General features: G+C 37.0%; 3 protein-coding genes across 3 annotated transcripts; all 3 read right to left on the reverse strand.

The window, feature by feature from the left end:
* Positions 1-43,130: 43,130 nt before the first annotated feature.
* On the reverse strand, positions 43,131-53,897 carry LOC128862173 (transmembrane protein 209). The gene is made up of 9 exons (XM_054100643.1): positions 53,770-53,897; positions 53,417-53,715; positions 53,243-53,356; positions 52,940-53,183; positions 44,804-44,952; positions 44,615-44,742; positions 44,223-44,454; positions 44,061-44,158; positions 43,131-43,994 (listed from the first exon to the last, which is right to left on the reverse strand). The coding sequence occupies exons 1-9, from the start codon at positions 53,790-53,792 to the stop codon at positions 43,635-43,637; spliced, it is 1,647 nt and encodes a 548-aa protein (XP_053956618.1). The 5' UTR covers positions 53,793-53,897; the 3' UTR covers positions 43,131-43,634.
* A 4,529-nt stretch (positions 53,898-58,426) lies between these two features.
* Positions 58,427-59,680, reverse strand: LOC128861817 (uncharacterized). Its single transcript, XM_054100191.1, has one exon. The coding sequence runs from the start codon at positions 59,678-59,680 to the stop codon at positions 58,427-58,429; it is 1,254 nt and encodes a 417-aa protein (XP_053956166.1).
* A 3,587-nt stretch (positions 59,681-63,267) lies between these two features.
* Positions 63,268-110,510, reverse strand: LOC128862174 (allatostatins MIP). The gene is made up of 3 exons (XM_054100644.1): positions 110,116-110,510; positions 64,250-64,840; positions 63,268-64,173 (listed from the first exon to the last, which is right to left on the reverse strand). The coding sequence occupies exons 2-3, from the start codon at positions 64,830-64,832 to the stop codon at positions 64,058-64,060; spliced, it is 699 nt and encodes a 232-aa protein (XP_053956619.1). The 5' UTR covers positions 64,833-64,840; positions 110,116-110,510; the 3' UTR covers positions 63,268-64,057.
* Positions 110,511-140,073: the final 29,563 nt, after the last annotated feature.

Here is a 140,073-nt window from a genome sequence, read left to right on the forward strand (position 1 = left end):
ATGGAGGTAATCTAAGATGAATGGCAGCGCTAACACCCAACTGACAAATGCTTGAAGGTTCGACTTGTCTTCTACTACGTAGTAGTGATTTTATTATACGTGTAAAAGTACTTTGTTGAATAGAGCAGCTGTCATCTTGCTAGTGAACCTATCAACGCACTGATATGGTAAAGCTCCGTGCAGGGGAAGGAATCACAGCAAATGTAATGTAATCCTTTCTATACTGTCACATTGTAGTAATTTCATTGTGAAGTGTGCTACGAACTTTCTTCTTTACAAGAGTGAAAAAAACCTACACATGTGGCTTAGAAAAAATATGTATGTATGTATGCAAGCAGATTTGTTTTCTGTTATTTTCTTCAATTTTGTGTGACATGTCATTGACTTGAAAAATTGCCGCAATCACCAACAAGCAACCGTACCATGGAGAATGAATTCATCTTGTCTACCATATCCTCCCTCCCTGCCCCACCTTATAATTCTTTCCTTGGCAGAAGGTGGTGCCAGCGTTGTTGGTTGAGATATGTAGATATAAGCATACGTATACATGTAAGAGCTGAATGTCATTAGATGTTAACCTCTGCTATTTTCGCTTGCGTTTCCCGAATTGATCCAACGAAACAGTTTAATGACAAAACATGTGTCTGTTTCTGTTTCTGTCTTCACAAGTTCGAATAGGTAAAAAATAAATTAATGCTATTTATCATTTCGTTTTTGATTTATGTAATCTTATGCTTGTTTATGTGCACATATATGTAGCTACATACATAAGTATGTAGGTGTATTGGAGTAGTATCTTGGGCGCCAAATACTTCACTCACATCTCTTCACAATAGAAACGCCCGAGACATAGCATATGAAACCAAGGACTGATAAATTCATTAGCGTACGGTTGCAAGCAAAAGTTGGAGAAAGTTTTCTCAATCAAAAACTATGGGCTCCGGATTATTGTACGCCTCTGCCTGAAACAGCGCATGGTGATATTTTTTTATATCGTGCACAAATTTTCGAGTGGCGCAAACAATTTCAATCGAATAGGGAAAATCTTAGGGACGTTAGAGATCAGGTCACGGTTTCACATTAGAGTGGATTAAATATCCCCCGAAAACATACGCGATTTCATTAAAAAGTAATAAAAACTCGTTGGAAAATTATTAAAATGGAATTGTATATTTTGTGTATTGCACTTTGACTGAGTCTTCATGCCTTGTCTTTGTGAATACAATTCAAGAATTCATCGGTTCAGGTTTATATTAGGTGTTTGCCTGAGCTACTGCTCCTATTTGTGGTGTGCGTCTTCATGTATATTCCACAAATGAAGGGACCTATTTGCAGATAATTCAAAATGTGTGGTATCCGAACTTGGCGCAACTGGAGAATTGATAATACAAAACAGAAATATTGTCGGAATTTTTTTATTATATTGTATTTTGGTAGATAATTTCACGACATTTATTTTTTGAATATGACATCCAGCATATGTCCGCTTCGTTTCCAACCGGTCAATCCCATTTTTGACTTGAAGTTTAGCTGATTAACTTTTGCAAATAAAAATCCAGACAGCATGACTCGATAGCGCTCGCCATTCATCGCAAGGGCAGCACCTTCTTCGTTTCGAATGAAATAAGGGCCGATGATGCCGCCGTTGCTCTATGGACTTCACGAACAGATTTATTTTTTTTTTCAAAGTATATTTCCACAATTCGGAAGTATTGATCTGGCGTTAAACTATTTATGATGACTTGCCAAAACTTACTGAACAGAAATGTTTGTCATTCTCAGCTATCAAACCATAGTTATAAATACCGATAGTTCTCATGCAGCTAAAAAAATACAAGGTATTTCCTTCTAATTTTTTATTACTTCGAAAGATACCTTTCTTGGAAATATACTAGATATATTATATTTTTTGTTAAACTTCATCACATCCATTTTAATCTGGAAAGGTGGAATGTGGTTTGGCCTAGCCCAACTCTTTCAAAAACAGATTAAAGGTGCTTTGCATAAATATTGGCACGTACATCCTCTGTTGGGTGTTTGGTCGAGCTCCTCCTTCAATTTAGTGTGATATTGTTCCACGAAGGGAGAGGCCTAAAGTTTAAAACACCTTCGAATGGCGAATGTTTTTTGTGAAGAAATTTTTCGTGGCACAAATACTCTCGAAGTTTTGCCCATGACTACCGAGGGGCGAACGCTATTGGAACAAATTATAATTATTTATATCAATTGATGTTTCGTTTCGAGGTTTCGAATACTTTCGAATGTTAGCCACGCACAAACCCATTCGGCCAGAGAAGCTGCCATAAAATTATTAATCTTTAAGTCAATAGAAATGAACCTAAATATTTTATACGCTGCAGAGTTTCTTATAAACTATTGTCCCTTCATAGAAATAAAGTGAGCAATCGGCATGTAAATAGTCCAAATCGCCGAACAAGTGATCTCCTAGAAATTTACAGTTGCGAATGCTCACTTGTATGTGTTGATTCGCGTCACTAGTTTCTCACCGGAGGGTTATAAATCAGTGCAGACTCGGGTGTCCAGAGAGGTTTCATATATTCTAGAAAAGAGAAGAACATTGCATAAACCCGTTGAGAAGAGCTAACATAAGTGCCAGACAAATAATAAGCGCAAAACAAAGTTTCTATTAAAAATTGCCTACCTATAGGCGAAGAAGATAATAAATGAAACTATATAATAACTATATTCTAAACAATATTAACTCTAGTCGTATCAAAAATAGTAGGTCCAACTCTTGTGTCCCATCGGCTGCTTTTCTGAATGATAAATTAGTTACCACCGCTTCTAAAGAGGTAAACCTGTTTGTTGGTTTTTTAAACCAAACTTTGTCAATGATGTACCTGGTTCAAACAGAGTCGATCCTATAGATCTTACCTCGATCTTAAATTTGGTTATTTGAGTTTGTCATTGGAGGATGTTGAGGCAGGTATTTTAAACCCAAAATCTTCGACCAAAGCGGATGCTGATGGTCTTTCAGTTGTTTCTCCCAAACTCTGCTCTTCTCTTGATTTGCCCCTCAAATTAATTTACAATAATTCATTAGCCTCTGCTATCTTTATCGATGAATAGAAAATGACTGCTGGTAGAAAAAAGAGACGTCCGCAATTCACATCAATCTCAAAGATCTCTTCAGTATCTAAATTATATAAAATTTTTCCGAAGACTTGTATTTAAACAAAAAACAATCTTATATGTATTTATATCAATAAGTTAATGAATTATATATTCCTCGTTGTTGTTTGCAAGCTCTTCTCACCTCTCGACTAGTTTGTTAATGCCGTTCCACAAAAAATCGCTTGGTCTGGTGTCGAAGAAATTGTTGAGCCAGTTTTTAAGGACCTGTTTGTTATTAATGGTAACGCCCTTCATATGGTTTGACAGGGAGCGGAAAATACAGTAATCGGTTGGGGCAAGATGCGGAGAGTAAGGCGGATGCTGAAAGACCCCCATTCGAGATCTTGGAGTGTGGCTTTGACGACTTGTGCAACATGTGGTCTGGCGTTGTCGTGAAGGAGAATGGTTTGCCCATGTCGACCCGGTCTTTTCAGTCGAATAGCTTCATTCACGCAGTGTAGCTAAGTAATGTAGAACTCCTTGTTGATCGTGGCATTCTTTTCGAGCATTTTCCAGTTCACTGTACCCTCCCAGTTCCACCAAACACATGCCATGATCTTCTTTGGATGAAGGTCCGGCTTTTCTCCCGGCATTGGCGTATCCCCTGGAGCCACCCACTACTTTCTTTGCTTAGTACGCACCATTTCTCATCTTCCGTGACGATTCGGTGCAACAAGCGGTGTTTATGACCGCGTGTTGCTCGATGGCCGACGAGATGCTGAGAAGCAATTTGAAAGCGTTTTTCTTTTTGTTTTTGCGTTGAGCTCTTGAGGCACCCAGGCTCCCAAATATTCGGGAAATCCCACTGAATAAAGGAAATTGAGAATCGTTTTATTACCGCAGTTTATTTTTTCCGCCAATTCACGACAGCTTTGACGACCGTTCTCCTTCAAAAGTGATTTGGGACATTCTTCAAAGTCGACATTTTTGAGCTTTTCAAACTACTTCTGTGCTCGCCTACGAAACCTTCTCCATGAACGTCGCCAATGTCCCAGGCTGCTTCGGCAGCTTCTTGACCTCGATGAGAAGAAAAGAAGAGCAGGTGTCGAAAATGTTCATTTTTGTCTCCTGGGTCTCCATTTCTATGCATCAAAACTAATAAGAAATTAAATAACGCAAAAATACAATTAACATAGTTTCGTAGAGCAGAAAGAGTTGTATCGAATGAATACTTACTTACCCTTTGCCTGGCAGCAAACAAATCGCTGTACAACAAAATATAATTTGATTAGATAAATTTTCAGTCAGCTTTTTTAGTTTGGATATCATTTTACTTATGTAATAGGCATTGTATAATTTTCATTGATGATGCTTCGCTTGCACCTTTCTCTGCGTCCTCTAGTGTAATTCAAGAAAGTATTTTGGGTTCTTTGCTTTTTGTTTTATTTATTAATGATATAAGTATATTACTTTTTTTGTTCTTCCGTATACGGATGATTTAAAAATATATTTTATTTCTTAAACTCAGTAGATGTACATAATCTGCAATTTGGTGGCTACCGTTTAGTAAATTTGTGTAGTGTCTCCCGATTATCGATTCTCTCGCTTCCAAAAAAACCAACATCATTTCTACTTGTTATAAGATCGGTGATGATATAATTCAATCTGTTGAAGAAATCTTATATCTAGGACTAGTTTTTGATGCACGTTTTAAATTTCCTAATTATATAGATTGTATTCTATCTAAATCGAACTTGGTTTTATAAGAAGGAATGCTCGAACTTTGCAGACCCTTATACTCTTAAATTCCTATTTATAGCATTTGTTCCTTCTGCATTAGAGTATGCCGTTTTCATTTGGTTACCAAAATAGAACGAGTTCAAAAAGTTTCTCTTAATTATGACCTATCTGCCCCGAATTTCTCTGATTCTGTTCATTATATAAATCCCTTCTAATTAATATCAAACAGCTAGAGAGTAGAATATCGATTTTTTCACTGTAATTTTTGTTTAATACCATCAGGGATGATATTGACTATTCCTCTCTTCCAGAAATTCTTAACTTTTCAGTCTTTACAGGCCTTTACGTATGGAATATCCGTTCCATTTGAATAGGCGCAGAACAAATTATGCCCGCAATGCTCCTATTGCTCGCTCTATTCATGAACTCAAAGAGATCTGGAGTACTATTGAATTTGATTTTACTTTATCTAAGCTATGTTTTTCTGCACAATTAAACTGTTTATTGTAATTTAACTTTTTGATAACGATATTTTAGTAATATGTAGAGAGTAAGAATGATTCTAATTTAACTTAATTTATTTTTGATTTGTTAAAATACTTTTGTAATAAGTAGTCAGTAGAAACAATTATTTAGTGATTTCGGAATAAATATGGTAAATATTTAAATGAATGAAAATGATTTTTTAAAAGGGATCAGTCGTTACATTTTTAAACCAGATAACTGAGCCAGTTTACTAGTGAAAGAATTTCAAAGTTTTCATAAATTATTTTACACTGACAAATATTTGTTCTTGCACTTTGTTGTATAAGAAATCGATCAGCGAATTTAAAGCACTGTTAACGCAGTACTCTTAACGTACCGGTGCCCTAATTGCAGTACATTAGGTATTTTTGGATTAAGTGGAGATCCCCAAGCGCTTTCTAAACATTCGAACTGCATTTGGGCCGCCACTCAACCCAATCTGAAATGCCCTATTATAAAGTAGATGGTATCACCACAAAGTGTGATAAAGACATCGGCAATAACTCAGTAAATTACATTGTTCTTGCTAGCAAATGGCTTACCACTACCACAATCCGTTCCCCCATTGTGCCGTCATCTATTATTTAATGTTCATATTTTCTGTTCACAAAAAAGATACTTACATGGTCGTAATGAATACCAGCAAGAACAGAAGGTAGAAGACACAATAAGTATGTATTATGTGGCATGCAGCTTGTGGCACGTGCATATTTGTTCTATATGTACGTTTGTGAGCATTTGAATGAGTTAGTTTGCACTCGCGCCACCGTACTGGACTTTCACATCACTTTTCCACTTCGCATTCGTTATGTGCACGCGGACGATCCATAAGCAAACCAATGTACCATAGTATGGCACTCATTCATTCATTCATTTGCAAATCCCACACAACCTCTGTACGTCACAAATTTGGTATCACTTATTATGTAAACTCAAGACAGTCCAAATCCGATTAAATTCAATCCGGCAAAGCTGTAACAAGCTTGCTAACCAGACTGCACACACATCCACACACCCTATGATCAAAAAGTACCGGGAATGTTTAATTTAAATGAAGCACCAAGTAAATACCATCGTGTAAGCACCGTATTTACCTGATATGACCCCGTTCGACTTTTTTTTGTTTCCCAAGTTGAAGTTACCACTTCGAGGTAGGAGATTTCAGTCGATAGAGGAGATCAGAGAGAATGCGACGAAGGAGCTGAAGGCCATCCCTTCGTCGGCCTGCCAGGGGTGCATGGAGGACTGGGTTAAACGTTGGCACATTTGTGTTACTTCAGACGGGTTATATTTTGTAGGAGATAAAATAAAATGTGCCTGAAATTTAACTCTGTTTTGTTTAAATTAAACATTTCCGGTACTTTCTGATCATAGGGTAAAAGGAGGCAAAAAGAGAAATGGTAATAACAGAAACAGTAGCAGCAACTACAGAACCAATTTTTTTGAATACAATAAACAATGTAGCAGTCGCAGTAATCCTCATCATATCCAGCAGCCTAGTCATTGTGCACGTCCATCAACGCGTTGCTATAGTAGCACCCATGGCACCCGACAGCACCAAAGACAAACAATAGCCGATAGGTTATTGTTGTTGTTGGCTTGCCAACAAGTGTCCACTCATGCTAACACGCATACATACATATACCACTCCAGAGTGACCTCGGTTGCGCCAGTCTGGCTGACTGATGCACAAGTTGCACTGCTAATTAATATTTCAATGCCAAAGTTGCAGTGTAGTGACCAAAAACACTTTGCCTCCAGCTTTGGTTCGCACAGGAATGCATTTACGCAACAGCAATTTCTGCACACACACACTGACAAACGAGAACACATGTATATACCCTGCAGGGAAAATGCTAGGTGTGGACTAGAATACTACCAGCTCATGTTTTATTATTTTTTCCAAGTTAGCAAGTGGTATTTTTGACACGGCGCTGTCCTACGAAATCTTTAATGTGCGGCCATGCATCAGCAAAATGCCGATAAAATTATCAGTTTATGTTAGCCACAAAAAATTCTATTTTACTAAAATATATAATTTTAGACCATTTAAAATGTGGAAAAAGAAAATTTCCATTCCTTCCAACGTTTTCTTTTTCGTCTTGATTGGCGCGAGACGCGATAACCGCTTACGACATTTTGGCCGAGTTTAGCAAAGCGCGCTAGTCGTTTCTTTCTCGCCCTAACCGGCGCCAGTTGGGTACACCAAGTGAAGCCAAGTCCTTCTTCACCTGATCTTTCCAACACACGGGAGGGCTACCACTTCCTCTGCTACCACCAGTTGGTACCGCATCGAACACTTTCAAATCCGTTTGGATCCATTCGAACGACATTCCCAGCCAAAGAAGCTGCTGGATCTATATTCGCTGCGCTATGTATACGACGTCGTAGCCGAATGGGTTGCTGCATGACTACCCTTCGGAATTTGGAAAGAACGTAGATTTAAATTTCGGGGAAAGACCAAAACGAAGAAAAAGTTTTTTCTAATAGCTGTCGCCTCTCAGCAGGCAATGGCAAACCTCCGAGCGTATTTTTGCCATGAAAAAGCTCCTCATAAAAAACAAATATCTGTCGTTCGGAGTCGGCTTGAAACTGTAGGTCCCTCTATTTGTGGAACAACATGAAGACACACCCCAAAAATAGGAGGAAGAGTTCGGTCAAACACCCAAAAAGGGTGTACGCGCCAATTACTATATATGTACATATCGTCGTCGTACAGCTCATACAGCTCATTGTTCCATCGCAACGTGCACAGGTTCAAAAATCTTCTGCAGAATATTTCTCTCAAACACTCCAAAGGACGCCTCAACAGATATTTTCGTCGTTCAAGCTTCTGCGCCATACGTTAGGGGGCATGATGAGAGCCTTGTAGAATGTTAGTTTTGTTCATCGAGAGAGGACTTTACTACTCAATTGCCTACTTAGTCCAAAGTAGCACTTTTTAGCAAGAGATATTTTCCGTTGGATTTCAAGTCTGGAATTGTTATCGGAGTTGATGCTGGTTCCTAGATAAGTATCTTAGAACCTCGGACGGAATTATGATGTGTGTCGATTCTCCTTTCATGGGTCCTTTCCAAGGCTTAGCGTATTGTAAATATCTGGTCGATAGTAATATTTTGGCCAGATGAAATATGCACCCTCATTTCTTTTCAGCTTATTAAAGAATTCTGTTACCTACCGTTCAGTTTATTTTTATTTTTTCAAGAAGCACTTAAATGGTATTCAGGAGTGAAAACTGCATTAATGATTCCTGTGACTTTTATTCCACTGAACGGTTACTGCAAAACCTGGACTGATAATTGCCTCTGATTCCGTTGTGTAGGCTGCATATCCAAAATTCGCCAGTTCACTATCCGTTCATTACCTTAAACACGACCATTTCCTCGTTCAAGCTGTTCGTCTTCGTAAAAGAATTTATTCTCAACTAATTTTTCAGAAGGTACAAACATTTGCCTGTCTTTTGGGTGTTGGGTAATTTCCACATATTAGACATATTACACTATGCGTTATCGCACGATATGCAGTGAAGAAGTACTCGAGGTAGAGCATCAAAGATTTAGTGAGCTACTCATACTACACACATCCCCATTTGTATAGGGGATATCAGCATACAAAATCAACTAATACTGCCTCTTACTTCATACTCTCAAAACCTTTCAATAGTGCATGCGTACATAGTTACATTACGGCTCGTGGTGTCTCATCACTGCAACCAAAATCAACTATCTTCTGCACTGCCATTCATGGGGAGCATACACCTTAGCATCTCAGCGAATTTCACGCAGGTGCATGGTGGTCACATCGGTATCGGTTTACTAGTGTTATGGGTATTATCACAATGATAGGTGTTACCAGTTCCGCCTAGACAACACTTAAATCAAACTGCCACAACTGGCTAGTAAATAAGCTCGAATTGAGTGACAGATGTTGGCCGTAGATTTATCTGGCTCTCTGGATGCACCTTATTCCTGGTGGATGTGTAAGTACGTGCACAAACAAATACAATTTCTGTATGTACAAATGTGCGTTAATAAATACAGTTGTGATTTCCTGATTGGTTTAGGAAGACCGTAGCATATGTACGAGTATATTTACTTCGAAATTATTGAACATTGAACAATTATTGAATTTTAATTTCTTGGGATGAATAAAAGATAATGTATGGGATTACCATGACTCCGATGTTCATTAAAATGGATATTTTTTGCATACTACATACATTCGAGGAAGTATACATTTTTTAGTAATTTTTTTTTTTTTTATAGCAGATAAGGCAAATAAAGGTTCACGAGGCATAAGCACAACCCTTCACTGGCACAAATTCATAATTATTTTATTGTGTTCATCATGTACACAAAATGCGAATAATTTTACAAATTTAATTACAACAGAGATATTAGGTTTTCTTCTATTTCGAAAATTACCGTTATATTCTAAGTTTCGACTGGTTTCGCTCATTTTCAATAACGAGCTATCTTCGACAAAGTGTACCAAGTTTCATTAAAATATAATAATGTTTGCTCGAATTGTCGTGCACATAGCAGACAGACAAACGGACAGACCTTCTGAGCATTTTAATATAATATAAATATATTTATATCGATTCCTTCATGCTGTTACATACATCTCACTCATAGCTGAGCTGGTTAGGAGGAGAGATGATCTTATATCAATAATTTCTGCCCATTATATTAGCATTCTTTAGCGCTCAGGTAAGCTCAAGATCCGGCCGTTCAACATCGCCCAAGCCAATAGTAGATGGACCACAGAGTCCATTAGTTATGTAATTAGACACTTCTGGCGTAGATGGTGTGATTAGTCACGCATCAAACCATTCAACTACAGTGGCCGCATGTAAATTCGGGCAAAAATTAATATAGTATTTCAATGAAACTTATTCAGTTGGGCTTTCAGCCGCTTCGTTTTTAAAAACCTCTTCCGTCCTATACAGCAGGTCAGAAGAGATGAGTATATCGACTCCATGAAAATACTTTTTTTTTGTCAAAAGTACTTTCGTTTCACTCTGTTATCGTTTTTTGAAAATGAATCAGTCTTCCTTCAAATATGCCTTTTCTCCCACTTGCACAAAAGTGCGGTTATTTCGAAATGTGATAATATCATACGAGATGTGTTCAAAAAGTATCGGGAATTTTGAATTTTCGCAGTTTACGTATATTCGAATTTCGATTTTTTTGTGGCGATATGTTGGTACTCATGTCTCTCACTCATGCCGACGAGTTCGGCCATTTTGAATGTTCAGTTAATAGTTGACAGCTGCTTTGCTTGCACGTGTATGGGCTCGTCTTCGATTTTTACCTATTCACAGATATGGATCAAAGAATCTGTATCCACTTTTGAGTGAAAAACGAAATTAAGTGTGCGGATGCATTACGAATGTTGACTGTGTCATACGAAGAAGCTACTTTGGACCAAAGCAACGTTTAACGGTGGTACAAAATGTTCTCAGAAGGCCGAGAAAATGTGAACGAGAAAATGTGAAAAGACGAAAAAATTGATAAAGTGAAGAAAATGGTATTGGCCAATCGTCGAATTACCGTTAGAGAAGTTTCTGAGAATCTAGACATATCGATTGGCTCGTGCCATTCGATATTTTTGAATGATTTGGGCATGAGACGGGTTGCCGCAAATTGTACCAAAACTGCTCAATTCCGACCAAAATCAGCATCGCATGGACATTGCTGATGAGATGTTGGACTCTGTCCGCGACGACCCAAATTTGCTCCAGAGGGTCATAACTGGTGACGAATCGTGGGTTTATGGTTATGACGTGGAAACCAAAGTTCAATCATCTCAATGGAAGCTGCCGCAGATAAAATTAGATAAAATGTATGCATAATTGTTTATATGCATATATAGGGTTTTCCAATAACCGGTGTTATTGGTGAATGGATTGCGCTATCGAGAGATGATTAACGAATTTGATGGCCGGAATTGGATGGTATTGATCTGGACAACGTTTATTTTCAACAAGACGGCGCTACGTGCCACACAAGCAACGAAACCATTGATCTTTTACGGAAAAGTTTCCGGACCGTGTTACCTCTCGAAGAGGTGATCACAATTGGCCACCGAGATCTTATGATTTAACACCTTGTGACTTGAAAGAGAAGATCTACGCCCACAGCCCAGGATCGATTCAAAACCTCAAAGATGGGATTCGTGAGGCTATCGAGGGCATAGGGCAGCCACTTTGCAATTCGGTTATGGAAAATTTCATGAACAGAATATTGTCCTGTAAGAGTGGTCATTTGCCTGATGTTATTTTCCACTATTAACGGCATACTTTCCTCTTTATATTTCATTTATTTACAAAAATAGGATTTTTCTTTGAATGTCAAAATAACCCCTCTTATTGAAAAACTCTTTATATACAACATGAAGTCCAAAATAAACAAGATTGGCGTCATAAAAATATTTTTGCTAGCGCTATCTTTTTATTGAGTTAGTGCGTTGGAAGTTACATCCCTTATTGAGTCTAAAATGTCACTAGAGTTCTTGCCCATTCGTCCCCTGACCTGAAACACTCTTTCGCACAAAACAGTGGATCGAGGCCAGAGGGGATTATTTTGAACAAATATACTCGAAGTTTCCCCACAAAAAATAGTCCAACCGGCTTAAATCACAGCTCCGAGGCGGCCAATGATATTGGAATTTTGGCTGATTATTCGGTTTTCAAAAGTTCGAGTGTAAGCCAAAAGTTCGAGTGTAACTTTGGCAGTGTGACAAGTTGCACCGTCCTGTTGAAACCAAATGTCATCCATTTCATCCTCTTCAATTTGTGGAAACAAAAACTCGTTGAGCATGTTACGGTAACGCTCGTCATTTACTGTAACCGCGGAAGAAGAAGAATACTCACCACTTTGGAAATAGGTTTTCAATATTTCCCAATTTTGTTCAAGCATATAGCGTCCCATTTCGTAAATGTCAAACCTTTAAGTAAATTATGAACACATTTGACATGTCATTTGTGTTACCATTCTCAAGAAAATAGGTGGTTCAAAAAGCAAACGCTATATGGTCCACCCTGCATACACAATTCTTAAGCCGAATAGCTGTACTGACAAGACAAATTTCGTGCAGACAATTTTTTCCATACAAATACCACTCCAACAACCAGACATTGATACCATATTAAAAACCATTTTCATCGAAAAATTACTCATAAACGCACAAAATTTAAGAAAAAAATTATAATTTTGTATAATAAAATAATAATTTAACAAAAAACTATTTCCGATTTTGACCCAAAGATGACATGAAAATGATAATAGATATATAGAAATTTGAAGATTCTAATGAAGAAATAAATGACCATCTAACATCGTACAACATAAATAAAAAATATCGAGAGTAATTTTGAAAATTAACTTAAAAAGCTACGACAATCAATGTTTAAGCAATCCACTATTTAACACAAATATTTCAATCAAAATACAATACAATGTACGAGTACTTTATCTAAATATCGCTTCTTCTTCTTCTTAATTGGCGCGATAACCGCTTACGCGATTTTGGCCGAGATTAACAAAGCGCGCCAGTCGTTTCTTTCTCGTGCTAACCGGCGCCAATTGGACACACCAAGGGAAGCCAAGTCCTTCTCCACCTGATCTTTCCAACGCAGAGGAATCCTTCCTCTTCCTCTGCTACCACCAGCTGGTACCGCATCGAATACTTTCAAAGCCGGAGCGTTTGTATCCATTCGGACGACATGACCCAGCCAACGAAGCCGCTGGATCTTTATTCGCTGCGCTATGTCTATGTCGTCGTAAAGCTCATACAGCTCATCGTTCCATCGTCTACGATATTCGCCGTTGCCAACGTGCAAAGGTCCAAAAATCTTACGCAGAATCTTTCTCTCGAACACTCCAAGCGTCGCTTCATCGGATGTTGTCATCGTCCAAGCTTCTGCGCCATACGTCAGGACGGGCATGATGAGAGTCTTGTAGAGTGTTAGTTTTGTTCGCCGAGAGAGGACTTTACTGCTCAGTTGCCTACTTAGTCCAAAGTAGCACTTGTTGGCAAGAGAGATTCTACGTTGGATTTCAAGGCTGACATTGTTATCGGAGTTAATGCTGGTTCCTAAATAAACGAAGTCTTTTACAACCTCGAAATTATAACTGTCTACAGTGACGTGGGTGCCGATACGCGAGTGCGCCGACTGTTTGTTTGAAGACAGGAGGTACTTCGTTTTGTCCTTGTTCACCACCAAACCCATTCGCTTTGCCTCTTTATCCAGTTTGGAGAAGGCAGAACTAACAGCGCGGTTGTTAAGGCCGATGATGTCAATATCATCGGCATACGCCAGCAATTGTACGCTCTTATAAAAAATAAAAAAAAAAATAAAAAAAAAAAATAAAAAAAAAATAAATATCGCTAGGTTAGAATAAAAAGAAACTATGTCCCGTTTTTTATATTTTAAAGGAAAGAGTAAAACCCTCCAAAGTCATTTTATGCAAGGAATTATTTTGTAAAAATGCAAAATTCGTTCGAACGAATCGATGCCCACATCCTTGATGAAATATTTTTATATTCTTCGGCACTTATCAGATTTACGGTGAGTTTTTTTTTTTGGACTCAGCAAAGATGCTTAGCACCTATTTTAGTTATTTCTAAAATAATTGGGCCTAGCAACGAATATGTGATATTAATGTGTATTTTTGCATTTGTAATATTCATTACTAAATATCCATAAATAATAAAATAAAATAAATTCTGATCACCATAAGCCGTCATCTCCCTTAACCGAATAAAAACACTGCGAAGCATTCATTCCATACTTATTTGTATTTGCTCCTCTTATTCCCACATGTTTGGACTCGGACAACTTTGGAGCAATCATTTACTTGTATTACTGAAGTCTCACACAAACTAACACAAGGCATCTTAAGTAAAAATGTGTTTTGGCTTAAGCATCTGACCATGGGAATGGAGTACGGTCTGAAGTTTGAAGAAAACATCACCGGTATAGACTGGCAAGATCGCTGTGTGCAACTTCTTACTAAAATGAAAACAAAAGACCTCAACATGGCAAGGCAAAAAGCACAGTCAAGTGCGACGCGAATTTATAAACATTTAGGCTACTCAAAAGAGAAATCATATATTAAAGAAGATATGTGATTAGCTGATATTACGACAATTTTCAAACCAAGATGTGGTTTACTGAAGCTAAATGCAACTACGTATGGAAATGCTCAGAAAATATGCACCCTCTGCAATTTAAACGAGAAAGAAGATCTGCAGCACTTCTTAGGAAGATGTCCGGTACTGAAGAAGATCAGAGCAAGATACCTAAATGCAGCGAAGCTAAATGGAGCAGAAGTTATAGATATACTTAAGGGTCACAATTGGAAAAGACTAACTTGCTTTATATGCTCAGCCTTACGCTACAGAGATGTTCCTATTGCAGAGTTTAATATTTGACTAATTTTTGTGCTGTGACAGACAACATTGTTATTGACACAAATTTATTATTTCTTTCTTTATGTATTTATATATTTAAATGAATTATTGTATAAATTATTCAAATGTAAGATGCAATATTTATAAATAAATAAAGAATTACTACTACTACTAGTACTACTACTGAAGTGCTCAGTAAAAACGTCGACTGACTGCATTTAGTATGTACTTGGGTGCAATGAAATGAAATGAAATTTCAAAAGTGATTATTTTTTGATATTCGGTTTTTATTTTGCCCATCATTGTGTGATATTTGGACATTTTCTTTTATTATTATTTCAACATTTTATTACAATCTACGAACATTCAAACCAGCTAACAGAAATTGAGTAAGCAAGCAGTTAAATAAAATTGGTGCATTTTTCTAAAGTTAATTTATATTAAATTTAATGTGTTTTTTAATATAGGATGGAGGAACAAGGACTTACTGATGAAGACGCCACTATTTTGATCTTCTTCTTCTGTATTGCTTACACGTTTACGAATGCATAGCGTTTATACAATATTTTATATCTCTTTATTTCTTAACTAACTTAACTCAAAATATATTAATTTATATTATTTACAATTTCTTTACAAATATCTATATTTTTAGCAGCATCCCATAATTCTATAACATTGCATATGTCCGTCCAACGCCTTATATTTCGTACCCATAATAACTGCTTTCGACCAACGCATCGTTTCTCTACAATTTTTCCTTCCAGTGTTAATTGTAGCATAAGGTGTTTGGTGTCATGATATGTCCAAGATAAGCCGTCTTGTGACATTTTATTGTTTGTAGAAGTTCACGTTCTCGATTAACTCGTCGTAGAACCTCCAAGTTGGAAACCAGATCGGTTAACGCAATTTTCGAAATTCGCTTAAAAATCCACATTTCGAAGGCCTCGAGTCTGAGACTTTGAGAAACCAACATTTCTTGACCACGCATAACACTTCAAAAAAACGAATTTTAAAATTCATATCGAAGTCATGGCACCTTCTAAATTTGTAAAACGTAGATCTAGCCATTTCTATTCTGGTTTTTATTTCGGCCGATGTGTCCAAACGTTCATTCATGGCACCCAAAGTAATTGAAATTCGAGACTTTTTCTATTTTTACATTATGAACCAACAGTGTTTGATTAGCGCCTGCTCCTCGTGGCTCCTGCTGGCATGCATGAATTTTGTTTTATTAATGTTAATTTTAAGAACGTAATCTTCGCAGTGATAAATAACTTTATTTAATACTGTTTGCAAATCGTTCAAGTTATCTGCTAAAAGTGTGGTGTCGTCAGCATATCTAATATTGTTTATAAGCACACCATTAACTATTATGCCTGCATGTGAATCGAAAAGAGCTTCTTGGAAGATTTTCTCAGCATAGATGTTGAGAAGGAGAGGTGATAATATACATCCTTGAATAACGCTTTTGAGAACGAGGATTTTCTGTGATTTTTCATTGTCAACATTAATTACGGCAATCTGGTTCCAATAAAGGTTTCTTTAGCATCGTAACTCTTTTGTGCCAATATCGAGTAATGTTAGGATGTCAAACAGCTTGTCATGTTACACTGTGTCGAATACTTTTTCATAGTCTAGGAAACACATAGGTAAATACATCCTTTTGCACATCTTTGCAATTTTGCATAAGAACATGCACAAAAACACCCCTTCACGAGATTTCATGCCATTTCTAAAACCAAATTGCGTAGGGCCCATGGCATCTTCGCATTTTTTATAAATTCTATTGTGTATAATTAACAAAAAAAAAAAGACTTATGAGCCTATCTTCCTCGCACTTCTTTGCACAAAATTTTTTTGGTAATGTAATGAAAACAGATATTTGCCAATCCTGTGGAAACTGACAAATATCGTAGATGTGGTTAAAAATGCGAAGAACCTTCTTCGCCAATCAATTTAAAAACTTCTGCAGGAATTTCGTCAGGACCTGCTGCCTTGTTATCCTTTAAGAAACGTACAGCTTTTTCTATTTCGTCTAATATTATGCTGTAACCGGCGACATTCTATGGTCAGTTAAAAGGCGGTCGATTGTCACTAAATAGATCGCGGGCATATCGTTCCCAAAAAACTTGCTTTTCATTTGTGTGTGTTATGACCACATTCTTTTCATCAAGTAGCAGAGGTGTCTTCCTTTTAGGGTGAACTCCGCAAGTTCTTTTGAGCATTTTGTGAAGATTGAAATCATCATGTGCAGCTTGCAACCTCTCTATTACAGCGCATTGATTTTTTAGCCACTCAGTTTTCGGAAGCCGCCCTCGACGAATTTCCTGATTTCTTTGCTTATGGATTTCGAAGTCTCTATTTTTGTGAGTTCTCCTTTCATTTATTAGTTTTACTATTTTGTGTTTGTGATTTATTTATTCAAGCGGCCATATCTTGTTAACAACTCGCCGAATGTTGGTTTTCAAGTAATTAAGTGCAGCAATCATAGCTGGTTTATCAGCATACATATATGAGTAATTCGATCGCAAAAAGCTCATCTCCATTAAATGAGAATTTCACGTTCTATATGCCATATTGCAGCATCAGCCAAAATAATTTTGCTCTTAAATGTTTGGTATTTATGTGTAAAACTAAAAAGCCGCGAATCATTTGCTTATACCGCCCATCATTGACGCTAACGTAGTCACTTCTGAAAGAGTAAATGTCGATTAGGTCTCGGTGCATGCAAACCACACTGAAAAGTAGCTTTGGGCATGTGATAGGGATGGAGATGAACGATAATAAGCTGCAGTATCTCCTGATAGGGCGGCCGCCTTAGCCGAATGGGTTGGTGCGTGACCACCGTGGTTCGAATCTCGGCGAAACACCAAAATTAAGAAAAACATCTTTTTCTAATAGCGGTCGCCCCTCGGCAGGCAATGGCAAACCTCCGAGAGTATTTCTGCCATGAAAAAGCTCCTCATAAAAATATCTGCCGTTCGGAGTCGACTTAAAACTGTAGTTCCTCCATTTGTGGAACAACATCTATTCGCACTCCACAAATTGGACTCTGACTCAGAAAAGCCGTAAGCTAGTTTTTGAGAGTCTCAGAGTTAACAGAGATAAAAGATGTTAAAAGGAAGATAAGCTATCTATCAATCTATCAAAAAGGAAGAAAATATTGTAAAAAGTTTGATCGCTGAAACATTTCAATGTTTTATTCACATTATATTAAATTCTTCTGTTTATAATTTCATTAAATATCTTAAAATGCTTTCAAGTGAACGAGAGAAGTGTGTAAAATACATGTACATTTTTCCACATGAACAAATAGGACACAGGAAATACACCAAAAAAGATTGTCAAAAAATCGATGAATGAAAGCATTTCACTGCTTTTAGAAGCGTTGAGTAGGAAAAATAGACCAGAAAGATGAAATGCAAAGGAAAAAGAAATGAAGAAATCAACGGGCTAATGCTTAAGCACACACATGCACGCATGCAAAAAGGCATACATGTGAGTGTTTCCTTAGAGTATATATGATAGTGTAGAATATCGCTGTTGCGTGGAAACAGTTGCTCTATTTCTCAGCACGCAGCAACAAGGCCATTTGCGTTCGGAAGCAAGTTGCATTACTACTCTACTGTAGATGTATGAAGATATATACAGATGGATACCGTCTCTGGCAAAAGCTTGAGGCCACTATAGGTTTTTGAATCCTTCTTCAAATTAAAAGTAAAAGAAATATACTTTATGAAAGCACAGATTGTATGTAGGATTGCAAGAGTTTAATTGTTTTATTCAAAGTTATTTGAATTCATAAATTTAACTATTTTAAGTCATATGCAAATTTTTAATATCACAGTTTTATTAAATGAAGAAATTTAATTTGATTCTTTGAAATACGAGCAGGTTTCAATAAGTACCCATGCTAGAAATGAAAAAACCTTTTTTCAATTTTTTTGTTTCAACATAGTCTTCTTTTAAAAAGATGCACTTCTCCTAACGCTCCGGCCATTTTTCGACCCCTGCAAAAAATAGGATTTGTCGAACTCTCCAAAATATGCCTCTGTCTCGGCGATGACTTCCCCATTTGAACTCAATAACTCACTGTAGTATTGTCCAGTGATCGTTCTTCCTTTTTTCAAATCCATGAGAATACATGGAGCAGATTCGCCGGGAGAAATCCATTGTTTTGATTTTGCTTAGTTTCTTGTATGTAATGATGAATCCAGGTTTCATCAACGGTGACAAATCGATGCAAAAACTCCTTCAATTCTTGCTTAAATTGCTCCAATGCTGCTGCGAAGTTAACAGCCGCAACCGCTTGTTGTTGCTTGTGAGCAATCGTGGCACCCATCGAGCCGACAATTTTTTCATCGCCAACTTATAATGTAAAATATTAATTTGCGTTCTTGTCGACACACTTACTTCGCGCATTTTCGTTCGTTGATCATCGATAATCAAACCGTGGACTTTTTGAATGATTTGCTCGGTAACCACGTCTGCGAGGCGTCCTGGTCGCTCCTCATCAAAAACGGATGTTCGCCCACGTTTAAATTCGTTGAGCCAATATCTAACATTGATTTGACATGGCGAAGCGTTCCCATAACACAGTATCTAACTTTGCTTTTATCTCCTCGTATTTTTCTCATCACAAAATAAAAAGCGAATTACCGAACGATACTGCTCTTTTTTCATTTTAGCGAAAAACACGAAACACGTCTTACTCGAATAGCGCCTAGTCTAAACCGACCTATCAATCAGTCTGAAAATTGTTTTGAAGTCCTTTGGTAGATGGCATCACGCGATGATAACACCAGCGTGTCATCAAACAGTGGTTTGCGCATATCATGGAAAAGCGTACAATTAATGGCGTATAACGATGATGTCAATATCCTTCATAACCGCGTTGTTACTTTCCAGCTAGTTGCTTTTCCCACACTGGATAAAGAAGAAAATCGAATGGAGCTGCTGGTAAATGGAGACAAAATGAAGTACCTCCTATCATCAAACAAACAGTCAGTTCAATCGCGTATCGGCTCCCACGTCACTGTTGACAGTTATGATTAGTAAGAGACCTCGTTTATCTAGGAACCAGCACTAGCACCAATAACAATGTCAACCTTGAAATCCTACGGACAATCTCTCTTGCCAACAAGCACTACTTTGGGCTAGGGAAACAATTGAGTAGTAAAGTTCTCTCTCAACGAACAAAACAAAACCTTTATAACACTATCATCATGACCTAACTTAGGGCGCAGAAGCTTGGACGATGTCAATAAACAATTAGGTGAGGGAGAAAAATTATGGGCAAGATTTTTGGACCTTAGCACGTTAGCAACGACGAGTATCGTATATGAGATGGAACAATGAGCTGTATGAGCTTTACGACGGCATAGCATAGTGCTGCGAATACAAACGCCCGGATCTGAAAGTATTCGATGTGGTGCCAGATGCTGGTAGCAGAGGAAGTCCTCCTCTGTGTTGGATGGATGAGGTGGAAAAGGACTTGACTTCACTTAGTGTGTCCAATTGGCACCGGTTAGCACGAGAAATAAACGACTGGAGCGACTCGGCCAAAGTCGCGTAAGCAGTTATCGCGGCAATCAAGAAGAAATAGAAGAAGATATTACGGGTATTATTATTTTATGTGTCATTGAGTTTCTTTTAAATGTTCAACCAAATGAAAGACTATGTTATTTTCTGGGCTTCATTTTTTAATTCACTCTTTTTATCTGTTTTTTTCCGCTTTAGATTTTTAGGTGAAAGAGTCACTCCGCCCACCACCACATTTCCCCTGTTTTTGTTATTAGTATTTCTTGTTCAATCTTGTTTAACCTAATCTAACACAAATCATCATTTTGCTTACAAAAGTTGTCTGCTTTAACTCTCTCTTATTGGTTCTCTCAGATACTTCATCTACAACCTATCTTTTTCGCCCATTCCAGAATTTTCAGTGGACATTATGAATGAGGGTTTCTACTCAATTATTCCGCTACGTCGTGTTTGTGTTCTCAAATCTTATTTCAAGATTTTCCTCGATTTTGCTTTAAGAAATATGGTTTTTTGGAGGTTAGGGAGATGGTGGTGTGTATGATGTTTATGTAGTCACAATCTGGTATTACAGATCGGCCAATTATCATTTTAACAGTAACAAACTTACTCAAAAGTCCCTACATGCCAAAGAGTACTCATTTTCGACCCATATTTCCAAGTGTTTTGTTGAAAATCTCTTCTGATTCACATAAACCACTTAAACCTCTAGAAATACTTGCTATGAAGCATTGGCCGAAATTTTACATAAAATTCAAAAGTATCTACTAAATCTTTTTCTAAGAATGCGGGGTGGTCATCAACAGGGCCACCGAAGTGTTAAATTATGCCAGTGCCAAGTAAGTGATATGGCTTCTTAGTATTCTTCTAGTATTTTAGTCTTCAAAATTATTTAGAAAAAACTGCATTAAACTGGTCTTAAATTTTCGCGCAAGTCTGTATATGTATTTGTATATGTGATATGTAGTATTAAGTGTATGTGGAAACTCAGTGCATTCTCATACTACAGCTTTTTATGAGCACGCATCCAAAAGTGTCCACCGTACGAGTATAAGCGAAGTATAAGCGAAACATCGTTCGACTAGTTGATTTGGCTCAACATAAGCACTCAGTAGCAGAAAATATTAAGCGACATTTTAGTTTCGAACTTTATTGCGGTACTTAAGTCCTTAGATTATGCTGTCAGTGTGCGTGGGTATGTACGTATATATATATATATAAATTCATACAAATTAATAGTATAATAACAACCATTTCCGGAAGAAAAAGCGAAGGAATATTAAGTTTTAAATTTTGGGTGAACTTCAAACGAAATTTGTTCATACTTTTTGTACAATTCATGTAGCTGGTATATTTGTATGCAATATACTTACCATACTATATGTATGTTATATATTTTTATACGAGACATTTTTATAGTTACTTTCGTGGACGAAGTCATGCTGCCAACAAAGGCAGCAAGCACTATCGTCGTCACAGATAGCAATGCTCTCAATATTATTGTCAATGCAAACGCAACAAATGAAAGTAGAAAGAAAAAATATAGAACTCTTTTGGGGTGAATTTTTATGGTCCTCTTGGTTCAATCAACAATGACCGTTTGCTGTCCTTTACTAGAACATGAGTGTGTCTGCTTTCCACTACATAAATATATTAAAATGGGTTCTACTTAAACTTTTCTGGTGCATCGATATTGTTGCCTGTGAGCTAAAACAACTCAGGCACTCGAGCTTGAAGTAATATGATATGATATGAGTGGAGAGACCACAACTTGAGGCTCCAGTATATATGTAGATATACTTATAAGTATATAGATATGGTAGCATGTATGAGTAACTAGACAATATACGGTGGAAGATATACTTATATATTTAGAACTGAGTATAGTTTAAATTCGGAAATATGTAACTTAAGAAAAGCATCGAAAAGAGTTCATAAAGTTACAATTTTCTTCAGCATTGTTTCTTAGAACGTGGGGTACCTATGAAGCGGGTACCAGAAATATTAATATGTGAATTTCTTGATATAGAGCTTTTCATAATATTACATCACAAAAAGTAGATGTAAATTCGCGTCACAGCCCAACTTTTACAAAGCAGTCCGCTAGAGATATGCGAACAACATTGGTATTGGTCAGTGCAGCCTTGGTGGAGATTCAATGAGCGATTTCTGCTTGTGCTCTTTAATAGACAATCAAAGGTAATTTAGAAACGAAATTCGAATTCCATATGGCGATTGATGCAGACATAATAAAATAATTTTCTTCAATGAAATCAAATGCTATTAGTATTGACAGGATGGTTGTTAGATTTATAAAGCTAATTTTTCTTCAGTTACACAAATTATATATCATTCAGTAACATCCTCGATTTTTCCCAATATTTGGAAAGCTGCCAATGTCATACCAATACCCAAAATAAGTAACCCTACTAAGCTTGGCGGTCTACGTAGCCGAACGGGTTGATGCGGATTCAAAACTCCGAGCATGAGATACCAAATTATAGAATAAGTATTTTCTCATAAAGGTGCATTTCTGCCATGAAGAAACCCCTCATAAAAACCCATCCGCTATTCGGAAGCAGCATGGAACTATGGGTCCCTTCATTTGTGGAATAAAATCAAGACCCACATCACAAATAGGAAAGGCAGCTCGACCAAACGCACAACAAAGGGTGTAAGTGTAAAAGCAGAATATAAGCTTGTGCAATACTCCGTACAAGCCAACCAAAATATGATGGTAACCTCCACGCGCAACCAAAAAGGCATTGAGGAAGTACTAGAGCAGCGATTGGCGCCCATGGAAAACGCATATTCAACAATGTAGCAGTCGCGTTGCAAGCACACGGGCTTAGCTTTTTGCCTTAGTATTAGAATTAAACTAATTTGTAAGATCATTTGATATTTTACATCAAGCAACCAAATAGGACCGGTCTCGTCCCAAACCATTTTTTTTAATTTTGTTAACCACCCTAGCCGGGTAGTTTAACTTAACTATATAAACTTATGCAATGACCAGTTCTGCTTTGAACTTACATTTATTGCAATTGAAATAAATGAGCGAGCCATGGTGGCTCGAATAGCGTTCTCTTCTTCTTAATTGTCTCGATAACCTTACGCGATTTTGATCGAGTTTAACAAAGCGCCCCAGTCGTTTCTTTCTCGTGCTAATTGGCGCCAGTTGGACACACCGAGTGAAGCCAAGTCCTTCTCCACCTGATCTTTCCAACGCAGAGAAGGCCTTCCTTTTCCTCTACTACCACCAGCTGATAACGCATCGAATACTTTTAGAGCCGTAGCGTTTGTATCCATTCGGATGACATAACCCAGCCCACGTAGCCACTAGATCTTTATTCGCATACAGCTTATCGTTCCATCGCCTGCGATATTTGCGGCCGCCAACGTGCAAATGTCCAAAAATCTTCTGCAGAAACTTTCTCTCAAACAGGAGGATGGTTCCATATGTAGAAGTCCACGCAAGTGGAAAAGTTACTGATCACCATTCACTTGGAAGTGGCGAGGACGATTCTTCTTCATACTTCTGGGTAGCTTCCGAACACTCGTTCGAGAGCGAGCCAACGTGGAAATTCGAAGCATCCCAGGATAGCTGGTTGGGACCCGCCACGTAAAAATCCCTCCCAAAGCCTCGAATAGTGTTCGTGGAAGTGAAAAAACTTATCATCTGAGTAAATACCTAAACCTTCGATTCGTTTGTAATTTGTTTCATTTTAGGCATTCTCTCGGCACTTTGAGTCCAATTTTGCAAACTTAATAATGCAAAAATTATAAATCTTGCGATAGGGTGACTTATTTTTCGTCTCCTTGCCATGTGAAGTTTCTACAAATTAATAGCAATATGTATGAGCTTACGTCTGCTATTTCAAATATGAACTGAAATTGATATAATTTAAATTACATACTTCAGTGGTTCACAAGGTGTTGCTTCGTCGTAAAGTTTTTAATATAACATCACTTACGACACTCTTGTGATTACCCCAAACGTAATAATAAAAAGGCTAACGATTCCAAAAATCGTTTTTTTAAGCCTTTCAAAATGTTCGGATCGGTTCGGTTTCGGTCTCGAACCATTTCGTAATTAATTGGCTGTAAGGAGGCACACACGCGTATTATCTGTTTGTAATTGAAAAGAAAAATATTTTGGATATAAATGTGTGTTTAAGTTTGTACTGAGATATACATCCCAAACATACACACATATTTAAATTATGTTGACGCATGGCAGCAAATATCCAAGAACCGAAGTCAACAAATGGTAGGAAAATCAACAACTCGAAAATGAGTGTGCCAAAACAAGCAAAAATTGGAGAGTGGTTGCAATATCTTGTGTCAATCGAGGAAAAGTTTGTATCAATGGAAGGAGAAACTTCAAGTTAACATCATCGTTAAGGTAAACTCGCACAAGAAGAATTTCGACAGTGACTACAATATTCTCAGTTGCTTCCCTTGAGAACTCCACCCATACACATTTCTGCACATTGCTTTTTCTAGTTAACTTCTTTACATACACACATACACACATACGTACATAGTTGTTGACTCGCTGGTCGCAGTAGCAGCAGCATCACCTTTTTGACAAATTATTTTTAAGCTAATTTACAAGTTGCGCGAGAAGTTCATCATTAGGGGCGATTGTGCTGTGGCAAGAAGTCGACGATCTGTATAAGAAGTTAAAAAAGAGGAAGTCAAGAAATGTGTTATGCACTTACATACACACGCACACGTCCAACCAAGCAAATCACAGCGTTAACTGCAGTGTGGACCAAGTTGTGTGGCAGTTGGTCATAGTTAAACGCTTAAAGAGTAATGTTGACATCAGTGACAGGTGTGCAAAGATCTCTCACATACTACATGTGCACATACATATATAGGAATGTATGTACATATGCGACTGTACGAAGTCTATTCACGCCAATGTCATCCAATGTGACTATGTGCCCTTTAGTATGCAAGGACTGGAGCTACATAAAAAAAAAAAAACAAATGACGACAGCTGCTGAACTACTCCTAAAAGATCTTCACTTTCTCGCTGAAGCATATTGACTATCTTCCCTTCAAAAGTAGCCATTAATTTTGTCTCTCTTGAAAGTGCTTTGACAGCGTTAAAGCGATTAGGAATGAGTGATGGTCGAGTGGGTGGGTGGTTGGAAAACAAAAGCGACTCTCGTCTGGGTAATTTAATAAAGGAACGATGAAGGAGCATCAAAAGTAAACATTATGTGGAATGTGTGTGTGTGCATTGTCTGCGAATTAGTGTAAATTCTTGACATGCATACATATTTCAATTCGACAGGTGCTATTAATCGTAGATTATGACGTGTCATAACAGATATCGATAATCCATAGAAAAATTTACGCGCATACGAAATGCAAAACTGTATTCTAAACTGGGAAAAAGTTTCTCCATTAATATGAAATGTGCATAAAATCCGATTACGAAATTATAAATTTTAGATTATTAAGCCATATTTTTGTATATACCCAAATAGAAGCTTTGTGCATATGCTTCAGGTTTATTTGTTGTTACAGCAGCCTTACTAGAGGGTGATTTTTTAAGAGCTATAGGAAAGTTTTTCAAAAAAACACGCATAAAATTCAGAAAAATTCATGAAATATTTATTTAAATCGATAGTACAGTCCATATAATTTAATGTTTGAAGATTATTTCATGCAAATGTTGACCGCGACTGCGCTTCAAATAGTCCATCCGCTTAGTCCAATTTTGGCATACTCTTTCCAATGTTTCGGCCGGTATCTCACATATAAATGCTTTAATGTTGTCTTCTAATGGATCTTCGGCCACCTTTCCAAGAGCCCATTCACCAAAAATTCTGCGTTGCGGTAGGTCGTTCGGTTTCAATTCTTGCACCAGCTGTATTTTGAAAGGCTTCACACCTAAATTCTTTCGCAAAATATTCCACGTTGTTGAGTAACAGAGGCCCAATTGCTGCAAACGGCGACGAATCGATAATTGATGATCATCATTAACACTCCCGATACAGCTGCGATATTTTCTTCAGTTCGCACTCTACGTAAGCGTGTTGGTGGTTTGATGTCCAATAATTTGGTTCTACATTTAGTCACAATAGCTCGAAGTGGGTCGATTAAACTGGCCATAAAATGGAAGAATCGCGCGATAAACTTTCTTAACAGAACACGCATTTTTATAATAAAATTCAATGATTTGCAAGCGTTGTTCGTTTGTAAGACGATTTATGGTTAAATTATAGACCAAACTGAAGATGTTTGACAGTGAAACAAAATACGAAACGTGCGTCAGCTGTTTAAACCAACTGTTTAAAAAGATAATTGCTAAAAAATCGCCCGTTATATACAGAGTCCCACACTCGAAGTGTAACCAGTTTAAAAGGCTATAAATTTAGTTTGGAAAATTACTTTTATTCAATTCAAAGTAAAAAAGGTGTGAAAATATTAGGCGCGCAACTAAGTTCTCACTGTTTTTTTGATGAAACGCGACTACATTTTCTCATCTTTCTGGTAGATATCGTATACCGTCGCGGTAAAACTGTTCATCTCTTGAGGTTATCCACGGATCAAACCATTTTTTGATGTCTTCATATGAATGGAACTGCTGGTCAGCTAGACGATGTGCCATCGATCAGAACAGGTGATAATCGGACGGCGCAATATCTGCAGAATATGGCGGGTGGGGATAGGATTTCCCATTTCAGTGTTTCCAGGTAAGTTTTAACGGGTTTGACAGCGTGAGGCCGAGCGTTGTCTTGCTGTAGAATCACTTTTTCATGCCTCTCCGCGTATTCCGGCCGCTTCTCGCGCAGTGCTCGGCTCAATCGCATCAATTGAAGTCGATACCGATCCCCAGTGATGGTTTCGCTTGGTTATAACAGTTCATAGTAAATAACACCAACTTGGTCCCACCAAATACATAGCATAACCTTCGCAGCGTGAATATTCGGCCGAGGCGACGACGTAAAAGCATGACTGGGCAGTTCCCATGACTTTCTTTTCTTTGGATACCCGTAATGAATCCATTTTTCATCACGCGTCACGATGCCGCTGGAGCAGATGTTCACAGGCGAAAAAACGACGTCCCTTGGTTTCAACTCATAAGGAACCCAAGTCCCCTGTTTCTGAATCATTCCCAAAGCATGCAATCGCTTTGTGAATTTGGGAGCCATTGTGTGGACATTATGAAGTTCGGAACGTTGTTTTTTAGCCATTCTTGGTTCACTCGAGCTTTTTGAGACGGTGCCGAGTCCTGTTGAACCGCCCTTGATCTGCCACCGAAATGTTTGTCTGCCAACGGCTTCAAAGCAGCCTCCAGAATGTTTTCCCGATAATATCATATTTCGCATTTACCTTGACGCCAGGCTCGATGAAAACGATTGGAGAGCGCCCATCTGCGGTTACAGCGGCCCTCCTGGTGACCATTCTATGACTCAAATTCTCGTATGAACGGTCGGTCAAGTAAATCTTATCGTTTTGGGAGTTAACGAATTACTAAATTTGAAAAAATGTTCCGTCAGAAAACACAATGTTCGGAAATTGACCGCTTTCGGCTAAGCAAAGTAACTCCTTCACTCACTCAAGTCTGACTTGTAGCTGCTTTGGTGCGAGATCATGCGGCATTTGGATCTTGTAAGGCTTGACTTTGAAATCGTTTTTCAGTATACGGCGGATGCTATGGTCAGATATTTTCATTTCTTTCGCCATTTGATTGGCACTTCGTCGGGGATTTCGCTCAAGTCCATTCTTCACTTTTTAAACCATTTCAGGGTCTGGCCAAATACTTATTTTTTATAGATACTTTTTAGGAATTTTTGTGTTTTAAGAAAATAAAATGCGATCGTTTTAATTTTATAGTATGTTATTATTGACATCAAGTAGTACACAAAAACATTTTTTTTTTACATATTTTTTTGTAGTAGTGTGGCACCAAAGTAAGCGTCACTAAAAAAGATGGGTGGCTTGTCAAAAGGATTTTGGTTCTTCAGGACATCTGAAACGAAAAAGTTAAACTGATTGTTATTCTATAGGCTTGTCATTCTGCCAGGTTCTACAATTTTTTTGACAAATAACAAAATGGTGGACTTTTGAAAAAATTGTATGTTTTTCAGGTGGAAATCAGATTATGGTATGGAAAGTTAGGCCTGCAAATAAACGAAAGTAGCATAAAATGTAAACCAGGCCAGGTGAAATTGTGACTGGTGTTTATGGAGCCGATGCTGCAGTAGCTAATTACGTGCAATTTTGTTTCGCCGATTCCGTTCAGGCATTTTTGATGTTAAAGATGCACCTCGCACAGGCAGGCCCGTCGTTGAAAATGTCGATAAAATCACAGAAATAATCTATTGTAGGTTGGCCGGCATGTTAGTACTCGTAGCAAGCTATATGCAAATGGTAGCCCGATGTTTGGGTGCCACACAAATTACCACCAAAAACACATGATGGATCAAATTTCCAGCTGCAAAGCCTTGGCCAAATGTAATGAAATCGACTCATTTCTTAAACATATGATGGGTGGGGAATGAGAAATTGGTCACATACGACAATATTGTGCGACAGCGATCGTAGTCAAAGCGTAATGAATCAACTCAAACGGTGGCCAAACCAGGAAAGTTCAACTGTGCATTTGATGGGAATAATTAGATTTAAGAAGTTGAGTAGAATTAAGAGTTGCTTCTGTATGGCCGAAAACTAAATTCAGATTTCTACTGTCAACAACTGGACCGTTTAAAGCTAGCGATTGACCACAAACAGCAAGAATTCGCCAACAGAAGAAGTGTTGTGTTCCATCAGGACGACTCAAAGACAACGCATCTGTAGTGTCTCGCCAAAAACTCCGGGAGCTGTGTTGGCAAGTTTTAATGCCCGTCCCATTACCACCTTTTGCTCTCATTGCAAAACTTCCTGAGTGATAAGCAATTGGTATCAAGAGAAGATTGGGAAAATCGATTTCTAGCGTTTTTCGCCAATAAGAACCAAAACTTCTATGAGAGAGGCATTATGAAGCTACCTTCAAAATAGCAACAAATTATATAACAAAACGGTGCATATTTTAGACAAATTGGACAATCGGAAACTTCGTAAATAAAGAATTGATTTTTTTTTTCCTCCAACCTGATATATATGAATATCTATTTCGATTCCTTTATACTGTTATGTGTTCCATACAAACGTTATGGGTATAAAATTGTAAACACTTTTGCAAAAGAGCGCGGGCATAAAAAAGTATAACTCCAAACCTATAAACCTACAACTTACAACACCAAATACAGTTTCATTGAATATCAATTACAATACTGTCAGAGCGAAGGCTTCTCTTGATAGCTGGATTGATTTAAGTGCAGTAATCACTCGCTTCCTAATTTCCAACAATTTAATTAAGTTCAGCAAAACTTTCGAATTAGAGCTACGCACAACAAACTTACCGCGTATTTACTACTAATTTACTGATAAAGTCCATTAAAGCCAGCCAAACCGATCGAATGCACATGCAAACAGTGCAAAGACATCGGTGCCAACAAACATGACCTCATTAACGTTACAATTAAATTACCGGTACAGATGGTGCAACAAAAGTGAGAGCATGTATGTGTATATTTGCGGATGTGTATGTGCGCTTACCACAAAAGGTACAACAGAATAGCCAGTGAACCAGACACCAGCAAGCCATTTAATTGTTCTCTGCCAAATGGAGCATGCAACAATCACTAGAGTAATATGGAGCAAAAAAAAAAAACAAAAATGGTGTAAAACGAAGCGAAAAAGCAGTAGTTTGTATATAGTAGTGTAGTGTAGTAGTAGGAGTATATGAAATAGTGCAACAAGGCAGCTACGCATAGCCAAGCCAATGGTACGCAAAACACTTTCGGAATGGATATACTCATACGTACATAAACACATGGCGCATCTGCAAACCACAAAAGTGTGAAATGAGGAAAGGAATCGTTCCCACAACGATCCACGACTTACTCGCTGGCATTCTTACATACCTACTTATCGAACCCTAACCGAGAAATTAGCATAAGCGCCAAAGAACAAATTTTGCAAGACTGACTTTTTTTGTTTTTTTCCTCATCCGTTTAGAAAATATTTGGGTAATTTTATATATAGTCTTTTTCTTCTCATTCTTGATTGGGGCGATAACCGATTAAGTGGTTTTGGCCTAGTTTAACAAAGCGCACCAGTCGTTTCTTTCTCGTGCTAACCGGTGCCAGTTGGAAACACCAAGCAAGGCCAAGTTCTTCTCCACCTGATTTTTCCAATGCAGAGGAGGCCCTCCTCTTCCTCAGCTGCCACCAGCTAGTAACGCGCCGAATACTTTCAGAGCCGGAGCGTTTGTTGCCATTCGGACGACATAACCCAGCCAATGTAGCCGCTGGATCTTTATTCGCTACGTTATACCAATGTAGTCGTTAAGCTCATACAGCTCATTGTTCCATTGCCAATGATACTCGCCGTCACCAACGTGCAAATGTCCAAAAATCTTCTGCAGAATCTTTCTCTCAAACGTTCTAAGGGACACCTAATCGGTCATCGAGAGAGGACTTTACTACTCAATTGCCCACTTAGTCGAAAGAAGCACTTATTGGCAAGAGAGAGAGAAGGTGTTAATACTCATTCCTAAATGTAGTCTTAGCTCGGTTAAATACAAATTATGCGCTCATATTTAACTTCATTAAACTTAACATTAATTGAATTTCACCAAAAATCAGTGCGTTTTGGTTTGCAAAAACTCATTTTATTTTCTTTATTTCTTTCATTAATCTATTAAAACATAAACAAGTAAATAAAAGTCAAAAAGCCTACGTATACATAAAACATAAAAAAATGTAAATTTTTGTTTGTTTTAAATTCAGTTGTACTCGTAGTAGTAGTAGTATTCATTTGTTCATAAAGAAGATAAAAAAAAGAACATTTCAAAAAAATTAAAAAAAAAACATAAAGATATGATGTACTCATTAACACCGTTCAAAACATTAATCAATTCTGATTCCTCGAATTTGGATTTTCCAAAAAAAATTTATTCTATACTCCCTTACTACTGGGCAGCGTGCCAAAAAGTGTGCTGTATTTTCAAGCTCTCCCATTTCGCTTTTATTTGAGATAAGTATATCACTCCTAGCTCTTATTATCAATATGCTTAAATCCATAGCATATTTTTTTTTTTAAATGAATTAGTCCTTCCGACCAATCAAACTCCTTATGCATGTATTTTGATGGTACTAGCAGCTTTTCTGGCTTGATGAAGATTTTTTACAAGCATTTGTATGTCATCTATTCACATTTCGGGCTGCATACTATTCATTCGCCTGTTCATATTAGCATTATTAAATAATTTTCTTAGTCCTTCAGCCCAAAATACGCCTTTTCTTAATACCATTTATGCCAAATAATTAGGAGGACGGTTTCCTGAAAAAACAAATAATGTTCTATACATACACCAGAGATGCAGTTCTATGTACAAATGGCTATCTTGCATTCCAATCTCAAGATAGAGTATATAGGTATATTATACGAGTACATATGTAGGCATATGGGCAGGCAGCTTTAATATGCATTTTACAAAATAATTTTACAGAATATCGTTTTCGTCGAAAAACCCATAGCCCTAAACTTGTGCCGCATACGATTGTATTCAGTTGTAGGTACAAGTATATACATGTTAAGTACATAAATATAAACACCTTACTCGTCTATCTCGTTTAATACAACTGGAAGGGCTTGCAAGATATTAATTTTGAAAACTTGAAGGAATACAATTTTTAGCACAAAGAGCGTTCAGATCATTTTATATATTTAAAGGAATGTTTAACTCTTTGCTGTATGGAAGAGAAGGATCCTGAGCAATAGAAAGATTGAAATGAATGCTGCTGCATGCCTTTGTTTCGCTATTTCCGAATTGTCTGTATTGAACTGAAAACGAATTTTTCGCGATTTCGAACGCAGTTTGCTTAGTTGCAAATTTACCTTTTTTGGTAGAAGACGATCAGAAAAATATTTCCAATTTAAAAAATCTGAGTAGTTTAGCGCTACGCAATCATAATGAAAGGAGTTTATTTCTGGTTCTACGAATAATTGTGGACCATTCACTAGGAGCCCATATGGTGCAGTTTGAATGGCACTGCCACGGAGAGAACAGGAGGCATTTTGCTCAACTGAAACTAATACCAGTCTGCTTGATTTTACTTTATCTAGATCTAATTTTGTAAAAAATTTAAATTTAGTTACTTATATTGTATTTATATTGATTGCTAATTTTTATTTTAGTTGCCAAGTTCGGCTTGCTTTTCTTTACATTTGTGTCTAGTCTGTAAGGTAATTTGTGCTATAGATTACTAAAATAAATAAATAAATAATCTTATCAATATGGCGACCAATTAACTCAAAACTCTGAACGTAACACATTTTACGATTTTACTCCGCAAACAGACTCTTGTAAAAATCTTGAATAAAATCTGTAAAAAAAGATATGTTTTGAAGCACGGCCTCTAATATTATTTTCAGGGTTTGAAATAATAATGAATTACCAAAAAGAAATGAGTTATATAAAGATGTGTTCAAGTTCACTTCACATGACACGCATTTCAACTGCAGATCTAAAGCACAGGAAGAAAACTACGCTCTCGCATATTTTCCAGTTAATGATGTACTCTAGCTACTCTCTCGCTCATCGCTAGTTTTTTAGCTGTTCTAATTTACACTTATACGACGTTCTCTGTTCTGTGTGTTGTTATTAGTAACTTCGATGGCGCTTACGTCATTTGTGCAGTAACTCAAAGCAGCCGATGTCGCTTACGATAAAATTTACATTCGTATATCTCTGTAACTATAACGATTGGCGAAATAATATTTTACCTGTTGATGTGTTATGGGTTTTAGAACAATTCTACTTCAAAAAATTAATTCCGAAAAAGTTGTCGCTTACGTTAATTTCGCGGTTAGGGTTCGATATGTACAACTATGTGCGAATAGAAGTGTAGTACCAATGGCAATGACTGCAATGATACCACAAAGTCGCTCAAGGGGAAAGAAGTACGCGTATGGTCGAAAATGCTCTGCAAGCAAAACCAAAATCGCTCATGGCCGAGCCGGCCTTACCGGCATTTGCCAAAGAAAAACAAGTAGGAAAGTGCTACATTTGGTACGGACCGAACTTTATATACCCGTGAACAATTCAGAAAAATTTTATGTGGGATTTTTGAAATCCAACAAACTTATAGACAACTAGCAAACCCGGCCCCCTTCACTGGGCACACTAAAATAGAATAGATATGGTTTAGAACAGCAAATATATGGTTTTCATATTATTTATTTCTTTATTCTTTATTCAAGCGCTTTGGCATAAACAATATTTTTTGTTTTTCTTTTTGTTTTTGAGTAAATATTGTAATATATAAAATATAAATTGAAAATCAGGAAAAAAGAAGATTGTTTTTAAATTTCAAATCAACGCATATGAATAACTAAGAAACACTCGTCTTTTTTTCATGGATGATAATTTTTCGTTTCAATTTATATGTTTTATTAAGCATTGGAGCTTTTTTAACCATTATCCATTTATATTTTTCAAAAAAAAAACGAAAAAAATTTTTTTTTTCCACGAACACATAATTTCATTCGGATTTCACATTAAATTCTCAAATTTCGTAAGAAGTTATTCACTGTTCCAAAATCCACTCCAAAAAAATTCAGAAACAATTCTTACATATTGCACTTACGTTTTTTCCTATGGCATCCAAATCAGAAAGAAATATTGACACATTGTAACTCACACTGTCAATTTGACAGTTCAGTTCCGCCCCAAGCGTTAAAAAAGTAAGCGACAATATGGCTGGTTCAAAAGAACGCTGTACCCGTTGCCAGTGCTCCGAATTACAACCAAACTTTACGAAATGCATTTTCAATACTTACTTAACAATGTGCGTAAGTTTGGTTTAATTCGGTGCAAAGACACGGCGGGTCCACGTTTTGGCATATATTTCGAGACCCTAGTCATCAATAGGTATGAAAATTACCCCGTATTAAAGCACTTACCAACAGCTTTAATTTGATATCCATATTGTACAAACACATTCTATGGCCCACGTTTTGGTCTCTATCTCGAGACCCTAGTCACGGAGCGGCATGAAAAATACTCTGGACTAAAGCATTCACCAACAGCTTCCATTTGATACCCATATTGTACATACACATCCGAAGGTTACCCGGGACCCCATTTTGACCTATATCTCGAGCCCTATTTCCAAAATAAAATATAAGCCATGTTACTCGTGGATAATGTAGCTTTCGAATGGTGAAAGAATTTTTAAAGTCGGTCCAGTAGTTTTTGAGCCTATTCATTACAAACAAACAAACAAACAAACAAACAAAGTTTTCCTCTTTATAATATTGGTATAGATGAGAGTTATAGCTTGTAACATCAGCGGGCGGACGAAAATTAAGTTTTAACCTATAAACAGCTTGAACCAAGCTTGGATGGGTTTTGATAAGTTATATATCTACCGGTATGTCTATATCTATCTTGATTCCTATACGAATTTATATACAAGAGTTATGTGAACACCTATCTACACTTGTGTACCATACACTAGCATGCGCGGGTATAACAAACAGCAAGCAAAATAATTAGCTTATGGGTATATGGTGATAAAGGCAGAGCCAAAAATAGCATACATTGAATGCGTGGTCCAGCCAGTCGCAGGCTTTAAGTAACCGACCGCACAATGGAATTTCACACCAGATCTTCTTATCTGCCTCACTCCCACCTACCGCACGTCCAACTCCAAGTTAACGGCATTACGGCTGCAATTTAATTGCACTCAATTTACGCAATAATAGAAGAAACAAGAGCAACAAGACCATTAGTTTATGAGCTGCCAACATTGGCGACAATAGTCACAACTACAACTACCGTTACAACTACAGCTATAGCAATTGCAGGCGATGTAGTAACTTCGACAAGCTGCAAACAAAGTTACTCTTTCAACTTCCTGCGGTACGGGACACCGGGAATTGTTTAGCAGATTTTCACTTCCGTCAGCAGCTGCGATTGCTCGCATTTTTTCAATTGGATGCACCCAGTATATGTATGTATGTATGTACATGCATATGTATAAGTATATGCTTGTGTGTAGATATGTATGTGGCAGATGCGTGACTACTTCAAAGAATTATTTTCGTAGGCGTGTCAACTATACTGCGAGTTTTTAGTAGCATCCAGCTAGTGGGAAGGGACATTGTCAAGTGGTTTACTGACTTCCGGAGTTTGTGAAAATGCAAACATAGGAGTACAGTGGCATATTTTATGTACTCGTAAGTTAGAAAGTAAAAAAGTGCGTGTTCGCTGTTCAATAATTACAGCAAAATTACGACTGTGTTACTTTTTTGATGACCTGTTGCTGTTACTCAGCTGATTGGCTGCCGCAATATGGCGGAAGTTATTCCGCGCCGAAAATGTTGTTTGAAAATATGGAAATATGGATCAATAACTTTGTTTCATTTGAGCTTAATTTTTCACTAAAAACAATAAATAAGCAATATTACAGGGTCCGGCACTCGAAATGTAACCAACCTCAGACACAGGCCTGTTAGTTGGCTAAATGACAGTACAGAGTATTGTTTACAAGCACACGGAAGCATTTTGTATTTCAAACGTAATAGTGTAATTGCATAATATTTGGCTGAAAAATCACAACCAGCGATTGATCGTGAGCTCAAGCTCCTTAAAGTAAATAAAGTTTTTGTTTATCCCACCATTACTCGTTACAATGCTACTAGTGACATCGCGAAACGTCATGGAGATGGCCATGAAAAGATTGCAATGTTACGTGAAATGGTTCAAAGAGTGAAGCAGTGAAGTGGCAATCATATGGAGAAAGAAATGAAAATATCTGACCGCCGCATACTGAAAAATGATCTCAAAGCCAAGCCTTATAAGATCCAAAAGGCGTATGGTCTCGCACCAAAGCAGCAACAAGTCAGACTTGAGAGAGCGAAGGAGTTGCTTCGCTTGGCCGAATGCTGTAAATTTCCGAACATTGCGTTTTCTGACGAGAAAATTTTCCAAATTTAGCAATTCGTAAACTCCCAAAGCGATATTTGACCAACCGTTCATACGAGAATTGGAGCCATCGATTGGCCCCCAAGAGGCAGCACCCGCCGCAGATAATGGTTTGGGCCACTGCTACCGCACTCCAATCGTTTTCATCGAGCCTGGCGTCAAGGTAAATGCAAAATATAATTGGGAAAGTATTCTGGAGGTTGCTTTGAAGTCATGGACAGACAAAAATTTCGGTGACAGACCATGGAATTTTCAACAGGACTCGGCACGAATGACTAAAAACAACGTTCCGAACATCATAACGTCCGCACAATGGCTCTCAAATTCACCAGGCGCGAATCCGATGAACTATTCTCTTTGGGTCATTTTGGGGAGCAGATTCATCAGTCTCGATACCTGTAGGTCATATTCGGGCAGCTTATGATTCGTTTATGGACCGTATCAAGGCCATAGTCAAGGCAAAAGGTGATCATATCGAGCAAAAGGAAATTGATTCTTAATTTTGTATTATTTTCACACATTTTTTACTTTGAACTGAATACTCGTAGAAGTAATTTTTCAAACTAAATTTATGCCTTTTTAATTGGCTACACTTCGAGTGCCGGACCCTGTAAACTTCAAAGTAGTATTTATTAAATAAAGAATTTACTTTTCCTCTCCCATTTCTACTCCGCAGTGAAAAATATTGTACTGCACTGGATTAGCTTGTGATGACCATCAAATTGCGAGAGTGGGATGTCTCTTGATAACGATGAAATCTTCAAGTCATTCCTGGCAGTAGAATTCTCAAGAATGTTCGAAGTAAGATTTCAGAAACACGATTTAGAAACATGAAACTGATTCAGTGAGAATTATTGGTAAAGAGGATATTCACGAAAATAGATAGTGGGCAAACAACTTGAATTATATCAATATTAATTTTGTATTGTATTGTAATTTTTGGGACTGATTTTTTACATGAGTTCGCAATAATGCTGATTTTAAATACTTTATAAATATATTTAATATATCTATCGAGTGTTTTCTTAAGAGCTTAAGAACTTACAGTGATAATACAAAACAGAAATATTGTGGGAATGAAATTTTTTTTATTACAATCTGGTAGAATTTCATGACATTTATTTTTTGGATATGATATCCGGCAAATACCCGCTGCGGCTACAAGTTACATGGTTCATGCCATCAGTGCAATTTTAGAGTATTATACTTTTTCAAATAAATATTACCGTTTGGCGCCAGTGGAGGCTTGAATATTGCAATAAATCGATTGTTAAGCACTCTGTATGGCAAGTTGCGCCGTCTTGTTGGGACCAAATGTCGTCGAAGTATGCTGATTAATTTTTGGAAATAAAAAAACTAGGGTCTGTCAGACTCACGCACGGTAGAAGTGAAACTTCTAAGTTGGTTGTTCCATGCATGGGAGCCCCGGTTTAGATCTCTCCCCCCTCTCTCGTGTTAAATTCAGGTTTTCATTTTTTTTTTTCTATATCACTCCACATAAATTTGTACTATTTATTTTTGTCCTTATTAGCTTCAAATTTGACGCTTGGGTACAGTGTTGCACTTGACGCTGACATTTCTTTGCACTTCCAATGGTATTTTTTGCCTACTTTTGGCGCGTTAATCAATTTGCTTTGATCACCGAAACAGTTGAAATGTCATTTTACAACCATCTACTTCAACTATCGTCACTCGTTTGGCAAATGCACTCAATGTATCGCTTCGTCTCCTCCATACCTACCATCTATTTACTTCACAGCAGTTTCTTATTGCTTTCCCGCTTACACACATTCAATCGGCGCTTTATCTGATACTCACACACAGAACTCATTTGCACGGGCTATGGCTATCTATAATACCCGTTGTCGGTTGTCGATTGTCGGTTGCCTGCATGTCGCCAGTCTACTTCAATGCTTACTTGTGTGCTATATATTACATTTCGTTCAGCGCGAACAGGCGAGAGTGGGAAGGAGCAGCTGCTCCTTGGCCCCGCCCATTTGACAGATTTCGGTAACGCTCCGAACTTACCGTTTCACTCGCCTATTTTCAATCTGCCTTGGGGCCCCCGACGCGCCTAAAGAAGTTTCACTTCAAAAATGCAGTCAGCATGGCCCGATAACGCTCGCCATTCAGCGTAAGTTGAAAAACTTCGGATATATTCTATATTTCACTATACCTCTAATGTTGCTGTTATTGTAGCAGTATGCTAAACCATGCTGAAAATGGTCGTCGCAGATTTTATCTAACGGTAAGCCCAGGAAATGAGCTGTTTCGACAGTATGGGGCTAAAGGGAGAGGTGCATTAGATGAGTTGGTTTAAATGGGAATTTAAAAAGGTGGTTAGTGTCATGCATGGGACCATCACATATGCAAACCATATTTTGAAAGCGAAACATATAGAAAAAAGCTTAACCTGCTATAGTATCTAGCGCGAAACTGATGAAAAAGAAACAGATGCAAGATAATTCGGTTAGTTAGGGCAAATATTGAATTTCTCGGGTTCAGTTCTGAATTCTAGGTGCGAGTTTAATCGACTACAACATTCAAAACTTTATCACAATTTGTTCCAAGGTCCTCAAAAGCGCACCCCCATTATTGTATTCATGGGACGAGAGTTTTGAAAGAGGTGATGGACTATCGATAATTTGATGGTATTTTGGTGTTGTACAAGCCGAGTATTCCGGTAAAGTCAGCGACCCGATCTAATATTCAGTTGTTGTAGCAGCATAAAGATTCCCTATACATGTACGCGGAATCCTGCTAAAGTGGCAGTCCTTGGCCAGTATAAATCGCTGGAATTCCGGTAACATTGAATTGACTGTCGTGAGAACGGTCGATATTCCGTCGGTTCCAGTTGTTATCGAATGTATTACTAAACTTTTTCAATAGGAAGTCTCTGCTTCCAGCAAATTTATTCTCAACGCGATTGCATTGCCGAAACTCTTAGTTGTAACTGTCGAATAAGTGCCGCATACGTATAACTTTTTGATAATTGCATACCGAAACTAGCACTTATTTTACAGGGTGCGTACGGTATTTGAGGATAACTTGAGAGTAAAACTAAGTAGCTTTTATTTTGAACAAACTTTAATGAAGTTATACTAACTAAACTTTACTTTACGAAACTATAAATCACTCAATAAAATTTCAATTAGCTGCAATAACCTCCTCGAACCGGGTCCGAAAACGACTGCAAGGCCGAATCAAAAGCTCTGTATTCATATTAAGCATAACGGTATTAATTGCAGCATTCAGAGAAGAAATTGTGTTATGGTGATGCTTATTGGTCTCACCATCAAGATTAAGGTCTGGGGAGTTAGGCGGCCATAAGTTCGGTATTTATTGCCACATAAACATTTTCGGTCATCCAATCATGTGTCGCCATCGCTTTGCGTGAAGGAGCAGAGCACTATAAATCTAACAAGGGTTTTATTACGATCTCTACAACCTCGATAGATGCAGGAGAATTCACTCGAAATTTTAAATAATGGTGGTAGGGCTTAAAACCACAACAGTGGTTCGTAAAGTAGTAGTAAGTCCGTATGCCTGAAAACAGGAACCTCCGTAGGTTGGTAGTTTGGTTTGATAAAACAGGTTTTCGTCAGAAAAAACCCATAAAATATTAGGCACTTTGGTACTTGCAATTCACGGCGAACCTTTTGAATGAATGGACGGGCGCACTTATGAAAGTTAGAGACTTCTAAATCCGTATGATTTGCGCATATAGCGACGATAACTGCATGTCTCTTCATTTCTTGAGTTAAGTTTTAGTCCTACATGTTTTAACTGAAGAATAGCAAAAGGAAAAATCATGATTTCGCGAAGCTATGGCCAAATACCCCTAAACTACCTATTCACCCTGTATAATTTGAAGTCCTTAAAATCTTCTATCAACTTAGCGCGCTGCGGATCCACACCAGGATGCATCCCTTACCTTTTGTGTCCTTATATTATAATTACCTATAATTGTCCCATACTGAGATGTATCCAATGCTGCTGTAAGCATTTTTCAGAGAACATTTAAAACAGAGAAACTAGACTGCCAGCTGGCTATTCTAACGAAGTGAAAAGCATTTACCGAACTCGAAACCAAATCATTTCAATAGAATTTTGGCTTGAGTGCTGGTAGAGGATCGGTTAAAGGCAAATTATTGGAGATTTTTTAGATGCATCGTCAATACTAATAATCCGTGTGCAAAATCGTTCGATCAAAATCGTGCAACATCCCATACAGCGCATAAAATACTCACTTTATAAAGGGGTTACATGGGTTTCGTGGGTTCAAAAAATCGTTTTTTTTTTGACGTGATAACGTCTTATAATTCGATTTAGCCGGCTGCACGCACGAAAAAATGTGTCGTTACCTTGCTCATTTGCCGTTACCTTGCTCATTGTCGTTACCTTGCTTGAACTGCAAGCGAGAGCGGGGAACGAACGACAAAGAGCACAATCAGCCCAAGCGTTCGGCAACGTTCGACATCTGGCTCTGTCCTACTTGAGTGAGCATATATATGTATGTATATGCGCATGTGTATATAAATTCACATATTTGTATTTGCATATGCCTTCTTCCTGTGTGCATGGTAATGAACCATTTCTCTGTCGAGAATAGGACGATGATAGGAAAAGTAGGAAATGAAAGCGAGTGTTTCGAGTGCAATGTGTCTTGAAAAAGGCAAATCGATGATGGTGCCTCTTAGTGTTGTTGACTTATTAACGTCTGATGCACAATCGAAATTTAACATTTCTTCCATGAATTTGATAAATGTTTCGTCATTTTTCACGTGTGTGTAAATGTAATTTGACCTATTCCATTGCAATTCCATTTACCCCCTCCTCTATATCCATACAAAATATCTATCAAACAAATCAAATTAAAATTTTGTTTTGAAAATTGCAACCATTCCATTAGTATTTTCTTATGACGTTGCCACGTTAAACTATCGTCAGTAAACCGACTTTACAGACAACCTCTGTTTTTGTTTATTAATTTCAACATCTCAAGAATAGTATCCTTAATTTTCAAGCCGATCAGAATAATAGTTTCGGAGATACACACTTTGGAAGGTGTGCGCTCCAAGCCACTTTTATTGTTACGCAAAACTTTAAACGCGTTTTTCTCGGAACCGTGTTTTCAAAGTCGGTTGTCATATGTTCTCGAAAACTACTCTACCGATCTTGATGAAATTTTACACAGGTGTTCGAGATACAATTTACTCGTGCTTGGACGAAGGATTTTTTTTTTTCAATTCCAACTATTTAAAAAAAAAACAAAATGTCAAGCAAATTTGTATTTTCTTGGAAAAATGTCTGCCAAAATTCCAATTATTACTTTTTTTCTTTCCTTCGTTCAAGCACGAGTTTATGATCTTAACTAAAACAAATATTTTTGTTTTTCCATTTTCGATAATCCTGTCAGGAGTTATGGTCACAACGCGGACGCACCTTTTTTCGAAGGGTCACCGGAAATGACGTCACAAAGGAAGTTTTAATTTTGTTTTTTTGAAAATTTCAGAAATTATTCTTCAAATATGTATCTATAAGACAGAAAAAAGTTTGAATTAAATAAATAATTTTTTACATAGAAAAAAAAATATTGAAAATCGGCCTTTTTTACCCGAAACCCATGTAACCCCTTAAGAATATGTTGTTGTTGTAGCCGCATAAATATTCCACATACATGTACGGGGAATGCTGCTGAAGTGACAGTCCATGGTCGGATATAAATACAGGTCCTTCCGGTTACGTAGAACCGACTGTCGCGGGAGCTAACAAGAATCTGTGGCCACTCAAGACTATTTATTGTTCAAAGTGCGACAAATCATTAGTGTATATTAGTTTACTAACTACGATTGACGACTTGAGAGCAGACTTTGCGTTAACAAGATAACGCGGGTTACGCTGTAAACCGAATGTATATCCATTGGATCATGGGTTTACGCATGGATCCTGAGATGGAGGCACACTATGATAATTAGACCAATAACATGTGGAGCGATTGCTTGGGAGTCGTTCTATCAAGAGTACCGACAGGTTCAGCGCTTACCAAGTGTGTACATCACCGCACAGCACAGCTTACACAGTTTAGTATGACTAGGTTTTAGACTAGAAAAAGTGATATCATCACAAGTCATACAATTTTAGAAGATATTCTAAGTTGAATTGGACGATAAAGCCACTTGGAGTACCCCGCAAGGAAACTTCAAGACTGCAGGCACCGGTTTAAAGATGGCTCGAAAAGACCCGAAGACAAGGAGCTGGGATACGACCTCAAAAGCAAGAACATAAGGATTTCAAAACAATAACAATAAGTTTAACGATTCAAAAGTTTGGGTATGAAATTCAAGCATATCACAGCATTCAGGTAAAATCGTTTGTAACTTCTTTAAAAAAAATGCATACCTCTACAAAAGTTGTTTTCTTATTCATAGCATAAAAAAAATAATTAAAAATAAAATAATAACGAGACAAAAATAGAATAGTGAAAAATTTATTCTTTCGCAGTGAAATCTTACCGAAAATTTTCACTTTAAGAACATATTTTTTGCCCTTAAAATACTGTGACAACTTTATCAGCTTTTATCGCTTACGTTTACACTACAACAGTGTAGTTTACCTTCTCCCTCCCCATATGTATGCATGTACATATATTTTATGCAGCTGCCTTTGCTGACGTTGCGCGCTGTATTTAAGCCACAAATCACTCCAGTGACACGATAAATCTACAGCACAAAAACGATTAATGTCCAAAGGAATGTACCATGGATTTGCGATATAAATCAGTGAATCTCTTTAATTAAAAGTTTACGCGAAAACTACTTGCAAAATTATTGCTATTTCTGCGTGATGTTTGTATGTTTGGTACTATATGTAGTATAAGTATGTATGTATGGGTTACAAAATGTTTTCTCTGAGTAAACTGAGTACCTAAACAAAAACATTTAATAAATATTCTTAGTCATATGAAAGTAAATTCTTATTAATATGCTTTTAATAGGAGAAGCACTTAACTTATATTATAACAGATGTTGCGTGGCTACTTTAAGACGCACTCAATCAACATAAATTGGCTTAACACTAAAAGCGTAAAAAAGTAACGATTCTCAACTTCATATCAAATATGTTCCTGTTGAATAGTGAGATTTTTAGTAAATCCACATGTCAAGGTCTTAATTAGTGGCTTATATGTAAAAAAATAGATTATCATAATGCTAGCTTCTTAGAAATATGAGTTCATTTTGCGAGGAAATCATATGGCTGACTCCGAAATTTAGCCTTCGATGACACATAAAATATTAATGCCGCTTTTACCAAGATTGACACCCTCCAATGCACCTTCCTGGTGTGTTTTCATATAGATTAAAAATTGTATGATTACATAAAAGAGATTATTACGATCGCAGACGCATGTATGAATTTCGTTGTCGCTTATGAAATTGAAACGTGGCTTTTGCGGATTGGTACAGAGTATAGCGCAGTGTGCTTTATTCTTCACAAGCGCAACCGTTTCCTTGGCAGAACGTTTTTCTTTGCCTATAATTACATAACGACTGAAGAAGGGACGCCCGCCACCTTGTGGCAAAGGCATCAGTTGACTGTCCATGTAAACGCAAAATAGATGGAACAATATCTGAAAAAAACACAGAAATACAAATTTTAATGAATTTTATATTGATATATATGTAAATGGTTATACAGCTGAGTCAGTGGGTAGATGTTCATCCCATTTCAAGCCATGATAAGCTGCACCCGAGTTCCAGTGGTAGTCAGCAATGCAAGAACCCTCAGCCAAATCTGAAAAATGGTAAATGAATAAATTAAGTTAACAGTTTGTACAGTTTGCAATATCTGTTGTTACCTTTTATACGTTGCACCAAATACTCTTGATTACTCGACATTTCCAGAAATGGCAATATCAAAGGCAACATTGGCATATACTGATTCACAAATTTTTGATTCTCGACAGTTTTCTTAAGACGCTCCAAACCAATGCCTCCCATACGCATATCGGCGAATCCCCGATTTTTAAATGACTCATCAACATTTTTAATTTCTCTGGCCAAACGCTCCAGGATAGTTGCCGAAATCCACTGAATATAGAAACATTTTTTAAATATCATTTTAGTTAATAGTTTACTCTTCGAGCTTCTTAAACTATTTTTTGGGGTAGTTTCTGTCATTCTTGAAGAGTGACTGGAGTCCAGGTATAGCTTAAAATATTATTTATTATTTAAAAGCAGCTGTTCTTACCCTTCTCAAGTTCACCACATATTGTGACAGTTTCTCAGAAGAAATGAGTCTAATGATTTCCGAATTGCTGTCTAAAAATTTAAGCCCCCCGTCCTCACTTGCCAATTGTTTACTTGGTGTGGAAGGTGCTGAGAGTAGCGTATTTATTAGACATTTTATTCTTCGTGAATCAATCGTATTTATACTCACTTATCATTGGAGCTAGTTGATATATGGAGGTTTTAAGCATATTAGCTGCTGTGTTGCAGTAGTTCCAGAATGAATTTACTGAACTGGGATTATAGTGATGACTAACATCGGCTGTGTCATTCATGCTTTGTTCGTGGATAGAAAATTCTCTGCAATTTAAAGTTTTTTGTATGAAAAATAGATTAAACTTTTGTAATTTATTTTTTAACAACTTTTAAGACTGTTATTTCTTATCTAAAATTAATTCGTGAATATTGATGAATTTTATACTTTTATAAGGTGGCGCAAAATTATTCACCCAATCGAAAGATTTATAATTATTGCAAATGGCGTCGCTTCACTTGATTAGATGCAATAATTTGTATGGACAGTCGATAGTGGGCAACCGCCGCGTTAACACGTCCCGTTTCACGCGTTCTTTTGCGATTGACTATTCATTTACAGCTACCGCTTCCCTTACAGTGCAGTTAGTTAAAAGTTCAAACACCTCATAAATAAACAAAACAAACCAAAAAAAAAAAAAAAAAAAAAAAAAAAGACACAAACACAAATAACCAACACATTGCAATAGTGTACATTTGACGCCATGAACGGGGCTGACCCCCCCCCGAAAGCAACAGGTTTCGGTTACTCGATCCTGACCTGCAACGCCCGAAGAAAATACCAAAATTCAACGACTTTGTGCCCCTTCCTGTGCCAAAACAAAACGACGATCACATTCCTCGATTCCTAGTCGCAAGCGCCATCGGACCACTTGTTGACGATAAAATTCGTCCACTATCATCATATAATGTCTTCCAAATAGAAAGAGGCTTAAGACACATTTGCGCCGATAACATCGTTGTTACGGAATTAAGATCAGGTGACCTGCTTCTCAAGGTCGAAAACACCAAATCAGCCGAAAAGTTCCTTAAAGCAACCCACAAAGGCATCATACCTACAAAGATTACATCGCACAAAGGTTTAAACACAACGCAAGGCAGAATTTTTTCGAGAAACCTCATCAACCTCTCTGAAATAGAATTAACTGAAGGATTGATAGACCAAAAAGTGATCGAAGTTAAAAAAATCATGCGTAAAGAAGGGGACAAACTAATTTCCACGGGTGCTGCAATCGTGACGTTCGATCTTATCCGGAGACCTGAATTCATTAAATTAGGTTGGGAAAGGGTCCGTGTGCTAGAACACATCCCTAATCCGATGCGATGCAAAACCTGCCAAAGGCTAGGCCACACCAAAAACAGATGTCGCAACATTGAGGTATGTAGCCAGTGCGCCACTCCACCGCCACATCATCCATGCCCTAGACTATTTTGTGTGAATTGTCAAGCAGAGACACATTCGTCCAACGATCCTTGCTGTCCCACTTTTCTGAAACACAAATCCGTTAACAAAATAAAAATAGAGCGGCGATGCACTATTAGAGAAGCGTGGAAAACTTATAATAGCAACCCTAACGCATACCAAATTCAACCCCCCCATCCTTTGCACAAATTGTAAAAAACACAACAACGGTCGAAAAAACAACAGTAAACAAACCAAATAACTCGCAAACAAATACGGCACATAAAGCCAACGAAGAAGATACAAACAAAAATGCAACAGCAAATATCAGCGCAGCCAAGAAAACAACATCCAACAACATACCCAAATCCCAGCAGACTAACAATACAACAACACCAGTAAGTCCACAAACACCAACTAATTCGTGCACAACAACTAATTCGTGTGCACTAGAAATACCGACGACCATCAGATATACAGCAACTATCGCTAGCCCACTCACACCCACACGCTCCAGTCCAATTAACAGCGACAACGAGTTGACACCTTTTAGTCAACTACAAGCAAAATTCCCCGACATAAACGTTCTCATAACACCAAACACATACAAAAACTCTTTACCTGTACAAAATACAAACAATTATTTAGATAAGTCATAACATTAACTTAGTAATAACACATAAACACACACATACATATTACCTATCCTATGTTAACATTATTACAGTGGAATATAAACGGGTACAACAATAACTACATAGAACTTGAAATCTTAATAAAGACGTATAAGCCCTCCGTCATACTCCTAAATGAGACCCACCTCGCCCATAATTCCTATGCCCCCACTCCCAAAACTTACGTAGGGCACTTCCATAACCTTCCCCACATCAACACCAATAAACAAGGAATCGCTATTCTTGTCAAGCGTAACCTACCCCACCGCAACTTTCCCACCCCATCCAATATCTCCTCACTATCCATAGAACTACAAATCTCTTCCAATTTCATAATAACTTGCGCCTATTCTCCTCCTAGTCAATCAATAAGGACCGCAGATTTTTACAACCTTTTTCCCTCCCCTCCTCAACCCTATATCCTTGCAGGCGATTTTAATGCTCCTCTAATCAGAGAGGGCGGGCTATAGAAGACGCAATCCTTACTTCCGACTGTATTGTACTGAATGACGGCTCTCCCACCCACTTCTCAACTCACTCAACCTTTACCCATATTGACCTTACCCTGTCATCTCTCTCCCTCTCCAACAACTCATCATGGTCCCTCATAGACGACCTTCACGGCAGCGATCACTTCCCTATCCTCATCAAAATTCACACCTCCCGACCCACTGTTCCTTTTTCCCCTAGAATCAAATTTAAAACAGATAGAGCGGATTGGAACAAATTCGAACTTGCTTGCGAGTCCTATTCCAACTCCTTACCACTGTCTTTCAATATTAACCTGGAAACCTCCAACCTCCATAAAGCGATTCGACGTGCGGCCAACGCCTCCATACCCCTGTCCTCAACAAAACCAGTAAAACCAGCTCCACTATGGTGGAACAAAGAAATTGCCTCCCTTAGGCAAGCCAAGCAACACGGTTGGTACTATTTCAAACGCAATCGATCCACTTCAAATCTCATTCAATACAGAAAATTGAACGCACAATTTCGTCGTGTAATCAAGAATGCAAAGCTGCACTGTTTTCAAAAGTTCACCAGCAGCATTTCTGCATCATCCGACCCTAAGAGAATATGGGCTGACATCAAAAAGCTCACTGGTGCACCTTGCAATTCCCAAATCAACTCTCCTCTCGCGGCAATCTTCTATATCCTTGCGATATAGCTCAAGAATTTGCCACCCATTTTTCAAATGCCTCTTCAGACCACACTTTTCCTCCCGAATTTATTATCGCTAAACACTCGCTAATTCCCCAAAATCGTACCACTCCTTCTAATCTCACCTACTCTGCCAGACTCTTAAAAGCCGACATATCTCTCCTTGAGCTCAAACTTGCCCTGGCCGCAACAAAAGGCCAGACTCCCAGCATCGACAAAATATCCTATCCCATGATTAAGCATCTCCCTCTTTCCCTCTTTCGCCGTTTAATCAAACATTACAACAATATCCTCACCACAGGTTACTACCCACACGTATGGAAAACAAGCGCAGTAATTCCTCTCCTAAAACCCGGAAAATCACCTTGCGACGTCAACAGCTATCGCCCAATTTCACTCCTACCTGCCTAGGCAAATTAATGGAGAAGATAATCGCTACCAGACTAACCTGGTATGCCCACTCAAACAAACTCATCCACCCAAATCAAGTGGCCTTCAAAAAGGGACAAGGCACAACAGATGCCCTATTACATCTTGACCATTTTATTTCAAACGCGCTTTCCAGCAAAAACCACATCTCCTTGCTTTCACTCGACTTTCAAAAAGCATTTGACCGGATTGGTATTCAGGTTGTACTCAGACAACTCGACAAATGGAAGATCGGTCCCAAATTATACAATTTCATAAAATCTTTTCTCTCGAACAGAAAATTACGTGTCCTTATATCCAACACCCGCTCTCCCATTTTTCCACTCGATAATGGCACTCCACAGGGATCCCCTTTATCGGTCATTTTGTTCATTATAGCCTTTAACGAAATTAGTACCATTTTGTACAAGTTTCCAACAATCCAACATCAAATATACGCAGACGATGTATTGCTATTCTCCAAATCCAAGGATCAAGCGGAAGTAATGCGAACCTTTTCCAAATTCCTACACCTTTTATCCACCTGGTCTCTATCCTCAGGCCCTTCAATTTGTCCTAGTAAAACCAAAATGCTTCATATATGTAAAAAACGGCAGTGCCCTCCTTCTTCCCTTACCCTCAATGGCGTAAATATTGTAAATACAGATAATCTTAAGTTTCTTGGTATTATATTCGATCCCAAATATTCCTTCCAACAACACTGTAAATATGTTAGGGAAAAACTATATGTTAAATTAAATATTATTAAATACTTATCAAGCAAACGCTCGCTAATTAGCTCAACTCTTTTGATCAACGCGGTAAAAGCCCTCATCCTATCAACCATTAATTACGGACTAGCTGTTTATGGATTACACGCCAAACAAAACTTAAAGGTGCTTGCTGCCCCCTACCATGCCGCAGTGCGCAGATCCATACGCGCCTTTCCGACATCGCCCATAAAGGCCATTCTTGCCGAATCGGGCCTTCCGTCTCTACACGACAACATGGGGGACAAAATATTCAGGCTCTATCCAAAGCTTACTCTAAGCCTCAACCTTTTTATTGGCAAAGACTTCCAATCTACAACCTCACGCGTATCCACACCAAAAATACCCTCATCAATACACACCTGCGCCTTATTTGCTAAGCAAGCGGAACTACCCTCTAAACTACACACTCTGCGGTACACCAATCACCCACCGTGGGCGGTTAGCAACAAATTTTTTATCAACGACCTAGTTAACTTACGTAAAGAGAATACCCCAAACGCGGTTTACAGGGCCAAGTTCGCCGAATCCATCGCAGAATACAAATTTAACGGGTGGAAATTGATTTTTACTGACGGGTCAAAAGGATCCCACACTTCTTACGCAGTGGTAACAGAAAATCAGGAAGTTATCGCGTACGGCCTTCTATTTTCATTCTGCTCTATTTTCACCGCTGACGCAACCGCCATACTACAAGCCGTTCAATACTGCGCCAAAAGTAAGGGTAAGCATATAATTTGCTCCGACAGTTTGTCCTGCTTCCAAGCCATTAAAAACAACAAAAAATCAAGCAAAATAATCGATAGTATCAAAAACATACTAATAACCCATCGGAGCAGCATCAAAATTATGTGGATACCTGGGCACTCCGGCATCCAGGGTAACACACTGGCAGATACAATTGCCAAAGACATGTCCATCACACCAACAGTCACATCACAAATCATTCTACCTAGCGACATACACCGACTCATTCATGTACAGAGGCAAACCAAGTTACTTCGCGAATGGTCGTATTACAAACATCATTATTCCAACATCAACCCTAAACGTTCCAAACCTACATATCCAACATCGGTACCCACCAACCACATTACCCAATACACACGACTCCGTATTGGACACACCATAATCACCAGCGTACACCTATTAAAGGGTAATACACCCAACACCTGCCCCTTCTGCCAAGCAACAGTCAGTGTACATCACCTACTGGTATCCTGCCCAGAACTTGCTTCTCAAAGGCATCACCACTTCAGGAACACAGACCCTCTTCTACTTCTAAAAGAAGCCACTGTAGAAAACATCAAACATATTTACAAATTTCTGAAGGACACCGACCTACTCCGTCGTATCTGATTCAACATTTTTTTTATTTTTATTGAATTATTTTTTTTTGAATTTTTGGATTCTCCATCGTCGATTTTATATGTGGCCAAAATTTTGTCAACTTCTAGTTCCACAAAGTGGGTCAAAACGTCAGTCAAAAAATAATAAATATTTACAGACATACCGAGATTTGAGTGGGAGCTACTTTCGACAAAAAGTTTGAAATTCATTTTCTCAAAACATCAAAAAATTTATAGGCTATTTTAATACTAAGGGGACGATATAGTACATCACGAGACAGCCGAAAGCCTCTGCTGCTAGCGCTGCGTTTGCTTAGTTTACTTTTAATTTTATTATCATGTAAGCTCTAAAAAATAAAAAAATAAAATAAATAAAAAATTTGTATGGAATGAAATGGTTATTAAAGCAACTGTATTTGATCTAGTAACCCAAGATTTTCTCATAATTCAAGTGAAGACTGTACTGTGCTCGAAAATAAGCATGCAACAAAATATAATTCCCTCTAACTATTGTTGTTATTATTCCCCGCATATGTACGGGGAATGCTACTGTAATGGCAGTCCTTGGCCGGTTATAAATCCGAGTCATAACGGTAACGGTATTTCGCAGCAGTACAATTTTAGCAGCTGTAATGTTGTGCTTGATTTATTGGTTCACTTGAGTTAGTGCTTCAAATATTTTTTTTGTTTTTTTTTTTTCAGGAAATCAGGAAATTTAGTAATTTAGTAATTATAATAGCCAATCCGATTACTATCTTGCCCTTCTGTCGCAAACTACGTATTTTCGCGAAAACCGGTACTAAAGTAAAACGTATAAAGCAAAGGTATACCATTCCCATGACAGCCGGTTCTACGAACGCGGGAATTGACCGGCTTTTTCCGTTCAAGGGCTGCCACCCCAGTAAACTATCCCTGTCTAGTGCACCGTACAGGTCCTGACTATGTCGTTCCTGACTATCCCAGCGTGTTCCAAGCAGAACTGTTGGCGATCAAAGAAGCATGCAAATCACTAAAACTCTACAATGAAGTTGGTGCAAGAGTAGCTATCTTCTCAGACAGTCAAGCAGCTATAAAGGCCTTAGACTCCAACTACATTTCATCCAAACTAGTCTTACAGTGTAGAGAGGAGCTGGAAATGCTTAGTCATTGGCTTGAAATCACTTTGATATGGGTTCCCGGTCACAGGAACATAAGGGGTAATGAGATAGCGGATGAGCTAGCAAGAAAAGGTTCGACACTAGACTTAGCAGAGGCGGTGGCAGTCTCCACCCTACTGAACACAATAAAAGCATCCATTACTTCACACTAACATGCTTTAGTCGAAAGAAGATGGAAGCAACTAACTACATGTATTACAAAATCCAAAGGACGAATGATCTGTTAGGATGTTCTCGGCCAAACACCTCACGCATCACTGCAACTCTTACAGTCCATTGGAAAGTAGGGGATCATGCAGCTGGGCTCAACCTACCCTTCAATCCTATCTGCAGAAGCTGTCAAGCGGAAGGAGCGAAGGAAAGTCTTTTCCACTACTTATGTGAATGTCCGGACTAGCTAGGGCACGACTCCGCTCCTTTGGTAAGCCTTTCTTGCAGCAAATTAATGAGATCTTAGGCATCGAGATAAAGAATTTGCTATACTTGGACCTCACTAAATGGATCGGACTTAGAAAAAAACAACACATCATTATACGAGGACGGTGGTAGTAAAACGGCGCTGGTCACTATTCCTAGTCACCATTCCTAATACAGAAATCTATCAACTCAACTTGCAGCGAAGTAAAATTTTAGAAATAGCATCAGAAGCGTTCAAATCTTAATAAAAACAAAGAAACACAAGCTAACAAACTCTAGACTCTAACAGCGTATTCGAATACAATTACCATCAAAACTACCACGCACACAACTATTCACAAAGTGAATATATTACAACAAGCTACGATCAATACCCGACAGTGAAATTCTTGAAGAACTGAAACCCCAAAATCTATGCGAGGTACAGAAAAGTCTTAAAAAAGTTAATAATGAACTTATTGAGATAGCCTTAATTATCTTAACATTTGCTACAACTACACTAGCTACAAAAACAAATATCAGCTATATAAAAACCATAGTGCGTTTATATGCCCCCCATCAATGCAAATTCGTGGCCAACTGTTGTCATGAATAATTAAAGTAACTATTCCCCAAGACAACAATCTTATGTATCGCGTTATACACTTTACCAGACGTCTTACTTGGAAGACATATTCTTGCCAAAAATTCGAAAGCTTAAAACTTACTTATGAACCAGAAATTTGCATAAAAACTAGACTACAAAATGCCAATAAGGATCTATGGTGTACATTTTTGGGGCAATACTTGTTCTACTGACTTCGATATTGTACAAAGAGTACAATGCAAGATATTCAGAACAATATGATTAGCACGTCAAAACTTCGAACATATACAATAATCAGTAATAAAATCATGAATTGAAAATTGGATTTACTTTAAATATTGTTTGAGACCCTCTTCATCAGTTATTAATTCCTCACGTCTGTATTTGTTATAAGGCTCCACGATAGAATTGGAATTATTCCAAGCACTAGTGTTTGATGCTAGATTAATTGATCTGTTGCCCGTTGAAGAATTCCAGGAAACATTAAATGGTTGCTGCTGCTGTTGCGGGCTAAAGCTATTACGTGACGGAGTTCCACGACTATAATTCCAAAGGTGAGACATGCCAGCTCGTGCTAAAAAGATATACAATTTAGAAAACTTAATTTTTCCATGTACAATACTTTATTCTTACAATCATTAAAAGACGAATGCCAGCTTAACAAAGTACTGTTGATTTGATTAGGTGCTAAATCGTCGCACATTCGTTTCTTTCTTTGCGGTGGTGGTGTAACAACAAAAGAGGAATCTGAAAGTCATACATATCGTGAGTAAATATTTGTAAAATGAAATTGACAATCTTCCTTACCGCAGTCTTCAAATTTAAGTAAGTTTTTCTGTTCCTTTGTGCCCAATATGGGATTTGTATGAAATAAGTAGAGGAAATACTTCAGGAAGCATGAGAAGGCACCGAGTCCCGCCAGCACGGCCGCCAAATACTCCGCATAATACCATTTAGAGTGCGTATACGGGCACTGATTTGATATATCGAATAGTAGTATTGCGAGTAGTACCACATTGAAAGAGCCCCAACGCAAACAATTCTTAGCGCGTTTAGCACGCAAATGCAAATCTAATCCGCGCTCTACCAATTTGTTCGGCGAGCCACTAATCGAGGATAAATATTATAATTCAAGTCAAATACATTCCTAAGAAGCTTACCAATACTTCTGCAAACACTGCATTCTTTTGCAGTTAACTTTAATGCATTAAATTTATATTAGATAGATAGACAGATAAACTATATACACCACAATTTTGCGCCTTTTATCTCAGCTGTTTTATTCTCAATATTGTGTTTAAGGTTAGTTTTACGGCGAATCCATTATATGAATTCGTCTTAGTTTGCTCAGTAAGTTCCACAAGTTCCATCCTCTACCAGCGACATCTGCACGCTTACAGCGATGAGCGAAAATTATTGTTCAAATTCAGTTCAAATAAATTGATGACTTTCAAATCATTTCATATCTTCTCTTTAAAAATCCTCTTAGAACAATCCTTCAGATAAGAGTCTATTCGTGGACTAATACGGACTGTTGGAGAAGTAGATCGTTTCAAATTTCATTATGTGTCTATATAAGAAATGAATAGGTATGTTAATAAATTTTGGCGGAATCGATTGTATAGTTCTCAAGTTATGTTGGCATCTAATTTAAAGCATTGTCTTTCGAAAAAACCAAACCCCTAATACGTTAATATCTCTCTATAATATTCAGGTAAAAATATTTACTAAGCGGTCTAAATGATTACCAAAAAATGTATTATGTAGGTTATTATTATTATTACAAACTGAAACTTATAATTAAAATTGTAAGCCTAGTTAGGAAAGCTATGGCTGCTAAGGCCTTCAGCTTCTTCTTATGATGTAAAATTAGTGCTTAATTAATGTTTAATACTAAGTGCTTATGCGTCGTTTAGAATTTCATTATAAGTTAGGAGATACAATATAATTTTTCGACATGCTTGTTTAAATTTCGTAATATAATTTTGATATTTTTAAGAAAGCTATAATTTTTTTAATATTATCGATTGTGGGGTTGAAAATACATTGAATGGGATCGGAGTTATGGAATATATTTTTTCTTAGTGAGTTGAAGGCATAACATTCGGACATAACGTGATTAATGGAGATCGGGGTGGAGTTACAAAACTGACATGTTCTGGGGGTATTGCTGTCGATAAGGTGATTATGGGTTAATTTTGAATGGCCCAAACGTACTCGCGTGAGCTTAACAAGGTCCATTCTAGAAAGTGAAAGGTTAGCGTGTTTTGGGAGGTTGCTTAAATCAAGCTTTTTTACATTTTGCGCTTTGTACCAAGTTGAGCATTTTTGCCAAGTCTCAGACTTATATTGTTTTATGAATTTTTTCTTAAGAAATTCAGCTATATCATTAACATTTAGATTAGTAGTTGTTAATACTGGAGCTATGGTGGCGTATTTAGCTGTGCTATCAGCAAATTCGTTACCCTTTATAAGGGCATGGCCCGGGGACCATATCAGTAAAATATTTGGGTATTTTGTTTGTAAAATACTACGGATAGAACTGGGATAGTAATCATTGTTTTCAATATTGGATATGGCATCGAGAGATGAAAGTGAATCGGAGCAAATTGCAAATTTACCTTTTTTATTTCTAATTATATTAACAGCCGACATGATAGCAATTAATTCAGCAGAGTAGACTGTACTGTATGCAGCTAGGTTGGATACTACTAAGTTTGCATTTTCGGTAGTTACGCCAAATCCGATCATATTATTGCTTTGGGAGCCGTCTGTGTATATGAAGGTGTAATCCTTGAGTTCATTTTGTATGTGTGCAAAAGCTTGTTGATATATTATAGCTGGTGTTTCGAATTTTTTATACTTTCGGAGCTCAGTGTTAACTATGGCTTTCTGTAAACGCCAGGGGGGGATGTGGGTTAGAATAGGTTTTAGTGGTAGATATGGAAGGTTAAGTTTTTTGCTGTTGAGGACTGCTCTACTAACTGCTGATGGGACTCTTTTAGATGGCCTATTTTTTTTGTAGGTTTGAGCAATTTTGAAGAGAGGGGCATCATAGCTGTTCATAAGCACTTTATTTAATTTATTTGTGATATAGTCCCTTTTCGCTTCTATTGAGGGAATGTTAGCTTCAAAAAGCATATTATTAATCGGGGACGTTCTAAATGCTCCTAGCGCGGTTCTTATAGCCGCATTAAGAATAGTTCTTAATTTATTTAGAGCAGATTTAGGTGCGTAACCATATAGGAAGAGGCCGAAATCAATTCTTGATATCAAGAGCGCTTTCGTTACTTGTATAAGTGTTACTGAGTTGCAATTGAATTTGAAGCTAGAGAGGCACTTGATGATGTTAAGGGGCTGTGAAAGGTTTTGTTGAAGAAGTGCTATGTGTGAATTCCAATTATAGTGGTTGTTAAAAGTGACTCCTAGTATTCTTAGAGTATCTACCTTATTTATTTGGATGTTGTTGCAGTGGACAGAGGGCGAGCACTGTTTTTTACGGCATATATGTAAGTGTTTGCATTTTTGTACCGAGAGTGAAGCACCAGAGTAGTTACACCAGGAGTTAATGTCTCCAAATAAATTGTTTAGATTAATACTAACATTTTTATCTTTTTTTTGTTTAACTAAAAGATTGAAATCATCTGCGTAAGCGCAGAACGAGACTTCTTTATAAAAAGAAATTGTGGCACAAAGCTTGTTGTATGCTATTAGGAATATAATTACTGAAAGGGGTGAGCCTTGCGGTATTCCGTTTTGAAGTGGGTAAGTTTCGGAAAGGACATTGTCTAATCTGACTTTAATTTTCCTATGGGTCATAAAGTTTCTTATATAGTTGCAAATTCGCGGCCCGAGTTTCCACTCGAGCAGTTGATCTATTATAGCGTGGATTCCAATTTTATCAAATGCTTTTGCGAAGTCGAGTGATATTATTGACAGATGTTTTCTTGCGGATAAAGATTCTGCAACATGATGGTCTACATATAATAGAGCATCTGTTACTGACTTTCCCCGCTTGAATCCAACCTGATTGTTATGGATAAGTTTGTTGCTTCGAACAAACCACCATAACCTGTTTGATATAATTTTATCCAATAGTTTAGATAGCATGGATTTAAGGAAATTGGCCGGTATGAATCGATTTCAATTTTGTTTGATTTAGGTTTTAATATAGGGGTTATTATAGCAAGTTTGTATGCTTGGGGTATATGGGATTGGAGAATGCTATTGTAGAAATTAAGCAATCTGTTTGTTACTGACAGAGGAAGTTTAGAGATCATAGAGTACGTTTTTCGATCATAACCAGGTGTTTTACCTTTGAGGTTTTGCAGAGCGGATTTAAGTTCGAGTAAATTTATTTCTCTTTCAATTTCTAATGCTTTGGCGTCGGAGGTTTGTGGGAACGTAATGTTGAGTGATATATTCTTTTTATCTTGAAATAATAGAGGGAATTTATTATCACTAGATGAATTAGACCAATGCAAGCCAAATTCATCTGATATTTGTTTACGATCTGTAATGTTGAAAAAGGGTGCGTTGAGACTCTTCAGGCAGTGAATTCCGTGTTTTGTTTTATAACCACTAAGTCGTTTTATATTAGCCCAAATTTTTTCCGTTGGAGTGCTGGGGTTGATTTGGGAGGTAAATTCTTCCAATGATTTTCTTTTGGATTGTTTAAGTTCCCTTTTAAAAATCGCATTAGCTCGTTTGTACCTCATCACAGTGCCTTGGTTAATGTTTCGTTTGAGGGAATTCCAGCACTTATTTTTTTTGAATACGAAGCTCCTGTAGCTTTGAGTTCCACCATGGGACATTGTGGGTGTACTTATTTGGGTTAGATTGGGGGATGGAAGCATGTGCGGCTTGAAGAATAATTTTATTGATATTAGCGGCCTCTTTATTTATATTATCGGCTACCGGGCGGTTGCAGTTGTGTTTTTCTGAGTGTTGACTGAATGATACCCAATTGGCTGTTTTAGTAATAAATCGGGGTTTTTGGACTTGAGAGCTAGGCTGCTGAGACTCAAAAAGTGGGACGAGTATAGGGAAGTGGTCGCTTCCACATAAGTCGTCCTGTATAGACCAATTGCAGCTGACAGCAATTGTGGGGGAACAAATTGAGATGTCGATGTGAGTAAGAGTATTGTGTGTGCTAAAATGAGTTGGGGAGTTGTCGTTAAGGATAATGAAATTAGATTGAGAAATGAAGTTGGCTAGGGTTCTGCCTCTGCGATTGGTATAGACGGATCCCCAATTGGGATGCCTGCTGTTGAAGTCGCCCATAATCAGGCTAGAGGATGTGAAAGTACCGAGAACATTTTGCAAATTTGTTGTGTTGAAGTTTATGTTGGGTGATATGTAAGCAGATATCACATTGAACTGTTTTTGTGAGTATATTTTGACTCCGATAGCTTCGAAATCGTTATTTAAGGTTATTTGCTCGTGCTGGATGGAATTGTGAATAAGAATGGCAACCCCTCCAAAAGCATTGGAGGAGTTAAGGGTATAAATGTTAAAGTTAATTGGAATAGGAATTGGTGAGTTTGGTTGAATATGCGTTTCCTGTAGTGCTATCACTTTTGTATTATGTTTCTTTATTAGCAACAACAGCTCATTATAATTGTTAAGATAGCCTCTAATATTCCATTGTAGTATTTTAAGCTTCATATTTTAGCTTGGAGATAAACTTTAGATATATTGTTGCTGTATACGTAAATGTAAATCTAAGTATGGTTAAATTAAAATTTATAGTTGTTTTGAATAAGTTAATTGGTAATAGAAATGAGTGTAAGTGTGAGTGATTTATTTTGGTAGTTTTTATAGTTTAGGTTCTTCGTCGGAGTCGGATATGGGCATGAAATAATCGTTTTTTTTTAGTAATTCTTGAGTAATTTTGCTGCATGGTGAGATAGTAGAAAGGCTTTCCAGAATATTATTGGTTTGTTGGGATATGTGGTGTGGTGAGTTTTGCGTTTGTTTGGCGTTAGCGGTTTGAGTGAGTGAGTTTGATGTTGTTTTGTTAGTAGGATTACTTAAACTATTGGTTTCGAGTGAATTCTTTGTTTTTTGTAGTTTTGATATATTAGTTTTTGTTGGTGGGGATGTAGCAGGGCGTTTTCCTATTGTTGTACTTGTTGTCGTTGGTGATGATGGTGTCTTGTTAGTGGATGTTGATTGACTTGTTATGGTGACGTTTGCATAAGTGCTTTTGGATTTTACAGTTTGTGTATTATTTTCGTTGTATTTGCGCAGTGCTTCGCCCATGGAGCATTTTGTGATGGTTTTGATTTTTAGAATTTCTTGAGTCTGTTTAAATCTTGGGCAGTCTTTGTCTGACGATGCATGATCGCTGCCACAGTTTGCACATTGTTTACGTGTACAGTCGGATGGAGAGTGGGGTGGAAGATTGCAGCCTTCGCATGTAGCAGTATTGGTGCAGCGTATTTTTGTGTGTCCTAGTAGTTGGCAGTTTTTGCAGCGCATAGGTGTTGGATAGTAAGGGGCGACCTTAACTTTGTACCAAGCTATGTCGATGACTTTGGGTAGGTGGTAGAGGTCAAAAGATAAGACAATTTTGCCAGTAGGAACAACTTTGCCCTCAGTCATGCGGGTAAACTTATATATACCAGTCACGCCTTGGATTTTAAGTTCCCGCAAAATCTCCTCCTCGTTTACTTCGTTTAGGCAAGGCGCGTATATTATTCCCTTTATTGTGTTTAGATTGTCTTGATATTTTGTTGTCACTGGACAGAGGTTAGCAATCGTTTTTAACTTTAGAAATTTCTCAGCTACTTTGGAGTTACGTGTTAGTATCAGTAGTGAGCCGTCTTTAAGTTGTTTAATGTTTTCGATTTGGGTAGATATTGCGTCTAACGATTTTTTAATTACGAAAGGACTGAGTTTTTGTAGTTCATTATTAGGTGATTTAATAGTTATGTATTTGGGTTGATTGAGTGATGTTTGTTTGTATGTGAGCGGCGGAAAAGAGTAGTCGGAAGTATAGTCGTCAAATTGGCTTAGTAAAGAAAATCTGTTTGTTGTTTTGTCTGGCGGTTCTGGTTGTAATGGCATTTTGCTGCTGTTGTGTTGTTATAACTGTTTGCTTTGTTGTTTTATGTTGTATACGGAATCACAAAAGTGTACAAAAGCGAGAGTAGGATAATTTAGAGTTAACTGTTATGTATAACTAATTCGCGAACTACGAACACTTGTTAGCACACGTCTGAATAGATTGAGAGCTAGTCGATGACTGATTATGTAGGTTATAAACTTCAAGTTAAAGCAAAAATAATAATTGGTACGTAAAGAAGCAAAGCAGACTTTACTACTGCATTATATTTCACTTTCCATGTCCCATATAACTTAAACATGTCGCACAAGATAATTATGTTTTGAAATTTTTTTCATAACGCTATTATAAATACAACCCGGTGCATTTGCGGCGATAACTTCCGTTATAGGTGAGTTTCTGTGTCCGTGTGTTTACAATGAAGTTGAGTTATGGTTTTCCGTTGTTTTGAAGTAATTATATTGATAATGTGCGCCTTAAAGGTAGAGCTGGGAATCCATCGATGGTTGCTCCACTCGATATTTTTTCCATCGATGGAAAAAACCATCGATACTATCGATGGTTCCATCGAAAATTTAAACGAGTTATTCAACATATATATTTTGGTGTCGTTTTTCAATATTACAAAGTTTCAAATATTCAAAAAGGGTCAACCAAAAGTATCAGAACTCATGACCTTGTCTATAATCATCGATACGAATTATCTAGCGTATAATTTAACTACTATAAGTTAGCCCTTTATAAATTAATTCCATCGAAAATATATTAAAATGATTTGAGCTTGTAATTTGTGAATGTTCTTTAATATAAAAACAAAATTTATAGTTTCAAGTTAAACTTGAAGATAAAAAAAAGGGTGACTTCTCGTCCTAAGTCCAAAAAACGAAAACAAAAATCTCTCTAAGCAAAAACAAAACAAAAGGCGATTTCCAAACTTAATGCTAATGAGAGGTCCTTATTGTACTATGCAGCGGATAGCTGCTACTCTTAAATACTACAAAACAAAAGGCGATTTCCGAACTTAATGCTAATGAGAGGTCCTTATTGTACTATGCAGCGGATAGCTGCTACTCTTAAATACTACAAAACAAAAGGTGATTTCCGAACTTAATGCTAATGGGAGGTTCATATTTAAAAAAAAAAAAAAAAAAAAAAAAACAATTCGTTCCAATATCACAGTTATTTTAAAGTAGCCATTGATTTTTGTTAATAAAAACCAATGTGTTCACTTGTTTAGGTTTTAAACATGCTCTCCGTTCCATCACAATAGCTCCTGTTTTACTAAATGCGCGCTCTGATTCAGCTGAACTTGCTGGTATACACAAGAATTTTATTGTGAATTGTCCAAGTGCAAATAAATGTTCCTTGTTAATCTGTATTGTAGAAAGTACAATTATGAAAGTTGTTAAAAAAAACTACACTTAACTACCTGCCAATATTGGAGCGGATCGCTGTCATGAAGAGCATTGCGCTGCTCCATATATTGGCGAATGGTAATAATTGAGTCCGCCCGTGAACTTTTGCTTTTTTCTTTTATTTTTCCTGCCATGCATTTAAATAAAAATGGAGTCTCCTCATTCCTTGGCAGTTCCTCTGTGGAATTTTTAGATCTCACGTCCTGTATTACTTGTCCACTTGTAAAACTTGTCCATTTTACCAGAGGAACTGCCAAGGTACTCTAATAGAATAAAAGTAGACCTCTATGTAAAGAAAGGCAGAAAAAATTAATAATAACAAAATCTTACTATATATTGCAATTTACTTACACAAGTGTTGGAACCAAAAAGAAATTCGATATATCGACATCGAAAAATTTCCATCGATTTATCGCACTCCATCGGTTCCATCGATAATATCGATGGTGCCATCGATGGTTTTCCCAGCTCTACTTAAAGGAAATGGTGTTTGTAAATCCGTAGTCTTACCGCGTAGGCGGCATCAGCTGATATGTCTTTTTCTACCAGTTTTTGGTGAACTTTTGCTTACGCTCTTGATTTGGACTGATGGCGGCAGCTGTAACCGAATTGTAGCGTGATTACCATTTGGTAATGTGCAGGTTCTAAATCTCGGGCATGAAACACCAGATGATAGAAACGTTTATTGCTAATAGCATTCGCCTCTCGGCAGGCAATGGCAAACCGCGTGGATTTCTACCATGATAAGGCTCCTCATAGAAACAAAACACTATTTGCCGTTCGGAGGCAGCATAATTTTTATTAAATATTTTTAATACTAATATGAAAAACGAGTGAAAGCACGTGCGTAAATGATCAGTGAAGTTTAAAAGAAATTTTAGTGGAATGAGCCAAATTACAGGGACGGTACTGAAATCATTTTAAAGACGAATAAACTATGATTGCCGGAAAGTTAGGAGTTCTAAAGATTTTACAGGAACCTCCCTCCCAATTATCTTTAAACCTATAATTAAGCTAAAGCCAACCCATTTATTGAGATATAAGACATTCAGAAATATAAGTATATTACCAAAATGCTTAGAATGACGAGATTAGTCGAATTACTCTTGTCTATGAGTCCGCTTGAGTCCATTATTTTCTCGGTAGATAGCAGTAGTGATCGATATCTCGTAATTTAAAGTTTAGGTCCGATGTCAAGGTGACATTTCACATTAAAAAAATTCTTTTGCTGTTTTTGTTTGTTCCATTCAGTTGCGACGGAAGTTAAGAAAGAGAAAATTCTTTACATTTTACAGTTTTTCTTTGATAAAGGCGAAAATGCAAGCCAGGCCGCTGAAATGAATACCTACATACCTGCATTGAAAATATGTAAAATCGGTTCATAACCACGCTCATCTCCCATATAACGGTCATTTTCGAAAAAAGCAAAAAAAAGTAATATATCACAGAGATCTTACGTTGATGCAAAATTACTAAAATTTTATACACATGATATTATCCAAGAAAATGAATCAGACGAGAGGAGTGAACAAGGAAAAACAAATTTGTAAAAAAAAATTCCGGTAAATTTTGTTGTGTTTTATTTATAGAAAATATGTACACATATTCTCAAATTAGTTAATAATCAAGAAGTACAAGCATAAAACACAAAATATACCTTGAATGCTTTCGATTTGTATTACGGAAACTGCACCAACGGTGTTTATTTTAGCTTTGCGATCAGCTGTTTCACTAACTCGCAAATTCTTACAAGTAAAAATGTATATTATCCAAAAAAAATTTCCAACCTCACCTCAAAATAAAATGTAATTTTTCTCTCTCACTTTACCCCACTTTGCAAGTTTTTTGCATACATTCACACCAAATCTTCATAATTGTTACAAATTATTTGCTTCAAGAAGAGACCTCGTATCTGCTGAAGGTGACAGCTATTAGAAAACTATATTCATGGGTACTATAAGAGTGGAAATCGAACAATTGATATACTATATTATATTGTCCGTATAGAGCACAAATATATACTTAGCCACAACGGACCCTTACAAAGATTTTTTAAGTTAATTTCGGATAAAGCTACTGATGTAACTGTACTTGCCCGATCATAAATCCAAGATGTCTTGATTGTGTTGGCCCGATTATCAGTAAACACTCAAACTTGTGTGCTATATTTTTACAATAGTCTTTATTTAAATGTGTTTTTCATGATTTTTAATTAGTTTATACATAAAACCAGACTCAGTTGACTAGATGTTGACTAGATTTGCTTGCTGCCCTTCTCTTTTCCTTTTTTGTAACCCTTTTCCGAGTTCATTTGATGTTCGAAATTAATTTTTCAATGGGCGAAAATGCTTAAATACTCATTTCGAAATATATATGTATGTATGAAAATACAAAAGACAAAATTATATACATACATTTACATACAATACATACACAAAACATTTAAGGCTTTCATACATTTTTGGTATTACAAAGTCCACACAGAAAATCGGATGTGAATTAAATTGAGCTTTTTAAATGCTGATCATGGATTACTTTAAATATTTATTTTATCTTTACACATCAGAGTGCTAAAATTAATTCTAATGCTAATTTGTAAATTTATTATGTATATAGTATATGTACGTATATTTATATACTAGATTCATATGTGTATGTGGATTAGTACTTGACTGTATTTTACATTTGCTTAGCTCCCGTTATATGAGTTACTTATATTTAATACATCCATACAACATTAGAAGAAACATTCAGTTAAAATGTACAGAGAGGTAAGCTAAACTTTACAATAGGCAAATATGTTTATATCATTGTATAAATTTTTAAGTTTTTATATATTTTAGTTATAAATGGATTATTATTTGATTTCCTCTTAAAAGGTTAGTAGCCAGTTATTGCGTTTATAGCTACGCATCCTGTTAAGAGAGTTGATGCCAAAATTGACTCCATTGCGTGTGTTTCAATTTAGTTCAAAGCACGTTTGCCCCAGCCGCCATGCAACTTCACCCAATCCTTCGAGGAACGCTTGCCCCACATGCCCTTGAGATTATTCCAGCCCGGTTCGCGTTTGCCCCATGCACCTATGAAGTATACGAAAGTTATAAAAGAATAATTAAAAATATTTCTCATATTCAAATTTCTTCCAAATTGTCTTACCCCTGAACTTATTCCATGTTGGCGTATTACGTCTCTTACCCCAAGCAGTATTCATTTTGTTCCAAGCACGTTTCTCATTTAGCAAATCGTTGTCGCCATTGTTGTTGTTAGTAATAAAGCCTTCATTATCCTCAATAGACGTTGGCAGCTCATCATTGAATCTTAGCCCACTTTGCTCCTCTTGTTTTTCATTCAACAAACGATCTAGCGTACCAGCATTGGTTAGGTACATCATGGAGTACTTGAGAAATGGTTCATCACGTTCGCCATTGCTTATCAATAGCGGTACTAGCCGTTCATCATCCTCCTGTTCGTTGTTGGCCTCAGGCAATGTTGGACCAGTATAGTGTGCACGTTTACCCCACGGACCCTGAAGCGCTTGCCAATTCCGTTTCTCTTCGTTACCCGTCGAGAGCACAACGCTAGTAGCTGCATCTTCCCCTACTGCTGAGGCAGCATTCACTGCCGAAAATTTGATTTTCAAAATGGTGGTTACGAGTAGTACGTGGAAAATGGTCGGAAGGAATTTACACTTAGATTGTCGCTCGCAGTTGGAATGGTTCATTTTGAGTTTTAGTAGCATTGCTGTAGCTGTAGATTTGGAAGAGAGTGCAAAAACAAATTTTGCGTTAATCATTTGCTAAATAATGTAGTTATTAATTTACTTATTAACAGGTTGAAATTCATGCGTTTCAAAAGACACAATATTTCTTAAAAATAATAATATTAATTTCTTTTAGCTGTTTCGTTTACTTGCACTTAATCTTTAATCAATAGCATTATAGCCTAGACAAACGGTGACGTTAACCGGGATTAACGAATTAATTCGGAAGTATCTCAGGAATTAAGTGCAATTAATGCGGATCAACAACTATTTGTAGACTTAATTCTCATATTTTAAGCGGATTAAAAAAGTTTTCGATAGCAACATTGCCGAAAATAAAACTTTAAAAGAGAAAAACAAGAAAGGCGGTCGAAATTACAATACATTAGTTGTTTTTATATTTTGGAATAGTTCAAGAAATTGAAATTTAATATTTTTTTTTAAATAAATTATTTTTTTAGCTAATACCCTTTTTTATTGCCTGCGGTCCATCTTTTACTGACAAAGCTATCCAATAAGCAAATCAGCTTTTCACTAATGCACGCAGTACCATTCTAATCAGAATTAATTGATTTCGTAATCCCGATTCGCTAAGCGAACTTCCTCGGACAAATCATAGTTGTCAAAATTAAAACACACTGCAGTATATGAGAATGCAAACAACCAAAGCAACGACGAACTTCGCCGATAATGGATTTATTTTTAATTTTGCCTCTTCCATCGGAGGTAGCAAATCTTCTTCCCAAACGATTCCCGACTTGCATTTTATAAAATTATAAAGATAATATTTAAAACTTTGATAATTTGGACTAATTCAAATATTTGAAGACTAATCTGATTTACTAAGCGAAATGTAACGACGAATACCATCCGACGGCATCGCACTGCTTGACGAAGTTCGCTCAGCGATTTGATTCTATTTGTACTACGATACTTATACAATAGTGAGATTTTTGAGCTCTGAAAAATGCTGTAATAAAACTACGCTCAATGTTTTCTTCTACTTTTGTAAGTACGACCGCTTTTTCATATATAATATAAAGCATACAAAAAATTAATCCGAAATAAATTCACCCAAAACAATTTGTCGAATGTGTTGAGAATTGCGGTTACATCAGAAACTATCGATTTTGATTTGGTGATCAATAACTTAAATCAAAAATAATTGAACACATTTTTCCCCAAAAAAGGCGACCGGCGTTTTTTCTAATGGCAATCGCCCCTCGGTCAGCGCTGACAAACCACCGAGCGTATTTCTGTCATGAAAAAAACCATTTGCCGTTCGGAGTCGGCTTAAAACTATAGGACCTTCCATTTGTGAAACAATATCAGGACTCACACCAAAAATAGGAGGAAGAGTTCGTCCAAACTCCCAATAAAGGGTGTAAGCCTCAATTATATATGTATATGTGTATATGTATTACAAAAATCGGTACTCTGTTAAAAGTGTTCATCGCGCGCTCAAGCCTACTTATGGTGTACATAACTATTTAGCGTTGAGGCGCATTTTTGGCTTATTGGCTATGTCAATAAGCAAACATCGGTTTATTTGGCCTGAAGAGCAATCCGAAGCCATTCAAGAACAGCCATTACATCCATTGAAAGCAACCGTTTGATGCGGCCTATGGGCTGAAGGAATCACTGGTCTATATTTCTTCAAAGGCGAAGTTGGCGCCAACGTAACAGTGAATGGCAAACGCTGTTGGGCCATGATAGACTTTTAGATGCCGGAAATCAAAGCCCGGGATCTCTACAGCGGCGCTAGTTGCCATACAGTGAGAATTTATCCCTCGCTTTTGGATTGGCCACCAAGACTGTGTGGTATTACACCTTTGGAATTTTATGTGTGGGTATGTAAAGTCTAAATGTTTTATGAATAACCTAGCTTCGATTGAAGTATTGGAAGCCAACATAACTAAAGTTATTCACGAGATATCGGTCGAAGTTCTCCAGCGACTCATTCAAAATTAGTGCTTACGGATGGAGGAATTACGGCGCAGTTGCGGCCAATATTTGAAAGAGATTATCTTTAAAAAATAAGTGTGATGAATGGTTCTACACCAAAATAATAAAGATTACCCAATCAATTTGAATTTTCATTGTTTTATTTCAATTTAAAATGCGGTTCCTCTAATCAATTCAGTTCTGTATCTTAAAAAAAACACGAAATAAACAACTGGATACTAATATCATTTTATAAAAGAGTAATTAAAAGTGTTATGTATTTTTAAATGTTCAGCTTTGCTTTTGCATTTCTTTACAGCAGTTGCGAAATTCTAAGTTTCTTTGGTTTCGATGCACTTTACGTAGCATCAGAAATAGTCACAGAACTTAATTTCTGCCTAATTGTGTACATATGTACATACATACATAATAAACACCTCCAAAAATGCAAAAGCATGTAGACTGGAAAATATGTCTACGCATGTAAGTAAGCAAGCAACGAACAAGTATTTTAATCGGTTTGCGTATAACGCCACTCAACTCTACGCCTATGCGAGTATGCTCCCAGTGGTCAGCGATTATGGCTAAAAGGTATAATAACAGTTAGAAGTGATGGCCCTTAAACGCTTAAGCAGCAAACGCATGGCCGAACAAGCATTCATTTGTGTAAGCATATACACACATACAGCTTTACACGCATATAGCAGAGCTGTATGCGAACAATGCCAGCACTAGAGATGGTCGTCCCCAGGATCCCGTAATCTTTTAATACACGGATATCGACGTGCATAGTATAGTATAGACGTTTCACAGTATGGAGAAATCAAGTATCGTGCAGTGAAATGTTTATTTTTGGAAGGTTTAAAAGCAAATGAAATTTATGAAGGAATGTTGAAAGTGTATGAGGACTTTTCGCCATAAATTAGTACAGTAGAAAGATGAGTTGCTGAATTTAAACGTGGTCATACAAGCCTTCAATACGATCCATGTCAAGGACATCCAAAAACAGCAAAAACACCAGAAATCGTAGAAAAATACAGGTTATCGTATTGGCAAATCGTCGAGTGACTGAAAGAGATTTACCCTTAGTCATCTCATTGGGCAGTACAAGTAATACCGACTGGGTTGGTGCATGACTACCATTCGGAAGTGCGTAGGTTCAAATCTCCATGTGTGAAACTGTAGGTCTCTCCATTTGTTGAGCAACAAAAATTCGCACGCCACAAATAGGAGAAGGAGCCCGACCAAACACCTAACAGAAGTGTCCGCGCCAATTATTATTTTTTTAATTAGGTTTCAAAAGTTGTATGCACAATGGGTGCCGCCGCACTTTCTCATTCAGAGCGTTTTCGAAAGGATTTAGTGCGTCAATTCATCACAATAGATAAGACTTGGATCTATCACCATGATCCTAAATCAAGAGAAAAGGCTAAAGAGTGATGTGAAACGAGTTCAGCTCCGAAATGAGTTAGGGTCCAGAAACCGGCAAATCGGCCAAGAAGGTGTTATCAATAGTTTTTTGGTATGCGTAAGGTATTTTGTTTTTGGATTACTTGCAAGAAACTGATTAATCAAGAAACTCTGAGTATTATTGTAACCTTTTAGACTGAAGGTGAAGGAAAAAATTCGAAAAAAGAGACCCAGCTTACAAAAGAAAAAAATTCTTTTCATCAGGACAATGCACCGTGTCAGCATTTGACAATGGCAAAAATCAACCAGATTTATCCCTTAGCGACTTAGCGAATCTGTTTCTAGACCTAAGAAAGTCCAGCATGGAAAGCATTTTTCATCAAAGGATGAGGTCATAATAGCTGGGGAAGCGTATTTTGCAACCCTTCCAGAATCTCACTTTATGGAAGGAATTCATAAATTGGAATCTCGTTGAAACAAGTTTACTGAGGTTCAAGGAAGCTATACTGAATAAATAAGTCTATTTCAAACTATAAAATTGTGCTTTTTCTATCGAACCTCGAAATTTATTGAGCAACACAGTATTCAGTAACGCTGTTGATATCCACGTCGCTTTAAAAATCATATTATCGCTACTAAAATTGGGCCTAAAAGGACATTTTTGCACCTAACCGATTTTCTTCTACCTAAACTTAAGTGAAAACGATTTAAAATGTGTTAATTTACTGACAGCTACTTTAGGAAATATAATAATCAGAATCATATTTATTTTCAATTTTCAAGAATTTTCGTACTTATGTATGGGTCTTTGCAAAAAACAAAAGTTATGTCCCGAAACGACGTACGGAATCCCGAAATATCGTAATCGGAAATAACCGCTAATATTGGTACATATCAAGCACCCAATGCAGGTTTTCACAGCCAAAAATTCAGCTAATATCAAAAGTAATTTATAGTATGTGGCAGCAGAAGTAGTGACGACGGAAAATTGTCGAGAAGTCAATTCGTTGGAGCATTTGTTCTTCCATTTGTTGCTTTGTGGTGCATGAAAATTCTTTTGATTGCTGTTTACTCTTTATGTGGCATGATGTTGTGTTTCGCCACTTCACTATCCACGCAAATCCGCCATCATCATAGATGGCATCGACTACAGCTGAATCTGGGTGGCGTTGTTAAGCTGTGAATAGGCGCAAATTGACACTGGATTTTTTTGGTTATAATAGCAAATCATCATCAGTTACAACAACAACCACAACATAACATGCATATACATATATATAACTTTGCAACGTTTCTCTGAAAAGATACTATACAAAAATGTTTCACCTCTCGACTTCCAGCAAAAACCAAGAATGATTAAAGAGCAGTGGGCTGAGTACAATCAAAAGTCAAAGTTTTGAATGGATACATGGTTATACATTTATATACGAATCTATGGCATAAACACATTTTTTGTTCATTTTCATAAAAACGCTTTCCCACAAGGGATAAAATAATCAACCGCTTATCACTTACGCCAGCTCATCGACTAAACATTCATCATACGCCCTGTTGTACGTGAGCATCATCCAACTCGACCTCTAACATTTAAATTCATTTGTATATTTAGTAGGGTGCGTATGAAATACAAAGCCTGTCAAAAAGCTGCTACAACACCATTCTTCACTGTGATTTTCTTCAGTCTTTTGTTTTCTATGCATTCTCTTCAATACTACATTCGTCTATTATTTGGCAGCAGGAGGAGTGTATGTGTTTGCGCGCCTGTTGTGCGTACTAATGCTTGGGTTTGCCTTAGACAACATAGCAATTATGTATATACAGTCTAATCTTGGTAATTCGGACACTTGATAATTCGGACAGCGCGGTAATCCGGACACCAAAACGCTTTCTATAGAAGTCTCTGTAATCCGGACACCACGTATTCATGTACCTCTAAAATTCGGACACTTCTTTATTATCCAGTGAATATGCTAAAATAAAAAGGAATTCCGTTATTTTTTATTTTATTTTATAATCCTCCCCTGCTAACTACTTTGCGTGACTAGTGCGTTTAAGTGCTCGTCTGCCTCCTAGTTCATATTCATAAGCATATTTGCGTAACGTGCAGTTCAGTAGCTAATTTCAAACATTAACTCCATAATTTCTTTAACTGTGGACTGTATAAATTTAACTATGGCACCAGCAGCTAAGAAAAAACATACGTTTTTAACGATAGACCAGAAAAAAGAAGTTCTTAAGAAACTAAGTGAAGGACAGTCAATTCGACAGCTAGCTGCGCAATACAATGTAGGTAAATCTACAATTTCGGACATAAAATCAAGTGGATTAAAGATTGATAGGTAAAAAACGAAAACATTTTGTAAGAAGAGTTTACCCTCCTTTGATTACATTTTGCAGTTACATTGCTAGAACAGAATGTGGCATTGGAAAGTGTAAAACTATGCGACCTGCGGAGTTTGAAAAGATGGAAGACCACTTGTATAAATGGTTTGTAAACGCAAGACGAAACAATGCACCGATTTCCTCGGAAATCATCAAAGAAAAGGCCAAAGAATTCTGTTCCCAAATTTACGGACAAAGTGTGGAATTTGTGGCTAGTAATGGTTGGTTTAGTAATTTTCGTTCCCGATATGGAATTAAATTCTTAAAAATATCTGGCGAAAAACTTTCCAATGATTCTACTGCTGTGCAACCCTTTATTGAAAAATTGCGAAAGAAAATTGCAGAAATGGGCATTACGTATGATCAGGTTTATAATGCAGATGAGACTGCTTTGTTTTGGAGAAAACTTCCAGAAAAAACCCTTGCATTGCATAATGAAAAATCCGCACCGGGCGCGAAATTGGAAAAGAAAGAGTAACACTTCTAGTTTGTTGTAATGCAACCGGAGAACATAAACTTCCATTGTTCATGATAGGGAAAGCCAAAAACCCCAGAGCGTTTAAAAATGTAAACCTTCCGCTTGGGTACTCCCATACCAAAAATGCTTGGATGACAGAGCAAATCTTTAAAAATTGGTTTGAAAACTCATTCGTTAAAGAAGTAAAGCGTTACTTAAAGGAAAAGAATTTACCAGCCAAAGCCATTTTACTGCTAGACAATGCAACTTGCCATCCCCAATCACTGTCGGATGTCGATAAGGACATATATGTTATGTTTTTGCCACCAAACTGCACGGCTCTTATACAACCAATGGACCAAAATGCTATCCGAATTTTAAAGACAAACTATCGGAAGAGTTTTTTGTCTCTACTTTTGTCCAGCCCAACGAGCAATCTCCCGGAATCTTTAAAAAACTTTACATTAAAAGATGTGGCTTTTTTATCGTCTAATGCTTGGAAAAATGTGGATGAACGCGTGCTCAGAAAATGTTTTAACAAAATTCTTTATGACGAAGAATGGGACTCAGATGATGATTTGCCTCTTGCGATGCTACGGCCCAGCAGCTCAACTAAAATAATTGATCTTCTTGTTGAAATATCCCCTGATGTATATAATGATAACGAGATTACTGAGTGGTTGAATGACGACACTGATTTCGATATCAACGAGATTGAGGAAGAAGATAACGAGAACAGCAGTCTTGACGAAAATGAAAGCCAAGATCCTAAAATTTCGCACTCTCAAGCTATTGTCGCATTTGATAGTTGTATTAAATATGCAGAGGAACAGGAATTTTCATCCGGAAACATTTTAAAACTTGTGAGTCTCAGAGATATTGCCTTCAGAAAGAGAAATGAAATAAAATTGCGGCAAACGAATATATTGATTTATTTTACGGCCGAATAAAAACTAATATATGTACATATAACTCATTGAATATTAATCAATTTAAGATTAAATAAAAGTTTATTTCATTTAATTACTGATCTACTGATTTCTATTAAATTTTTTACCCACTCGATAATCCGGAAAATTCGATATTTCGGACAACCTCTGGTATTTAATTGTCCGAATTATCGAGATTATACTGTATTTTGATTTAAATCACTTACGATTATTTGAAGTTTACCGCATAGTAGTTACGTGTATTTTTACGTATTAAAACGGAATCTAATAAGAAGAGCTTATATATACAAGACTTAATTAGGGTAGAAAACGAAGACCCTTAATACAATTTTGTATTAATTTTTTACTTACAAGCTAAATAATGGAATCTCATGATAGTTTGACACTGGCATCTATTTTGCGCTCGCATAAGTGTCTAATAACCAGCAGTATATATCCGCATTACATATCTATTAGATCGATTTATGGTTAAACACACACTGGTATACAAATACATAAATTTTTGCCCAAAACATACTAGAAATTATCGTACGACAAATATCTTTCGAACATAACTGTTTTAGTTATGCCTTACGAAAAAACGGAAAATCGGTGTGGTTTAAATATTGCAAAGTCTACGAGTACCACCCTTACAGAGCGAATTTGCAGTTTAGTTAAACACTTCAAAACTGAGCTGAGCAATAACGAAACATGAGTGGGGTTATCTAAAGCCAGCAAGATAACCCAACGGAAAATTTACCCTTAAACGCTACGCAAGAATACTAATATATTTCTAGCGGAAGCCTACGCAATGGTAAGATCCACTCACTTGAACATTGAATGCAGCTACATATAACAACAGAAGCACAGCTTTTCTTAGTAATACCCAGGCAGCAATCAAGGCTCTCGACTCTTACCAAGTCACTTCAAAACTGCTACTGGTGTGTTTTGATAAGCTGGATATCTTACGTCATTACAATTCTAAGCCCATTTTTCTTGCTAGGATTTTTATTTCCTCTTTAACCGTTGGTATTTTGAGTTCCTTGTGGATTTTGGAGACATGGACAATTTATTAACATCCTGAGCATTTACACTGAAATCTCTGTAGTATTTGAGTAGGATGCGGTATCCCATATCTAGACATCGTGTGCCCTATTGGGTTTTTGAATGGTTTTTTAATGGGTGATCAGAGTGGAACTTTCTTTCACAGATCACGCGTGACTAGTGTCACTCATTATATCATTGAAATAAAATAACCGTTTGGTTTGGCCTATAAACTGGAAGTATCATCGGCCCACATTTCTTCAAAGACGATTCTGGCGCCAATATAACAGTGAATGGCGAATGCTAACGTGCCATGTTTAACGACTTTTTGATGCCGGAAATTGAAGCTCGCGTTCTTCTCAATATTTGGTTTCAACAAGACGGCGTTACTTGCCAAGCAGCTCGTAAAACAATGGATTTATCAATTTATTTCTCGTCTCGTACCAGTAGATTGGCCACCAAGATCGTGTGATATCACAGCTTTAGACTTTCATTTGTGCAGGTATGTAAAGTATAAATGCTTTGATAAACCAGCTTCAATTGAGGCATTAGAATCCAACATTACTAAAGTTATTCACGAGATACTGACCGAAGTCCTCCAGCGAGTCATTCAAAATTGGTGTTTACGGATTGAGAAATTACGGCGCAGTTGCGTCCAATATTTGAAAGGAATTATCTTTAAAAAATCAATTTCATGAATGGTTCTACACAAAAGTAATAAAGATTGCCCAAACAATTTGAATTTACGTTGTTACATTTCAATTTAAAATCCGATACCTCTATAATCACCCATTAAAAAAGAATTATGTTAGGTAGCCCGGCTAGAAGCTGATGAGTACACAATGTTCGTGGACATTCGTTGGGATTTTGATAATGCCACTTTTGGCTCAATATGTCCTTCTACCGAACAACATGGAGTTAATCAAACCATTGTAAAGTGGATATATTCCATGCTCTCTGAGAGGCTGTTAACCGCTGGTGAGAACAGCGACGAACTAATCACCACCATGGCTAAGCAAGGAGGTGTTCTTTCTCCACTGTGGTAGTGCTTGGTCGTAGACTCTCTATCAAGTCAGTAAGTGTAGACTCCATGAATCTGGTTTCTGGCACGAAGACAAAACTTCGGGACACAGGGAAATCATTAAGTTGATATCTGAGCAGTATCCATTGTTTTTGACCTAGAAATTTGATATCAGATTTCCATTGCGTGAGTAATGGAGCAATCCAGAATACATTCAGGGAGGTTTAACGGATATTTTCTTTACCGTTGGGTCCAAGAATGAAATAGGGTCTGGATCCGGAGGGTACTTAAATGATAGTAATAAGTATCACATAGCCGAATGGATAATCGAGAGGAGAGTGAGCGGGAAACAGATTGGAGTTTTCAGAGACAGAAAACTGTCAAACTTTATACTAAAACCTGGAAGGAAAGACGTTCGGTTGATGGTCGGTATTATTACAGGACACAACTCCTGGAGTCAGCATATGACCAACATTGGGATCATAGAGGAACCAATATGCCTGTCTTGCTTAGAGGAGGCGGGTAGCACTTTCTCTGTGAGTGTTTTACGTTTGCTAGAGCAGGACTACGAGTTTTGGGTTCCGATTTAATGAGAATGAGTATTGTTCGTTCTCTAAAACTGGATTACAGATTTACCAAAGAGTCTGGAAAATTCTCACAGGACTAACTACCTCTGTCTCTGTCTCAATTCTTTCCTATCTCTTTTTCTGATACTTTTCTCCTTTCTCCCTTGACCATCTATCCTCTTTTCAGAGCTCTAAATACAATGGGCTTTTTATCCTCAGTGTTTAGGAACCACCAAATCTCTTGATGCTCCTTTGCTCGACCAATTCAAATTTCAATTAGCAGAAAAAGGTAAGTTTTAAACCCAAAGTTTATCTTTTGGTGTGGATGTGAGTTTTCCTAGTGTGATTTGACTCCATATGGATACCTAAATACTCAGATAGAGTAAAACATGCTTTCAAATTGTTTATTAACTTTTTTTTGTTTTGAAGAAATTGGAGATAAAACAGCCCTCTAACAATCTATCTCTTCGGCCTTTAAGTTCGATGGTCGATGGAAATTAACTGTTTTTGTGTTGACTGTCGCAATTTTACACCTTTATACTTTTTTTGTGATGCTGTTAATCAAATAATTCAGAAATAATTCATTACTTAAGTATTGCATCGTTGAAATAAATCCCAAAATCAATTAGATTGATAGGATGGGCTACTGCTGTAATGGGAACAGCTGTGCCCACCATGTGGATGAAGTAATGGAAATGTTCACTCTTCCATATAAAGTAAAAATTATTGAAAACTATTTTACGTACTTTTTCGATTTTTTTATATCCACAACCATATGTGCATATATGTACAGTGGCTCCCATAAGTATTTTGTTCGTGAAGACGATTAAGTAAATCCTGAAATTTTTATATATTTTTGTATTGTTTTTAAATGTTGTAAAAAAATTATATATGGGACGTTCCACGTCAACCGGTACACTAGCCGGTCCAAAATTCTATGGGACCGATTTCGAAGTCCAAGGTCTCAAAATGATCGTCTCAATGCCCACTATTGAAAGCCGTCTGGCCCATTGAGAAATTCAATATGGCGTCTAAGCTGACTAAAAATTAGAGTTTATTTAAAATTTTGTGTGCTCCTAAGAAAACCAGGAGCAATGAAAAAAAAGTGATACTGATTATGTTCTTAGGGTCGCTGATTACGATTTCGGAAGCAGATTTCCAAAATTCAAAATGGCGAATCCAAATATTAATATAATTTATTTCGATTTGTTTAAAATGCATTTCTAAGGGGTTTTTGGGGTCGCTGATTGCGATTCTGGAGTCATATTTCAAGAATTCAAAATAGCGGATCCAATATGGCGGCCAAAAATAAATAAATTGATGAAATTCTTTTGAAACCTGTTTTAAAAGGGTTTTTGGGGTCGCTGATTGCGATTCTGGAGTCATATTTCAAGAATTCAAAATAGCGGATCCAATATGGCGGCCAAAAATAAATAAATTGATGAAATTCTTTTGAAACCGTTCCTTAAAAGGGTTTTCGGTGTCGTTCATTACGAAACTCCTGCAGTCATTTTTAATTGTTTGGATTCTTGAGCCATTCTATGAGAAGTATTAAACTCTTCTTTTATTTTCCGAATTGACCAACAATCAGGGGCTATTGTGAGAATAGACAACCGAAGAGGATCATTTTCTGGTAGACTAAAAATTTTTTCTTTAAGTCCAGTCAACATTACTTTTAATTCTTCTTCTCTAGACAAACATTTTTTCTTGTTCGGGCTCACTTCTTCCTCTATATCTGAGTCTTTCAGTTCTTCAGAAAATTCTGTATCTTCAGCCCTAGAATCAATTTCTTTAAAGCACATAGCTCTACAAGTTTTGCATATTTTTGCATTGATTGGTAAGTCTGGAAATTTTTCAAACAATTTTTTGGAAATTTTCCTCAGACCTTTACCAACGTGGCCATCAACCTGTAATGGATTCACACATCTATCACCATGAGATTTATTTAAATTTATCACAATCGAGTTTACAAGTCGACATAATTATATATAAATACCAATAGGAAAAGAGATTTAATCAAAACCACCCAACTCAATTTAAAAACCTGATCAGGTTTTAAGAAAATATCATTATCAACTTTATTTCACGTAGCAGAATAAAATAATAATCAATTGCTAAGACGAGAAAAACAAAAGACGTACAATTACAGCAATGAAATAAAAACAAATTTTGGGACCACCAATTTTATCTGCTAAGTTAATAAGAAGAAAACGACCTTCCTTCTTTAGATTGAAAAAACAAAATAAAATCACATAAAGTGAAATTGAAGCAGCTTGAAATACACTGTGAGAGTAAATGGAATAAATGTTTGCCAAGAACACAGCTACAAAAGACCCAAATAGCACGTTATCGCAGCAACATACACGTACAATTACAGCAATGAAATAAAAACAAATTTTGGGACCACCAAGTTTATTTTACAATATTTTTTTTTTATTTTTTTTTATTTTATAACGTTATTTATTTTTGGCCGCCATATTGGATCCGCTATTTTGAATTCTTGAAATATGACTCCAGAATCGCAATCAGCGACCCCAAAAACCCTTTTAAAACAGGTTTCAAAAAAATCGAAATAAATTTTTTATTTTTGACCGCCATATTGGATCCGCCATTTTGAATTTAAAAAATCTGACTTCAGATTCGTAATCAGCGACCCCAAAAACCCCTTAGAAATACATTTTAAACAAATCGAAATAAATTAATATTTTCGGCCGCCATATTGGATCCGCCATTTTGAATTTTGGAAATCTGCTTCCGAAATCGTAATCAGCGACCCTAAGAACATAAAGAATCAGTATTACTTTTTTTTCATTGCTCCTGGTTTTCTTAGGAGCACACAAGATTTTAAATAAACTCTAATTTTTAGTCAGCTTAGACGCCATAATTTGGACCCCATATTGAATTTCTCAATGGGCCAGACGGCTTTCAATAGTGGACATTGAGACGATCATTTTGAGACCTTGGACTTCAAAATCGGTCCCATAGAATTTTGGACCGGCTAGTGTACCGGTTGACGTGGAACGTCCCATATATATTTATACATTATTTCGCAGGTTATTAAAATTTAATGTTAATACTACATAAAAACCTCAGCAACACTTAAATAATATTATTTCTCTTATAAACTCAACAATATGTGAAAAACATTCAGAAATCATGGCTCACAAAAGTTGTATGCTGTTGACTTGTAGTGGTGCATAAATATGCTTATATACACAAACCGTGTGGTATTTCGTGCGATGACTATTATTTTTTAAAACGGCATCTAAGTCTTTTGGTATGGATTTAGTCGACTTCCTATTAAATTCAGCAGATATTTGTTCCCAATCCTCGAGCAAAACAGCCCTAAGCGCACTTTTTAATGAAATTTTGGGGTCCTCCACTTTACCGTCGAAAAAGGCACAAAGGTTTTTTAAAATATTTAACTTAACTTAGGTTCGCAAATGCATTATAATGAAAAGTATCCAGCTTTTCTACATTCGCGTTGAAATAAAAACTCATTCCTTGATATACCCATTTTTTCCGCACTGGAATGTAGTTTTTCTGTTGGAATGGACCAATAAAGATGTTTATGCAACGTGCCATCTATAAGAATTAGTTTTCTGACTCACTGAGTAGGCATACACTTCCAAACCATGACAGAACCTCAACCGTGCCTGACACTGCATTTAAGATTCCTGATCTGTAGCTCTTCATTTAAATTCCGCCACATTATACGACTACCATCCGACCACAAAACATTATACTTGCTTTTGTTACTAAATATTACGATTGTCCAAAACTCAAAACTTTTTGTTTTTTAGGTGTTGACGATTAAAAGTCGCTTTTATTTATTAAATATTTATCGGGTGGTGTTTTAACTGCATGAGAACTAGCGATACTGACAACTATGGTTTGACAGGCAAACAATGTTGACATTTCTGTTCAGTAAGGTAGGGGTAGGCGGGTGCAATAATGTGCCTAGAAGGGTACAATAGGATACAAATTATCATGAATCATTTAACACCAGAACAAGGCTTCCAAATTATGGATATTTATGTTACTTTACCAAAAAGAAATCTATTCGCGAAGTTTTGAAGAAGACTTCGTCGCCGTTCTCAACTGGTTGGCCGTTCTCCTTCGACTAAGTGGAAAATTTTCGTAAAGATCTTGGTATAGGTGTCCATAGAATACAGCCTGCGCTAGAATTGAAGCCAAGTGACCATCGTTTGCGTCGCATTCTTGCTGATTGGGCTAATTTAGATTTATGAATTAGATTCATTGGCAAAAGTAGTCAAAAATTGTTAATCGAATGGGCCATGCAACTCGTAGCCTCTGGCCTCGATGCACTGTGCTCAGGTCATTGACTGCCGGTACAAGCCTTTTGGATGGCCTCTAGGACCCCAACTCGTATTTCTTTCATGACCAAATGAAATAAGAATAGATAGAAGGCATAGGGAGCCATATCAGGCAAATAAGGCGAGTGATTGATGTTTAAAATGCGAGTCACAAGAGTTGATCGATGAGATGGTCCATTATCTTGCAATAAATGCCAGATTACTCCTTCGCAATATTCAGAGCGAATTCGACGAATGCGAGACAAAACGCCAAGATAGGAAATTGCATAGAAGGTTTGGCCCACTGGCAGGAACTCCTTGTGGACAATTCCCTTGGAATCGTAAAAACAAATGAGCATCGACTTGATTTTCGACTTCTCCATATGCAATTTTTTGGGTGGTGGCTCGTCTGTGGCCTTCCATTTAGCACTTTGACGATTAGTTTAAGTTTACATGAAAACATCACGTTTCATTACCAGTTACAATATTGTAAACAAATTTCTCGTCTTTTGTCTCCTCTTGAATGACGTCTTTCGAATGTTGAATTCTGAGCAATTTTTGATCCTCAGTTAAATTATGCGGAATGAAACGTGCACAAACCATTCGTAAGCCCAAATGATTAGTTAAAATGCGATAAATCGATATTTTGGAGATAGTCAACTCTGATTCCATGAATTTCAATGATAATTTCGGTTCATTCTTGATAAATTTACGAACAATTTCGATGGAGTTTTCGGTGATTACTGATTTGGGGTGGCCCATATGTTCGTTGCAATTTATGCCCTCACAACCATCTCTGAAACGTGTAAATCACTCATGAACTCTGGTACGAGACGGACAATCATCGCTATAAACTTTTTTCATTAATTCAAATGTGTCGTTAAACGATTTTAAAACAAAATTTGACTTTAGCTCCTTGTTCGAAACTCATTTTTGTACCGATGAAACATAGATACTCACACTTTAGACGCAATAACTTCGCTTCCACTGAACCAAATGTCACCAAGCTTTCACTGGTAGTCAGCTGGAGGTGTAACTTCCAACGCACAAACTCATTAAAAAGATGGCGCCATCAAAACCATTTTTATGACACCACTCTTGTTTATTTTGGACTTCCTCTTATATATTACCATTTTAAGTTCTCAAGCTCTTAAAAAACATCCTATATATAACTGGTTTTTAACGTGCTATGTGACTATGGATGTTTCTACTCCGAAGTACTCTGCCTATTGTCTCATTGGATACTTGGGAGTGATGCCTGAAGTGTTGTCTTTAGTTCGCCGTTAGTTTTTCTGGCTAATATACTCGTATGGGGGTTTTCGGATGTTCTTCAAATATTTGGCGTTCTTCTCTTCTTCGCTTTATTACGATTTCTGTTGTTTGGGCTATCGATTAATCATATTACCGATGTGTTTCGCAGATTATTCATTGTAAAGATTGCAAGCAGTTGTTTTCCAGCTGTGGATATGGACAGTACCACAATTACGAAGGGGGTTCATTAAGTACCCGTGTTAGAAATAAAGACACCATTTAAAAAAAAAATTTCCAACATCCTCCCCTTTTAGAAAGATACCGACCGTTTTTTAACTCCTCCAAAAATAGAATTTGTCGAAGTGACTTCCTTGTTTGAACTAAATTGTTTTCCCCCGAGCCATTTCTTCATGTTAGGAAAGGAAAAAATCGTAGGGGTCAGATCGGGTGAATACGGGAGATGCGTCAGGAATTCATGCAATTTGCCGGCGACAACTCCGGATGAATGTGCTTGTGCGTTATGGTGGTGAAACAGCACCTTATTTTTCGCCAAATGCGGCCGAGTCTTCTTCAAATTTTTTGTGAAAGCGTTCTAATAAGTTCTTTCTTTTTTTTAAATCCATGAGGATGACGCGGTTCGCATCCCTAAAAATCGTTGAAATGACTTTTCCGGCCGATGGAACTGCTTTCGCTTTCTTTGAAGCAGATTCACCCGGAGAAATCCATTGTTTTGTTTGTTGCTTAGTTTCTGATGTGTAATGATGAATCCAGGTTTCATAAACGGTGACAACTTGCCGCGAAAAAAAAAATTGCTCCAAACTCTGTCATCAAGCACTTATTAACCCGCGCTCGTACAAACGAAGTGAACTGAAATATAAATAACATTAATAATAATACACTTTAGCAACCCAAAATTCACCAAATAAGAAATAAACACACGACACTTGCTCGAGTAAAGGTTTCAAAAACAATAAGCGAAATACTTCTGTGAGCACAGAATCTCATTGCCACGCACGTTTTCTGTTATAATTACTTAACCGTGCAATATTTGTCCTTGATGGGTACCCAATTTCTTTAGAAAATACGCAATAAGTGAAAGTTCGCCTACTTAATACATAAGAAATCTGAAAATTGTGCACGCAAAGAACTATGCAAAATACATCTGTGAGCCACTGTAAATGCATGCATGTATTTATTTGTGTGTTTATAATTGTATACCTTTAGCATATGTTTAGACACTTACTTGCAAAAATATTGCTTTTGTCATTAAAATATCTGGATATGTTAACAACTTTGCCTGATGAATTGGCATTATTTACAAAATACAAATACCAATAAAGTGATATTTCGTATGATAAATGTATGCGTGTATGCACATTGTAATTTTTAGAGACTGAGCTGCTTCTCCAATTTTTGATAGGCCGCATAAAATTTTCCACGCGACTTTGTTTGCGAGAAGAGCAGCTGCTATAGGTGAAATGCTTATAACTTTTTAATAATTTATGCCAGAAGTGGGAAATGAACCAAAAATCTTTCGATTACTGGTCCATGCGCCAAATACCTATCTGTAATTATTTGAACGCTATACTCACATTGAAATGAGTATAGTTATCGGCACGAAGTCATAAATAATAGGATTATATAGCATTTTATGCTTGCATTTGTAAATTAATGATGAGTACCTCTAAAAGAATTTTGGTTCAGTGGTCAAAGCACACCCGCACTCGCACTTATTTAATACGCGCACGCATCAAGTTTGCCAATGTTTACATAAAAACAAAAAAAAAAAAAAAAAAAAAAAAAAAAAAAAAAAAAAAAAAAAAAAAAAAAAACACGATAAGCAATTTGTTATTTTCCTAAATGCTCCGTGCGCCTAAATGTATGTAAGTACTATGTCGCCTAAGTACATACAGAATGTGTATCATTCATTTATGTATATCCGCGCGCACATATTTATGAATGAGTAAATAAAATATATACGTAACATATGTAAATACATATGCCCGTTTATGCCGCGACTGACTGTTGTTTCTATGCAAAACAAAATTTATGGCGCGCCTAAAATGCTAATAACACTGAAGTATTACATACTTATTGATGAAAGCTCTTTTACAGCATAATTTCAATGCAAATATTGCAAAATTATGACGTTTCAAATGGCGTAATGGAAATAAGTGAAATGGTTCCAGTACCACTAAAAGCATATGGTAAGTAAATTTTGCGATTGATAGCTAAAGCCTATTTATGGGCATATGCATGGCATTTTATGTCTATGCGGTGCGACTGTTAGCCCTTATAATGTTGGAACAGACTTCTAAAAAAGTATTATCATGCAGTCCACACATATTCCCATAGAAGGAATATGGTCGATATCAATATATGGCGGCTGATGTAGGTATCAGAGAACTGCACCGGCTCAGTGTAAAACATTCATACGCTTCGCTTGAACAAAAAAACAGGCCTTTGCGTTCAAACGATCGAACTTGTTCAAATAAGTTATTGTCATTGTTTATTTCAGCTCAATCAAATCATGTGCTGCGTTTTAGCTCTCCGATGTTATCACCAATCGTCTTCATAGCAGCTGTTTCGGGTATTTGCTCGTTCGGCTATACATTCATTTTTTTGAGCAAGAATAAAAGGGCTATAGAGCCAAATGAGCCGGTTTGAACACGTATGATCCCGCATGAGTTTTTGCTTGTAACTAACGATAGCAAAGTAAAAGCAAAATTTTAAAGCAAGAACACTATATTTTCATATTTGTTTTTTTTTTCTTAAAACTTATAATAAAACACGAAAGAAAATAATGTAAATAAGGAAACATTGCTAAAACCAACTAATCCTTTCAAATACGAAACGCAATTTACAGCGTACATTGTACGCCAACGCTCGAGTGCTCGAACATGTGCTATTTACAATAATGACAATTACTTCTTTGAACAAGTTTAATCGTTTGAACGCAAAGGCCGATGCTAATTTCATTCAATGCTGCTTTTTGTTCAATGATTAGATTTGAGCCGAAGATATTATGAGGTGATGCACTTGACCAAATATTTTGGTTCAATTGACTGAATGTGAGCAAGAAATTTAGCGTATGAACAACTCAAGAAAACAGTGAGCCATGCAGGTCTCTGGTAGGTATATGCGGTTTTCAGCAATGTCTTAGTACACTGAGCCTGATATCAAAACTCCCTCATGTTAAAAAAAATAGAAGTAAAACATGCCACGATTGAGCGCAAACAAAATTATGTACACACATAAGTACGAGTATGTGCATATCTACACATACATACATACATATGTAGGAGTATGTCCTTTATGCCTGATCTTAATAGCGCCTATTACAACTTGGTTCACATAACGGGTGTATGTAAGAGCATAGAGGAATCGAGATAGGTATAGACAAGCATATGCTTGGTGAAATCAATTCAGAAGGTGTTACAAATACACTGTGGAACAAATTCAGGTTAACTAAAATTAGGTCCATTCTGAGAGTGGCGGGTGAAAATAGAGGCGAAATTAGAAGACCCGTATCGCGCCGTTTTTTTACGTTAGTTCGAATTTTTTTTTAATCGGCCTTCGAAGTTCGAAATCGAAATACCGTGAAAATTCTAAAAAGAAACTTTAATTGAAATTATTTCGTTTCAATTGAAATTATTTTACAACAAATAATTATAAATATTAAAATCGCAACATTTTTCCAATAAAGTAAAAAACGAACTATTTTCGTCAGTTATTCTTGATGCCTGTGATTGGCAGTGCTGCCAAGTATTTAAGCGAGTTCCTGGGCGATTTCTCACATAAAATGAAAGAGTTCCGCATTTAATCATCTTAACCGACTGATTAGACAAGTGTGTGAATACGTGAGAAATGAACGGGCAGAATTCTATTGCCGTGTACCCAGTAAAGTGGCTGCCAAAGTCACTTTGGTGCAATTGCATGAAGGAGATGAGAAATGAATGCAAGAAAAAGAAATTACACAAACAACATAAAAAGAAATTACGCAAGTGCGCCGACAGCGATGCTGTTAAATGCGCTGAGAGCAAAGTAGCGGTACTTTGTTATTCTCCCCATCATGCGGCTTAGCTGTTCGGTTTTTTTATATGAAACTGGTTTCCGATACAATTTTGTGCGCTAAACAAACCGTTTATTTTTAGTTTTGGAACTTAATTATATGAATATTGGAGTGTGAGATTCAAGCACGTCAGGTTTTTGAGAAAACTGGTTGTAAAAATACTCAAAAACATTTTTTTATGGGTTTTTACCTCCCAATTTTCAGGTAACCATAACGTTTTGGACACTATAATTGTGACGGAATTTTGGGTTTGAAATATAAAGCACGTATTTTCAGAATATATAGACCTCAGCGCCACCTAGCGAGGCTTAAAAGCTCAAAGATGTGAAGGTCAGACAATCAAACAGACATTCATTTCTATATACATATGTACGGCAACCACCGAGTGTAAGCCTTCGAGTGTATTTCTGCTATGAAAAGGCTCCTCATAAAACATATCTTGCGTTCAAAATCGGCTTAAAACTGTAGGTCTCTCCTTGTAGATTTAACTTACAACATGAAAAAGATATTTTTATATTAAGTGCTTTTTTTCGTTTTCGCAATTATCTGGTTTTTATTGGCACCGACTGTACAAAATACACGTGATCTTATGCGCTGCTAGTTTGGTTGCTCATTCCTATGTTATTACTGCACTTTAAAAAAGTCACCATCACATTGATTGATATTATATTAAACTCTATTCATATGCTTGCGGTGAAGAAACGAAAACAATGCAATGCTCCTATTATATACTGAGAATGAGTACACAATAAAACTAGGACAAAACAACAAATATTATTCTTGTTCCCACTTTATGTGCTCCCACTGAAAGCATTCATCGAACGGAACCGAGAAACTTTGCCATCTCTACCTCTCTTCTACCAATTATTGTTAAGTTCTTAAGTATTGCATTATATTCATTCATTCATAACAATGACCTTCATCTCAGTGACACCTACAAGTCAGTTGAGGTGTTAGATTAATACGCGCTCGTGAAACTTCTTCAACACTCATCGCAGCCAATTAAAATGAGTACGTATATGTTCATAAATACTAACATATGTACGCACATACATATAACATATGAAGGAAACTTCATTAGAAGATTAGCAGATACTTTACGATGTTATGGAAAACATTACTCATCAATTTCTAGGTGCTCCAAAGTTTGTTACAGACGATAAAGGGGGAGTTATTTAAGCGAGTTGTGCTTATTATTTAACTCGACTGTAAGTATGCAATGCCCTATGATAATTTCCGTTATTTGTTTAATATCTCATTCAAACGGTATGCATCTATGAATTTCAAACAGTATAGTGGTAGAGCACAGGAATTGTGACCATCAGATAACAAAAAGTCTGCTTGGTGCACACTTTAACATTGACTACCCCTGGAGAACTGTTTGGAACTATTGTGTATTGTAAGGTCTCGTTTTATGCGATTTTGAAGTTATGTGGTGTGTATTTCGTACACAAAATTTCTTGGACAAATAGACTTATAGGCTTGTTTATGAAGCCCGTGCATGGACAGTATTCGAAAATCGTGGAACGCGAAGGGTTAACATTATTTTTCTTTCATTCATCCATTAATCCATTGCCTTCTTCGCAAATATCTATTGTAGAGACAGCCTCTTCTGAAGATGAAGGTGATTTGGAACCACTTCGTAAACATTGAAAACCATTATAAGATCGCGATATTGAATAAAAATGTAAAAATACATTACTGTTCAATAAAATAAAATGAATTAAGTTTCAGTACAAGTTTATATTAAGCTTTTATTTGAATTTCTTTCAGATATTCGAAGTAATTTATTTCCCGGTGATCTAGAAATTTATAAAAAATCGATTTTTTGTTTTTTCGATATTTCCAAAGTATAGTATCTTAAAATATACTGTGCAATTTTCATGCGGAAATTCCCAATATTAAAGCTTCTACAGCTCATTAACTAGGTAGAGAGCAGTCCGCGCGTTCCTGTACCTCAAACTTTAAACTCATTTATCTCGAAACGACTTTTTTCGGCCTGGTGTTGTCAAAAAAAAACTATTCAACCGAATCGTCTAAAATTTTAATATGTTGTTCACAACAAAAAACCCGATTTTTAGAGTGTCAAATTCAAAACCGCGCCATTTTTTTTAATTTTTTTCTCCCGTGACATATCTACAGTCCTACTGATTAATAATTTTTTTGGTTTTTGTGTTTCACATAAATAGAAGAGCCAAAATGGACAACACCATCCTAGTCCAATTTTTGGGGATGACCAACTTCAGCGCCATTGTTAAAACTATTAAAATTCAATTTTTTTTTCATTTTTGTATGTAAAAGAAGTTAAATAAAAAGCCTCAAAAATTTAAATATCGTTTTTCATTTTTTTATTGTAAAAAAAATCCTGAAAATACCCTACATTTTCGAGCTCTAGGCCACCGGGACCCCTTAAACAGCCTATTACTTTTAATTTCTGTAAACTTTTGTATGCGGTTTTAAGTTATATTTAATTCGTTTTTTTGCTTTTGTTCGACTTTAGTAAATTACGGAACAGCAACCCTACTTTTTCAAGGCAAGTGAAGCCTTTTTTATGCGCATTTCTTATATGCGATATGTAGAACGTATCCACCACATAAAAATAGACCATACAGTATATCGTTTTAAACGATGAATAATTTGCAATTTTCATAAAGGATTCTAAAATGGTCACTGCAACGGGATCTGGCGCTTGCTCTCAGCAATTCTTATTGAGAGAAGCTCATATACTTTCAAGGTACTGCAGTATTTTCAAGCCCAGATCTCTGCAATTGATATGTTTAAGTAGAAGTCGCACCTTCTTTATAGTCAGCAGACCTGAAATCAAGGCGCTTGTAATGGTAGCAATGAACTCGAAATATGTGCAAGATTATCGAAAATGTCTACGGCTTCTTCAAAGCACAGTGTTAATTCGTACTGAGACCCGGGACAAACATAACTGATAGTGCGAAAGCAGACGAGGAAAGAGTATGAGATAGGACTTAGGTAATCGGAAGTAAACCTACAAGCCGCTCTATAACTTCATATTTCATCAATTGAGGGGATGTCTTGATCAGCTACTAAATGCAGGCTGTCAAATTTGCATACCAACTTCACTACTAGGCAAATCTTGACGAACAGAAAGCATAAAACTTAGGCCATTCGCACACGGCTCGTATTGTAGCGAGAGATACGCTTCGCACACTTGTGTTCAAATGGCGAACAGCAAACGAGTCGTTAGCTCCCAATACTCGTCACAACACACATGCAGCATAACGCTTATCGTACAGCAGTGCGTCAAACATCATAGTACGCTTGTAGTTTGTTTTTGATTTTCATATAAATATTTGTCAAAAGGAATGTTGTTTTTTAGAGTGGTGAATTATGGAATTATCATATTTAAAGGTTCTAAAAGGTTTTTGTCTGCTATTAAAAATTTAGTCTATGATCCTTCCTAAAAAATTTTGTAATTCACAAAAATGTTGATCTTCCTGCTAGTAATTATCTACAGATAGTAATGTTTTTACAAAAGAAGTTTATGCGGTGTAATATGGAGTAGTAAAAGAGGTGATGGATAACTTTTATTAAGATTTAGATACGGAAAAGGGTTGAGAAATCTACACCTTCTTGTACTCCGTCCACCTCACCAAAATCTCAAAAAGAATGCTACGTGCCTCAGCGTAATCGTAGTACTTTTCACCGGGCTAACGCATTCGCGCATGTTATTATTTTGTTTTTGAATAGCCGGCTTCACTATTTCTACAAGCTTTTCAAAAGCATTTTTAGACATCCTGTAAAATGTCTGAAATTTATATTCACCCTCTTGTTACTTGCTCGTAGCATTAATAATCTGCTGTTTGAGTTATTCCTAATGTACGGGTGCGCCCAGTGCCTCCTTTTCTTTCTCCTCCGATGCACGCTCGACATGTTGGCAACTCGTTCTTTGATGGTAGACAGTCGCATTGTAAGCGTATACGAGCCATATACGATTCTTCGAAGGTATTCAACACGAAAATGTAGCTTCGCATAAGAATAATTATGATATACTGAGTTTTACTGATGAGAGGTAGAGTTTATGCAATGCTCTGAGGCTTCTGGTGAAACACTACTTCGATGACCTGGGCAGTTTAGGCACAGTTTTGCTAAGTGCTGATTAAATAGAAGATTTGTATCTCCGTTCGTTAGCCTTTGCATGTGTTAGTCCGAATAGTTGAGATATCTTAAAAAACTTGGAGCTGCACGTCCAATTTCATAGTGTGCATCACGAAGTTGTTCCGTTTTTAGTTTTAGATAAACTTTTTGCATGGCAAAAATACACACACTGGGAGTTCTTCCATTGCCTGTCGAGGGGAGACTGCTTTGAGAAAAGATTTTTCTTTCACGGTCCACTGTAAGTCTCGAGCTCAAAATCCACCGAATGGCGCTGACGCACAAGCCCATTCTTCTATGGCGGCTAAATTAATTTATGCTCTTCTTTTCAATTGGCAACATACGCTTCTTAAACTCAAGTCTTTTTGAAGCGCAATATGCTCAGTCTGTGCTTCATAAGTATATGTGTACACACTTATATACGCACTTACTCTTAAATAAACAGGCAACGAAATAAGTTTGCATTTGACACCCGCCACTCGCCAAACGTCAGCTACTCAACCACTTTTTAATTGTGTATGTGCGTATATTTTAGTTTGGATAGGCTAATCATAAAATCGAAGATGAAATTTGTTTATTTAACCCGTTAAGGGATTTTTTCAATAAGCTTTTCGCAAATACCAACTGTCAAAATCTACAGCCAATTTCCTGATACAACGGGCCAAGTGGGAGTCATGAGAATTAGCAAAATTCTGAAGTGGTTTTAAATGAACGTAAATTACATTTTCCGCTGGAATAATGAGAATTGTTTACTTTTTCGTATTAAGCGACATCCTTTTTTGCTGGAGCTGTAAAAAATATTGTCACCTCACTTCTGAATAAAATGTGTTTATATATAAATGTATGTGTGTATGGTTAGTTCTGGCAGAAGCGCTCATAAGTGGTAAACCAACAAATCAATATTTATCAAAGGGGGCCTGGTGAATTTTCGATGTTTGCATAGGACCAACATTAACAGCAGCAAGCTCGCAGCTAAAACGAATTCCAGTGCTGCATACAAATTAACTACAATAACAATAATACATATTAGACCGTTTTTAACGCCTCCATTTCGGTGACAATGTCAACAAAGAATACAGCTGTGAAGGACGAAGTTTGTTGTTTCAGCTTTATTTTTACGTTATTGGTCTATTAACAGATCTGTCTTACGTGCGGCATGCGTGATGTACTAGACGTTTCTTAAATTATTGTTGCCTTAGGTGCTTACTCTCTTTCTAAAATTACAACAACATTAACATTTGGGCGAATTGGCATTGCATGATGTTTTCAAGAGGCAAGGACTTTGGCTCACAATTGTTAAGGCGAAGGCGAATGGTTGCGTGGGTGCGGGCAACGAAAAATTGAAATTCCAAAATCGACACCAATTCCAATTCTTAAATAAACAACATAACCTAACAATCAAATAGATTCGGTACACCATCATCAGCACGCGTCTCCTCACAACAATCACTCCAAAAAGCAGTAGCAGAAAAAAATTACAAACATTGACTGGTTCAGCGTCAACCGCGTACATAAACAGCCAGTAGCTAAAAAGCAAATCGTTGTGGAAGCAGGTTATTTTCTCTGAGGTCCAATATCTGCCTATGTATCATACGAGGGTCGTTTGAAAAGTCTGCGCAAAAATAGGAACTACTTAATTGTTTGGGATAAACCTTTTTTTGTATTTTTCGGCAAAGTCTCCTAGATTACGCTTATACCTTCTGCTCAAATATGAACGAGACTTTATCAATAAAATGGTCCGCGGATGACATATGGCAAAAATAAATTTTTTGTTGGATGGTAGGACTGTTATAAGATTACATGGCAAATTTCAGCGTGATATGTCACACAGTTTGTTTTCTGTGCTACTGCAAACAAGTCAAGCTCGAGAGTGTTTTTCGAATTTAACGATGGAAATTCAAGTTGAACAAAGAATTTGTTTGAAATTTTGTTATTCCAACAAAATTTCGGCTTCAGACGCCTTAAAAATGTTGCTCTATCGCATGCACGTGTTTTCCAGTGGTACAAATCGTTCAAAAAGGGCTGGAGCCGAAACCCAAAAAACCACGCCAAAGTCGCTCAAAAATTAAGGTTATGCTGACTCTTTTTTTCGATTACGAAGGTGTGGTGCACTCGGAGTTCCTTCCGCAAGGCCGATCGGTTAACGCTGAATATTATTTAGACGTTTTAAAGCGTTTGCGCGAGAACATTCGTCTTAAAAGGAAGGAATTGTGGGACAACAAGTCTTGGTTCTTGCATCACGATAATGCACCAGCTCACACATCACGTCTTGTTCACGATTATTTGAACAAAAATAATGTTAACATCGTTCCGCAAGCACCGTATTCGCCTGATATGGGTCCATGTGACTTTTTCCTGTTTCCCAAGCTCAAGTTGCCGCTCCGTGGAAAACATTTTGAGACAATTGAAGTCATAAAAGAGAATTCGAAGAAGGAACTGAAATCCATACCGAAATCGGCCTTCCAGAAATGCTATGATTATTGGAAAAAATTGAACAATAATTAACCGTTTGTGTTTTATTAAATCAGTCTCGTTCATTCAACGCTGTTCTAGTTTGTTGATCGCTTCTGAATAATAGAATTTGTCCAGGTTTGAAAAATATTAATTTGTTTCATTAATCATCTGCTCGTTTGAATAAAATCTTTTTCGCGCAAGCCATTTCTTCGAATTGGGGAACAAATAGCAGTCCGAGGGATCCGAGGGAGCCAAATCTGGAGAATAGGGGACAGTGGAATAAGTTGAAACCCTATTTTCATTAATTTTATGATCACAACTGCTGAGGCGTGAGCTGGTGCGGTGTTGTGATGGAAAAGGAAATTCGCTCGCCTTCTTCGATTTAAACGAATGCCAAACACAAAGAAATTTACTGATCTGATTGGTGTAAGCATATTCTTGGTGCAACAGCTAAGAGGCATATTCGGGGCTCATGAAATACACTTTTTATTCGAAATATGTAAGCTTAAAAGGTTTAGATATAGGACGATATATACAAGGTGGCGCAAAATTAATCACCTTATCGGAAAATTTATAATTTTTGCAAATGGCATAGTACTAAAATCGTATTTGATACTTGTGAACTAGACAGCTGCAGTATAAAAACAAACAATTCACACAGCGCGTAAAGGTCAAATAAAGGCATCCATAACTCAAAATATTTTTTTTTTATTTAGTAAAAAAATTATTCCATATATACGTACGTATGTATAGCGTAATGTATAAAGAAATTTTACTTTATATTTAGATATTTTTTAACAAAAATTACCGTAGCCTTGGACGAACCTGACGATAAGAAATCCCAAGCAGTTTGTATGCACACGACCGTGATTTTAAAAAATGTATTAAGGCAAAAGAACAAAAGTGCCGGTTGAAAAACTGCAATTTCAACTGTATAATTTTCACTTTATTGTTTAACATTTTGATCGATATGTTTAAAAATATAACGAAACGGCTTTCCGACTCTATAATTTCCGCTGCATTGTTTGTTGTTTTTATGTTAAAGAGTAAAATTTTAATAAATTTAACAATCTAAACCCTCTATATAATTTTGTCTTTGAAAGGAAATCAGTATGAATATGATTTTCGGCATATATCCACCGCGGCCACGAGTTATAGACCCATTCGATCAGTCAAATTTTTGATTACTTTTTCCAATAAATCTGATTGTATTAGGTCAATGGAGGCTATGGAGGCTTGTAATAAATCGATTGTTAAACGCTCTGTATGGCAAGTTGTTCCGTCTTGTTGGAATCCGCAATTGAAGTTTTGAAAATTAAACTGCAGTCATCATAGCTCATTAACGCTCGCCAGTGCTATATGAACTTTGCGAACAGATTTATTTTTTTCAAAGTAATTTTTCACAATTTAGAAATGTTGTTCTGGCGCCAAACGCTTTAGGATGACTTGCCAAACATTACCGAACAGAAATGTCAACACAATTTGCCATTCTCAGCTGTCAAACCATAGTTACCGATATCGATAGTTGTCATACCGCTACAAAAACACTGGTATATATATTTTTATGATAAAAACAACAACTAATTCGCGGCTAATTTTGTTTTAAGAAGGTTTAATATATAGAGTTTTCCAATAACGGGTATTATTTGTGAATGGATTGCGCTATCGAGAGATGATTAACGATTTTTTATGACCGGAATTGGATGGTATTGATCTGGACAACGTTTATTTTCAACAAGACGGCGCTAAGAGCCGCACAAGCAACGAAACCATTGATATTTTACGGGGAAAGTTTACGAAACGTGTTATCTCTCGAAGAGGTGATCACAATTGGCCACCGAGATCTTGTGATTTAACACTTTGTGACTTTTTTCTTTGGGGCCACGTGAAATAGAAGGTCTACGCCAATAGCTCAGGGTCGATGCGAGACCTCAAAGATGGAATTCGTGAGGCTATCGAGGGCAGACACTTTGCAATTCGGTTATGGGAAATTTCATGAAAAGGATATCGTCGTGTAAGCGTGGTCGTGGTGGTCGTTTGCCAAATGTTATTTTCCTCTATTAACGGCATACCCTCCTCTTTATAATAAAACTAGCAAACCCGGCCCCCTTCGCTGGGCACACTAAAATAGAGTAGATATGGTTTAGAACAGCAAATATATGGTTTTCATATTATTTATTTCTTTATTCTTTATTCAAGCGCTTTGGCATAAACAATATTTTTTGTTTTTCTTTTTGTTTTTGAGTAAATATTTTATAAAATATAAATTGAAAATCAGGAAAAAAGAAGATTGTTTTTAAATTTCAAATCAACGCATATGAATAACTAAGAAACACTCGTCTTTTTTCATGGATGATAATTTTTCGTTTCAATTTATATGTTTTATTAAGCATTGGAGCTTTTTTAACCATTATCCATTTATATTTTTCAAAAAAAAACGAAAAATTTTTTTTTTTCCACGAACACATAATTTCATTCGGATTTCACATTAAATTCTCAAATTTCGTAAGAAGTTATTCACTGTTCCAAAATCCACTCCAAAAAAATTCACAAACAATTTTTACATATTGCACTTACGTTTTTTCCTATGGCATCCAAATCAGAAAGAAATATTGACACATTGTAACTCACACTGTCAATTTGACAGTTCAGTTCCGCCCCAAGCGTTAAAAAAGTAAGCGACAATATGGCTGGTTCAAAAGAACGCTGTACCCGTTGCCAGTGCTCCGAATTACAACCAAACTTTACGAAATGCATTTTCAATACTTACTTAACAATGTGCGTAAGTTTGGTTTAATTCGGTGCAAAGACACGGCGGGTCCACGTTTTGGCATATATTTCGAGACCCTAGTCATCAATAGGTATGAAAATTACCCCGTATTAAAGCACTTACCAACAGCTTTAATTTGATACCCATATTGTACATACACAACCAAAGTTTACCCGGGTCCACGTTTTAACCTATATCTCGAGACCCCAGTCATGGAGCGGCATGAAAAATACTCTGTACTAAAGCATTCACCAACAGCTTCAATTTGATATCCATATTGTACAAACACATTCTATGGTCCACGTTTTGGTCTCTATCTCGAGACCCTAGTCACGGAGCGGCATGAAAAATACTCTGGACTAAAGCATTCACCAACAGCTTCCATTTGATACCCATATTGTACATACACATCCGAAGGTTACCCGGGACCCCATTTTGACCTATATCTCGAGCCCTATTTCCAAAATAAAATATAATCCATGTTACTCGTCGATGATGTAGGTTTCGAATGGTGAAACAATTTTTAAAATCGCTCCAGTAGTTTTTGAGCCTATTCATTACAACCAAACAAACAAAGTTTTCCTCTTTATAATATTAGTATAGATAAACTGCCGCTCATTTATATAAAAAAATAGCATTTTTCTTTGAATATCAAAATAACACCTCTGTTTGGAAAACCCTACACTATTTACATTAAAATAATACAGCCGTACTTTTGTATTTGACGGGACCTGAATAGAAATGAAACACAGTAAAAACATTAAACAGCGACACTACATACGATCCGTAAAGAATATGAAAAATATCCGCTAGCTATACTTTTTCAAGAAATTGCCTCATTTGTAGGTTACTCAGTTTGAATTACGAGGGAAATTAAGAATAAATTCTTGTTCTCTCTAATTTTTATAAACAAACTGTCAAGCTCAAATAAAAAGGAATAAAATAGAAGACATTTCTTGATAGATTACCACACAGCAGCAATATGGAAATTAATACATCAAATTTTTTTGTTGTTGTTTAATAAGAGACTGATTTCCGAAGTATTTTTGTACGCTGAACACGATTATGTGGTACCAAAGTGAGAATCATGTCATGGTTGTAAGAAAATGTATGGTAGACATCCATAAAAATGTGTTTTTTGGTATTTTCACCCCACCCTTCCTCAAAAGCTTGACATGCCAAAGGCCAGACCATAACTAAACAAAAGCTGGGGAGAGCTCCGTACTCAATTACTGCTGGATTGCTACCGCCAGAAGTAGACCAAGTCCAAGATCGAAAGCATTTAAAAATACTGGATCACACAATTTATAGGCAGGAATTAAACGACATTCATCGGAAATTTTGCATCGGAGTTCAACAGCCAACTATCACAGATGAAGAGCTTCAGCTGCCTCATGACACCCCCGTCATGCTGTAGTAATTCAACTCCTGCCTATCCAAAATCGATCCCGACATCCACAACGTATGTCTGGCATGTGAAAGTACTCTGCACGATAAGAGCCACCTATTCACGTGCCTACTTGAACCCACTCACCAAACACCCCTCCCCCTTAGACAACGGCATTAACGTTGTTTTTGGACAAATACTCACGTGGTTAAGAACTCAATAATTGTTTCTCCATAGGTTTAAAGGATGACGAATTAGGAATAGAAAATCAATCAATCGTAGGTGGCTAATATCCATCCCTTCTATGCTTTCTAAGCGTACGTAAATATTGAGAGCCAACATCTGTAAATCAGAAACTCATTAAAGCCGTTAAGGCAGGACAGCTGAGAAGTATACAATGAGGAGTAATAATATTGTCACAGAAAGTGCTTGAAGTTATATTGAATTCCACCGTATAAATATACATCAGACAATGTTGGACTAAGATCCCCACCACACAGAACTATTTTGTAACTTTACATAGCTTGTATACTACGGGTACCAATGGAATCCCCATCCTCTTTGTATACAACCTTAAATTAGAAATATTCAGGCGCCACAAAGGGCTAGTCAGGCATTTCCGAAGCAATTTAGAGGCACTCACAGGAAACGATACATTGCGGATTCCTAGACTAATCTAGTTCTTTCCGACAGCTCAATGCATATTAGTAAAGTGCGAAGGTCGTGGCTTCTATAACCGGTCATTGGCTATTTGGCAGGCATAAATATTGTAGAAGTTGTAGAAATGAGGAAGAGGAAAAAACAGTTGATCACTTTTTTTGCAATTGTCCAGCCTTAATTAAAATCAAAGCAGGTTGAAATCCGAGCATTCAAATATGCAAAAAATTGTTAATTTATTTTTGCATACCTAAAGTTAAAAAAAAAAAAAATAAAATAAATAAATAATTGGCGCATACACTTCTTTTAGGTGTTTGGCCGAGCTCCTCCTCCTATTTGTGGTGTGCGTCTTGATGTTGTTCCATAAATGGAGGGACCTACAGTTTCAAGCCGACTCCGAGCGGCAGTTATTTTTATGAGGAGCTTTTTCATGGCAGAAATACACTCGGAGGTTTGCCATTGCCTGCCGAGGGGCGACCGCTATTAGAAAAATGTTTTTTTTTTATTAATTTTGCCTTCACCGAGATTCGAACCAACGACCTTTCTGTGAATTCCGAATGGTAATCACGCTCCAACTCATTCGGCTACCTGAAGTTAAAGCCGAAATCAATTTGAAGAATTGATATACATACATATACTTTTACTCTTTTAATACTCTTCAAATCAAATATTTTCAAAGTAATATTTTTATCTACACATCCGTTCATTTTTCCACTCTTTGGCGATTTAACGAACGCACACTATTACAAAATTTTAAGCCCACTAAATTTCTTCAAAATACAACTGTAATTGGCCGCCGCACAAGCATCCGGATTTCAGTGTACGCTATTGTATGTACGTAACTATAGAATACCTGAGCTCACTGTACACAATCAGCTATTTTTTACTTCCGGTAAGGTATTTCTTAGCGATTTAGGCCAATGCATGAATCTCCCACGCATATATTACAACTGATGACAAATGTAACCATTTAAAAGTTAAAGCATTTTAATTCAAAGCCATATCTAGGAATCTGCGTAGGTAGACAAAATCTAATGTTAGCAGATGGTGAAACTCTCAACATTTATGCAAATCATTATTTCCATTCACGATTACATGTTTACTTTTCCAATTGTATGAATGCGTGGAACTTTGATGAATCTCATTTATTCGGCGGAAAGGTAGGCCGAAGGACACATGTGCAAAATTTAGGAAATCCTTTTGCAATAACTTGTTCCTCCACATTTCCCCTGGTACTTATGCACAGTTTAGGTTGCAAGACGAAGGGCAGATTTTAAAGGAAACACATTTATTTCAAGAAAATTACAGAAACTGTCGGACAGCTGACATGCCGACGTAAAGACGTACACTTACATACATATTTATGTAAGAAAATGCGTTTTTAATGAGGATGATATTGAAGATGGACCAGCTGACAAACTACTTTTTTAAATGTGTGTCTATGTATGCAATCGAAAATTTGGATAATTTATCAATGGGGCAGATGCAAATGTCTGGGGCGGTGTGGTATGATAAAACAGTAGCTATACTCTCTTTCATTGCAAAGAATCCCGTTAAATCTCATACATGCATATGTGTTCCAAAGAATACGTAAATTGATTGAAACTTATTATGAAAATGGTCAATCTTTAAGAAAAGCATATCACAAATATCATATTTTTTTTTGTGAAATTAAAGTTCCGAATGAATCGGCAATTCAAAGATTGGTGAACAAATTTTCAGAAACTGGTTCTATCGCGGATTGAAAAAGGGGGAAAAAGGACCAAAGAGTTGCGGAATATCGTTCAACATAGATATCTCGATATACTCAACAATTAGGCATTCACGAATCGACTGTTTGGCGGATCTTACCAGGACAAGGTGGACATTTAAGTTAAATCATTTTTCACAATTGTTAGGAGCCGTATTTTAAATAAAAATAGTGAAATCTGAAAGAATCTAAATTTGGGCATGCTTTGTTTTAAAACAGCATCTAGGCGCGTCTTTTGAACGACCCTTTATTATCAGATAAGAAATTACATTTCCTTTCAATTCAATTCTGTTTATTTGACTATTATATTAATTAAACTTAAATAAATTGAAATGAAGCTTGAGATTTACATACATACACAAATATTATTACATTTTCTTACTAAATATTTTGTACATCAAAATAAAACAAGTAAAGTATAAATTTAATTTCTTTTTGATTGAATTGTTGAAATGAAACAAAATTGTTTTGCATTAATCTGCTTTTCAGCTTTCTAGATTATTAAAATGGAAAAACATTAAAAAAAAAAATATATTAAATAATCAATACTAGATTTTTGTGACATTTCATTGTGAAAATGCTCCGAACGGCAGATATTTTTTTTTTGAGGAGCTCTTTCATGGCAGGAGCAGGTTTGCCATTGATGGCGACCGCTATTAGAATATTTTTTTCTAATTTTCTGTTATTATCCTTTCGAAGCTGTGCACTTCCGAATGGTAGTCGCGCACCAACTCATTCGGCTGCGGCGGCCGCCTTAAGTATACTATAAAAAAAAAAAAAATAAATAATTGGCGCGTACACTTCTGTTAGGTGTTTGGCCGAGCTCCTCCTCCTATTTGTGGTGTGCGTCTTGATGTTGTTCCACAAATGGAGGGACCTACAGTTTCAAGCCGACTCCGAACGGCAGATATTTTTATGAGGAGCTTTTTTATGGCAGAAATACACTCGGAGGTTTGCCATTGCCTGCCGAGGGGCGACCGCTATTAGAAAAATGTTTTTATTAATTTTGCCTTCACCGAGATTCGAACTAACGACCTCTCGGTGAATTCCGAATGGTAATCACGCACCAACCCATTCGGCTACGGCGGCCGCCCAACTACTATATACCTTTTATTATATACGTACATACATGTCTACATACATAAATATGTTTGTACTGAGGACGGATGATTTAAATTTTATCTGCACCGGTAACACAAACCTCATCCTGTGTGTGGGGATGCTATTGAAAATGTGCTGAAGGCTTCGCTGAGATGTACGAAGTATTGACTGTCATTTGGAGGAAACTGTAGCGCCGTATCGGTTGTTTATGTGGGAAAATAACGAAATATGGATATTGGTAAGCGAAAAGATTGGTATAAACTACCCAATATATACCGTTGATAGCTTTCTCAAAGTATTATTAAATAATATTTTTCACGTTCAATTAGAAAAATAATTTTTTAAATTCGCATTCATAGTGCCTGCAGCCACATACCATATATACATACCTTCTGCTCAAATATGAACGAGACGTTATCAATAAAACGGTCCGCGGATGACATATGGCAAAAATAAATTTTTTGTTTTTTGGTGGGACTGTTATAAGCTTACATGGCAAATTTCAGCGTGATATGTCACACAGTTTGTTTTCTGTGCTACTGTCAAGCTCGAGTGTGTTCTTCGAAATGTATAGGTGCATATTTACATACATATAGGTATTACTTAACTATTTTAATTTGCCAAAGCAAAATACAGTATATTTAATTCATATACATATGTCTGTATGCATTCAATGTACGTATGTACATATGCACATGCATATGTATGTCTTTTGAACGACCCTTTATTATCAAGTTACATTTCTTTTAAATTCAATTAAATTATGTTTATTTGACTATTATATTAATTAAACTCAAATAAATGAAAATATTTATCACGTATGTATGCATGTGGGTGCATACATGCATTCATTAGATGTTTTTTCTTCACCAACACCTACCGCGTGGCGAATAGCATATGATTTGGTAAGACTGCATTTTTTTCGTTTTCGCAAACTGTTGTAATGTCTCGCACACTGTCACTAAAAACAAAACCTAAAATCTTCAATATCAGCGTAAAATTGGTCCTCCCATATGGTTCTGAGACCAAGCTTGTGTCTGACCAATTAAATCGACGTTTTCAAACGCTTATCAACAAATTCCCAAGAATTATACGCCGTATCTTCAAGAAACAATCTCCAATATGGACCTTCTTCGGCTTACTAAAAGCTGTCCAATTAATTCCGACATAAACGGACGAAACACGAATTGGATTGGACATACTCTCCGCAGAGAAGAGGATAATGGCTTTTCAATGAAATCCCCAAGCAAGACGACGCAGAGAACGCCCACGTCAAGCTTGGATGCGTGCAATCTCCCACAAGAGCCCTTCCAGCGCCACCTGCAAGTAAATCAGACACATAACAGTTGACAGAAATCGTTGGAGTACATTTATTTCCGCCCTATGTTCCGACTAGGAGTGATATAATATGCATTATGATGTTTTTCTTAATCAGTTTCTTATTTTCAGTTAAGAATGGCATCTACATGTATAATTTATCAGGGATAAAAAAAACATATGCCAAATGTAATAGAAAATACATGTGCATGTACATACTATATGTATCTGTGAGAACGGAATCCTCTAGCATGTAGAGAAGTGGTGAATCGAAGCGGCAATTATTATCATATTGACAATCACTCATCAAGTATTAGAGGTTTTTCATATCTTTCCAAATCTGTCACAATGCGTACTAAAGTTGATTTCAAATATTTGATAAAAATTTACTAATAAATTTAGTTTCAGGCGATAAATAATGCTGAATATCAAATTGAGGACTGAGACCTTTTCAAAAGATTAAGAATTATGTAGTTTTCAAATGCTTATTGGGTATAAACAAATGTGACGCATACAATTACATACGATAAACCATTGTTTTCACAATCGCAGCTGCTTCCATTTCTTATTTCAACAATTGACATTTTTACATATGTATGTATAGGGGGGGCCATGTAAAATTTGCTTTTTGAATCGGCTATAAAAAAAACTAATCAATATTTTTTCAAACTTTTTTTTTATTTTGAAGATGTCATCATGAAAAATAATATCGTTCAAATGATTGCGACGACTGGCTTTACAGGAGGCCATTCGATCAACCCAATTTTTCACATTTTCGATTGTTTGGGCTCCAATTTCATGAATGGCAACTTCGATTTCGTGTTTTAAAGCATCAATCGTCTCTGTTTGGTTCGCATAGCATTTGTCCTTAACGGCTCCCCACAAAAAATAATCCAACGGGCTTAAATCACAGCTCCGAGGCGGCCAATTGATATTGGAATTTCGGCTGATTATTCGGTTTTCAAAAACGGTAGCCAAAAGTTCGAGTGTAACTTTGGCAGTGTGACAAGTTTCACCCTTCTGTAGAAACCAAATGTCGTCCATGTCATCCTCTTCAATTTTTGGAAACAACTCGTTGAGCATGTCACGGTAACGCTCGCCATTTACTGTAACCGCGCCTCCTCGCTCATTTTCGAAAAAAAATGGCCCGATGATGCCGCCAGACCAAAAACGGCACCAAACAGTGACTCGTTGTGGATGCATTTGCTTCTCTACAGTAACGTGTGGATTTTCTGAGCCCAAAGTCCGACAATTTTTCTTATTGACGTAGCCACCGATGTGAAAATCAGAAAAGAAGAAGAAGACTCACCACTTTGGAAATAGGTTTTCAATATTCCCCAATTTTGTTCAAGCGAATAGCGTCCCATTTCGTAAATGTCAAACCTTTAAGTAAATTATGAATACCATTCTCAAAAAAATAGGTGGTTCAAAAAGCAAACGCTATATGGCCCACCCTGTATTTACATACCCATATGCACAGTGGCTCAAACGGTTAATCTTTCAACTTTAAAACAGATTTTCTAACCGATAAATTAATTTTATTTCGAAAACTGCTTGATTTTCATTTATTTTTAGTCTACTCAATTTAATCAAATATACAAAATTATATGGATAGGGCTCGCCATCTAACGTTACGGATTTGAACTAGGTATTATTTGAAGAATGGTAACACTTAGCTGTCATCTGATTTGACAGAAAATTAGTTTTATTCTTCCGCTGAACGAAATTGGTTGTGTATACGCTCAAAGAATCCTGGGAAATATTGCGACATTACTTTGAAAATCATGGTAATGTTGCAGAATGTGTACGAAAATTACGTACGGCAATGGGAAGAAGAAAAGCACCGAACTTTGCGAAAAAAGTAAGAGAAACTGGGTTGCTTATTGACAAACCAACGCCATCAAAGACCAGTGTTATGCCAACAAAAAAGCAACAATTGATGCACTGAAAACCAACACACGCGATGTCATAGCTGAAATACAACCGCATACAATCGAAAATGTGTTGAAAAATTGAACCGATCGTAGGGGATGGTACATGGCTAGGCGAGGCAGCCATATGAATGTGTTCCATCATTAACCGGAAGGATTTTACTTCAAATTAAAAAAAACAGTTTGGAAAAATATTGAGTAGTTTCTTTTTTATAGCATTTTTAATTCCGTAAAATTAAATGGCGGACCCGGTATTTACATTAAACATTTATTATTTTAATTATTTAAACATTAAACGGAAAATTTGTGTCAAAATGAATAATCGTACATAAAAGCATGCAACAGAAGCCCGTTTCAAGCGCGCCATCAATATGCACATCAAATTTCATAAAAAACGTTATAATTTAAGTTGAGAGCGCACCCTCGTTTGTGCACTTGGCAGCACTGCCAATTCCTGGCCTAATAACAGCTGGTATAAATCAGGCATCAAAAATAATTGTCGCAAATAATTCGGTTAACTCTAATGCAAAAGTATCGGGATTTACAAATTTATAATTATTTCTTTGAAAGTAAAATCAATTTAAACGAAATAATTGAAATTATAATTTTAATTAAAGTTTATTTTTAGAATTTTCACAAAGTATTTTATTTATAATATTTTTCGGCTTCTACTTTTAGTTCATTGTATGTTTCTTATGAGAACACTGTAGAATACAAGACGCTTTGTTTAATATGTCCATTTAGTATATTTCTAATTTTATTGAAAACTGGGTATTGGTTTCTGTACATGTATACATGTAAATATTTTATACTTTGCTTTAAAAGCGTAGATAATTCAATTGAATTTGGTTGTGATCTCTCTAGTTTGTGATTTCTCAAACATAAATACTTTTACTCACTATTTTTAACTTAGAAATGTAAGGTTATTTTCGTTAATAGTTAGTTTTTTTTTTTTTTTTTTTTTTGGTTTAACTTATTCTGTTTATTGTTTTACAATATTTTTTATTGTTGTCCACTTCTGTTTTATATTTCAAAAATGCAATATTTTACGTATTTATTTATAATTTTGTACGTCGTGCTCATAATTTTAGTGTTAGGGCTTTGAATAATCTCATTGAAATCTCCATTTCTGAATATGTTGGCTACTTACATATGTATTTTATACTATTTATGCTTATTTTTATTATACCTACGTAGGTGTATATGGGTGATCTGAGCCTATTGGGAAACCGAGCACTCTATATGTACTAACCTCAGTGATGCTGTGGAAACTGAGAATTTACAATTTTTATTTAAAAATACTCAATTAATGCTTCTTCGTGTGTGGTATAATTTACAAATTTTGTAAAAAAATTTGCAGCGCACTCACATGAAAAAGAGTTTCGCATCTATGTCTACATGTTTTGAAGTGATAAACATAGTTCTTGCCGAATGGCTCTGTTCGGAAAACAGATAATTAAAGAGGAACGCCGGCTGATTGTTAAATTGGATGAAGAGACAAGGAATTCTAGAGAAATTGAAAATTTAATGAACAGAACTCATTCTACAGTGCAATATATAATTAGAAGACGCAAAACTGACTATTCAATTGCAAATAAAAGTCGCCTTGGCCAAGGCAAGAAGCTGAATGATGAAGAATGCATGATTTTAAACGAGGTTGAAAAACTCTCTTTGCATCAGACGTAGAACTTAATAATATGTCTAAGAGAAATACGAATAGAGTGACTTGTGATAAAAGAGCTCAAAATGTGTTGAAAAACATAACTACCACGGACGATATGCGTGAAGGTAGTCCTTTATTAGTCCGAAAAAGTAGAACCCCATATAAAATTCGCAAAACATAGTTTTCACGGAAACGGTAAAATACTCGTATAATAAATCACTACTTTCTGTACTTATTCTATTGGTTTAATTTATTTTACACAGATGAAAGAAAATAATATATTATTTAAAAGGGTTGATTGGAAAGGGTTACGGCTAAAGAAAGCACAATATTGAATTTGAGTCGGAAAATACAAAGACTTCTGTGTAGCACAGAGGTGGTTCTGCGATGGTATTTATTCTATTATAGAAGTTCATATTCCTACCTATATCGGAACATCTTTAAAGCTAATATTGGACAAAGTACTGATCGGTTGATATATTGTAAAATTTTGTTTTCTATCAGGACAACGACCGACAGACATATCCATGGTTGCCAATATATGACTCATCTACAATTGTATATTACTAAACTACTCCATTACATCCACTCAATCGCTTGATCTGAATATAAGCGAGCGTGCTGGAGCGGAATTTAAAAAAGATGTGTAACACTCTCGAAATGAAGAAAGCTCCGAAAAACGAATGGTTCAATATTTCACCAGACCTATTTTGACATAAACTTGGTAGAATCTGCTTACGCCAAGATGTTTAAATTATGAAATACAACCTAATGAATTGTTTTTTTTTGTAGTATGAATTATATTTTTATAAAAAATTATGCTGTGTTTATAACTTTGCAACAGAGTGTACCAAGTTGTTCAATAAAGTTTGCGGTTCGATAAGAGAGGGCATTGTTAATAGCCTACATTTTTTTTGTAATGTTGGTATACTCTAGATATGAACGTACTATGTGAAATTTCATTTTTATCTGTCAACCTATTCTTTAATTACAAACAATTTAGTACCCACGTGTCACAGTATTTTCTACAATGGAAAATCAGGTATCGTGCAGTGATTGAATTTTTATTTTTGGTTAAACCGGAAATTTATGAATGAATGTTGAAAGTGAATAAGGATTTTCCCCCATCAATTAATACAGTAGAAAGAATTTAGACGTGGTCGTACAAACCTTAAAGACGATCCACGTCAAGAACGTCCAAAAAAAAGCAACAACCCAGAAATCGTAAAAATATAGGAAATTGTATTGGAAAATGACAAGTGACTGAAAGAAATTTTGTAGAAGCTCTAGATATCTCATTGGACAGTGTAAGCAATACTTTGAGTGAAGTATAGGGTTTCAGAAAGCTGTGTGCACCAAAAACACATTCGAATGCGATTTTCGACTTTCTCAGCAACATTTTGAGCATTTTCGAAAGGATAAAGTGGATTTTGTGCCTCATTTCATCACTATGGGTGAGACTTGGGTCTATTACCATGATCCTAAATTAAAAAGGGAAGCTAAAGAGTTGTGTGAACCTGGCTCTTCGGCTCCGAAACGAGTTCGTATCCAGAAATTGGCCAAGAAGGTGCTAGCATCAGTTTCTTGGGATGTGAAAGGAATTTGGTTTGTGGATTACTTGCAAACTGGTAACTGGTTATTGTAACATTTTAGAACAGCTGAAGGAAAAAATTCGTGAAAAAATACTGTTCGCGCTCCTCTTTATAATACATTGTCGCGGCCCCTGTACTTCCAATTGTCGTGACAGCTATCAAATTTACATTCACACTCTCTCATCACTGCAGCTATTGTCTTCTCTGGAGCTCCCGTTTACTTACTTCCACTATCTTTGCACCTTTCTTTATGCATTGATTTTGCCCAATAAATTACAGCATTAGCATAAGTTTGTCGAACTATTTTCGCTCATTGTATTTTTTTCCTGGTATTTCAGAAAATCATAAGATATGTGACCATCATATTGTAACAGGTGAAATAGCAGGACCTTTCCAATATACCATAAGGGTCTTGGCTTATGCATATATTTAATTTAGTAATACGAATCATTCTATTGTCAGTGCTCAATAAATAAACGTGGTGTAATTTTTAAGCGCTTGTTTTCTTAATATTTAAAATCGTGAAAAAGGCTTCACGATTCACCAAATACCATTTTGCAAAAGAAAAAACTTATTTTTCATCGGGAGAGGGGCATTTTGACAGTGGCCAAAATCCATAAATTGAAGTTCGAATTGTTGGATCTACCGATTCACCAGATTTGGCCCCTAGGCCATATGATGAGGTCATAACAGCTGTGGAAGCGTATTGTACAGCCCTTTCTGGTTCTGACTTCAGGGATGGAATTCATAAATTCAAATCTCGTTGGAACAAGTGTTGATGCTCAGGGAGATTGTACTGATTAACCATAAAATTGTGTTTTTCTTATCGAGCCGAAAAACTTATTTTACAACCTAGTACATGAGAAGAAATCGTAGGAGTATGATATAATAGTGAGTAGGTGAAATACAAGGCTAAATATTGCAAAAGAACAATTTCGGAATAAGGGTTCTTCTCAGACAAAGGCTACAAATTTTATTTACGATTTCTTTCATTGCCATTTACATTACGAATAAGTTAAGCTGCTACCCCGGTATTGATTGCAATAAAAAATATACTTGTGTCAGGTACTTTTAATAAATTCCTATACGAATAAGTTCCTGTTTTACGTTACTAAAAAAACATCTAGTTGCTGTACCTTAAACATACATATGTATGTATTAACTCTCTGTGACTTGTGAAAATTACCGGGAAATAGTTTTCCACTCTTGATTTTTTTAGACTTTTCAAATAAAGATAAAAGCGGATGTTTTGTATGAAAGTTCACGCTGAAATTTAATATTTTCACCAAATTTAGTATTTCAACATGCATTTAAACCTTTTTCACATATACGAAAAACACTCAAATAAATTATTTAAACTTTAATTAAGCCGTACCCAAATTTATCTGAGAATACAAAAAACTTCGGGAAAGTCTTCCACCTCTGAGACAATGGCTCTGAAAATGTTGCACTGTGTAATTGATGCCGAATTTATTTATTTAACTATTTATTTATTGTTCACCTAAGTGGCAAATAATCTACTACTCTAATCTGCTATCAATTAATATGTGCAATCATGTTTTCATTTAAAATTAAAAAAAATATTTTAATAAATGCTAAAATAAACTTACTTTCTAATTACTTTGTTTCAACCCATGTTAATAGTTTAAACCCCTTTGGCATCATTGTTGAAAATGTCGAAGAGATTGATACATATGTAAATAAAATACATATGTACACAACTAATACTAAATACTAAGTATTTGAAAACAATCGTTGGGAAGCATAAACGAGTTTTGTGTTGAGTTTTTTTTTAATTTATGTCACTAGAAACCACGAAGCATCTTTTGGGAATACAATTTATTATATAATTAGAAGTGGAAAAATCCACTATTATTCGTCAATGGTAATGATACTGAGTAAGTGTGTGCGAGGGCAGTAGCAAGAAGGTTCGGATGGGTGATTTATTGAAATATTTTTTTCTGCTATTTTAACTTGGCATCTATCGTCGGTATTTGCAGATCTCTATTTATGCTCGTGTTTTTAATACTCCATCTATCTGCTTAGATTGTTCTTAGTACTTTGGATTGCACGCTCTGGAACATATTGACGTTAGTAAGACACGCAGTACCTCAAAGCTGTACACCATACATCCACACTGGCTTTAAAATGGAATTGTAAACTTGTATGTTTTATTTAGGCTATGCAGATTTCCGGTTCATTAGGCTGAAAAGTTCCGGGGCTAACACATAGATGGTTAGTTTTGTTACATTCACCTGTTTTTCAGTTAGTACTAACCCTAAAAAGACAGCTATTAAAATTTCATCATATACTATTCATTAGTTCGTGAGTTATTCTGCTTTTGTTATTTTCAAAACAATCAATCAAAAATAATTTCGTGATTTAATTTTACACTGTTCCCTCATGGGAAAAATACCGTTTAAGGGAAGCAATGGTTTGAAAAGTGTTATGGGGCGGTAATCCACAAAATCGAAAAGAGAAGTTGCGTGAGTTAGTTGACATCGCAAAGATATCAAAAGAACGTGTTGGCTTTATATTGCATGAGCATTTGACTATGGGGATAATCTGTTCAAAGTGCGAGTCGCATTTGCTTACTTTCAAGACAACGCACCGTGTCACAAGTCAATCAAAACAATGGCAAAACTAAATGAATTGAACTTCGAATTGCTCCCACGGAGCAATGTATTCGCCAGAAACTGAGGCTTCTTTTGAGACAAAAAATAAATCGTTCTACCAAATTGGTATTGAAATGTTCGAGCGGCGCTGGAATTAAAGCGTTGCTCTTGATGGAAATTACGTTGATCAATAAAGCTAATTTTGAACAAAAAACAAACGTGTGATATTTCAATTATGATATTGCATTGTACACCTACAATTTTCGTAGGAAAACAGGATGAAGAATCATCTTGCATATGTCTCTAGAGGACGACTATTCAATAAATGGTGTCAAATTTTCCTCAATTGGCTGTCGGTATGTACATAGTAGTGTTTATGGTCAGTGCCCCTACGCGTGGTCAAAAAGGTATATAACTCTATTTGGCTATCACCTTGCCTAACGGCATGTTATTGCCTGTGGAGAGTCTCTATACGAAAATTCTGTAATTCTTATGTTTAGTACTTCGAATCAAGTACTTACGTAGGTATTATGCCCGAGGTTTACTTAAGTCAGAATACAACTTCCCATTGTCTAAAAACACCCTTGATTGGTGAGCGGAATGCACGAATAGTGGAATCCATAATGACATAGCACACATTTGGGCTGTGAATTTCAGTACAACAAATTGGCCACTTATTTAATATTATTCCTTCATTATTCCTTATTTAATATTACTCCTTCTTGGTCGATACCTTTTTTGTGGCTTAAACAAGCAAATATAATATATATACAGTGGCTCACAGCTTATTTCATGCAGTTTCAGTTTATGAATTTAAATTATTGCGAAATGAAAAATTGTCGGAATTAAAAAAAAAATTTTAAATTATTAGTTAAATGATTTGCTAACATAATGAGTAGAGCAGAATTCGTGAAAATATAGTTCGACTCAAACTACGCGATGAAGTGCAACCACAATGCGGTATCTTCGCTCACAGCTTATTTCATGCAAGCACCCAAGGTGGATTTAATAAGGTGATGCTTAAACATAAAATCAACAGTGAAACCTGGTGTAATGGTATGGGCATGCATGTCGGCAGCCGGAGTGGGAAATTTAGTGTTTTACGAGAGTATTATGGACAAAACAATGTACCTTAAAAAAAAAAAAAATAATTGGCGCGTACACTTCTGTTTGGTGTTTGGCCGAGCTCCTCCTCCTATTTGTGGTGTGCGTCTTGATGTTGTTCCACAAATGGAGGGACCTACAGTTTCAAGCCGACTCCGAACGGCAGATATTTTTATGAGGAGCTTTTTCATGGCAGAAATACACTCGGAGGTTTGCCATTGCCTGCCGAGGGGCAACCGCTATTAGAAAAGTGTTTTTATTAATTTTGCTTTCACCGAGATTTGAACCAACGACCTCTCTGTGAATTCCGAATGGTAATCACGCATCAACCCATTCGGCCACGGCGCCCGCCGAACAAGCAAATACCATATGAAAAAAGCTGCAAAAGTGCACTTCTATATTTAAACCTTATGTTTTATTACAATTTGGGTATTTGACATCCGATTTGAATATTAGCTTTAAATACACGGGTGAATTTTTACTAGGTATCTATAATAAAAATTTCCATCACTCATTTTTTTTCATTTAGTACAAAATGCCTGTGCCTATTGACTAAACGGAAATTAGTATTATCGGAAATGCTGACATTTTAATAATTACTTAAGTGGAAAATACCTGCAATTTGAAATTTTCCATATTCTTCAAACATAAGCCAGCTTCATTTTAATTAAAAACAAAATACTTTGATTTGAAAACTGTCTGAGAATATTACGATTTACATTTCCCTTTTTTTCAATTGTTAACAACAATTTCCCTAAACTTATTATAATTGGAGTTATGAGTTATGCCAAAATTAACCTGCCCCGGAAATTTAATTGAAGGCGATGTATGGCAATTATTAAAGTTTTCTTTTAAATTTATTTGAGAAGATCAAAGTTTCCCCTTTAGACTACGAACTAGTAGCCCTCTATTGCCCTCAAATATGGGATTTTCGTTCCTTTCAAGGAAATAAAAATGACCACACAAAAAACAAAACAACTATATAGCGGAAAAATATTATCTTTTATAACTTCTGAGAGACGAATTTTAGGTTTAATTAAAATTTTGTATAGAACCAACTATGGTTTTTCTCTACCGAACATTTATCAGTTTCTCTTGGTTTCTGGCAATTAAATGTATTTAATTTAATTTTTTTTATTTTATAGTTTACAAATTTTCATGCCTACAGTGGGTTTCGAACCAAGCCCATACCAATCTTATACATAATAAGCAAATAGTTAAAAACTTTAATATCAACTACTAAAAATTCAAACTCTTCATAGAGCTACCAATCTTTCGCTTATTTCAATTCTGGTTTTATTTTTCAAAACTTTTCTTTATATAACTTTCTCCAAAACTTTTTCATTCCCATCAACGCTTTAAAATAAAAACTATGCTTAAATTACAAAAAAGTCCGCAACTCACCCTTAAAGACACAACTTAAATATAATGTATGCACTTTGCACCTTCTTCCGCGTTAAGTCCGTTAATTGCACAACTTTAGTTACTTCTCGTTCTTGTACAAATTCTCACTCTCGTACTCTACTTGACTTTATTGGTTCACTGCGTTTAATTAATTTTACGTCGTTTAAGTTCTAATTCAATTATAAAACAATATTAAATTAATTTGCCGCGTAACTTAAACGGCCACACAACTACTACTAATTTCAAAATACGCAAGCAACAGTTATTTTTTAACATTCACACAACCAACTGCTGGATGCTCTTCTTCAAAAGCTCAACAAATGCTTTCATTCGCTTCGACTATTGAATGCTCACTGTTTGCAGCAACCAAGCCAACTGAGTTCTTACACCTGTTGATCGACGTTAAATGGCTCGAAATGGATACGCGGCCACTTATTTATATGTGCCAACGGCAACTTGGGCGTAGAAAGATTTTTTACGAGGAGGTCATATATAATTTTTTTTTTTTTTTGAAATTGCAACACAAAAATGTTTTAATTTTTTAATGAATTGTTTTATTAAAAATTTCAATTTTCTTCCCCAATTACTGCAATTGGAAGATTCTTGCGTATGATGTATAACAGTCACTGCCCCTCACTTATCCCTTTGCGGCGCTGTGACACTGTTTTACCACCAACTGTGGCGCCAGCAACATACACATGACTATTTTGCCGAAGGAGTTTCCGAAGCATGTCGCCGTTTCGCAACTAAATCTGGCTTCCGAACGACTAAACGCGTAACGACAAACACGAACAACAAGAAAAGCGGAAGTACACAAACACACACTGGCAGATGCGCATACATGGCACACATATACAATACATATACAGAGAATCCTGCTTACGCACACATGTATATCCAAAACGCATGTCATACTCAATGAGTTTGTTGGTGTGCTGTTGGAATATGCTGTATGTATTGTAGTGCATTTGCAAGAAGGAAATTGTTAACAGTGTTGCCCATATGTATACGCTTTTGTTTTACTTAACCACAAAATATGATGGCAATTGTTAAATTTGTGTGCTCACGGATTTGCCGAGTGCCCATTGAAGGTGTCGTTCAGGCACCAAAGACAATTAAGACATTTAATACATTTGATAAATTGCTTCGAGCTGGCAATGAGATAACTGTTTGTGCATACATATACATTTTCACTGCTGCATTTAACTAAGTGTATGGGTGTTGTGAAAGCTGGGTGTGGGTTGGTTTTTAATTAAACTAGAACAAGTGAGCCTCTCTTGGTTTTTGAAAATTTTGTTAAATCCTAGTAGCAACAGGAGGCAAAGAAATTTGTGGAGCTTCGTGACATACCATTGTTCTTGTGGATAAATTCAGTTCAGACAATATGAAAATTTAGAATACTAGAATATGAAAAATGCAGTGGGCTTAATAATGAATATGGCCATAGTTGTTCATACACGTGCACAAGTGCAACCACTTCTATTTTGGTTTAAAAATATATTAATTGTTAATACATACATATGCCTATACATATATAGATCTTTTGTTGCATGTTTCTCCGGGTTCCTACCACAATTTGCGTGTTTTATAGGGCTGTGTTAATGGATCCGCTGACGCAACGCATTTGACTGACGTGACGTGTAAAACGTACCGTGGTGCCACAATGAACCAAAGCATATGAACAAAAAAAAAAGCTGATGTTCTTGTCGTGAAAGCATATATTGTATTTCGTTCTGTATAAAGAGGTTTTTGGTGCTTGTGAAATATATTATAGAATTAATGCTTATTAAAGCGAAATGCTATTTTAATAAAATTTATGGTAGGCATATACGATGAGTGTGACCATAACTTCGAAATCGCACATTAATTTCAAATATAGCAAATAATTATCGGGAAATATCCTTTATGAACTGTATCGCAAAAGTGTTAATGGGATTGATTAATGCAAGACTTCCAACATATGAATAGAAAACACCAGGAGGCGCATTGAATTTCAAGCCGGCTTTAGAAACAATTACTCAACCGTGGATAGGATAGCATATAGTTAGTCCTGCCATAAGTTCTGTTATAATATTTTTTTAAATAAAGTTAGTTTTATTCAGCCGCCGTAGCCGAATGGGTTGGTGCGTGAGTACCATTCGGAATTCAGAGAGAACGTAGGTTCGGAACTCGGTAGAAGATTAAAATAAAGAAAATGTTTTTTCTAATAGCGATTGCTCCTCGGCAAGCAATTGCAAACTTCCGAGTGTATTTCTGCCATGAAAAAGCTCCTCATAAAAATGTCTGCTATTCGGAGTCGGCTTGAAACTGTAGGTCCCTCCATTTGTGGAACAACATCAAGACGCACGCTCCAAATAGGCGGAGGAGCTCGGCCAAACACTCGAAAAGGGTGTATGCGACAATTATACATATATCGCACCCTAAATACAAAAGGGTCACAACTCAAAATGTACCTTCTCCTCATATATGAGCGAGACGTTATCAATAAAACGGTCCACGGATGACATATGGTAAAAATAAATTTTTAGTTTTTTGGTAGGACTGGTATAAGCTTACATGGCAAATTTCAGCGTGATATGTCACATAGTTTGTTTTCTGTGCTACTGTAAACAAGTCAAGCTCGAGTGTGGAAAATTTTGAGTTGTGCCCCTTTTGTATTTAGGGTGCGATATGTATATAGCTTTATTCATGATTAAATAAAATATATTAAGAAAACAAAATTTTCAATTTTCATTCGAAACGAACACCATTTGCTTTTACACATGAATATTGGCGTCGCTGCCCGAGCCAAATATTGTTTGAGGCTCTCCAAATGTCTGTGAGGTCTTCGACAGGTCAGGTTCTCCAATTCTGACCACAACCTGTAATCTAGTGACTATGAACCCAGAAATATTGTTTTTTAGCTAGTGCTGGGTGGTTTTTGCTTTATGAGCTGGAGCGGAATCTTGCTGAGAGATCCAACGCTCTCTATTTAAGAGAGTACTGCTCAACTACTTCACCACGGCTTCCAAAACCTCCTTCTAGTACACTTTTGCCCCGGTCTTAAACACTTTTTCGCAGAAATGAAGAGCTGTAACGCCTTTAAAAGGCACTATCCACCAAACCATTACAGAGGTTGGACGGTGGCCACGCTGAACCCTTGGAATAACATTTTTTGCGTCTTTAAAAGTTTTAGAATAGAATTTGTCGTTTTGTTTATGAAAATCTTCTGAAAATGCTTCATCTGTGAAGAGAATATTTTTATGGCCATTAACCGAGTTCCACCGAAGAAGCTGTTTGCATCTGTTGAGTCTAAATTTCTTTAAACGCGTTGCCAGTTGAGCGACGGAAGGCTTTCATGTGGATATCATCTCTAATTAGTCTTGGCATGGATCTGGTAGATCCATTCATTTCCCTGGACATGATTTTTTGCGTTCTAAGGGGATTTCTACGAATTCTTTCTCGAACGGCGTTTATGGCTGCACTGGTTCGAGCCACGCGAGGACGACCCCTTTTTTCTGTCTGTCACTGCAGACATTTGGGAAAAACGATTGATCGTACGGTAAACAAACATTCTCCAAATGTTAAGTTTTTACAGCAATTTGCAAATCTCACTTGCACTTTTACCACACTTAAGTAATGCAATTACTGCAATACGATTTTCCTTAGCTCCCAACTCCCTTGTTAACAAGCGAACTTTGTCACGAAACTAGGTATAATTTATGAGTAGACATTCCATATGAACAAAATCAAAAATAACGAAACTTTTTTCTACGAATTTGTTCTCTCCCCATACATTCTAAAAGTTATCACAGAATGCCAAAACTAAGTACAAATTTACGTCCATGGTACATTTAAAATTCCATAAAAGCAAAGCCTTTACGCATACTTCGTGAATTTCAAAGCAGTCTTCGACAGGGTGCCCAGGAATCTATTAATTTATAAACTCTGACAAAAAGGAGTATCAAACAAAATAAAAAATCTGATACGAAATATATATTTGAATACGAGAACCGCAGTTTGGACAAGAAGGGAAGTATCAGATTAGTTTGAAACCTGCACCGGTGTGCAGCAAGGTTATCCGTTATCGCCATTCCTCTTCGCATTATACATAATTGATCTACACGACTGTTTGGGAGGTGGTTTACTGATTCATGGAATAAATGTACGCCGTCTTATAATACTGCTTATATTGTCCTCCTTCAGATAATCCCAATGTCATGCAATCTATGATTTGATTAGAAAACTGGATGGTTATCGCGCTGAGTGGAGCATGGAAGTAAATTTAATGAAATCTGGGATAATGATAAAGGTAATCAACTAACTAAGGCTGAAAAATGGCTGTAAAAAGGTAAAAAAAATAAAAGTGGTGGCAGAATATAATTATCTTGGAGCCATTCTCACCCCCTAAAATGGCATTTGCTAAGCATGTGAAAGCCATAAATAATTCAGCAAAAGCTAGCATTAATTGTGCATGGAGCGATTTCTTAGCTAAACCATACATTTTAAACAAAGGAAAATGGAAGCTGTTTCATGTTGTGTGTAGAGCCATACAAACACAAGCTGCTCAAATCTGGGGTTATACGCTACTTGAAGAAGTAAATAAATCTCAGCGTTGTATTATTAAAAGAATTTTCAAACTACATGAAATACACTTGGAAAACTATCTATGATTACAGGAGCAGTAAACTCCTGCACAAATTAAAACAGTGCATATTACGAAAAAAAGTGTTTTAGCGCAAACAACTCAACAACTTAGGTATGGAGTTCGTCTTGAAGCTTGAAGAAAATATAAATGCTATGGATTGGCGAGACCGCTGTATCCAGCTTTTATCATGGCAAAACAAAAAGCACAATCAAGCGCGGCACGAATTTATAAACCTTTAGATTACTCAAAAGTAGAATCATATTTTAGAGAAATCTGATATCTCTACAACATTTAAATCAAAATGTAGATTGCTAAAACTGAATGCGATAGCCTATGAAACGCGGTGAAAATTTGCGGGAAGAAGACATGCATCACTTCTTAGGAAGATACCCTGTACAGATGAAACGACGCTGAAGTAATACTCATATACAGGGTGGGACATATAGCGTTTGCTTTTTGAACGACCTATTGTTTTGAGAATGGTAACACAAATGACATGTCAAATGTGTTCATAATTTACTTAAAGGTTTGACATTTACGAAATGGGACGCTATACGCTTGAACAAAATTGGGAAATATTGAAAACCTTTTTCCAAAGTGGTGAGTCTTCTTCTTCTTTTCTGATTTTCACATCGGTGGCTACGTCAATAAGCAAAATTGTCGGATTCGGATTTGTAAACCCTGATTTTTACAAATTAAATAAAGAATTACTACTACTACTTCATTCACTTGCCATGACAACTTAGTTAATCCAAGCCTTTTCTCTACTCTCTCAAGCTTTTATCGAAAATATAAGGTTTAATTAAGGTTTCAATTAATTTAAATTCCATTTCTTGTCTGCATTTAATTTGATATAATAATTTGATACCTATAATAATAATAAAAGCTACCATATATATATATATATATATATATATATATATATATTAATATATATATTTCAATGAAACTTGGTACACAAATTACTCTTTGTCCGAAATAGGTTGGTATTGAAAATAGACGAAATCCGCCATTAACCACGTTCACCACTCATCTAACGGTAATTTTAGAAAACTCGAAGTCTCTATTATAGATGAAAAAACATTAATCAAATGTGATGAAATTGATGAACCCAAGCAAAGAAATTCTATGAAATTAAAATTATGAAAAATGTGCAGTACCACGCCCACTTTTGAGTAAAAGCATGTATCTCGATAACGACTTAATAAAACTCACCCAAATTTGGTACAAATATTGCTCCCTCCACCCTTCCTTTGGATAAGAAATGAATATTATTGAGTTCGGATAGAAACCACGTCCATTTTTTATAGTATAAGACTGAATTTCCGTCGGTCCTTCTTATTTTACAAGTGTTAACCCCAAAACTTACTAGCCAGCCCCAATTATATTTCCATAAAATGTGCGCGGGTATATAAAGTTCAGTTTGAGCCGAATTTAGAGTTTTTTAGATTTTTAATTTAAAGGTGATTTATGCCCGAAGTATTCCAAAATTGCTGGCTTGAGGCGAATTTAGAATTTTTACTTTTTGAATTTAAAGGTGATTTATGCCTAAAATATCCAACGATTGCTGGCTCGTATGCTTTCAGCGGCACTTTCTAAAGCCTAGACATAACTTTCCGTGTAAAAATGGGCAATGATTATTTAACACGTTACATTTTATTGTTATTTGTTTTTTTGTTTCATATTTTATAATATTTTTCAGCTTTTTGAAAGTTCGCCGCCTATGATGTCACATCAAATAAATTCATTCGAAAAATATTTATTTCAATCATTATATTTTAAATATTTATGATTGAAAATAGGTTAGGTTAGGTTGGTTGTCTAAGACAAGACTCTCCGTGGCCCTAAGATGCATTGTTATAACTGCATTTGATTTCCATCTCCCATCGAAATTGCTTAAACCACTTAGATCTTTTTAAGAAGGAAACTAGTGCATCCAGCGAGATATTTCCCAGGTCTTCCAAGAAATAATCGCCAAGATATTTAGCACTGCTTCTTTGAAGTGTAGGAGATTCACAAAGCAGGTGTTGTACCGACTCAATTTCTTCTTAATCTCCACAACTCCGTAGACCACCTTCTATTGGCTTAAGCGTTTACGCTGAAGCTGTCTATAGTTCGTTTAGACGAAAGCTTATGTCTTCTACAACTCTCTGCAGATCAAGCTCCGAACCTTGCCTTGCGCAGTCAGCGGCACTTTTGTTTCCCTCCACTTCAAAGTGGTCGGGAACCCAACAAATTGTAGTTTTGTGTTGTTGGATAAGCGAAAACGACCACTTGCATCTTGAATTGATTCGCGCTGAATAAGGTCTTGACCACTGCAGGTAAGTCCATTAGTCTTATCTTATCAGCTTGAAAGACAGTACACCGGTCTAGGAGTCGAGAGGAGCAATTTAAGGGTAATTGTTCCGAATACACCCCCAATCCAGTGCCATTGTCCATCTTTGAGCCGGGAATATAAATATAGTGACTACTATCATCTCATATCACTCTGACCTGCCAATCCTTTCTGTCGAGTATTCGTATTTTATAGTCCTTATTCAGATCTTTCTTGGGAACCAGATAAACTGTTTTCGATGCGTCTTGCAAGTGTTCCACAGGTAGTAGAACTGATGCATGACCGTACGTGTTTTCTTTTAGAAGGCCTGCTGCTTTAATCCTGCAAGCAGATTTGACTGCTATCCCTTCCGCACTTCCAGCGCCGCCAAAAATGCAATAACAAAATGACTTAAATGCGCACTATTGCCCCCATCGCCTTCAATACAGTGAAAGACGGGTTTGAAATGGCTTTGAGTACGGCATTTGTATGGGGTTTGACCAATGTTTTGGATGGTGTTTGCATATATGTAAACTCGCCAGCGACAGCAACCGCAAAAGTAAGCTGCGCTGGAATGGTTTCATTACACAGTTTTCCATATAGCAAGTTAAAAAAAAATGATTTTAACTTAAGTTAGCGAAATTAAATCTAAAGTAATATAGTATTTAATAAGTTCATAACCATTGTATTTTATTCCAGTCGTTCTTCTTCCAATCCACTGGCATCTTTATTTCAAAATAAACTTTACTTTCTCCAATATTTTTCTTTCTACATCGAATAATACAGCTTCCAACTATTCAGACTAAACTACTAAACATGTGAAATACAATAAAAAATTATTACTGGAATGCAATACTCCATTACTATTACTTCAATTCATACATAAGAAAAAATTTAGTGGCCACTTGCGTCATATTTGCCTTAATATTTCCACATTTCCACACATGCATATACACATACGTACACATAGCACACGCATAATGCCTTAAATGCATTAGCTAGACGCAATGTGCCCATCTGCCTGGCAATATGGCTACAACAATGCAATTTCACGAAATGTAAAAGGTTCATACCAGAAAAAATTCATGTTGCCTCGATATTGTCTTCAAGGACTCTCTGCTGCAATTGGAATTGCTTACACTTAATTGCATATCTTGGTGTGTTAATGATTCTTGATTGCAATGCATACAGATTAAGTCTCACAACCAACATAAATGTATACATGTCGTACAATAGAAGTGGGAATATTCGCAGAAAAGGAATACTTCTGAATTCAACCCATCTCAAGAGTGGTTTCAAACTCCATACCAGTTTGGATGAAAAATTCAATTCCCTCAAAACATTTGTTGTAAATATTATTTAACTACATATTGTATATACTAGCGGCCGCCGTAGCTAAATGGCATTACTATCATTCCACTACCATTTGGATTCGCATGAAACATCAAAATGGTAGAAGCGGTCTCCCCTCGGCAGGCAATGACAAACCTCCGATTGTATTTCTACCATCAAAAAGCTCTTCATAAAAAAAAATATCTGCTGTTCGGAATCGGCTTAAAATTGTAGGTCTCTCCATTTAAGGGGATAAGTTCGGCCAAACACCCAAAAAGTGTGTAAACGCCAATTAGGCGTCGTTTACCTCCATGTTTTACGAGAATGCCTTCATGCCACGGTAACAACTATTGGAATTGGGTTGAAGAATAAGTTCGTAGTGTTTTTATATTTTCTTTTATTTTACAATGATTTGTTTGCTATTGGGCAAAGGGTTAGTATTAATTCGATAGAACTCTTTCAGCTCTACAAAACTATGCTAATTGTATTTTTGAGTTATTTAATTTCTTATTATCTTCTTTTCTTCTCATCGAGACCAAAAAGCTGCCCAAGCAGTCCGAGGCATTTGTGACGTGTATGCAGAAGGTGTCATAGGCGAGTCTACAGCATGGAAATGGTTTGCAAAGTTCAAAAATGGCAATTTTGACGTCGATACACATCCTGCAGCGGAAGACCTTATAGACTCGATGGAAGAACGTCTCAAATCATTTCAGAAGGAGAACGGTCACTAAACCTGTCATGAATTAGCGGATAAAATGAACTGCAATCATAAAACGATCTCTATCACCTTCATTCAATGGGATTTACCGAAAAATTGGAAGCCTAAGTGCCTCACGAGCTCAACGAAAAATACCAAGAAAATCACCTTCAAATTGCTTCTCAGCTGCCTAGCATCTCGCCCGTCTTCGAGCTACACGGGGTCATAAACAGCGCTTTTATACCGAATCGTCACGGGAGATGAGAAATGGTGCCTACACATCAATATGAGGCAAAGAATGGAGTGGGTGGCTCCAGGAGATGCGCCAAAGACGAGAGTCAAGCCATATCTTAATCCAAAGAAGCTCATGATATGTGTTTGGTGAGACTGGCAATGCTACACTACAACAAGAACAAATTAGTCGATAGGTAGGAAGAGGTTGTGTAAATAGCAACGCCGAATATATAATTGATTAACTTATTGATATAATTATTGTTTTTTGTTTAAATAAGTCTTCGGTAAAAACGCAACTACCTTATTCCCAATAATTAAGAGTTGTTTGGCCATAATAAGCTTTGTTGCCTTTTAATGAAGTCTGAGTATGTGCTCATTATCAACATTTTCTGAAAATACTGCAATAATTTTTTGCAAAATGAAATTCAAAATTTGCACCCAATCCAACTATAAATACAGTTAAATCAAATAACAAAAGCAATATCTCACCTATGGAATATCTCACCTATAGGAGCTTTCTTTGTTATAGCAGCTAATATAATTAATCATCCAATAGTCTAGGCTCATAAAAACAAAAATTGTAAGCTTTTGCCAATCATTATTCCCATAAGCCTATAGCAATTCTTTTTAAGAATTACGCCTTTTAACCGATTATGTCATTTATAATGTTTCGCGAAAAAAAGATGTTTTATTTCATTTGAGAAAAAATTACTGTTAATAGTTGACTTTTCTGTGTTCGGTCGACTTTAGCTACCACAACCTTAATTTTAATTTATTTCTCTAATTTGTTAATAAAACTGATAATAATAATAACAAAAAAATTCTATTTAACTGAATTTGGTACCAATCGATGGATTTCAAACATTTATTACTTGTTGGTTTTGGCTTTATCCGATTCGGTCGGCAGTCTGATCGGCAACACGAGATATTTAATTGGGAATCATTTAAAACATATGGGATATATTGGAAAAGTCAATATCGGAATTTCTTATGTGGCGCTAATTTAACCCAACACATTGACAACTGCAATTTGCAACTGAAACGGGACGAAATGTTTCGCTTATTCCTAATTTCCGCAATAGGTGATCATATTTCACCAAAAAACAAAAAACATTTTATTTAAGCAACTCATTTATTCGCGAAAATTTTGTTATTAAACTTTAAAATGCAAATTGTTTGAATTTTGAAAAGACTCGTTTAGCACTTACTTTCTTAGTATGAATGGCCAATAAGAGCAAATTTTCGGAGCCATATCACCGAGCATTTTATTCTATTCCAATGTTCAGTTAAATCTGCGTCAATCCTCTTAATAGGAATCAATCTCGTAAAAAGCTTTTCTGATTTCTTACTTAAGCTTGAGAGTACTCATCGGACGACAAATTTGTTAAACCCTGTTTGAGTAAACCATTTCTTAAAAACGAAGAAGAGCCTTGAATTGACGATTCATCAGCCAAAAATGGCAAATGCGATTCTAAATGGAACAGGAAATAAAAAAATAGCATTGAATGTTTTGGAAACCAGTAAAAAAATAGTTTCTTTCAAATTATCAATGCGATGAACGAATTCTTTGAAATGGTTTTTGGTGTATTGCATATTTCACTTCGGTAGAACCGCGATGCCTGCTATATTGGCCTTGTGCATTTTCTCCATGTAACAGATGTACGAAATTTTTTTGTATGGAAGAAAATACCCACCAGCGTCAATGACAAAAATTGTCAAAAATCAACACGACTCTTGAGCCACTTGAAACTTGCACTTTATTATTCAGGATTCAGTGGACTACTTACTACCCTGCTTACCGGAAACTTTTCTAAAACCTTTGTTTAAAAAGCTAAAAATGTTGATTAAAATTTGTTAATATTTTTCTTTAACTTTCATAAAGTTTGAAACTTGGATTCATAGTGCAATGGATTACATTTATTTTTATAAAATTTTGTTTTTAAGTTCATTAAGTACCTATACACCATCAGTGGCATGATGAGCAACACCCTTAAAACTGTTTATCAATATTTTACTGTTTACTTACGCAGGTCTTGGGATAAACGCGAAAAACGGACAAGATACTTTTTTACGTGGAAACTCCTAAAATTAAGCAACAACGAGCTACACCTCAAGGGTCACGGGAAGTACCTTAGGGTAATACTAAACAGTAAATTGCTGTTGGAGCACATATTTAATACCATTGGAAAGGATTCAGCGACTCATTGTTCTATGCATAACTGGAGCGATGAAAACCACGCCTACAGCGGCGCTAGAAATGATACAAGGCACACCACCTATTGACCTTATGGTGGAAAATCCCTGGGGAGATTAGTGGCTTCTAGAAAATTTACGTAAAGAACCTTCGGGCATAGCTCATTAGGAAAGAGGAGTACAGGTTGCATAGACTACACGACTCTGAGATTTAATTGGGAGTGAAGGTTTCATTTTAAAATTGCATACACGGCTCTGATACTTTGAATGGAGCTGGAGCGGGAGTAGGTATTTACTGCTCAAAACTAGGGGTTAGGCAGCCTATCAATCTACCGGATCAAAGCAGTATTTTCCAAGCGAAAGTTTTTTGTTGTTGGGAAGCCCGTGGAGTTAGCCTACACAAAAACAGAAAATAACTCAATAATTAATATTTACGTAGACAGTCAAACAGCGATAAAAGCAATAATCTCATATTGTTTTAAGGTGTCCCGGTGGGCTAGAGCTCGAAAATTTAGGGTATTTTCAGGAATTTTTTTTACAAAAAAAAACTGAAAAACGATATTTAAATTTTGTAGGAATTTTATTTAACTTCTTTTACATACAAAATTGAAATATTTTTTTAATTTTAATAATTTAAAAAATTGCGCTTCGGCCTGGTGTCGTTTCGACATTAATGAGTTTAAAGCGCGCGAACCGCTCTCTAGCTAGTTAATGAGCTGTAGAAGCTATAATATTGTGAATTCCCGCATGAAAATTTCACAGTATATTCTTAAGGTACTATACTCTTGATATATAGAAAAAACAAAAAATCAATTTTTTGGAATTTCAATAGCACCGGTACCCTTTAAGTCCAAAAATGTCCAACAATGCAGGAAGTGCAGAGAGGATATAAAGGAAACCTTAGAATACATTCTGTATCATTGTATGGCATTATCAAAATGCCTAGGAGCTCCACAGTTTGTGGGTCTGGAGGATATCTCAAAAAGGGTTCTTCCAGCGCTGCTTAGTTTTACTAAAATCGTTGATATCCTACGTGATATCTACTTTAAGTCTTAAAAGTGATCAGTCTCCCTGATATCGCTAAGGACCAAAAGGTCTATTCGTGGCTTAATGCCAGCCGGGTTAACCTAACCTAACCTAATTAAGAAGCAAACAAAGTATCAAAACCTGTCAATAAGTACCTCCGCTATAAACGCTCTATATATTTCGATAGCACCTAAAAAACCCGTCACGAAAAGAGTGCTTAAGTAAAATTCGAGTATTAGTATTACAACAACAACGATTGAATAGATGTGCAATTATTCCTATGCAATTCCAATTCCAACAAGTTTAAAATGTAGAAGGCAAAATACATCAAAGGTAAACACACGAGTCGCCCTTCCCGTCAAAAGCTGGTGGCAAGATTCCAAACCAAACAATTTCCTAAAACTTCTACCGTTATGCTATTTTTAAATTCCGTGGAAGAATGCACTGCCTCATTTCGTTTTCTTTGTCGATAGGCTACATGACAGTGACACCAACCCAATCCTAGACCACTTGCTTTGTTCGCCGAAACTTACGCCATGCGATTTCTATCTCTTTTGTAAGGTGAAGTCTGAGTCCTTTGACGGAGTGAAATAAAAGGCGGCAAACGTTCTGTCGGAGCTACCATGGCAATCGGTTCTACGTAACCGTAACGGCCGAAAAATATAGTCGACCAAAGACTACCACTTTAGTAGCATTTCCCAAAAAATTATGCGGATTGTGTTATGGATGACAATAACAACAAAAAATAAATAAATTGGCGCGTACACTTCTGTTAGATGTTTGGCCTAGCTCCTCATCCTATGTGTGGCGTGCGTCTTAATGTTGTTCCACAAATGGAAGCACCTAAAATTTTAAGGCGGCTCCGGCTTTTTATGAGGAGATTTTTCGTAGCAAAATACACTCGGAGGTTAGCCATTGCGTGCCGAGGTGCGATCCCTATTAGAAAAAAACGTGTTCTATCATTCAAACCTATGCACTCCCGAATGGTAGTATTGCTCCAACTCAAGCGGCAACGGCAGCTTACAGCAACAGCAACGGTAGGAGTTCATATTAAAGGTGAAATAAGAAAAATATACATATGAAACCAAAATTAAATATTTTGCAGCACTAAACTTGCTATTTAATAGCCGCTTCGTACAATACTTTTGTTTTTGTTTGTTTTCTTTTGAACAACTGTGGAATTTTTCAAATTGTTCTTATCAAATCATGTTTTCGTAACTTCAATTAGAATGTGTCAAAGATGGGGGCTATACTCGTATAACTGATTTATTTGCTTGTCTATTTTTTTCAATCAATTACAGCTTTGCACGAGCTGTTTATGCATTTTATTTACACTTTTTGTTTGCAAATGCTATTTGATCTGCAATGAATATTCATGAGAGAATCGATTCATATTTTTAACGCCCCTGAAATACCCTTCACCATTGCTGCTACCCATTTATTCACATAACTTCGTGCATGTCCTACCGCTGCTATTGTTGTGGGCGTACACTTGTTTGTATATTTACAAATTGCGTTTTATCAGAATAGTGACAACGCATCTTAACATTGTTGACGAATGTGTTGTTCTTACTCTGTGCACTTACCATTGTTATACCCGCGTGCACTAGTGCCTAAGGGTATTATAATTTTGTTTGCATAGCGGTTATATGTAACAGCACAAAGGAATCGTTATGGATTTAATACATTTATAAATAAATGGTAGATGATGTTATTTAAGTCATATGTTACTTTGACAGTGGCAGCTCTTCCCCGCTGAAAATGTAAACAGGAAGACAGTATCACAGGTATTTCCGTGGAACTAATAGGACTATGAATAAGTTCGTTTCGGTTTTACAACAGATGGCGTAACTTGATTATTATTCCATCGATCCACATTTCCAAACATTCATTGGAGAGCTACTGTCGTAAGGCACAAACGTCAGTATAAGTTTTTTATTTGAAGCGTAAACAACAATATTTTTACCACACTTGAAAATGTCGAATTTCGTGCCAAATAATGTGTTTTTGCGGGGAATTCTTCTTCATTATTTTAATATGAAGAAAAAAGCAGCCGAAAGTCATCGTATCTTGGTGGAAGTTTATGGTGAGCATGCTCTATCTGAGCGAACGTGCCAGAAGTGGTTTGCACGCTTTAAAAGTGGTGATTTTGGCTTGGAAGACGAAGAACGCGAGGGTGCGCCGCCAAAGTTCATGGATACCGAATTGGAGGAATTGCTCGATCAAGATCCGGCTCAAACGCAAGAAGAGGTTGCAAAAACTTTGGGAGTTGATCAATCAACCATTTCCAAACGTTTAAAAGCCATGGGAATGATCCGAAAGGTAGGCCATTGGGTGCCGTATGAATTGAAGCCAAGAGACGTTGAACGCCGTTTTATGGCATGCGAACAACTGCTTCAACGGCACAAAAGAAAGGGTTTTTTGCATCGAATTGTGACTGGCGATGAAAAGTGGGTCCATTACGACAATCCAAAACGTCGGGCAACGTATGGATACCCTGGCCATGCTTCAACATCGACGTCGGCGCAGAATATTCATGGCCTGAAGGTTATGCTGTGTATCTGGTGGGACCAGCTGGGTGTTGTGTATTATGAGCTACTGAAACCGAATGAAACGATTACGGGGGATGTCTACCGACGACAATTGATGCGTTTGAGCCGAGCACTGCGAGAAAAACGGCCGCAATACGCCGATAGACACGACAAAGTTATTTTGCAACATGACAATGCTCGGCCACATGTTGCACAAGTGGTCAAAACATACTTAGAAACGCTCAAATGGGATGTCCTACCCCACCCGCCGTATAGTCCAGACCTTGCGCCATCCGATTACTATCTCTTCCGATCGATGCAACATGGCCTGGCTGACCAGCACTTCCGTAATTACGATGAAGTCAAAAAATGGATCGATTCGTGGATTGCGGCAAAACCGACCGAATTTTTCACAAAGGGAATCCGTGAATTGCCAGAAAGATGGGAAAAAGTAGTAGTAAGCGATGGACAATATTTTGAATATTAAATTTGTAACCATTTTACGTCAATAAAGTTTCAAATTTCGAAAAAAAACCGCACGAACTTATTCATAGTCCTATTAAATGAATCGATTAACACTTGAACAAGAGTAGGAACTATTGCAAAAATTATATTTTTTGACAAAGCCGCTATGAAGCCGATGAAGACTATGCTAACAAGCGAAACTGATTTCAGCAGAATCGTGTGCCATACTACACAGTGGATACCAGAGTCTATCTTTGCGTGCTAAGTTCGGTACCCATCGTATCGGCGATGTCGATTGGCTACCATGGAGCTGCGAATTTACGCCACTAGACTTTTTTGTATGGTGCCGAAAAGAATGGTTGTTATGCGAACAATTCAGTAAGGTTTCAGGCTCTTAAAACAAATATTTAGTAGGCCATTTGTAAGAGAGAGCCAGAAACAGTTACCAAGGTCTTGAAATACTGAGTTAACAGGATGCGCAACTTCGAAGTCTGCTGGGCAACTAAATAAATGAACTCGTGCCTCATAAATAATGGGAACTTTTGCTCTATTTTGAATTTCCAAAAAATAAGCCACTATTTGGCTATATAGCCACTGTTTACACCAAATAGATTAAGAATTATGAAAAAAGTGGATTTAGCCTTATCTGTCCATCTGTCCGCCCGCCTGTGCGATCTATAACTTAACCAAAAATTTATATATTTTAATTTAATTAAGATGTATGGGATTTAGCAATACAAGGCAACAGCCTTGACTGGGTTTAACATGGCAAACTCCAGGGACCTATCCTTGTCTCTTGCTTAATTCAAGTCAACACACAGCCCCCTGGATTTGATCCTGTCTTTTCCTTGGCCATCCTGGATAGATGCTGAGCACACTCCGGGCAGTGAACGAATGTGTGAGACGAATGCCCCCCCAAGACATTAAATTTGGGTTGTACGCTGGGTTTGCGACCCGCCACGGAAAACAAAAACAACCAGTGAAGACCGCAATAGCCTCGGATAATGAACCCCTCAACGTTGACGACCATCGCAAACGAAAACCGGACTACGATTTACGGATATGCACCTGGAATGTCCGAACCCTAAATAGGGAAGGTGCCTCTATTCAGTTGGCGGAAGCCCTCGAAAAAATTAAGGCTGATATCACCGCCATCCAGGAGATAAGATGGGCAGGACAAGGCTGCTCTAAGCAAGCAGGCTGCGATATCTACTACAGCTGCCATGCGGAGCGGCGCGAATTAGGATGCGGATTTGTTGTAAGCGGGAGGCTTCGGTCCCCCGTCTTTAGGTTCACACCTGTGAGCGATAGGCTAGCCACAATCCGTATCAAGGCACGGTTCTTCAACATAAGCCTGATTTGCGCGCACGCCCCAACGGAGGAAAAGGACGATGCCATCAAAGACAGTTTCTATGCGAGACTCGAGCAAGTATATGACCGCTGCCCAGCCCACGACGTGAAGATCGTACTCGGGGACTTCAACGCAAAGGTTGGGCGAGAATCTGTCTTCGATTCCACTGTCGGTCAGTTCAGCCTCCACGAGACCTCATCGAACAATGGTCTAAGGCTGATCGACTTCGCTGTGGCGCGAAACATGGTAGTTAGTAGCACCAGATTCCAACACCTCAACATCCATAAGGCCACCTGGCTGTCCCCTGATCAAAGAACGCGCAACCAAATTGATCATGTTGTGATCGACGGAAGGCATGCTTCATGTGTGCAGGATGTGCGAACGTTCCGTGGAGTGAACATCGACTCTGACCACTATCTTGTCGCTGCCAAGATACACATGCGGTTATGCAATGCGAAGAACGTGCGCCCCACTACGCAACGAAAGCTAGACGTCGCTAAGCTGCTATCACAACGGACTCCCGAAACTTACTCCGCTCACCTCTCGGAGGTTCTCCTCCACGATTCTCTACCTGCAGACGCAGGCGGACTTTGGGCACATATAGGGGTTTTCAGTAAGAGCGCTTCAACTTTTGAACTTTTTTGAATAAAACACAAACGGTTTGACTTTTTTAACTAATTTTTTTTTTTTATTATCGAGTTTGAACATATACATTTAAGTATGAAATTCGATTTCTTTTGCATGATCACCGCGTGCACGTTTTACGAAGTCCAATCGTTGAACCCAATTTTCGACCACTCTTTTGCGTAAATCGGCCGAAATTCCAGCAATTTCGCGTTCAATATTGGCTCTGAGCTCACAAATCGTCGCCTGCTTGTTACTGTAGACCAATGACTTCACATAACCCCAAAACGGGACGGTTTGTTAAATGGACCTTAAAATGGCCGTAATGCTCTTAAAGTAGCAGCAACAGAACGATTATTTTCATAAAAAATTTGCACGATTTGCAATCGTTGCTCAAGTGTGTAGCGTTCCATGATGAAATGTATACTAATGAAGTTTACAAATGACAAGCGAAAAATAAAAAATATTGCGTCGTTCGCCCTCCCTATCGGAAAAAAGTTGAAGCGCACCTATTGAACAACCCTATATATCCCGCTCTATGCGAGCTGCCGCTGAAAAAACCATTGGGTTCCAACGCCCACCTAAACGAAACCAATGGTACGACGAAAAGTGTCGCGAAGCTACTGCAGCGAAGAACGCAGCTTACAAAAGAACTCTGCAGTCAGCTGCAACGCGGGCCGTGCGAGATAACTACAGCGAAAAGAGATCGGAAGAGAGGCGCCTCTTCAGACGCAAGAAGCGAGAACAGGAGAAGCGTGAGCGTGAGCTGCTAGAGGAGTACAGGGGCAGGAATGATGCTCGAAAATTCTATCAACAAGTCAAGCGTCTGACACAAGGTTTCAAGAGCGGAGCATCAGCCTGCAGAGATAAAAACGGAAATCTGGTTATGGATACACAGTCCACACTGGGCATATGGAGGGAACACTTCTGCAATTTACTTGCTGGCGATGACGCACACAACTCCGACCCAGTAGAAGATGACCCGATACCGCCAATCGACGATAATTTGGACGTTCCACCACCTAGTTATGCCGAAGTCAGAGTTGCCATTCAGCGGCCCAAGAATAACAAAGCGGTTGGCGCTGACGGCTTGCCCGCTGAATTGTTCAAGACTGGCGGCGATGTGCTGATAGGGAGCATGCATCAGCTCATTTGCAAAATATGGCTAGCAGAAAGCATGCCCGACGATTGGAATCTCAGTGTCCTGTGCCCTGTAGTGAAGAAGGGTGACCCGACGATCTGCACCAACTACCGGGGCATCAGTCTTCTAACCATCGCGTACAAGGTTTGCCAACACACTGATCGGGCCTTATCAGTGCGGCTTCAGAAGTGGTAAGTCCACCATCGACCAGATTTTCACATTACGCCAAATCCTGGAAAAGACCCATGAAAAGCAAGTCGACACCCATCATCTTTTTGTCGACTATAAAGCTGCGTTCGATAAGGGATTGCCTGTACGCCACCATGTCTGAGTTCGGTATACCAGCGAAGCTCATAAGGCTTTGCAAAATGACGTTGAACAACACAACCAGCTCCGTCAAGGTAGGAAATAACCTCTCCGAGCCATTCAGTACCGTTCGAGGTTTCAGACAAGGCGATCCATTGTCATGCAACCTCTTCAACTTCGTGATGGAAGGGGTGCTCCGAAAAGCAGGTGTGCATCGTAATGGCACTTTTTTTTACAAATGTGTCCACCTCCTTGCGTACGCCGATGACATTGACATTATCGGCTGCGTTTTCTGCTATCGAGAAGGAATCATCGCGAGTGGGTCTGGCGGTGAACGAGGGTAAAACAAAGTATATGCTGTCTACAACGCGGAACACACGGCGTGTAGAAACGCACGTCATTGCGGACAACTATACTTTCGAAGTTGTGCCGGAATTTATTTATCTTGGCACCGCCGTTAACAGCAACAACGATATCAGCCTGGAGATCAAACGGAGAATCACCCTTGCTAATAGGTGTTACTATGGGCTAAGTAAGCAATTGAGTAGTCGAGCCCTCTCTCGCATGACCAAACTGACACTTTACAAGACGCTCATCATACCCGTGAAACTTTATGGCGCAGAGGCATGGGTAGTGTCACAAAGCAATGCAGACGCTCTTGGGGTGTTCGAGAGAAAAGTTCTTCGTAAGATCTTCGGTCCTGTGCGCGTAGACGAAGACTACCGTTCAAGAATGAACCACGAGCTGTATGAGCTCTACGCCGACATTGACGTAGTTCAACGCATCGCCATCCAACGCCTGCGTTGGCTAGGGCATGTCGTGCGTATGGATGAAGAAGCTCCAGCAAAGAAGGTGTTCGAGGGCGACCAGGTGGAGGAAACCCTATGCTCGCTTGGTGTACAGAATTGGAGAAGGCGCGCGCGGAGCAGAGGCGCCTGGAGAGAGCTAATGAGGTCGGCCGTAACTCGGTAACGGGTTGTTATGGCCACCTAAGTAAGTAAGTAGTAATTTAATTAAGATATAACAGTAATTTTCATAAATTACTATTGAAATCCGATGAAGTCCACGCCCACATTTTATGTGTTCGGACTTAATTACCGTCCGTCCGCCTAATGTTACAAACTACAACACTAATTGTCTATGAGTTTGTTTGATTAAATAAACTAACAGCCGCTCAAATTAAATTTTACTAAAATATGCTCAGGTATATAGAGATCGTTCCAGACCGAAGTTAGCCTTCCTTACTTATTTTAGGCCGGTTGGATTGCAGCGCATAAGAGTGTGTAGGTGTATGTGTGTTTCAAAGTTGATGGCATAATGGTTAATGGCTTAAACTTTACCTGAGTGATGTGCCTATGTGTGGGTGTAAGTAAAGGTTCTACACCCATGCATCCATAACAATGACGTTCTAGGAAACGCTAAAATTATCACTCCATTCTCAATACTGTTATTGCTACACATATATGTACGTATCTGTATAAAAGTACATACTCGTATGTGTATATATATTTTTGGATACGTACTGTAGCAGCAATGAAAATACAACTCTTCTTCAGGTAATACTTCGATAGTAAAAATAAAGTACGACTATTTGCAGATAGGTCACACATCAGTATCAACTATTGAACTGTGCCTAGAGTTCTCCTAACAAATAGAGACCCCTATAGTTTTATACCCAGTTCTCATACCATCTATATTTTTAAGATTTGGTTGGTTTATATTTTCCTGCCAATGGGGAACGCTACTCTTGAGAAGTTTGAGCATTGACAGTCTTCACAGTAACAGCCACTTTGCCTCGCATAACAATAATCGGCTATGGTGACCTCTCTGGTAAATAATAAGTAAATTGGTAATTTGGGTTTAAGAGCCAAGCGGCAATAAATAGTTCAATTCACTGAAAAAGCAATCGCAAATTTATCGGAAAATGTGAATATTTCACTATAAAGTTAATGTGGGGGCAAGGCTACAGCGATATTGCAAAAAATAGCATGACTGTTGAGCTGGCTAGGCAAGGCATTCTAGAGTTGGGTTCTAAAGCGAGGATGGACCGCGGGTGAGCTACTCGAGCGCTAATCGGAAGCAGTGACTTGAGGGATTGCAAAGGTCTTCTACTAACAAAACCACATTTCCCGTGATGATATTAACGGTGCTCTGTCCCCATTTTTAACTAAACGTGTGAACCTATCATGCAGAATTTTCTCAGCAGCACATAGCATTACCCCTTTCCAAATTCATAACTAGCCACCTTTTGTATTTATCTTTCTTTTCTTCCTTTCTAAACCTAAGTTTCTTCCCAACAGTATCATAATGGAAAATTTCTATACTCAACTATCTAAATGTTTTTATTTCCATACCTTTTGGAGCAGCCATTTAACTAATCTAACCAGCTTTCGAGCATTTATAGCGCCTTCAACGCCATTAAGTTATGACGCACAACTGAGAAAAAATGTGTTTCGAAAATATAAATGCCGCTCAAAATGTTGCAATTTGTATACGTGCTACTGTGTAAGAAGTCGATTGAAAAATGTATGACGCCACCTCTTTCCAATTTAATGAATGGCTTTTCGAAACACACTTAACCCGTCATGGCTAACTGGTATTTTTCCCCCTTTTGGACAGGAGATAAGAATTTGTTGCAACTGAGCCTGATTAATGACAAATGAATCGAGATTTTATTATATATAGCTTGGTAAGGATGAATGTATTCGTACATGTTTGCTTTGGATTTGTATCTGTTTTGTATTTTATTAAATGGAACAGGCTTAATAGCATGTCGTCATACCTACTGATAAGGCACAGCCGATATATGTATGTATGTATGTACCCACGACTAATAATATCTCACCAGTAAAAGGCGAGCAGGAAAAACATTGGGGGACCAAAATTTTTCTTTAACACTTTTGTTCGCATTTTAATGAGATTTTTCACACTTTGTGAACATTATAGAAAAATCTATAAACATTAGTGCAGGTAGCAAAGCGTGGAGGGAAAGAAACTTTAAGGCTTAAACATCCTTTTATAGCTTTTAGTTAAATACTTACTAAAATACTTCTGTAAGCCACAGGGTCTTTCGAAAGCCGCGCCTAGATGCTGTTTTAAAATAGAGATGTCCAAATTTACATTCTTTCAGGCTGCGCTATTTTTATTCAAAATACGGCTCTTAACAATCAGCCATATGAAAAATTACATCATTTAAATATCCACTATGGGCACGTTTACAGGTAAAATCCACGAAAGAGACGATTCTTGAATGAATGTTGTCTTGGCATCTAGGTGTCTTTTTTGAAAATCCCTTTATAAGGGTTTAGTTAAAAGCGAGTTAAAAAGGAATCTTATCGCCAATCCCTGCAATTTTTGGCACCCTCAATTCAATACTTAATCATATGTACATACACCTACGTATAAAAAACTGTAAGAGCTTACCTTTTATTCCTATTTGTATGAAATTTTATACAAATTACGTTAACTGGACTTTCGAAAAAAAACCTGCACCTTTTAGACAAATTGTGCATAAGTAGCTTTTAACCTGACATTTAATAACCCTGTGCAACAAATTCAGGTTAGCAAAAATTAGGTCCATTATGAGAGTGGCGGGTGAAAATAGAGGCGAAATTAGAAGACCCGTATCGCGCCGTTTTTTTATGTTAGTTCGAATTTTTTTTTTAATCGGCCTTCGAAGTTCGAAATCGGAGCCGATTTTCAGTATATTGTTTCATAAGTACCACAAAAATTTTCGAAATCAATTTTTTCAAAAATTGTAATTGTTGCACAGGTCTCTAGCAATAATTTGGCTTTTACAGATTGAAAAAATATCAATTAGTCGACGAGTTATAGCCAAAAAACCATATAAACAATTTTGCTCCGATTTCGAACTTCGAATGCCGATTAAAAAAAAATTCGAACTAACATAAAAAAACGGCGCGATACGGGTCTTCTAATTTCGCCTCTATTTTCACCCGCCACTCTCAGAATGGACCTAATTTTTGCTAACCTGAATTTGTTGCCCAGTGTAACCGCAACAAGAAAAATAGCTTCTTTTCATAGTTTATTTTGTTTATTTTTAATAAAAATTCATTTTCCGAACATGAAACTGAATGTAAAAAAGTCAAATAACACTGTGCAACAAATTCAGGTTAGCAAAAATTAAGTCCATTCTGAGAGTGGCGGGTGAAAATAGAGGCGAAATTAGAAGACCCGTATCGCGCCGTTTTTTATGTTAGTTCGAATTTTTTTTTAATCGGCCTTCGAAGTTCGAAATCGGAGCCGATTTTCGGTATATTGTTTCATAAGTACCACACAAATTTTCGAAATCAATTTTTTCAAAAATTGTAATTGTTGCACAGGTCTCTAGCAATAATTTGGCTTTTACAGATTGAAACAATATCAATTAGTCGACGAGTTATAGCCAAAAAACCATATAAACAATTTTGCTCCGATTTCGAACTTCGAATGCCGATTAAAAAAAAATTCGAACTAACATATATTAAAAAAACGGCGCGATACGGGTCTTCTAATTTCGCCTCTATTTTCACCCGCCACTCTCAGAATGGACCTAATTTTTGCTAACCTGAATTTGTTCCCCAGTGTAATTCAATCCTACGCGGCATGCCGGTTGCACTCCTGCAAAATAAAATCTACTTTATATTTTCTCCTTACAAGAACTTCCAATATTAATTTATTTTGTTTGTTGTGCATTTCTTCCTTTTGAATTCCAGTAGGCATCAGCTCCAAAATAACTCAACAGTCAAATCAAATAGCAAATTTCGGAAAATACTTCAGTTGTCAGAGAGTGTAAAGTATATTTTGCGTTATTGCCACTTTGTTGACTGGTCACGAGGGAATCGTGTTTTCATGCCCAAAGTTATAATATATAAAATATATGTCCAAAATTTCACTTCAATTCGTTCTGTATAAATAATTTTATATTGCTTCACTTCCACATTGAGTTACGAAATAATAGCAGGTGACATGAGATAGATTTAGCGTGAAATTGTAAGTATGTTATATATATTTTTACGTGATATGAGATTTTCCTTCAAAAGTTGTTCTAAGCATGGGTAAAGAGACTTCTTTGGGCCAGAGCCCGTTTTGCCACTCCCTTCTGCGGCCATCAATGCCACGGTTAGCAAATGGGTTCCTACAACCCACAAGCGAGCTTGGCAGGCTGAAAGAGGCTGCAGAGGAACTAAACTGATGTTATCTGTCATGCCCGATGGACTGTCGTAAGCCCTCCTGTTATTAAGCAGAAGGGAGTGCAGACGGCTGGTTGGACTGATGACGGGCCACTTTCTGTGGGCGAAGCACATGGAAAGGGTGGATATCTCAGACAGTGCACTCTGCCCTGCAGAGGAAGAAGAGACGGCGGACCACTTCCTGAGCGTCTGCCCGCCTTCGCTCGAATCAGGTTTGAGGTCTTTGGCACTGATGTGTTAAGAAGCGACCATCTTGGCTCCTTGGCACCACAAGATCTTTTTAGATTTCTTCGGAGATCGGGTAGATTTAAAGAAAATTAAAAGGGAATCCTAGTGTGGTACAATGGACTTAATTAATGTCTGAGGGCTGCACTTGCCAGTTGTCCCGACAAAAAAAAGTTCTACGGCGGCCGCCGTAGCCGAATGGGTTGGGTTACCATTCGGAATTCACAGAGAGGTCGTTGGTTCGAATCTCGGTGAAAGCAAAATTAATAAAAACATTTTTCTAATAGCGGTCGCCCCTCGGCAGGCAATGGCAAACCTCTGCAGTGAAAAAGCTCCTCATAAAAATATCTGCCGTTCGGAGTCGGGTGAAACTGTAGGTCCCTCCATTTGTGGAACAACATCCAGACGCACACCACAAATAGGAAGAGGAGCTCGGCCAAACACCTAACAGAAGTGTACACGCCAATTATTTTTTTTTTTTTAAGCATACGATTTTATTGTTTTTATACGAAAATTTGCTTTATAAGATTTTACAGAAATAAAATTTCGTGGTTCTCTCACTTAGAATGTTGACGAGACGATTTGATTCTGCTGAACTATGTAATATTTCGGTAGCCTTCGGAAACTCAAGAGATTACAAACTTGAAAATGCGGATATAGCCAGTGTCCAAATTGAAATGATAAAAAAGGAAACCCTGAACGCTATGAAAACTCTGCGATTTTGCCAAGTACCTCAAGCAAAAAAAGAACATAGGAAAATAATAATTTACTACTAAATCAAAATCAACTTGCCTTTTTAGGAATATTCATGCTACCTCCTGACCTCATGGAACTTGCAAATCCCATACAATTTTTCTTCTATTTATTCTCTCGGGAAATTTTTGGAAAATAAGGGAAAACGAATGTGCAAACTCTACAGCTTATGTAAATACGTCAACTTGTTGGAGTTCTTCTCTATATGTCAGTTATACAAATGGCAAGCGTTAGAAAGCATTGGACAGATGGAATATGTGTTAGTATGATTAAAAATACCATGTCACAAAAAAGATAGGAATTAATTAGAAAATCGATTCACTTCAGATATAATAGAAATCAGTTGACGTTATTGCATTCTAACCATGACCGATTATTCAAAATAAGGCCAATTGTTATGGACTTAAACGAAAATATCCAAGGAGTTCCAATGGACATTCCCAAATGTAGACGAGCTGATAGTTCAACTAAAGCCCATAATTACGTGAAACTGTACAACCCCAAAAAACCGCATACATGGGAATATAAAATAATGGTTGTAAGTGGAGCATCTAGTTTCTGTTATCAATTCGAGCCGAATACAGGAAATGACAACATAGTACGCTAACACGAGGGCCGTTCTAACATTGTCCGATCTGAACAATTCAATTTACGAATCCGATCATTGGCGAAGAGCCTTCAAAAACAAGGGACCTCTTGCGAAGGGTCTTAATGCTTCTGAGGGTATTATCCCACGAGTTGTTTTTTAAGATATCCGGTATAAATCCTATGTTTTGTGCAAAAGACAATTTATGTTCGAGCAAACTCGAGAACAGCGTCTTCCGATCAAAACGCCTTTTAATCAAAGTTAAACGCCCTGATGCGTCTGAGATGTTATAGTTTATTTCGGACGAAAACAATTTTTACCAAGACCAAAATATCCACCACATAAATGACAGACGGCTATGTTCCAATCCTACAGAAGTTCTTGTTGTCCCGCACACAAATTTCCAGCCACTTTATGGTTGTAGATGTTGTCAGCAACAAAATACATGTCATGTCAAGGCTCTGTTCGCTCACACAAAGCGATGGCGAAACGAAATTGGATGATTGAAAATGTCCATGTCCACATAACACCCTGAATAACTACGTGTGGGCGCAGTTGAGCGTCAAACGAATAAGCATCCTCCTAACCCTATTTCAATATGAATAAGCAGAATTTGATTCTCCCGGCTCGAGGAGGTTATTGCAACTAATGGAAATTTTATTGCATGATTTTATAAGAAAAGCAACATCAAGATCCATTCGATCAGACCAATTTTTGACTACTTTTTTCGATAAATCTGGTCGTATGGGGTCAATGATGGCTTGCATATTACAATAAATCGATTGTTCAGCGGTCTGGGTGGCAAGTTGCACCCTCGCCGATATCTAACTGATTACTTCTTGGTAACCAAAATTCAATTAGCATGGCTCGATAACTACCATTTGGAACTCGGAGAACGTTGGTTCGAATCTCCGTGAATCACCAAAAACCAAACCTCCGAGTGTATTTCTGCCATGAAAAAGCTCCTCATAAAAATAAAAAATATCTACCATTCGGAGCCGGCTTAAGTAGATCTCCCTCCATTTGTGGAACAACATCAAGACGCACGCCACAAATAGGAGGAGGAGCTCGACCAAACACCCAAAAAGGGTGTGAACATGTGGTGTATAAAGCCAAAAAAATTCACTGCCTTTTGTGAACGAAAAGGAATTAGTTTAAAAAGTTGATTTCAAAATTTTTGCATTAAATTTCGAAAAGGAGGAGAAGCTTTTTCATGGCAAAAATACACTCAGAGGTTTACCATTGCTTGCCGATATTAGTGAAAACTTTTTCTTCATTTTGGTAGTCACGCACCAACCCATTCAGCTACGGCAGCTTCTTTTCGGGTGTTCGCAAAAGAAAGTGAATTTTTTTTAAATATAATTAGTTTAAGGAAAAATACTGATTATCAATGGTGAGAACCAAAGTGAATTTACTTGCTTACATTTTCCTTGTCATGTTGAACTTATCAAAAGAGCTTAATTTTCTCTTTCTTCTAGACTTTATGTACATAGTGAAATTTTTCTACTAAGGTTACCATTCCCTACTTGTGCTAGTTGTTCCTTGAGACAATTGATTGTTGACCATATTTAATACTGGCTGTCAATTGTGAGACCCAAACGAATGGTTGGTCGGTTGGCATTTGCCTCTGAAGAAGGCGAGAGAACATTGAAAGCATAGCTAAAAACTGCAAAGAAAGTTAGCTTTTAAAATTCCATATGTTGACAAAACAAACAAATATTAAGAATTATAATAACCATAGGAGGAGCAGCGAGTCAGTAAGGCGCAAGCGAAGCAAAGAAAATCAAAACAAATTTTATGCATTATGAACAGCGCCGACAGTCGACTTTCAACAAAGTCATAATCATCACCATAACCCCTTAACACTCGTTTGAAGCAACAAATTGTCTTTCTTCCACTTGATATTACATATTAATCCACATTCTCTATTCCATTGTCTTGCAATGGTTTTGCTTGTTTGCATTCAGCGTTATTGAAAAATTCCAGCAAGCTCAACATACATTCATTGCATGCGTATGTGTATGTATGTATGTATTACAAAATATGACATTGAATGGCTTATCATGTTTTATATAAGTTAGTTTGTAGATATATTTTATACTTATATTTTATAGTAGCTTTGATGAAGCCACTTCGAAGTATTGAACCGAGCAGCACTGGTCTACTTAAGCCATCATCACCAAAGGCGTCAGCATGCATTGTCGAGCAACATTGCAATCACCATTAGAAACGGCACAGTGAAGCTCTCAACAGCTGGCACAATAACTGGACTGCATGGTTATCTGCATCATCGTCATTGAAAGGTAATTTGAAGATAATAAAAATGTACTGTAAAAGAAAGTAATGCCAAACCTTTTACTGACTACATATAATATAATCGTATGAAGGCGCGTGTGCACATTAGTTTGAATACACAAACCTCAGCAAAATAATCATTACCGAGTTTTGCTTATACTTTAAGTTATCCCCACCCCTCGTTGTTCCAATAGCAGCTCGAAGTTGTCGCTCAAGAAATGATTAATACTAAATAAAGTGGTGGTAAATTTCAGTTGAAACTAAAAGTTGTTCATTTTCTTTTTGATTCCTGATTGCACCGATCAATTTAGCCGAGTGCATGCGCCAAACGCCAGTGATCGCCAGCTATTCAGCGTGAGGCCTTATCTTTCGAATGCGGTAGGTACTTCCCTTTATGTAAGTAAATCAGTTTAGCTGCAGTCTTCGTTCAAATACAATTTTTTTCTGTCACCAGTCTTTTCGTTCTTCTCGTGTTAACTGGCGGCGATTTGGAATAAAAAGTGAAACCAAAACTTCGATAGATTCTCACAATTCTGGTGGAACTGATGGTATTCTTCTTCTTCTTAATTGGCGCGATAACCGCTTACGCGATTTTGGCCGAGTTTAACAAAGCGCGCCAGCCGTTTCTTTCTCGTGCTAACCGGCGTCAATTGGACACACCAAGTGAAACCAAGTCCTTCCCCACCTCATCTTTCCAAGGTAGAGGAGGCCGTCGTAAAGCTTATACAGCTCATCGTTCCATCGTCTGCCATATTCGTCGTTGCCAACGTGCAAAGGTCCAAGAATCTTGCGCAGAATCTTTCTCTCAAACACTCCAAGCATCACTTCATCGGATGTTGTCATCGTCCACGCTTCTCCGCCATACGTTAGGACGGGCATGATGAGAGCCTTGTAGAGTGTTAGTTTTGTTTGTCGAGAGAGGACTTTACTACTCATTTGGCTACTTAGTCCAAAGTAGCACTTGTTGGCAAGAAAGATTCTACGTTGGACTTCAAGGCTGACATTGTTATCGGTGTTAATGCTGGTTCCGGTGTTAAAGCTGATGGTATTACTACACAAAATTTTACACAAACTCATAAGTTTTACGGATATAGCAAATTCAGACATCGAGGCATATGGGCATCTTGGCGGCGAGATTTTGACCGAGTTCACCATATGACGAGTTAGCATACGAGTATAAACTAACTTTCTTCAAAATTTAAAAGAGATAGTGCTTGCCAATACTTTTTCCTTAAGCCTTTTCCAATACTTGGCGTCCACGGTAGCTGGTGTAGATTGCAGGACTATTTTTCCTGTGAATTGAGCAGAGTACATTTAAATCGACAATCATGCATTCGTCTGACCACATTCAGCATATGAGCAGATAAATGTGCCCTTCCAGCTCCTCTTCCTCGTATTTCAAAGCCACAGCTTTGTGTTCTTTGCCCCCATTATTGAATCATATCTGTGATTCATTCCGTCGCCCTGATTGAAAGACCGAGGTCTTCATCTTCTTGGTGATTTCCTCTGAATGGGAAGTTGTAAGTAGTGTCTGTCGCATTCAATATGCAAAGATATACAAACTTATTTAAAAATGTGGGTATGTAAAGTTAATTTTTTTACTAAAATTAGCTGAATAATAAGTACGAGCGCTCCCCAAATATCAATGACGACACTGCATCGACAAGCGGACAACTGGTTTAACATATAAATAGATGTATTTAAGGAGCCATAAATTAACATAACTGATAACCACTGATAATTCCATGAAGGCTACTAAATGATGTGTATTCAGACTGCTTTATTTACATCGAAACTTTTTATTCACACCCATACATACATATTTAATGTCTATGTTGACTTCTATGTTAATGCGATAATGTCCGTTACTGCCAATGAGCTGATGTTGTACGCCATTTGAAATATCAGGTGCTTTGGGGGTAAGCAGGCTAGTTAATTGGGCACGAATTGAAAGCATGTAAAATCTATTAAAGCCCCAACACTTAAATACTGACAAAGCACATACTTTGCGTTCTTACGCCATTTCTATTGTGTACGCCGTAGTCGTAGGAAAGTGAGTTTGTGTG

Source organism: Anastrepha ludens, chromosome 4 (genome assembly GCF_028408465.1).
Source record: "Anastrepha ludens isolate Willacy chromosome 4, idAnaLude1.1, whole genome shotgun sequence".
Lineage (NCBI taxonomy): Eukaryota > Metazoa > Arthropoda > Insecta > Diptera > Tephritidae > Anastrepha > Anastrepha ludens.

Bases quoted from the DNA above. Each gene is read 5' to 3' on its own strand.
- LOC128862173 (XM_054100643.1), bottom strand. From the start codon at position 53,792: ATGCAGTGTTTGCAGAAGTATTG. The intron at 53,716-53,769 runs GTAAGCTTCTTA...ATCCTCGATTAG, and splicing joins CAGTGTTTGCAGAAGTATTG to TGGCTCGCCGAACAAATTGG. The intron at 44,953-52,939 runs GTAAATCCAATT...TTTAAATTGCAG, and splicing joins GGTCTCAAACAATATTTAAA to AGAATTTTCTATCCACGAAC.
- LOC128861817 (XM_054100191.1), bottom strand. From the start codon at position 59,680: ATGCCATTACAACCAGAACCGCCAGACAAAACAACAAACAGATTTTCT.
- LOC128862174 (XM_054100644.1), bottom strand. From the start codon at position 64,832: ATGCTACTAAAACTCAAAATGAACCATTCCAACTGCGAGCGACAATCT. The intron at 64,174-64,249 runs GTAAGACAATTT...TATACTTCATAG, and splicing joins AACATGGAATAAGTTCAGGG to GTGCATGGGGCAAACGCGAA.